General features: G+C 38.8%; 3 protein-coding genes across 3 annotated transcripts; 2 read left to right on the plus strand and 1 right to left on the minus strand.

Annotated features, from left to right (window-relative positions):
* Window positions 1-12,734: 12,734 nt before the first annotated feature.
* Window positions 12,735-65,752, plus strand: MUC2 (mucin 2, oligomeric mucus/gel-forming). The gene is made up of 56 exons (XM_053449324.1): window positions 12,735-12,828; window positions 13,848-14,109; window positions 17,823-17,937; window positions 18,413-18,503; window positions 18,949-19,064; window positions 19,259-19,475; window positions 19,796-19,921; window positions 20,235-20,352; window positions 20,679-20,817; window positions 23,336-23,446; window positions 23,671-23,740; window positions 24,354-24,491; window positions 24,875-25,039; window positions 25,454-25,548; window positions 25,919-26,045; window positions 26,755-27,010; window positions 27,783-27,835; window positions 28,330-28,430; window positions 28,531-28,682; window positions 28,983-29,121; window positions 29,658-29,768; window positions 30,383-30,562; window positions 31,067-31,306; window positions 31,854-32,010; window positions 32,826-32,954; window positions 33,362-33,509; window positions 33,836-33,882; window positions 33,980-34,174; window positions 34,815-34,850; window positions 35,474-36,109; window positions 36,457-36,486; window positions 37,608-37,697; window positions 38,568-39,122; window positions 41,718-42,272; window positions 44,006-44,704; window positions 47,961-48,023; window positions 48,323-53,179; window positions 54,187-54,387; window positions 55,042-56,978; window positions 57,689-57,863; window positions 58,816-59,063; window positions 59,250-59,433; window positions 59,781-59,988; window positions 60,112-60,287; window positions 60,632-60,701; window positions 60,907-61,019; window positions 61,185-61,216; window positions 61,489-61,666; window positions 61,831-61,935; window positions 62,335-62,375; window positions 62,841-62,960; window positions 63,166-63,258; window positions 63,720-63,848; window positions 64,468-64,507; window positions 64,721-64,844; window positions 65,371-65,752. Exons 1-56 carry the CDS (start codon window positions 12,753-12,755, stop codon window positions 65,615-65,617), a joined length of 15,816 nt encoding a protein of 5,271 aa, XP_053305299.1. The 5' UTR covers window positions 12,735-12,752; the 3' UTR covers window positions 65,618-65,752.
* Window positions 65,753-68,166: 2,414 nt separating this feature from the next.
* On the minus strand, window positions 68,167-70,416 carry LOC128467650 (acrosin-like). The gene is made up of 5 exons (XM_053449325.1): window positions 70,347-70,416; window positions 69,661-69,859; window positions 69,134-69,399; window positions 68,859-69,004; window positions 68,167-68,524 (listed from the first exon to the last, which is right to left on the minus strand). The coding sequence occupies exons 1-5, from the start codon at window positions 70,414-70,416 to the stop codon at window positions 68,273-68,275; spliced, it is 933 nt and encodes a 310-aa protein (XP_053305300.1). The 3' UTR covers window positions 68,167-68,272.
* A 2,213-nt stretch (window positions 70,417-72,629) lies between these two features.
* LOC128467987 (mucin-5B-like) lies at window positions 72,630-114,933 on the plus strand. Its single transcript, XM_053449765.1, has 33 exons — window positions 72,630-72,645; window positions 86,532-86,591; window positions 87,695-87,748; window positions 87,886-88,144; window positions 89,179-89,293; window positions 89,548-89,638; window positions 90,047-90,153; window positions 90,676-90,892; window positions 92,891-93,016; window positions 93,352-93,469; window positions 93,545-93,683; window positions 95,519-95,626; window positions 96,426-96,620; window positions 99,414-99,483; window positions 100,286-100,423; window positions 100,918-101,082; window positions 101,220-101,314; window positions 101,979-102,105; window positions 102,889-103,144; window positions 103,242-103,288; window positions 103,533-103,633; window positions 103,996-104,147; window positions 104,223-104,361; window positions 104,899-105,009; window positions 105,136-105,315; window positions 108,903-109,142; window positions 110,030-110,186; window positions 110,790-110,918; window positions 111,025-111,169; window positions 111,801-111,844; window positions 111,944-112,126; window positions 113,995-114,840; window positions 114,890-114,933. Exons 1-33 carry the CDS (start codon window positions 72,630-72,632, stop codon window positions 114,931-114,933), a joined length of 4,974 nt encoding a protein of 1,657 aa, XP_053305740.1.
* The last annotated feature ends 29,246 nt before the right edge of the window (window positions 114,934-144,179 follow it).

Below are 144,179 nucleotides of genomic sequence, written 5' to 3' on the forward strand. Positions count from 1 at the left end.
TAAGATGCAGTACAATCATATACGTGAATCCAAGAAAGTACATCTAAGGGGGCCATATTCATTGCTTGACACACATATTAACATTAACACATTAGGTTATACATTATTCTCTTTTAAGACCCAAAACATGTTAACACAATATTATGTATCTACAGAATAAACAATGTGTGATTTCCTAATATAACACATTTACATATAAAAGGGGACACAGTTAATTGCATTACATTTCCTTAGAATAGAGCTGGGACATTATTTAACCTTATGTCAATAGAATGATACATCTGTTTACTTTTGAGATTGGGTGTTACCAGAACATACAAAGAGGATTGATAGGAAATCCTGATTAAAATTATTATAACTTCATTCCCAATAACTTGATTTTGAACATAGAAATAACAAAACATGAAAGGCTGAAAAAACAATTGCGGATGATCTACATCTACAGCCATCTTCGTGTTCTGTGCCATTTGTAATCATCAAAGATCATGCTAATGCATTCTGCACTTACTTTCTATCCTTGACACAAAAGTATATTTTTTATAACAACCAACATCTTTTAAACTTAAGTCTTCTTGAGGACCGCTTTGTGGTGTTCTGGGGACCATCGATACATGACCAAATATTTAGTATCTGCATAAGTTAAATAATGATATTTAGTATTTTTAACAAATATTGAAATTTCAATACATTTAATAAAGTTAAGTTTAGAATGCAAGTCCATAAAAGTCCCTGTTGGTGTAATGGTCAGACATTTGTCATATAGTGTAGCCTTAGTTTTCTTATTAGAACATCTTAATACATCTTCATATCAAGATGCAAAGATATATCCAAAGGAACCAAATGTCACATTTGCTTGCACAGAGAGGATCTCCATGTTTTACGTCTTGAAATATAATTTTATAATTCTACAATTATATAGAGCAAATATAATTTTGTTTCCTTGCCATATCAATGACAGGTGCAATGCCAATATAGACATTAAATTATGTTAAAATAAAGACACAGAGGTATGGATGCAAAAGGTTGCAGTGTTATTTAATAAAATATATGAAGTGACTTGTCAAACTTGTTAGCTTAAAATTGCTAACTGATAGGACCTTGATGACTGACTGGGGTCCCTGAAAGTACTGATATAGGCGTAACATCAACGTAACATCTATTGCACGGTAGGCACACTGCTTGCCACTTGCCGGGACCCAGCCTACAGTGGGTGCGCAACTTAGCTACTTGTGCTGGTTCCATCTGAATAAGCCATAGCTCAGAAGTTCCACACTGATGCCAACCCTCAGGGAACCCCTAGCACTGATCTTGGCCTAAAACAAAGTAAAAAAAAGGGAGGAAGGGAAACCAACTCTTTCCCCTGGTGAAACTACGGATTTCCGCTTCATTTTCCACTGCTGTGTAGATAAGGTAGGCTAGAGAAGGGACCAGGGAGATTAGTAAATGAAGACGAAGATGAAGAGTCTTCATGTTGTGTGTCTTTGTCTTTGTCTTCGTATACGTTTTGCTGCCGCCACGCTCGTATGTTCGGTATTCGGGCTGAATAACGAAAACGCACCCTTCATGTTTGTTTTCATGTTCGCCCAAATACGAATGCACACGTCTAATAGAATCTTGTGTGATGGGATTGGGAGGACATCAGTACACTAAAAAAAGTAATCATACACGGGACGCCTGAAGTCACAATTTAGTGCCTCTAATATTTTAGAGATTGAAATAGAGTAAACAAGACAAAACCTGTACTTTTCCTCTCAATGATTTCTGGGCCTAGAAAGTTTTGTCCTCTGAAGTGACTACAAATTCAGGATGGCGTTTTACCTCTAGATAAGTAAAAATGAAATAGTTCAATTTACTCCTACAGAAGGCTTTGCTAAAGCGACACCCAAACACCAACACCAGGACAGGCTCCGCCACACCGACACCCAGACACACACCAGGACAGACTCTGACACCCAAACACACACCAGGACAGGCTCTGCCAAACCAACACCCAAACACAAACCAGGACAGGCTCTGCCAAACTGACACTAGGGAAGCACAAAAATGAAAATTCTGGGCCGAAACTGAATATTCAGGATTCACTTGGCCGAAACCGAAAATGACCCCCCACAAATAACCAAATTTTTTTTTTTAAAGTAACACACCAAAATAGGACAAAATTTCAATATTAATATATATATGATTGCTAACAGCAATCACAATCCTATCATGCCAGGCATGGGAGTGTGATTTCTGTTAGCAATCATATATATTTAATACAGCAATCACACTCCTATCATGCACAAGCAGCCAATACATGCACATCACTTACAACCTCCCTGTGTCATGCCCCCCCCACTTACACATCCATGCTATCATACACACACACCCAATCATTCACCAATACTAATCATTCACAGATACTCATTCATTCCCTCATTCACAGATACTAATCATTCACAGATACTCATTCATTCCCTCAATCATGCATACTTGTTCATACACTCTCCCCCACCCCCTTACCTGAACTGCAGATCTGTGTGAACAACTTCTCACACCCTCCCAGGGAAAGCAGGAACGATACTGGGACTCATAATTTTTTATACTTTTATTAGCAATGTTACAAAAAGTTATGCCTTTTTGCAGATGAAGGCAATATATGCAAAATGGTAGACATTCCTGGCAGAACAAATTGAATAGAAACTCATTCAAGTAAATTAGAAGAAGGAGATATGCAAGATATTTAAATATTAAAGAGATGAAATCAAGTACAATAGTGAAGGTTATTTTAAAGGAGGACAAAATGACGTAACAGGAGGTCATAATCTAAAACTAGCGGGTCAGAGGCTTAGATGTTATGTAAGGGAGTTTTACTTTACAGATAGGAAGGTAGAACAGCCTCCCATAACAATTCTTACAGGCCAACACAGGGAGAGAATTTCAACATGCATGGGTAGGTATACAGCTATTCTGAATTAAAGACAAGATCAGTGACTGATTGAGGCCTGGGTCTTTAAATTGGCAGACTAGATAAGCCAAATGGTCCTTAGCCGCCATCAAATTCCATGTTTTTATCTGTAGTTTACGATACATTTCATATCCAAAAAGAATGTACTCTTAGCTTCCTAATAAAACCATCTTCTTCTCATAAATCAATGTGTCTTTGTTTATAGATCTTTATAATACCATAATTATCGATATCCAGATGTCCTTTTCCATCCTACCTTGGACACATGTATGATCTTAGGTCCATCCATTTGTAAGCTATGGGATGTCCCACCCACATAATTCCAATCTCTGTCTTTTTTCTGCACGCACAGTTCCCAACTGTTAGGAGTTCCTATAATCAGGAAAGCCAATTGTGCTATACCCACCGTGGTTTCAGTACATGTTTAGAACTACACATATGCTAGATCTCACAATATCTGACCTTTCACTTTGAGTTGCATTACAGGCTGCTAAAATATACAAATATTTTTATATGTTTACACATCATAAAGAAATAAAAAGGAAACCTTTTTATGGCTACTTACAAGACAAAGATTGCATGCAACCAAACAGGACACTTAACCACAGGCCCGGACTGGCCATCTGGCAAATAGATGCTGGTGGATATGTACAGCGCAATGGTATCTGCTGGCACTATATAAATAAATGTAATGCACTCACCCGATCTATTGCTCCAGCGTGCAGCTACTGGATGAATATTCTACACTGTATGGGAGCATAAAAACGCGACCCATTATGCGTTGCTCACACTCACCCTTTTGATCCTCTTAGCATATCTTAATGGGAGTTTTTTCCATGGAAATTGTTATAAATTAGAACCCCCTAATGCATTAGCTCATCCACCCCCCCCAGATATTTGCATACAAAATATGAACCTATATAGTTTAGCTCTCTGGACATGCATGATTATTTCACCCTACTTTTACAGTGCTGTTTGTCAGGTGGCATAAGTAGAAACCACAGGGCCCTGGTGCAAACATTGTCCGGGGCCCCCAACTTCTCCAAGCAACATGTCCCACAGTGCCACCTTTTTACCCAAACAGCTCGTGAGTACCTCCCTTGTCGTCAAAGAGCTTGTCAGTTCCACCTTTGTGCCCAAGCAGCTTATCAGTGCCCCCAAACAGCCTGCCTGTGCTATTTTTGCTCCAACTTACACATACACATCCATGCTCGCATACACTTATACATAGGCAGCTATGCTCATATGCGCTTACATAGACATTATGTTTATACATAGGCAATCAGGCTCACAAATGCTAATACATCGACATTCATGCACACATACAATTATACATAGACATTCATGCTCAAATAAACGTATTATAAACGTAAAGGGTAAAAAAAAAAGACGAAGCCTGAAACAAACTGGGTTATGAGAAGGAGGATATGGAAAAAAAGTAGAGAGAGAGATACTAAAGAAGAGAGATAAGAAAAACAGCAAGAGAAAAAGGGAGAGGTATTTCGTGATGGTATTTCCCATTTAGGTTTTATTGTAACACATTCATATCTGCCTGGCAAAATAACCAACTAATTAATCATCATTACTATTTAATCAACAACCATTTGGTTGGGCAAAACTGTTTACAATATGGTTTCCATATTGGTCATTTCTTTGAGGGACGCCTATAGATTTTGCATGTTGCTAATCAGCACATGTAAAGCGGTGCCCTGAAGTTTGTGGGATGTATAAATTAACAGAAGGGAATCAGCTATTAAGTTATACCCATTTTAAATTTATGTTGAGTGCTTCCTTAGGCCTTTCCAGAGGGGTACCCTCAGTTAGTAGCACAGAGAGCAGACTGAAAAGGCTTAGTTAGCTCTGTTTGTTGAGTTATTATTTACTTATCCTGCTGTATGCATTACCTAAAAATTTGACAGTGACCACATTGTGCCTGTCATTGAATGGCCCTCTCCTTGCAAAATAATGCTCCCTACAGACAGCACCCATCTGCCAACTGTCTTGACTAATTAAAAAACAGTCAAGTTTGTCGAAATACATACCATTTAGCAGCCCTAGCCTGTTGAGTACAGGTCTCCATAGTGTAAATGGGCCCTTGTAACCAGCCCATTAAGCAACGGTGCACAGGGGAGCCTGGTTGCTCCGTATAGAGATTTGTCCCCAATATATATAAAGAAAGTATGTTTACATGCTAAAAGTTCAAATCAAATATATGCATAGCTGTTTAATGTTGTTGTTTAGAATACTCAAGATATTTCATAAGGTCTGCCAGGAATTTATCTGATATAGCGTGTGTGAGCCTTGTGAGAACGAGGAAACAAGCATTGTCTATTTCTGCTAAACTGATGTTCTACAAATTTTGCACAACCACACAGTAGGCTCTAAAACATTCATGTGTATGTGCTAGAAAAAAAAACGTAAGTAGCACATAACCCCCGAAAATATACACACACTTCAAAAGTTTGGGGTCACTTAGCTGGCTTCATAGAAAAGATGGGCATTTCTAGCCGTAACATAATTGCAAAAGGGTTTTCTAATGATCAATTACCCTTTTAGACTTAAACTTGGATTAGGGAACACAATGTACCATTGGATCACAGGAATGATGGGAGTGACAAAGGACCTCTGTCCTCCTACAAAGATATTCCATTAAAAAGCCGCCATTTCCAGCTACAATAGTCATTTACAACATTAACAACGTCTCCACTGTATTTTTTGACCCCAAACCTTTGAGCATGAATATGAAGTGGAACTTCACATAGCCTTAAATAGTCCCTTTATGCCAGTGCTTCCAAAATATTATTTTAATCCACAGTTGCAGTAACATTCCCATTTATTATCAAGAAAAGGTTAAAGGTACCAGTAAATGTATGGTTTAAGATTCAACTATGCCAAACAAGTACTTTTCCTTTAAGATTTTTTTCTTGTAAGATTTTTTTCATGGCATATGATTAAAATGTTTTTGTCCTGGTTCCTGTTCTAGCTCTTGCTCCGTTTGATCTTCACAGTTAACAGACCTCAGCTCTCCTTTGGACCTCGTTACCTGCTCCCCGCCATGACCTCAGAACTGTTCCTGACTATGACTTGCCTACTCCTTCTGTTTAGACGTTCCGGTCATTCTGTACCCTTTTCGGCCCTTGCCATTGGGTTCCATTTCCAAACACCACAAGGTACTTCGTCCAAGCATGTCATCTTACTTTCAGTATCATGGCTATTAATTTTTCTGATATACAGCAATTAAATGCATTATGCACACTGCAAAATGATACATTTTTAGCACTTAAAACATAATATGATAACATAATATGATCATTGGGGACCAGGAGCTATATATATATATATTGTTAGGACCAAATGGAGTTGTTTTGCAAACTCTTACATTTGAGTTTGAGGATATTGGTTTTAATTCTGCTCAGAATATCATTGTAAACCTGTTTTATGATGATTGTCAGTTTATATTAGGAAGAGCCCTTGTAATACCTAATAGTTTTCACAGAAATTGACCTTATGTCCAGGGTGAGAGGTTCTCAATTATAGGCCTTGAGAAAGACCTGTGTGTCGAAACGTTGCCTGTGTGAAATAAACTCACCTTACCATTTGAGTGCTGAGCCTCTGCTTCTTTATTTTGGATAAATCTGAGAAAAGGCCATTAGAGCCTCTTGATTTAACAGCTACAGGTACCAATACAGGAGATACCAGATCTTTGCCATCTGGTCAGATCTATGTCCCTAATGGAATAGTGGATAGCCTCCATAGGAGTGGAAGGCATGAGAGATCTGTTCTACCCAGTTTTTCGTTTAAATGTAAACATTAAAAATTTTCTTTTTTTCTGGTTTTTTTTCACATTGACATTACAATAGAACATTTCTGTATTTGATTTGGAGGTAATTAGTTGACTTTTTTTTTTTGCATTTTACATCCAGTAACTGACAATCAGCCTAGAAGGGAAACTCTAGACCACTAACTGAGGAAATAAGGAGACAGGAATCCCAAAATCGATATGGTTTGCACACTTTCATTCATACCCCTGATAGACGTTGGTAGACTTCCCAAGATGTGAGAACAAGGGAGAGATCCCAAATTACTCCATCTAACAGATTGTCTGAAACAGAAGGCAGAGTAGAAGAAAGAGTTACAGCATCTGTAGCTCTACCTGCTGCCACTAAAGATGTCAATAAAATTAAGAAGAACTTCTATTCTCCTGCACAAGAGTCTGAAAAAAATTGAGAATTTAAAATTACAAATACTATACAAAGACAATCGTTATACTGGACATCTTTATACACAATCAGAAATGTATTTAGTACTCATTTAGATACTGCATAATCCAAAGGGTCATTCCCAGTATAAGATTTACTATGCTGCAATACCCAGCATTCCAATAGTTATTGATGATCTTGTTAAACAAGGGATAATTAAAGAACAGTACAGCCAAATGAATACTGCTGTTTATCCTGTACACAAACTTAATGGTAACACTTTCTGCTTAAAACACACATTCTATATCGATTTTACAAGGTTTGGTCCAAAAAGGGTAAAAAAAAAACATAGGATCTTGCTAATGTAGAGTAGTATAGTATAGTAGGTGTAAAAAAGACTTCAGTCCATCAAGTTCAACCTTTCACACATACCTAGTTCTAAAGTTGATCCAAAAGAAGGCAAAAAAACCTACTTGGGGCAATTACCAATTATGCCACGACAGGGAAAAAAATCCTTCTTGATTACTCCCTGGATCAACTTTCTAATACGACTATCCTTTTACCAGTTGTAGCCCTTTATGTTATGCTTAGCCAGAAAAGCATCCAGACCTTTCTTAACAATATCCACAGAGTTAGATAATACAACATCCTTAGGCAGAGAGTTCCTTATTCTTATTGTTCTTACTGTGAAGAACCTTTTCCAATGCTGATGCTGAAATCTCCTTTCCTCAAGAAAGCCCCAGGCGAGAGTATGGAGCAAGAAGGGCGCATGACTGAGGGGACGACAGGCAGCCCTCTCCCCCCTCCCGTTTTCCTGTTTATCTGAAATTCTGCTGAGTCAGCTCAGGGGGCTGTCAGTTTATGTTGATTGACGGCCCTGGGCTGACTATGATAGGAGTGAATCATCCTACTGTGCTTAGGGGTGGGGGTCACTATATATATGGGAGCCCACCCCATTTAGGTCACTTTTTCAATTGACCTGAAAAGCTTTCCCTCCCTCCCACCCCTCTCTTTCTTTTCATTGTCTGTTCCTTGGCGGTTGGTTATCAAGCTGGCATAGAGCAAGGGTTAACCACCTTAGGTGTGGTTTTACCCGTGGTGCACAGGCCCTCGGCCTAAGTGCAGGACACTCCCTGGGCTTGTGCCTTGGTGAATCCTAGCAGTGACAATGGCTGCCGTGCAGGGGACGCCGGTGGTCTCTACGGTTTTACGGTTTTACGCCTGTGCCAGCCGGTTCGGTAGTTTCAGTCGTTGTTTACAATTTAGGGTTACGATGTGTAACCTGTACATTTGGTTTACAATTGTTAGTTTTAAGGCTTGCACGTGTCATAAGTAAGTCGGGTGGTGCGGCACGTGCATCGCTATATTATTATATGGTGTTTACATAATAAAGTTTATTTTCTATTAATAAAGTTATTTATATCTGTGTCACGGTGTGGAAGGCGTAAAGCGGACTGCACCGTGGCCTTATTTTTCCATAAGTTGACTATAATAAAGCATTATATTGTTTACTTTGTGTTTGTGTATTTATTTGGGAAGGGGGGTAAAAGAGGGCGACGCATTGGCGCTACCTCGGTCATGTCTCAACTGATGACCCCGTGTCTTTTGTAGAGACGTCTTGGTGAATAGATCACTAGAGATCTGTTTATACTGACCTTGTATGTATTTGTACAATGTGATCAGATCCCCTCTTAGACGTCTCTTTTCAAGGGAAAACAAGTTCAGTTTTTCTAATCTTTCTTCATAACTAAAATTCTCCATTTCTTTAATTAACTCTGTAGGCCGCCTCTGCACTTTCTCCAGCTCTATAACATCCTTCTTAAAAACTGGTGACCAAAATTGCACTGCATATTCAAGATCAGGCCTCACCATTGCTTTATAAAGAGGTAAAATATTTATATTTAATACTCCTCTTTATGCATGCCGCTGACTGGCACTGCACTTTGTTGCTAAGTCTATGGTCTACAACTATACCTAAGTCCTTCTCATTTCCTGCTTTTCCCAATTAAATGCTTATGTTGCATGCTTATGTTTGCTACCAAAGTGCATTACCTTACACTTATCTATATTGAATCTCATCTGCCACTTTTTTTTTTACCAGTCCCCTAGTTTATCCAAATTATTTTGAAGAGATGCTACATCCTGATCAGACTTTATAACCTAACCTAATTTTGTGTCATCAGCAAACACAGACAAGTGACTTCCAATATCTATTTCAAGATCATTAATAAATAGGTTAAAAAGAACTGGGCCCACGACAGAACCAAGAGAGAACATCAAATGAAAACACATATTAACAATTTAATAATTATTTACATACAGTGATGTGGGGAGCCTATACGCTCTTCATTGGCCCAATCTCACACATTATGGTAACTATGGAGATTTATCCAGAAATGTTTACACATATTGTTTATCAAGTTCTTTGTATCTTTGGAGAATTCGCCAGCTGAATTAATAGGGGCATTGTGGTAGCTTGCCTACTTGCCACTGATCACATTAAGCTGAAGGGATGCTGATGGAGAGCTAAAATGTATTTAACTGGAACTGCCATGTGACATTCTACAAGCAGTCAAATGTATATATATATATATATGTTATTGTGCATACATTTTGAGTTATTATGGACTTTGCTGACCCAAATCCAGCCTGCAGGTGTTTCTTCTGTTTTACATTTACCCTCCTAAAATAAATATCTATGATGGACTATCACTGGAATGCAATGTAGAGACTGAATGCCCACTGTTTCTTACCTTAAAGTACATCCATGTGCCAGGAATTATCATTATTTTATTGTTTTCTTCCCTCTGAGCATGTTTACTTTTAGTTTTCCTAATGAAGATAAGTTTTTTTTTTAAACTTTTCTGTCACGTTGGTTTTTGTTTGAATAGAACTCCCTTTCTTAGTCATAGTACGGAAACAGTCTGAAGACATTTTTAACTTAATCCGGTTTTAATCTTGTTTATATTGTAGGTGAAATTACCAGTGGTGTCGTCAATAGAACATGGTGCTTTGTAATTATATGCCAGAAAAATATTAATCATTGGTACTGTGGCTCATCCACTACAACTAAAGCTGCAACATCAAAATGAAGCACACCTCCAAGAAACATATTGTCCCATTCCATCTTGGTTTCCAGGATCCTTTATGTTTTATTCCCGATGTGGTGCCACTGGCAGCATCTAGCGGCCACTCTTCTGGGTTTGAGAACTCTGGCTACTTTAATATTGTCAGCTGGGCCTCATTACCTGACACAGACCTACTCCTTAAATACCTGCTGCTTATCTTTGATCGTCTTAAGTCAGAATCCCATAAAGACAACCTAGGTATAAATTTATTATACCAACAAAATAAAAACATCGGTAAAATCTTAGAATCAGGATTAATAAATACAAATCAGAAGGCTGAGTTCTGCACCAATATAATAAAATGAGAAATAGATACAGGTTTCCAATTTCTGTATAAAGAATGGATTGGGATAATCCCAAAAATAAAACCGCATGTACACTGTTTAAATCTTTTAGAACTACAATTTAAAATCAACCAGAGATGGGTTTTTTTTTTTTTCAAAAACACCCATAATAACGCCAATTCTGCCACACAGCGTTTTATTAGTGAAAAAACGCTGCGGCCAGATGTTAGCTGTTCTTCAATAGGAAATCGCACAATGCCATATCCACTTGGCGTTTTTCTGTTTGGCGTTTTTCTGCTTTTTTGGGCTCTGTGGCAGTTTTTCAAAATCGCAGCATGTTGACACTCTGGCGTTTTTTTTTCAAGGAAATCTTGGCTTTTTTCTCCAATAGAAGTCTATGGGAGAGAAAAATGCCATGAAAAAGCCATGTGGGTTTATTGCCTTGGCGTTTTTTATGGCGTTTTTTTTCCACAGTTACAATGCAGAGGATGGACCCAGTATCTGTGTGTCCTATGATAAATAGGCTCGAAACAAACAGTTTCATACAAAACAAAGTTCATATTGAATTTTACACCATTTGGAACAAACATGCCATTACAAACAAACATACCCGACGCATCAACTGGATCCTGCGTGCCAAAAGCAACAGCAAACAATTTGTACCATCATTTGGGGCCAATCTTCCTAGAGGAGCAGACATTCGGAATAAAGCATGCCTTACAAACCACAGAAAAGGGACAAAAGGGTCCGCCGGGGTGTTTAAGTAGAACTCTACCAAGGAAATGACATCAGGAGGGGGCAGATACTTGCCATTTATCCTAATCCCTTTTAGCTGGGTGAAAATTCTAACTTGTAAAGGCTGGCAAAACTGCCTATGGTCAAAAATGCAATTTCCACAGAAAGGCTAAAACGCCAGAAAAACCACCAGAAAAAACGCCAAAATTGCAGTGGCAGTTTTCCTGGCGTTTTTCCTGGCGTTTTTCATCAAGAAAAATACCATCATGCAGGAAAAATACCCAAGTGGAAACCTAGCCTTACAAAAGCATATATATCCAACTATTTTAGAACATTTTGAGGTCTAATAAAGGTGTTTTTTTTCCTACCAGATTTTATTTGCCCTTCACACATGTATCAACCACATGGTCCAGCCAAACACAGAAGATGCAAAACCACATAAGTGTCCAACAATTTTACAACTGGCTCCAGTTGTTGGAATTGAGTATACCACGTGTCGGGAGATGTGTTGACCAAACACATCTCCTGTATGGTAAATAGCTGATAAGTGGGGATAGGGGTAATTGCATATGTGGAATTCTGCATGATGCATTAAAGTGCATACGATGGCTTGAGTGTCCCTTATTAATTATTAACCAGTTAGTAACTTGTTATTAAGCTGTAGGTGAGAATTCCTTCTTTTCCCCTTAACTGTATATTTTTTTGGGCCAACTCAACCAGGGACTCACAATACTGTACCTTGCTCTTTATAACACAAGGTTAATTTGGAGAGAAGCAATATTATATTTTAATTATTGGTTATTTAGACTTAATCTATATATCTGTATAGGGTATACAAAAGGGTTAGATTGTATAGTGAACAGGAGACCAACAGGATACTTAAACACAGTAAATCAAAAGGATGCACAAGCAAAACCATCATAAAAAGTTAACTGTTTTTTATATGTACTTTTATATGTACATTTATTGAAACACGCCCTGATATTGTACACACAATTTATTTGCAATTTGTCTACTTGCTAATAATAAAAAAAACATTTACATCAAGCTAAATGTCAATACCAATGTCAGAATATTTTTTTTTTTTTAAATTGCAAATCCGTGTAACTTGATATTTATGTAATGTTAGCACAGCTTGAGAAATTATTTGTTAGTGTGTTTGGAAATGTGATGCATTTAGAACAGAAGGATAATATAAAATGTCCCACATGTGGCTTCAATTGAATAGCTTATTGCAGGTTTGTCCAGCAGTAAAAGGGTTGAGGAAATCTATCTTTCAATAGACCCATCCCAAATGGCTTAATATGGGGAAGAAAATAGTGTTTACCTTGATTGTAAAGATTAAAGATTTTCCGGCACCTCCTGGAGTGATGTCATTAACACAGCAAGTGAACCTTATAAAAATGAAAGCATGTGAGTATGTGTTGCCATTATATGCTTACTGCCCTAAGGGCATACTATGGGGTACCAGACTGCCAGCCTGTGGGTGCTTTTGCTGGCACTTACCATCACGGTTGCCTATGAAGTAAGACCAGGTAAATCAGATTTCCCTTGGCACTCCATACCACCTTTTCATTTTTATGTTTATTTGTGACTATCATTGGGTAAGTATTTGATGGACGTAGGTATTGGAAAGCTCATAAAAGATATTTTGGAAAGTTAAACTCCAGTGATAAATATTTATTATTTTTTTTTAACAAAATATTTTTTTTGTCATTAATTTTACAGTGACAAACGTTTTTTTTTTCCAATACATCAATTTTAAATGATTAAAATTGAGAATTCCATTTACAGAGTGCAGTCTACTGTCTTAAAACTCTATGTACAAACAAGGTGAGATTTTATCAGTAAATTAAATATTTGAAGAAAAATGGGAATACCATGATTCTCGGTAAGGAAGTTGTAGAGTAGGACAGAGAGAGAGAGAAAAAAAAATTATGTACGTAGATGAACAAGTAATATTTTTAATTTAAAAAGTTAAACTGGATTTAGTCTTAGACCAAGACTTTTTTGGTCAGTTTTGATTGTACTTTTTTGGTTGCGTCCAATGGACATGGCATCCTGTTTTGCTACCAAAGAAAATTCGGCTTTGGTGTCATGTTAATCACAAAAGTAATTTGTAATGGTTCAGGTATGTTTGAAGAAGGAGTAGAGGCTTGTGGCTCATATCAGTATTTATTCACATAATTATGTGTTCAGGTTATTGTTCCAGATAAGATAAATGTGATAAATGTCATTTTATCTACCTGAGACAACAATACAGAAACAACAAACTTAATGAAACATCAATACCTGTCCTAATTTCTTCAATTTGAGTGACTAGCATATTTTGTAAATCACATATACACACATGCATACACAACAAAAGCGCTCTTACTCTGTTAATATCTTGCTTTGTCTAATGATGTTTGTATAAACCTTTTTTTTTTGTTTCTAAGATTTGAATGCACACCAATAATGCCTTTAGGCTAATGTAATTTCATTTAAGCTATGTCACAGGGAACACACCTGAGCGTGTCATATATTGAATTTAACCTGTTGTTGCTCTTAACAGGCCGCCTCCGTAATCATGGTCACTATGTCTGCAGTACTTGGGGTAACTTTCACTTCAAGACCTTTGATGGAGATGTTTATCAGTTTCCTGGAACCTGCACATATAACTTGGCCTCAGACTGTCATGAGACCTACCAAGAGTTCTCCGTCCACATAAAACGAGATGTACAAAATGGTCACCCTCTCATCGACAAGATTATTGTCACCATCAAGGACGTTGTCATCCAACTGAAAAACAGCTTTGTCGTGGTGAATGGAGTTATGTAAGTCAGCATATCTTTACAATTGTGTTTCTGTGATTCTTTCCCTATCGCCTAACTTTCCATATCGCTAGTATATTGATATTATATCATGTACCATACTTTTTACAAGGTAAAGTTCCCAAATATATGGTCATTGGTCACACACATATGACGAATATTATATATTTTACTGGCTTTGGTTGTGCTTGCACAAAATGCTATCTTTGGTTGAAGTTGTTATTTTATTGGGCAACAAGGAAAAACATTGTTACATTAGTGTTCACAAACTCAGTGGTTTCTTCTTGAGATGGAATCTTCTTTCTTTCTTTCTTTCTTTCTTTCTTTCTTTCTTTCTTTCTTTCTTTCTTTCTTTCTTTCCTTCTTTCTTTCTTTCCATTTACTTCACACAGTAATATGCTTAAGAAAAAGTAGATGCAAATACAGACTTGTCATTGTTATTGGAGTTTGATAGAGAAGCAAACCTAATAGAGCATAACGGTGTATATGTGGTAGAATCAGCTGGCAGAGGTTACACATGCCTATGTTCCTGCGTAAGCATGGTATGCACATTCATATGTTGTGTTTTGCTTCCTCCAATTATGATGAGACAGTATGAAAGCGGACGTGTGCATAATTGGGACACAACCGCTTTAACTTGCATAAGGCAAGTAAATGAAAAAAATCACCTTTTTATTGTAAAGTATAATTATTACATGATTACGCTAGACACATACAGAGACAGTTATTTAGTTCACCGTCACTATACATAGAACATGCAAGTACAATTGACAGATATGTCAAGTCTAGATTTTAAACAAATTAAATTAATTAGTTGTGTTTTTTTTCTGTACATGGAGACCACTCACAGATGTAACATATACATTTAGCCCCGATCTGCATTCCAAAAAGTTGTCAATCATGGGATTCCTTGATCTATAGCATTTTCACACAAAACATACCATATTGAGCTGATCTGCATGTTTATTTGGCAAAAACAGATTTAATCTGTTTTAGTCCTAAAATAGCTATTGTAGTTTTTGCAACCCGAGATGCCACTGAAATTGACTCCTGCCTAACTAGTTCTCTTTATGCTCTGGATTATTTTGTTCCCAGGGTTATTTAGAACTGCACATTTTATCATTTTGAGATATAAAATTAAAAACTATGGCAAAAACCCAATAAGAATACAAATATCGACATAAACAGAATATTGCCCCTATACTATCGTATATAGACTTGTTCACCAGCTTTTTCCATTTTAAAAGCCCCCTCAGAATTCACTTGGGTTTATTCACTAAAGAAAGAGCTTTGCCTCAGCTCATTGACTTAATTTAATAATATTATTATTATCTTTTATTTATATAGCGCCAACAATTTATGCAGTGCTTAATACAATACATATATTCAAGGGGTATGACAAGACGAGAATTGACAGACTAAGACAAACCGATACATTAGGTGGAGAGAGCCCTGCTCGCATATTATGAAGGCCCATCGCAGGTATTTTCTGCTGCGAGAAGAAGTTGGCTGGTGTTTTTTACATTGTAGTTCAATCAATGAGATTTCCTCAAAGCTTTCCTATATGCTGAGCTATGCAGGACCTCTGCAGGAAACCTGCCAGCGTTGGCTCTTTATAATGAAGTGAGCAAAACCAACGTTCCTGCCAACTCTCGCTAGTGAATAAACTCCACTGTGTGGTATCACACCAGGGAATTGCAGGAATCCGCAGGAGAGCAGCGGTACGTTTCAGGTACCTGATTCCTCCATTGAAAAGACCCAACCCCAGTGAACTTCTCCAGCAAGAAAGGATTTGTCGGTCTTGTATAATTCATAGCTGATATCAACGGAACAGGGTTTTATCTAACTATATCACACTATACAGAAGTGTTAAAGTTACACCACTTAGTCACTCTGGGTCAACTTTCCTGTTAGTAAACCCCAACACTCAACATCCTCAGCCACCCTTGCATTTAAAAGTGGTAGCATTGCATACACACAAACGTGTCTCTAAAAACATAGGGACCAGAACTATGCATTAAATATATTCACAGTCAATATCTACTTTTAGCATAACAGACAGCTAGCTTAGTCCTTTGAGTCTTAAAATATTTATTATATGTTATATAGACCAGATATCTCCCGAGTATGTGTTGACAATAGTTTGTATAAGGTGTTCCCAGCCAGGGTGTGGTGTATAAATCAATTATATCAGAATTTATAGTTCATTACACCAATATTCCATGTTGTTTTAGAACATATGGCTAGCAGTTAGAAAGAGTGACTATCCCAACTGATAATTTGACAACATTTTAAGCTAATCTACTGAATCCTTAGTGATAAGCCTTACTCTTTACTGTAGATACATAAGATATATATATATATATATATATATAGAGATATATATAGAGATATATATATAAATATATACAAAAAAATATAGAAAGGCAAGGTATATGGAGTTTACTAACATGAAGTGCTTTTATAGGAAACAGACAAGTTTTTTTTATTTAATTCTAATAGTTTACTTGTAACTGCAAGCCATTAGCTATGTTTTGAATGACTTGTATTTCAAGGTCGACACTACATGAATCAATAAATCTCTATGAAATGTTAATGTATAACACAAGAAAATAGTTAGTAATTTTAATATCATTAATTGACATCACACCATTTGAAAAGGGGGCTGCCACACTAAAAATTTAGGTTACCAAACATTTACTTTGAGTATATTTAGTCAATTCCAAATATTTAAAATCCAGTTATAAGTTTAAAAGGACTGTCACAATTTATTTAATCATACCCAATAAAACTTTTATCACCTATATACAACATATAAATTATCTATTTTAATTTTCTCTTAATTATTTCAAAAATGGTGGTGACCGTGGTACAGTATATCATTTCATTAAAATATCATAAATATCACTTTTAATAGTATTAAAAATGGCCTACATGCTCTTTACTGATGGATCATGCTTGGTTTCAATCCAGGAAGGGTATTACAATGTGCTTGTGGAACTGATAGGGGCATACCATCATTTAAAATCACCAGACCTGGGCAATTCTTTAACTGGTGTGGCTAGGAGCCTAATTATTAGTATGCCACATAGTTTTACAAGAAGTAAAAAAGTATTTAATTTAATTAACCCCTTAAGGACAATGGGCAGTCCCTAAACCCATTGAAAGCAATGCATTTTGAGCCCGTACATGTACGGGCTTTGTCATTAAGGGGTTAAAATTTTCTTTCTAGACACATTTATATACTCGTAATTGTTACTTTTATTGTTTATGCTTTTTACACCGGTAAATGTAAGAGAGAAAATATAAATCTAAATAACTTTGCACCTGAACATTACAATCTAATAATTTCTGGGTTTGTTATAGCTTAATTTTTATTTAATTTAGTATCTGGTTTTAATACATTACATTTAAATCTCAATGGTCTCAGAATATAAACGTGCAATATTGTGTCTAATCACACTTTGACTTAATGATGGACAAACAACATATTTACTGTTAAGTTCTTAAAGAAGAACTATCACACTCCAGATAAACCTCAATCCTAGTTTTATGCCAATGTGCAAAGTATTTATTGTGTTTTATTTTCATTCCGCTAACACCCTCTCTACACCCTCTCAAACAGCAGTGTCCCCCTGGCCTTAGAAATTCCAGATATGCGGTACTTCTTTTAAACTAACTTATTAATATTTACAAATGTACATGATGTTTTTCAGCGCAAGAACACCTTATTATAGAAGTGGGATCCTTATCAATAAGAATGATGCCTACATTAAGGTCTACACAAAGATAGGCCTGACCCTTATGTGGAATCAAGAGGACGCACTTATGGTAAGTAGCCTACCTAGCTCTAGTAAGCCAAACCAAGACACACCACCTTGTATCTAAAGTATAGTACTATAGAGAGGTGGATTTAGTTATCCTAAACTGTTGATCCAGTGCACCAAGCCCTACAGGAAGATGTCTTTAGTGGACAAATGTAAATGATATGCAGTCTTCTCATGATGACCAAAATACCACATTGACACATGCAAAATATATCTAAAACATGCTCCTTCTCCTGAACACTGGTAGACAGTAGCTATTACTATGAAGAGTTCTAATGGCTTCCTAAATAGGAAAATATATCACTATTTAAAACTCTTAAGAGGAAGAGAAACGTTAAGGGGGAACGGATGGAATGCTTGTATTTGTGAGCCAGGAGAACATCAGAGAAATTGGTTGCTTGTAGTGGCTTTGAGGACCAAGTGTAGGATTGGACCTAAAATTATATGAATGTAACAGTATTGTTTTCACCTTGACACAGGTGGAGCTGGCACCTAGTTTCAACAACAAAACATGTGGCCTGTGTGGGGATTATAATGGGGTGTCTATCTATGATGAATTCCTTTCTGGAGGTAAGAATTCTTTGAGGCTGTAAAATTCCATGTATGTATTAAGCTCATGTGTGCACCACACAGTTCAAAGCTGCAAGTGGTAAAACACTGTGGGGCATTGAGGGATCCAGATCTGTTTTATGATGTAATTTCTGCTTGTGGGATAAATCACCAAAACCCTTTGGTGCTTACAACGTAAAGAATGCTAACCATTTCAGCATTCACCTGTCACATGTTCTTTAACAAACAAAATTAAATAAACTTAGTTGTTTCTCAGGGGGCAGAGCTATACTCACCATAGAGGAAAATATGTTTTAGAAAACCAGTGAATGAAGGGGTATGAGAGACACAGTTTGCCCAGGGGTGGCCATATCCATGGGAATCTTTTGTCACGATAGGAAACAAAAATCAGGTGAAGCATAAATGCATAGTCATATTTATAATTTAGTAAACATTTTACCTGCAGACATTCTTCTTAATCCCATACAATTTGGAAGCCTCCAGAATATTCATAATCCAAATGATAAGTGCACTGACCCAGATGATACCAAGACAACTGACAACTCCCATTGCTCTAAATATGTAAGTATGGTGTAGGGTAGACATAACATATTGTGTTTACATTAATTAAGGTATTGTAGTATTGTATGGGGAAAAAACAATTATTTGAACTGGCATATTTTAAAATACTTAATGCTACTGAATTATTAGTGTTCACATTCAGAGATCGTATTTGCTATTGGTAACCAACTATCCTGGTTCTTTTCTCTATCAAGCGCTCTGTTTGTAAGGAGCACCTGGCACAGCCCGCTTTTTCAGATTGCCATTCTCTCCTGAATCTGGAGTCCTATATCCAGGCCTGCATGTTGGACATGTGTTCCTGTGGCCATTCCCAGGATTCATTCTGCCTCTGTAGCACTATATCAGAGTACTCCAGGCAGTGCTCCCATGCTGGGGGTCAGCCAGGGACCTGGAGGACTGATAGCTTCTGTCGTAAGTATACCCTACCTTATTGAGGTCATCAACATTTCACATGTTTGTTCACCATTTTCATTTCCTTTTGAGCACAAAATGGTCCATAATTCCTGTTTCCAATCTTTGCTTTTCTCGTTTTATGAGCAGAATATTAGAATGTGCTCAGCAAAAAGTCGTAACAGTCATAACAGTCAACTTTTTGAAAAGTGGTCAATGCTTGAGAGGAATAATATAACTATGCCATGTGCGGTCACACAAAGTCTCCTAAATCTCTTCATAGGAATCAAACATACATTTGAAATGTTTTTTTTTTTTTTTTTTTTTTTTTTTTTTTACAGCTAAACAGTGTCCTTCAAACATGATATATCAAGAAAGTGCATCTCCGTGCATGAGCACGTGCTCCCATCTGGAGATTCGCAGTCTGTGTGAGGAACATTACATGGATGGATGCTTCTGTCCAGAGGGTAAGCGTAAAAGGATTATAATACATAATGAGACCATAGGTAATATTATTGAATAAGTCCAACGTAATGAGGTAGCCTCCAAAATCTTCTGTCAAGGTAAACATTTTCCCCACTTTTCACACAGTAGCCAGGTACATGAAATGTCAGTAGGGCATTCATTGAGAATACCCTTGCGCTTAATATAAAGCATGTTTAAAATACCTTATAACATGTGACATGAGCTTTAACATGTATGTTTACAGGCTGTATATTGTACAATAAATGGTAGTAGCTAGTAATAATGCAAGCTAATGAAATGATTTGATATCTTCAGGCATGGTGCTTGATGATTACACTGACAAAGGCTGCGTGCAAATGAATGAGTGCCATTGCAAACACCGCGGGAACCTCTATGCACCAGGGGACAGAATTAGCAATGACTGTGATGAATGGTAAGGATATTGAATGCTGTAAATCATCATACCATACTTAGGAAAAGAAGTTTCATTTTATATTGCATACCTCAATTCTGAAACGTAGTACAATTTAAACCATATCTAATATGGTATTTAATTTGATTGAAAAAATAATATTGATTATCATTGGTGTTTTTTTAAAAGAAATTGATAAAGGTTAATTCACTATTGAAAAATATTACGCACTTGTTATAAAGAGATATAATATATGATGTTGTCCATATTCCCTTTTTTAGAACTTTGCATATAGATTAAAAAAAGGGTCACCCGTTTCATGTATAGTAATGTTTTTCTTGCTTTAGCTACTGCATCTCGGGAAGATGGAATTGTACTGATCGTGCCTGTCCTGGCATTTGCTCGCTTGAAGGGGGAGCTCACTTCAGCACTTTTGATGGGAAAAAGTATACCTTTCATGGGAACTGCTATTATGTGCTCTCTAAGGTAAGGGACCATTTTGTTTTTTTAGTTTGTTCCAATTGTGGAATAGTCATTGGCTAAAAAGGACAGTTGACCCAGGGTCCTTTGTGTTGGTCTCCCTGTTTAGCACGTAGCAGGGTTTATCTACAAAGCAGTGTTTGGGCCAAAATAACAAATACAAGCACATGCACAAACAGGGGCGGGCTGGACCGGGCCGCCCTGAATCTAAACTAAATGGGCGCACGACCACCAGGGCCGTCTTTAATGCGGGGCAAAAGCCTGCAGCACCCGCAGTGGGCCGGCCAGTCTGTGGGCCAGCACACCGAAGTACCATTGCAGCCAATGCGCCTGCAAGTTTTAAAGTGGCCGTAAGACCGCCTTTAAAATCATTAAGTGGCCGGCGTGTGTGCACCATGCCGCCATGTGCCTCAGTGAGGCTCTTTGTCCCACCCCTTTGAAGACGCCACGTGCCACTCAAGCGGGCGGAGTCACACGGAACAGCTCCTCGTGACAGCTGGAAGAACACGCCGGAGGAGAGCAGTCTGCAGGGAAGAAGCCAGCAAAAAAAGTATTAAAAACAAATTAAAAAATAGTTTGGGTGATAGGTGGAAGGGGACCCATAGTCAAAGGGGGGAGTGCCTTGGGACAATAATTAAATACAAAAATGGAGTGGCTGGGGGTATAAGTACACAACAGGGTGGTTGGGGCATCACATAAATCAATACACAAAGAGGGGTGAATGGCTGGGGACATCACATAAATCAATACACAAAGGGGGTGGGTGGCTGGGGACAATACACATGGGTACATTAACCAGTACAAAAGGGGGCATCAATACACAGGGGAGGGGGGCTGGCTGGGGACATCAAATAAATTAATACACAAAGAGGGTGGGTGGCTGGGGGCAATACACATGGGAACATTAACCAGTAAAGGGGTATCAATACACAAGGCAGTGGGGCTGGCTGGGGACATCACATAAATCAATACACATAGGGGGTGGGTGGCTTGGGGCAATACACATGGGTACATTAACCAGTAAAGGGGGCATCAATACACAAGGGAGGGGGGCTGGCTGGGGACATCACATAAATCAATACACAAGGGTGTGGGGGCATAAATGTCGGTGTGGCAGAGCCTGTCCTGGTTTGTGTGTTTGGGTGTGGCAGAGCCTGTCCTGGTGTGTGTGGGTTTGTGTGTTGGTGTGGCAGAGCCTGTCCTGGGATGTGTGTGTTTGGGTGTTGGTGTGACAGAGCCTGTCCTGGTGTGTGTGTGGGTATGTTTGTCGGTGTGGCAGAGCCTGTCTTGGTGTGTGGGTTTGTGTGTTGGTGTGGCAGAGCCTGTCCTGGTGTGTGTGTTTGTGCGTCGGTGTGGCAGAGCATTTCCTGGTATATGTGTGGCTTTGTGTGTCGGTGTGGTAGAGCCTATCCTGGGGTGTGTTTGGGTGTCGGTGTGGCAGAGCCTGTCCTGATATGTGTGTGTTTGGGTGTTGGTGTGGCAGAGCCTGTCCTAGTGTGTGTGGGTTTGGGTGTTAGTGTGGCACAGCCTGTTCTGGTGTGTGTGTTTGGGTGTCTGTGTGGCAGAGCCTGTACTGGTGTGTGTGTGTGTGTGTGTGTTTGGGTGTCGGTGTGGCAGAACCTGTCCTGGTGTGTGTGTGTTTGGGTGTCAGCGTGGCAGAGCCTGTCCTGGTGTGTTTGTTTGGCCATCTGTTTCCTGGCAGTTTACTATCTGTAGGGATAAATTGAACTATTTAATTTTTACTTAATTCTCCTGAATTTGTAGTCAATTCAGAGGACAAAAATAGAAATAAGTGAGAGGAAAAGTAAAGGTTTTCTGTTATTTACTCAATTTCAATCTGCATATTTTATTAAAAAGGATTAATGTTACTAAATTGTGGCTTCAGGTGTCCTGTGTAAAATGACTTTTTTGGTGTACTGACGAACTCCCAATCCCATCACATTACACTAACATATGTTAGAAAATCAGGAAAAGATGGGCATGGATGGTGGGCTGATTTGGTGATGCAACGGGCCACTTGACTAGACTTGTCCCACAAGCCTTAGGCTGCTAGCCCTCCCCTGTGCACAAAGCAACCCATTGCTTTTACAAACATTGTATTTTGTAAAAATACATTGCTAAAACAAATAATGATATTAGATTTTTTTTAAAAAACCTTTTCAAGGCATTGTAGTAGTAAAAAAAAAAAAATGTGTTTTTTTTTTAATTGAAGATCTAACCACTCCACATGCTCCTTGTGGCTGTTCTCTGGTTAACGTATACATATTTTATTCACATGCCCATCCAGCAAGGCCATTTTTGCTATGAGAGGGCAATGGTCTTTGAGCCTATGGGAGTTTTAGAAAAAAAAATCCAGCCCAAGTTGTTGATTTGCCTCCAAAGCAACATTGGCGTGGACCCTAACGGAAATTGAGCACCAATGTTTTTTATGTATCAGCATCCAGTCTGTTATACATATAACTATAAATAAATATAATGTTGTTATCTAGTGTGCAGCTATTGACTTTTTCCTTCTTGTTTCTAGGGAGGGAAAAATGATTCACATGTAATACTGGGAGAGCTGACACCATGCACTTCATCTGAAAGAGAAACGTGTCTAAAATCCATTGTACTCCTAACTGACAACAAGAAAAACGTGAGTCTTTAAGAAAGAAAACACTGATCATAGAGAGATAATTAATCTAGTTTATTCAACCCAGATGACCTTTAGTCGGATTAAACTGTAAATGAAACTGGCCATTTGAGGATTCCTTAATCTTTGTTAAAAGAAGACAAACACAATACTGATAACCAGTAAAGAATTAGTGTCTAGGTATGAGCACCTTGTGTAAGCTAACTCTGCTCTGTTCATTGCCGCAGGTTGTTGTTTTTAAAGCAGATAGCACTGTGCTACTAAATGAGCTGAAAGTCACACTGCCCCATGCAACAGGTAAGTACTCTGCAGACTTGGCACATAATATAACATTTTACTTTTTTCCCTATCCATCCTAAGAACTAGCCACAACATATTTCCTTTCCAACATTTGAAATTGCCAAAGTAGGACAACAGTAGAGATTGAGGTCTTAGATCTCGTCCTATATTTTGTACAGGATGAGCACCTCATCTGTAAACTGCTTTTTCACCTCAAAGCTCTTATTAGAAAAGTTAGAAAACATGAAATTAAAGGTCCTGTGGGTAAGATACAGGTGTGAGAAATTATGAAATGAAGTATGCCCAAAGAGGTGTGGAGTATGGCTAAACTGGGTGGCAAATTGGAGTACTCCTAATGCCCATAGTCACTGCCTCTTTCAGTGTCCTAAAACAGCACTGCTGCAAACCTCACCATTATATTGTCTCCATACCTGAGCTTTGCTGGGAGACTCCAGAAGCAGAGCCTACCAACCGTTCTGTAATTTTCAGTTGAGTGCTGTTTGGCATAGTGCTGTTTGGCATAGCTTCTGTTTAATTCTGCCCCTTTTCGCATATATTGCATCAATACATGATTAGCAATGCCTCTCCAGTTCACCGGTAGTCATCACATTGACAATATTTTTCCCCACAGCAAGCTTTTCCATCCTGCAGCCATCAGACTCCTACATCATTGTGCAGACAACATTTGGCCTCAAGATGCAGATCCAGCTGCAGCCAATGCTGCAACTCTACATCACCATGGAGAAATGGGCCAGGAGACACTTACAAGGTAACACTTATTTTACCTTATCATTTTTGGAAATTATGTACAACAAGAATTAGCATACGTGTCATCTACATACAATAAAAACAGATTCTTCTTTAAGTATGATTTTCATTAATGGGGGGTAATTAAATAACAATAATTGGAATGTGTTAAATGTTGGAAGTTGGGGGAAGGTATGAATGGAATATGTCTCACAAGATAAATTTCTGCACAGACAAATTGTTGGTTCATATAATTTCTGTTAATGTTCTCCATACCACAAAACCACCAATAACATGATATAATTAGATCCATACAATTATTTATTTATGAAATTGGGAACGCAGGTTTTGAACTTACTACAGAATCAATAAGTGTTAAAATGTGCTGTTTTTTCTTCATGGAAGGTCTCTGTGGAAACTTCAACTATAAAGAAGGAGATGACTTTCAAACATCTGGAGGCCTAGTAGAAGCAACAGCATCAGCCTTTGCCAATACTTGGAAGGCACAACCTAATTGTCAAGACAAATCTGACTGGTTGGAGGATCCATGTAGCCTTAGTATTGAGAGCAGTAAGGATCAGTTTTTATAATTATATAATAAACAGTTGCAGATGAGTAAGTATAACAACCTATGGCACAAATACAAACCATAAAATGTCATATGCATACTTAATATTTAAAGGGAACATGAATATTAAGTCCAAGGCAACTGTCCATCAAATTCAAAGGGCCTCAAATGGTGTGACTCGTATAATTTCAGGTCTCCCCGGTTCACCTTCTATTAGAATAAAGTTTTAAATACATATTTTAAAAAAACTGGATTACACATATATAAACATACTTAAAAAAACAGTACTGTGTCCTTTCAGTATACTTTCATCTGTGCCCCGAGGATCTTACTTAAAATTGCTTTTATGTATTGGAAAGGTTTTTTTTTCCCACTTACTTTAAATGTCTTAATCTGAATTTCTAACTTGTTCACAGAGAAGTATGCTGATTATTGGTGTTCCTTTTTGGAAAATGAGGAGTCTGTATTTGCAAAATGCCACTCAACAATAGACCCTGCTGAATATGCTAAGGTATTCATATTTGATTGTCTAGCTGCTGTCATGAACATTATCATATGTAATAATGTGTTTGATATGGTTGCAGTTCAGAAGTCAAAGGTTGCACTGTAATATTATATTAAACACTCAAACTGTGTTTATCTTACCATATTGTGTATATACAAAGGTACTTTTCTTGTTGGGGAAATCAGGTGGACAGCCATTTTGGTACCCATACTGGTCCACAAATCCTCACAATAATTTGGCAGTACACAGTACAATATCACCTATGTCATTGTTGCATTATTATATATAATAATATATAATACATTTAAACTGGTGGGATCAAAATTCAGTCGCTGATCAATATATTGATCTTATTCTTGTGTCATTCTTCCCGCAGAGATGCCGGTATGATACATGTAACTGTAAGGACAGCGAGATGTGTATGTGCGCAGCTCTGTCCTCCTATGTCAGGGCCTGTGCTGCTAAAGGGATCATCTTGTGGGGCTGGAGAAATGGAATCTGCGGTAAGTATGCCAACATGGAAAATGCTGATACGTATGTATTTTCATTTGCACTTGATTGCTAACATAGGAGAACTTCATGTTGTGTTAACCAAATGGCTCCAATAGCAGCCCTCAAGGAAACCTTGGCATGTCATTAGGAGACCCTCAATTGCATTCAAGCAGGGCTATACCATAACAGACTGTATGATCCTGCAAATGTGTACCTTCACCCTGAGACCCATGGTGAAAACATGAGAGTTCCCAGGAATAGAGTCGTGACTTTGTTCAGAGCCATATTTCCTACAAAGCAAGCTATGCTTAAAAGTGCAGCATGAAAGCAGTAGTTTAATTAATCTGTAAATGAGATGTTTGTCCTCAATATGGGATATGGCCTGTTTGAGTCCATCATGTGTCACTCATACTATGCCTGTTTTTTTGGCCATACCCTACCCCTTACTGGGGCTCCAGGTCCATTCTCTAGTTATGCTCCACCAACAAAGTCATCAGTTTGATTTTATTTTTTGGGGCTAGTGGTGTTTGTACCTAGAGGTGCTTTCTGGTAAAATTCCAGCGTGTTGTTCCTTCTGTAGTTCGCTGCAAAATTGTAGTTATCATGTTCTGTAATCAGTGCCAAGAACATTACTGAATGCAGTTAAGATGTTGCTACTACAAAAGTACCATAATCATTCCAACGCTCAATAATAAAACTGTTTTTTTTTCTCCTACACAGACAAAAACATTGCCACCTGCCCATCATCTCAGATCTACTTGTATAACCTCACCACATGCCTGCCTACCTGTCGTTCCTTGGCAGAAGGAGAGAAAGTTTGCACTACCGAGTTTGCCCCAGTGGATGGCTGTGGGTGTGCACAAGGAGAATATCTGAATGAAAAGGCAGAATGTGTGTCCATATCCAAGTGTTCATGCTATTACCGTGGCATGTACTTTAGCCCCCTGGAAGTAATCTACAAACAAAATGAGCGTTGGTAGGTTTGCATTATAATTGAAGCCAAGATCAGAATTGTTCTAACCTCGATTTTTCCCATGCCCCCACCCATATAATTAAACTATATACATCGCCAAGGATAAATCTTAAATATATAAGATAACCTTTTCTAAGCTTTGCTTTCTAGTAAAACATTTTGTAAACATCTAGTTTGTAAACATCTTGTTGTAAACATCTAGTCTAGTAAAAATTTTGTTAACATGTTATACTTCCTGTACTAAAACTTAAATGTATTTATTCATTTTTTCCATGGTTATAGAACACCAGAGCAGAATCTGACACATATAAATGACCTAAAACCTGCTCTACAGCTGCTGCATTTTTGATGTAATCTAAAAATTATTCAAGAAGAGAAATTTCTCTGTGACTTTTTGTTGTTTGAATATTAATTATAGGTTAGGGGGACTCTTTCTTGAGAAAGATATCATAGATACCTTGTAGTCAACAATGTGACTTAAACACATAGCTAGTTTAATTTAACGAGGTGGTGTTTAGGGAACTCTACACCTGGTTATGTTGGAGTTTACAGTACGGATAGAACATGCACTTATGTATAATGCACATGCTTAATTTAGAACTTAAATTTTAAGAACAATTTTTATAGTGGTTATTTAGTTATTTTGTGCTTCTGTATAATACACATACTAGTATGTTTTAAAGCAACATTAAAAGAAAAAAAATTATAAGATTTGTGCAGTTTGTATTGAAATAGAATCTTAATACTTTTCTTATTTTCTTTATGTTTATGTCAGCTCTTGTCATAATGGAAAGTTTATCTGTATCACTCATGCCAAAGAAAAATCAAGTAAGTGAAGAATAAATAAACTTTTTTTGGACTTATAGAACACATTTTTGTTGTTACATTATGATTGTTGATAGACTGTTAATTATTTTAGCCTTTCCTACTAGATTCATTTGGCGGTCATAATAATAATTCAAATGTAACAAATGTGTAGGCGTACATTTTCCAAAAGTAGGGTTCTGCTAGTGTGGGAAGTGTAATTGGCTTATGTCCTGTATTAAAAATTGCTTATCAGTAATGTTTTATTCTGTGAGTTTTACCTCAAACCTGGCATCTAGTGAAAAAACCTCTACTGAATTGCTGTACATGCATATGTTGTTTTATACTCCAATGTCTCCGGTTATGGGATACCAGATACAAAGCACTCTCTCTAAATGTATCAATTAATAATAAACCTTGTTAGCTTTTGTTCTATACCCTATGGGTTTGCCCCATTCTGAATTTCGAAATCTGGCCTAGTTGCATTGCCAATCTGCTGATGCAATGTCTTCTCACAGGTTGCCAAAATGGAAAGATCTATCATGACTGTAACAAGGTTGATCCAGAAGCTTCCAAGACCCCAGTCCACAGGAGCTGCCAAACATTGAGCGTTGAATATGTAAGTTCAAGGTCTCTATGTATTCTTTACATATATCTTGTAAACTATGGAGTATTTAATTTTTTATATTCTTTGTCATCTGTTTACAATCCTTCCATAGTTCCAAACAGAATGTGTCTCAGGTTGTGTATGCCCTGAGGGTCTGCTAGATGATGGAGCTGGTAGCTGTGTTCCAGAAGAAAGATGTCCTTGTGTTCACAATGAAGAGATACACCCTCATGGGACGCAGGTCAAAGTGGATTGCAATACATGGTAAGGGTATTTATATATTTATAGTTTGGAAAAAAAGTTTAAATAAGTATAAAAAAGATTTTTTTATCAATGTTCATTAATTCACCAATAAAAATGATACCAGTGTTTATTATGTGTAGTTTGATGTTGTTGTCTACTACAAGGCCCACATTACATATAACAACTGTACAATTGTGCACTTAAAAGAAAGACAGTAGACACAGTTTTACAGGTGTGTATATGTATCCATTTTGGTTCCTTTTTGAGTCACTTTTGAGGGACTTTTTAAAGTTATATAAACTGTAAATATTATGTCTGCAGCTTATGTCAGAGAGGACGATGGACATGTACCAATACTCCGTGTTATGGGACATGCACAGTCTATGGCAGTGGTCATTATATCACATTCGATAACAAGTTATATGACTTTGAGGGAAACTGCGAATTTGTGGCTGCCCAGGTAAGTGAACCCATGTAACTCCAAAACCATGATTCTCCTTAGACCATAGTGCTTTCTTTTACTGTCTATCTATCATTTATCAACTACTTATATACAATATCTATCCATCTCTAAAAAACCCTAAACCTGTTAAATGACATCACTCTTAAAATAGCTTTTACACATATAGATACTTACCAAGCTATATTTGTGTTGATGTTTCATATGAAGGCTTAATTATTAACCCCTTAAGGACAATGGGCGGTCCCTAAACCCATTGAAAACAATTTTGAGCCCGTACATGTACAGGCTTTGTCATTAAGGGGTTAAGGGTTTGAATTCATATTTTGTGTTGAATATGTCAAACGATTTTGACAACAAAAACATTACTTTCATGGGTGACATTTTTGTATTATTAAATTGTCTGAAATGATACCTGCAAAGTTAGAGTTTCTAATGTTTTTTGCACTCTAATTTGTGACATTGTTATGTCAAAATGAAAACTCATTTTAAATACTGCATAATGACATACAATTTTATTTATAATTCATTTGTAGGATTACTGTGGGAATCATCATTCGGAAGGAAATTTTAGTGTTATTACTGAGAATATCCCATGTGGTACTACGGGCGTTACGTGTTCCAAATCAATCAAGGTTTTTCTAGGAGTAAGTGTTTCCTTTTGCCTGACCATATTTCATTATGCATTAAGCAATATTATTCATGAGAACGTGTCACTTTGAAGGATGTCACCTTTAAAATATATATTGTGCTATATGTATAGGAAAAAAGATATTTCAAATCTTAAATTCCACAATCTTTTCCGATATGCCACAAAATGCTGCGCAGGTCAAGCGATTAAGACTAAGGCATTCTGTCTAGGTTATTTTAAAAAACATAAATAAGGATGGATTAAGGAAAGGAATTAGGTGGGAATCTGCCTGAAATGGAGAAACGGTGAGCATCATATGGGTAAAACCTGGCATGGACATTGGGTAATCTACATAGAAAATATCTTGGGAACACACACCCACAAGTTAATTAAGTGTTCAAAATGTAGACATGCATTCAATGAATATATATATATAGCTACATGTAATATGAAGCCACACAAACTACAACCGGATTACATATTGGGTAAATAACAAAGCTCATTAAACAGTAATTTAATATGGAAAAATAACACGGCGAGAAGAAGATTTATAAGGTGCCCTCATCCAGAGTACTAATCTCTAGGGATACGATACGTCCCTGAACATGTCATGATTTCTCACATTTTCAGAGCACAGAGTTGAAGCTGGCAGACAAACACTTGGAAGAAAGTTTAGGGGATGTTGCCAAACGAGTGCAGTATCTGTCTCATGTGGTGGGGATTTACCTTGTGATTGAGGCAAGCAATGGTATCGTATTGATCTGGGACAAGAGGACCACCATATTTATCAAGGTGTCACCAGACTACAAGGTGAGCATGACACAAATGTAATGGATGGCAGCTTGTGTGCAAACTCTGCTGTATTTTTACTGGTTTTAGAAGATCCTACAACATATTAATTGGTGACTGGAACAACATATAACATGTTGACTTGTAATGTGAAACTGGTTTAGGCCTAATGTCAGCATTGTTGTCAGTAACAGCTTAATGGCAATAATGGTAAAAACATCTGAAGTATCAAATAACAACTTTTGGATAGGGAGGTTAGGTAGAAGGGTTGAACTTGATGGACTTAGGTCTTTTTTCAACATTATGAACTATGTAACTATGTAACTGTGATGGATAAAATATATTTCTAGCGCAACAAAACTGATTAGGGTGTAAACTTGTATTTTAATATTGAGGTTGGAATAAGTGAAGAAAGAGAATTGTACAGACAGGTCCACCATGTTATATCAGGGCTACCTAGTCCTTTGGTCTCTCATCCTATATTGCTGTTACTAATAATTCTCTTCCTTCCTAACTCTTCATCAGGGCCGAGTGTGTGGTTTATGTGGAAACTTTGATGATAACGCCAACAACGATCTCACCACCAGCCACATGCTGCAGGTCAACAATGTGCTGGAGTTTGGAAACAGCTGGAAGGTCAATCCCTCCTGTCCAGATGTGACAGAAACAATCCACCCATGCTCCTTGACCCCACACCGTAAGGCATGGGCAGAGAAGCAGTGTGGGCTTATTAAGAGCAGTGTTTTCAAAATTTGTCACAGCAAGGTAAGATGCTAATCAAAAATTTGTTTCCACAGTTCTGGTAATATGATATAGACTGCCAATAAACAAGGGCTAAAAGAATAAGAGTTTATTTAATGCTTACATTGTTAAAAAAAATACCTTACTGTACTGTCGCTCAAACTACAGTGTGTCTACATGAAGGCTGATCAGCCAGTTAATAGATATTTGGACAGTACAGCCACATGCAAATGTGCAAAAGGAGAAGCGAGGATTTAAATGTGTTGGCCTCAGAATAAAATGACTATTGACTATTGCTAAAGTTCTGCTGCATCACATGATGATAATAAAAAACAGGTGGTGTAAACAGATTTATATTTTAAAATCCACTCTCGAAATGTATAAGATTCTTAATAAAGAACCCAATGACTTTTTTTTTTTTAGTTTAAAACTGAATTTAAATTCACTGACTCCATTTGGATTTACTCCATTGTCTTTGAGTTTTTTTGAGGCTTCCAAAACACAGAAAAGTCAAATGACATGCATGGGCCACCACAGTTAATAAATACCAGCACTATTAATGTCTTGGTAGGTAGACCCAGCGCCATTTTATGAAGCTTGTGTCAATGATGCCTGCTCCTGCGACAGTGGTGGGGACTGTGAGTGCTTCTGTACTGCAGTTGCTGTCTACGCTCAGGAATGCACTAAAGCAGGAGCCTGTGTCTACTGGAGAACACCTGATATATGCCGTGAGTAAAGAACAACATGAGCCTGTATTGGGGAAAAAAAGGTTTTAGGTAAAAAGGACCTGTTGCTCAATATCTTAAGAAATACAGTTGTAGCGTTAGCTGTAATATTAATTTGCTAAGATATAAAAGAAATTAGGTTTCAGATCAACTAGTATTTATAGATCTTAAGGATAGTCTTTGCAAGAAGATACACTACATGGCCAAAAATATTTGGACACCCGACCATTACGCCTACAGGGACTTTTATGACATTGCATTCTAAATACATAGACATTAATATGTAGTTAGTCGCCCCCCCATTGCAGCTATAACATCTTCCACTCTTCTGGGAAGCCTTTCCACACGATTTTGGAGTGTTTCTGTTGGAGGTTTTTTCCCATTCATCCAGTAGAGCATTTTGGAGGTCAGGCACTGATGTTGGACAAGAAGGTCTGGCTTGCAATATCTATTCCAGTTCATCCTGAAGGTGTTCAATGGGGTTGAGGTCAGGGCTCCTAAGCAAGGACTAGTGATTTAAGAGGAAAGCACCCTTTCCTTCAGTCCACTATTGCACAAGATCTTAGTTTTTATATTTTCTGCTTACAAGAGCAGTGGGATCATCTTTTCTCAGCAATGGGATCATGTAGGTTCCACAACATATGAAATTTAAGATTCTAGGTTATAGCCTCTTCGAGTCTACAGAAAGGAAGACGTTCACTGAACCATTGTGCGCAATTTTATATTTAAGCTAAGAACAAGTGACATTAAAAACATGTCAAGTGAGAATTCCATCTGCTTTATTACAGACTTTTTCTAATATTTTCTCTTTACTTTAGCTATATTTTGCGACTATTACAACCCTAAAGATGAATGCGAATGGCACTACCACCCATGTGGTAATCACATAGAGACCTGCCGATCAATTAACAATGTGTATACCAACGTCACAATCACTTACCTGGAAGGTGAGAATGTCAGACGAGTTAGGTATTTTTTATGTAAAGAATGTCCAGCTGGCTTACTGTGCATCAGATATAGCCTTCTACAACCTTGTGTTATATTTTCCACCTAATCTAAAAAAAAAAAATTGTTTTTTTTTGCATTGTATAATTATTAAAGTCTATCCCATCTATGCTTCCAAATGGCAAGGGGCCCAACATTAAAACAAAATCCACATATTTATTTTTGACTACAGTCATTAATATTCTTTAAAAAGTTGTATTAAAAAGTGATATTATTTTTTCCTTTTAGTTGTTTAGTTTTTACACTTTATTTGACCAATAATTAAGGCTCAATGTCCAACAAATGCAAACTATTATATATTGGATTACATCTAATACTGTGATCGGTGATTATATTTATGTTTTTTCAGGCTGCTACCCAACGTGCCCTGCTGATAAACCTATTTTTGACGAGTCTAAGTGGATATGTGTAACCAAGGAACAATGCGGATGCTACATTAACAACACTCACTATGAAGTCAATGAAACCATACCCACAGATGAAAATTGTGTCTCATGGTAACAGAAGAAAAAGTTTTACAATTGTCATCAGATACATGAAAAACATGTTGCCAACAAGCAATAAAACAATGAGAATGGACAAATCAGTTCATGCTCACATATAAGGGTGCCTCCTTTCACCATAATACAGAATGGACACCTGCCACAGAGCCAAGCATTCTGAGAATATTTGCCCCAATCCTAGAACATGACAAAATACATGCTCAATATAGTTATCCTTTTAAAATAGGCATATGTAGCAATGATTACATGTGAGTGGCAATTTATATTCTGTGATTTTAAGTTCAAGTTATTTTTGCTTAATGACTTTTCTGTTTTCTTAGTGTATGTGACCATAATGGAGAACCTGATTGCAGACATGACCAATCAGGTAAAGTATCCTGTTCAAATATATTTATTAAAGTCCATATTTTTTTAATTCTTATGTACTTCTTTGAGAACCATGTTTCTCTCTCTCCCTCTGACAGCTTGCGTTTGCATTATTAATGGTACAATATATGAAGAAGGTGAAAAGATTTCCAGTGAAGAGAATTCAGGAATCTGCATTGACATTTTCTGTAAAAATGGAACAGAAGAGATTGAAGTTAGTCTTTGCGCAACCACTCCTGTCATCTCAAAGACCACTGCAGTCACTAGCACGCAGACAGTGTCCACCACAACAGGTATAATTCTGTAGATCATGTATTTTTTTATTAAAAAAAAACCAGTGAGATCCAAGAAGATTTCACATTCAGTATATAAAATATTTCAGTATGATCGGCTGATTTAGTGGAGTAGATACTTTCCAATAAAGGTTGGGTGTATATATATTATATACAGCTCGCCAATAAAATGTGGACCAGATAAAATCATTCCAATGAATCTTGAATTACCTTGGGTTACGTAAAAGATTTTCTATATTTTTTTCACAGTTCATTATTTGTCCATTTTCACCATATTTTCACCCACCTTACCACTGAACCTAACACTCAGTAAAGTAAAAGGCAAGCAGTGTCACTTTTAGATATGTGTTTCATTTAGGTTATATCACTTAATTGCGCTATTGAGCCAGGAAGACATCTATATATCCCATGTAAGTTGCGGAAGTGTGATGTGCAATTTAAGTACTTTAAGTTGCAGTAAGACCTTATGGCAGGAGCTTGAGAGACAAGACATACATAAGTTAAGCATTGTTCGCATTGTACGCAGTTTGATAATATACACTTTATTTTCTAATTAACAAAAATATTCTTTTTTTTCACTTGTTTAACTCATATTGTATATTAAATATACAAATCTAATGCTTCGCTCTTTTGTTTACAGAGACAACTCCCACAACAACACCTGTGATTTCATCAAGTAAGTACACATTTTGAGTTTGCATAAAGAATGATTTCTGAGTTGGGAGGGCAGTCTAGGGAACCGAGGCAGAAAGTGGCATTACGTGGCCTAGGACGACAAGGCAGGTCCAGGGGGGCAGCAGACCCTTAGCCCCATAACAGGGGGCCTAATTGCCGCTGTTAAATGGGCTGGTTAAAAGGGAAATCACTGGTTTGCCCAGCCTGTTAACACTATGGATGACAGTTCTGGGTCAGCAAATCCTCCATAGTTAATTTCTGCTTGGCATTGCGTGTCCTTAAAAGGTGGAATGCTGGGATATGACACCATATCCTGACACTCAACAATATGGATGGTACTCAGGAGGTGGCTGGTGGCAGAGCCCTGGTTTAGGCCTAGGGCAATGCAGAAGGTAAGTATGTCACTGATGGCCCGAACATTTTATTCAACATGAAAGTCAATACTGGATAACCACCAGTTCTCCTGTTAGAAAAATGACCCTGATTACAAATTGCAAAAATATATCTAATGAAACACATATCCTGCCATCAGGAAATCCACAACTAGAGCTGATTATTAAATACTAAAATTCTTAATGTAATCTTTGGGCCGGGGCACTTATTTAGTCTGCTCTCATTTTACAGCTTGTGTTCATGAATGGATATGTAACTGGACAACTTGGTTTGATGTCAGCACACCAGAGGAAGGGCCAGATGGTGGAGATTTCGAAACGTATGACGAAATAAGAAAGCACCACTCGTTCTGTGAAAATTATGTTCCAGATAAGATTCAGTGCAGAGCAAAGGATGTGCCTGGATTGAGCTTGGATGAACTAGGACAGACTGTTCATTGCAATGTATCATATGGGCTCATCTGCAGGAACAATGAGCAGAAGCAAGGAGACAGCCTATGGCCACTCTGTTTTGACTATGAGATTCGTGTGAACTGCTGTAGGTGGGATTGTGCAGGTCCCACAACAATCCCACCAAGTCCCACTACCACCCCACAGATAATCAGCACAACTCATAGCACACCAGAAAAAACTAGTACAGTTGTAACAACAAGTCCTACAGTGACAAACACACCAGAATTAACCACCACAGTTATAACAACATCTCATATAGTCACACAAACACCAGAATTAACTACCACAATTATAACAACATCTCCCACAGTCACTCCTGAGATAACTACTATATCAACAACTCCTGAGACAACAACCACAACAGCAAGCCCCACCACGTCTACGGTTATCACATCAACAGAACTGCCATCTCCAGGTGAGCACTAATTGCATTCATGAGTTTATTTAATTGTTACTCTTACATATTTCTATAAGGGTGTAAGGAGAAATTCCTTTAAATGCGGATTTGTAGTTTTTTTGGGGCAAAATATGTATTTCAGCTATTGTAGACTGTTTAAAGTGAAATACCTTGCACTGGAAGACTAAGCATTTGCCTAAATGGAGCACTTTCTATGTGCATCAAAGCAGAGTCGAAGAAATCTCCTTTCTTCATATACTCAAAATAGCTGCCAGCCTGACAGACCACATCTGCCCTGGCTATACCAGGGACTGCACTGAAAATTTTGGGCAGAAAGTGTATAATTTTGTTTTTATATATTTCAGGATCAACTTCTTCAAGTACCCCCACACCAGGTAAATCAAGTAAAACATAGAATTTGACAGCAGACAAGAGCTATTCAGCACATTATTCCTGATGTAAAGACTTCTACTTTAGTCAGTCCTTAGTTTTATGTTACATTCAGAATATTTATGCATATCCCATGCATGTTAAAGTTCTCTGAATGTTTTAAACTTTACCACTTCCGTTCGGAGGCACTTCTAATTATATTTCACAAAGTTGACTAGGCAAGTGCAACAAGTCATATGATATCTTACCTACAAAGCTCGTTATTAGTAAATAAATACCAGCCATCCTTATATCCAACATATGCATCCAAATTATTGAGATCACATCAACTACTAGTGTCACACTGATTACTACAGTTGCTACCACAACCTATTCCACAGAAGAACCAGCAGATACTACCCCAACAAGCACCCCAAGTAAATGGAGCCCTAGGCAAATATTAGAGTATTACAAAAAAATCTAACTTTTAGGATCTTCCACCAACGAGAACTATACCAATCCCAATTTATAGTTAGCATCCAACTAGTACATCATAACAACATATATATATATATCAGCGTATCTTAATTATTAATATTATGTGTGGTTTATGAGTATATCTGTGACTTTTTCTACTATTATGTATTCATGCCCTACTTTCTATAGCTTGTAAACACTGCAAGCCACACCTCAATCTAAACCATATCATCAAATAAACCATTAGAAAGAAAAAAGGGTTAATCTTTTTCTCAGGAAGACCATTCGAGGCAGGCTCTGGAGCTACTACGCATTGACATTGATGGCATTCTCATTCCTTTGGGTTTTATGGTTTAGCGTACCCTGCAGCCATCTGTAAAGAAACAGAACAGCGAAGAAGAAAAAAAACATTAAACATTTAAATGTATCATAAGGAAATGGTTAAAACTGCTTAAACACATTGGAGCTCAATTCACAACACAGTTAAGTAATAATGGTGCCACCCATGGTCAAAGAAAAAGAGACTAAAAAAGGAAGAAAAAATCCTAAAATGGCAAAAAACAGAATATTGAGAATCAAGTGAAGGCATGTTTCATTTAAGCAGTATTAAACAAGTTGTTTGAAGTGTCTAGATGTATTTCTAATATTTTTTTGATATATTTTTTTCAAGCAACTTCAACAACCCCAACTGAAAGTACACCTGAACGTACCACAACGTCGACATCTACACAGACGTCAACTCCAACAACCTCCACTTCAAGTAAGAGAGTGACAATAACCCCCCAAAAAAGTAAAAAACCCAAACAGCTGTCCATGAGTGGGTTTACAAACATTTTTTTAGACTTTCCATACAAGAGGGTTTTTTTTTTTTTTGCAAGAGTAAAACATGTTCATGTCATCTTTCTTAAACTTCAGGGTACGGGGGTAACTACTGTACTTAAATATGGCAAGATGAAGCCTTTGGTACCTAATTCCACCTCTATATTTAAATCTTTGTTCTCAGGGGGGAGTGTTCCTCCACACTCTTTAAGTTTCTCTTGTCTCTGTTTTCCCTCATTATACATCCTTCCTGCAGCTGATCTAGCTGAGGCAGTTCTGAAGATTTAGATTCCCTCTGCCTCAGTTTAATGAGGTTTCTGTGTTTTGTTGAGTCTGGGATTCTTCATGGGATTGGTCTGTTTTTGATCTGGCTTTATATGGACAAACAGCATAGATGTGCCCAGTTCTCTTTGCCGCGCCTGTATTGACCACACTGCCTGCAAAATAGTGGCATCCCGGCATAATAAGGGGTCACCATTATTCTTTCCTAATTTCAAATGAGCAGTAGTGGTGGCACAAAGTTTTTGTGGGACAGCAAGTCTTCTGGCTTGTCTGGTGGATGTAGATGAGAGTTAATAATACCTCTGCTATTACCTAGTTCCGAGTGGTGGTGTTTCCATCAATTTCTTTCTCCACAACCACTTATATTATTTGTATGAAACAGAATTTAGAAAGGTGCTGTGACTGCTTACACAAAGTAAATGTGTGTGGAGAACATTGTAAGCTGTTTTCATTATGCACAGATGGGGTTAATGCAAATATTTGTTTGCTATATTGTGCTGATATGTGTGCCTGATTCCATTTCCAACAGCTGTTTGTGAACCTACATGTTGGTGGACAGAATGGATTGATGTGAGTTACCCTGACTATGATATCGATGGAGGTGATAATGAAACCTATGAGAACATTAAGAACAACGGATATGAGCTGTGCGAGAAGCCATCCAACATTTCCTGCAGAGCACAAAGATTTCCAAGTAAACCACTGGACCAGTTAGGTCAGGTAGTGGTTTGTGACGTCTCTTCTGGACTTATCTGCCACAACAAGGATCAGACCATGACTTCCTTACCTGTATGTTACAACTACGAGATTAAAGTGTACTGCTGCGATGACCTACACTGCTCAACTACCCCTCCCACCAGCACCCCCACAAGCACAACCCAGAGTACTACTACTCCTGTGACTACAAGCACCACAACAACTCCAAGCCATAGTACTACTACTCCTGTGACTACAATCACCACAGCAACTCCAAGCCATAGTACTAGTACTCCAGCAACTTCAACAACCCCAACTGAAAGTATACCTGAACGTAGCACAACGTCAACATCTACGCAGACGTCAACTCCAACAACCTCCACTTCAAGTAAGAGACTGAAAATAACAAAGCGATAAAAAAAACAAAATAGCTGTCCATGAGTGGGTTTACAAACATTTTTTAGTTTTTTCATACAAGAGGGTTTTTGTTTTCGCAAGAGTTGCAAAAAAAGTAAAACACGTTCATGTTAATTTTTTTTTATACTTCAGGGTACGGGGGTAAATACTGTACTTAAATATGGCTGAAAGGGGCAAGTTTCCCATTTTAATAACACAATAATCCCTTTGAAAGGCTACATGTTTTCCACTTTGCAATCTTATTGTTTGCTAGATTTGTTTTCAATTTTGGCTATTTGTACGAAGCCATGTGAAGTTATTGGACATAACCTGGCGTAAACGTTTGCCAAAACGCCAGCGCTTCCAGTGACGTCCTCTCGCACAATTCCCCAATTAAGAGGAAATTCACCTTAGGGTGCCGCCATTTTGGCAGAAGTTTGCAACAGGTTATATCCGCAGAGACTTGGCATAAAAAAACATGTCATAAACATGTCTGTAAGCAGATAAAATAAGTCATCTTTTAAAATATGGTAACAACTCAAATAAAATTCAGTGAGTAGACCATCCTAGCCAGGTACTTTGCCAGGTTTAAAACTTTTATAGGCATCTAAAATCTCTCTTGAGTTTAAAACGCTGCTTAACCCCTTAATGACAAAGCCCGTACATGTACGGGCTCAAAATGGATTGTTTTCATTGAGTTTTGGGACCGCCCATTGTCCTTAAGGGGTTAAGAAAAGTTTGATCTTTTCTATCCAAACAATTAAGTTATTTAATGAGTCATTCAAACAAAAAAGGCGTCTGTATTCCTTACCAAAATGATTCACTTTTTAAAAATCCCTTGGATATCTGTTTTGCCTTCCACTTCACTTATAATTTCTTTTTTATTAGTGTTTTTTTATATATATCTTTTACACATGAGTTAAAAATGATTTCTTGTCCCTTGGCTCTTAAAGCTTGGGCAATCTCTTTCAAATTACAGATATCTTGTTCTTACCGCTATACCATGGTTATTAAAGTTGTAAAATATTTGCAACCTGGTATTTAAATTATTATAAAATTCTCTCTTTTCCCTTGCTTTCTTTTGACCATCTTTGATGAAAAATAATTTTATCTTTTTCTTAGTGCCCTCCCACCAAGCCACTATGGACATGATGGGGATCTTTTCTTTATGCCACAATTTGTATTGCTATTCAAAGCTGTTTTTAATATTGCCATCTTCTAAAAGTGCGCCGTTTAATTTAAAGGCATATTTTCTTCTTCCTTTGCCTTCTTTTCTTTTCATTTGAAAAGTCAGTATTTTATGATCAGATATAACATTAATTATAACCTCACTATTGAGTAGTTGTATACTCTGGGAGCAGAAGCAGAAGTCTATTCCAGAACTACACTGTTTTCCTATTCAGGTGGTTCCCTAGATCTCAAAGTTGTTCTCGTTACACTCTTTGAATACATCTGTCTGTTGAAAGCACTGACATATACAACTCTGTCTGGTGAAATGTCTGGTTAAAAAAATGTTTAAGAACGTTACCCTTAAAAAAGAATGGCGATTCTTGATGACCTATTTTCATTAGAGCCAGACCATAAAGATGGCCTATACGCTTCTCATACTTTTCATAGCACTGGCTATGTGGAATGGGAAATTCTCGCAAAAAGAAGGTGTCTCATTGCTATTATATTTGCTGTTGTTTTAGCATCATTCAGGTTCTCAACTTTCATCCGTGTTTTTTTTCTGGCGCTTGGTTCAGCCTCATCCAGATTTTCTATTTTACTAGAATCAAAAGGGGGTGCCACCATCTCTTTGGTCTCTAATTCCACCTCTATATTTAAATCTTTGTTCTCAGGGGGAGTGTTCCTCCACACTCTTTACGTTTCTCTTGTCTCTGCTTTCTTCGTCTTTGCTTTGCATTGGGTTCCCTCATTATAAATCCTTCCTGTAGCTGATCTGGCTGAGACAGTTCTGAAGATTTAGAGTCCCTCTGCCCTTCTGACTCTGATTCTGAGGAGCAGAAATTTGCCTCAGTTTAATGAGGTTTCTGTGTTTTGTTGAGTCTGGGTTTCTTCATGGGACTGGACTGTTTTTGGTCTGGTTCTATAAGGACAAACAGCATAGATGTGCCCTATCTTTAGGCACAGTCTGTAACGTGTGGGGTCTTTGGTTGTGTGTTCAAGGCTTCCACAACGGTTACATATAAACTCTATACAGTTCTCTTTGCCGCACCTGTATTGACCACACTGCCTGCAAAAATGTGGCATCCCACCATAATTTTTCCTAATTTCAAATGAGCAGTAGTGGTGGCACAAAGTTTTTGTGGGACATCAAGTCTTCTGGCTTGTCAGGTGGATGTAGATGAGAGTTAATGATACCTCTGCTATTACCTACTTCTGAGTGGTGGTGTTTCCATCAATTTCTTTCTCCACAACCACTTATATTATTTGTACGAAACAGAATTTAGAAAGGTGCTGTGACTGCTTACACAAAGTGTGTGGAGAACATTGTAAGCTGTTTTCAATATGCACAGATGTGTTTGATAAAAATATTTGTTTGCTATATTGTGCTGATATGTGTGCCTGATTCCATTTCCAACAGCTGTTTGTGAACCTACATGTTGGTGGACAGAATGGATTGATGTGAGTTACCCTGACTATGATATCAATGGAGGTGATAATGAAACCTATGAGAACATTAAGAACAACGGATATGAGCTGTGCGAGAAGCCATCCAACATTTCCTGCAGAGCACAAAGATTTCCAAGTAAACCACTGGACCAGTTAGGTCAGGTAGTGGTTTGTGACGTCTCTTCTGGACTTATCTGCCACAACAAGGATCAGACCATGACTTCCTTACCTGTATGTTACAACTACGAGATTAAAGTGTACTGCTGCGATGACCTACACTGCTCAACTACCCCTCCCACCAGCACCCCCACAAGCACAACCCAGAGTACTACTACTCCTGTGACTACAAGCACCACAGCAACTCCAAGCCATAGTACTACTAGTCCTGTGACTACAACCACCACAGCAACTCCAACCCATAGTACTAGTACTCCAGCAGCTTCAACAACCCCAACTGAAAGTACACCTGAACGTAGCACAACGTCAACATCTACGCAGACGTCAACTCCAACAACCTCCACTTCAAGTAAGAGACTGAAAATAACAAAGCGTTAAAAAAACAAAATAGCTGTCCATGAGTGGGTTTACAAAATCTTTTTTTGTTTTTTTCATAGAAGAGGTTTTTTTTTTGCAAGAGCTGCAAAAAAAGTAAAACATGTTCATGTTATTTTTTTAAACCTCAGGGTGAGGGGGTAACTACTGTACTTACATATAGCAGAAGGGGCAAGATCACCATTTTAATAACTAGCACATTTCCTTTGAAAGGCTGCATGTTTTCCACTTTGCAATCTTATTATTTGCTAGACTTGTGTATTTGGATTAGTACAAATTGCAAATTTACTGAGTTATGGCAAATTTGGGTATTTATACGAAGCCATGAAAACAACACCAGACCCCCCCAAAGAGGGCGCCAAAAAAATCGAAAAGCTCAGAATTTTTGTCCGAAGTTTACTGACCCTTTCACTCACACTCGCATTCACTCTGTCTCTCATGCTCTCTAAATGTTTCCCTACCTTCCCTTCCAACCACTTCCGCTTCTGCCGGCCCCTTTGTCTTCCTTGTTCTTCATCTTCTATCCTCTCTTTTTCCCATTCTCTCATTTATCTTCTATCTTCGTTCACATCTCTGCAGACATAACCTGGCCCAAATGTCTCCCAAAATGGCGACACTTCTGGTGATGTCCTCTTGGCCAATACTCCAAGGGGGGAAGGCCCATACTTAAAACCCTGCAATTTTGGCGGAAGTTCATCTTAGGGTAAAATTGCGGCGCTTTCGATGATGTCCTCTTAATCTATCGGAGGATTGGATATAACCTGGAGTGAACTTTCGCCAAAACGGCAGCGCTTTTAGTGACATCCTCTCGCCTGATTCTCCAATTAGGAGGAAGTTCACCATAGGGTGCCGCCATTTTAGCAAAAGTTCGCAACAGGTTACATCCGCAGAGACTTGGCATAAAAACATGGCATGTCTGTAAGTAGATAAAACAAGTAATATTTTAAAATATTGTAAAAACTCATATAAAATTCAAAGAGTAGACCATCCTAGCCAGGCACTTTGGCAGGTGTAAAACTTTTAATACTATCCAAAGTCTCTCTTGCAGTTTAATACTCTGCTTGAGTCCCTGGTCCCTTTCCACATCTAGCTTACCTTATCTACACAGCATCGCGGGGGTTAACAGAAGCGGAAATCCTTAGGTTCGCCGTCAGGATTTAATGGGCCGTGCAAATGTACTCTGTTGGTCACCTTCATCAACTTTTGAAGTGCAGGTGCAAAAAATAGTAAAACATGTTCATGTTATTTTTTTATTTCCACTCCCATTAACCTCTGCGATGCTGCATAGATAACGGGAGCGGAAATCCGTAGGTTCCCGTCAGGAGTTAAAGGCCTTTAACTCTTGTAACGGGGAGACAGGCCAAGTTCCCCGTCTGGAGCTAAAGGGCTGTGCAAGCGATTCTATTGGTCGCCTGCAGGGGCCTCCTCTGGCATCAACCAACTGATGTCTGGTGGATGTAGATGAGAGTTAATGATACCTCTGCTATTACCTAATTCCGAGTGGTGGTGTTTCCATCAATTTCTTTCTCCGCCACCACTTACATTATTTGTACGAAACAGAATTTGGAAAGGTGCTGTGACTGCTTATACAAAGTAAATGTGTGTGGAGAACATTGTAAGCTGTTTTCATTATGCACAGATGGGGTTAATGCAAATATTTGTTTGCTATATTGTGCTGATATGTGTGCCTGATTCCATTTCCAACAGCTGTTTGTGAACCTACATGTTGGTGGACAGAATGGATTGATGTGAGTTACCCTGACTATGATATCGATGGAGGTGATAATGAAACCTATGAGAACATTAAGAACAACGGATATGAGCTGTGCGAGAAGCCATCCAACATTTCCTGCAGAGCACAGAGGTTTCCAAATAAACCACTGGACCAGTTAGGTCAAGTAGTGGTTTGTGACGTCTCTTCTGGACTTATCTGCCACAACAAGGATCAGACCATGACTTCCTTACCTGTATGTTACAACTACGAGGTTAAAGTGTACTGCTGCGATGACCTACACTGCTCAACTACCCCTCCCACCAGCACCCCCACAAGCACAACCCAGAGTACTACTACTCCTGTGACTACAAGCACCACAGCAACTCCAAGCCATAGTACTACTAGTCCTGTGACTACAAGCACCACAGCAACTCCAAGCCATAGTACTACTACTCCTGTGACTACAAGCACCACAGCAACTCCAAGCCATAGTACTACTAGTCCTGTGACTACAAGCACCACAGCAACTCCAAGCCATAGTACTACTAGTCCTGTGACTACAAGCACCACAGCAACTCCAACCCATAGTACTACTACTCAAGCAACTTCAACAACCCCAACTCAAAGTACACCTGAACGTACCACAACGTCAACATCTACACCGACGTCAACTCCAACAATCTCCACTTCAAGTAAGAGAGTGAAATTAACAAAGCGAGAAAAAAACAAAATAGCTGTCCATGAGTGGGTTTACAAACATTTTTTTAGTTTTTTCCATACAAGAGGGTTTTTGTTTTCGCAAGAGTTGGAAAACAAGTAAAACACGTTCATATTATCTTTTTTAAACTCCAGGGTACAGGGGTAACTACTGTACTTACATATAGCAGAAGGGGCAAGATCACCATTTTAATAACACAATAATCGCTTTGAAAGGCTACATGTTTTCCACTTTGCAATCTTACTGTTTGCTAGACTTGTGCATTTGGATTCGTACAAATTGCCAATTTACTGATTTTTTTTTTCAGTTTTGGCTATTTGTACGAAGCCATGAAAACCCCAGACCCCCACAAAGAGGGCAAAAACCAAGCAAGAAGCTCTGAATTTTTGTCTGAAATTGACACTTTCACTCACACTCTCATTCACTCATGCTCTGTAAATGTTTTCCTACCTTCCCTGCCAACCACTTCCACCAACCCCTTTTTTCTTCTACACTTTCTTGTTCTTCATCTTCTATCTTCTCTTTTTCACCTTCTTTGATTTATCTTCTATCTTCTCTGTGGACATAACCTGGTGCAAACGTCTCCCCAAATTGCAGCGCTTTCAGTGCTGTCCTCTCAGCCGATTGGACATAACCTCGCGTAAACGTTTGCCAAAAAGCCAGCGCTTCCAGTGACATCCTCTCGCACAATTCCCCAGTTAAGATGAAGTTCACCTTAGGGTGCCGCCATTTTGCCAGAAGTTTGCAACAGGTTATATCCTCAGAGACTTAGCATAAAAAGCATGTCATAAACATGTCTGTAAGCAGATAAAATAATTCATCTTTTAAAATATCGTAACGACTCAGTGAGTAGACCATCATAGCCAGGTTTAAAACTTTTATAGGCATCTAAAATCTCTCTGCTTGAAGAAAGTTTGATCATTTCTATCCAAACAATTAAGTTATTTAATGTGTCGTTCAAACAAAAAGGCATCTGTACTCCTTACAAAAATATGCACTTTTTTTAAAAATTCCTTTGATATCTGTTTCGCCTTCCACTTCACTTTTATTAGTGTTTTTTTTTAAAATATCTTTTACACATGAGTTAAAATTATTTCTTGTCCCTTGGTTCTTAAAGCTTGGACAAACTCTTTTTCAAATTACAGATATCTTGTTCTTACCGCTATACCATGGTTCTTAAACTTGTGAAATATTTGCAACCTGGTATTTAAATTATTATAAAATTCTCTCTTTTCCCTTGCTTTCTTTTGACCAACTTTGATGAAAAATAATTGTATCACTTTCTTAGTGCCCTCCCACCAGGCCACTATGGACATGATGGGGATCTTTATGCTACAATTTGTATTACAGGAGACAAGTGGAGTTTGAATGATGCCTTTATTGGCTAACTGAGTAAATATAGATTGCAAGCTTTCAAGACCTCTCAGGTCCCTTCATCAGGCATGTTATACAACATGACCTCTGTTTAAGTATCACTCAAATAACATGGTTAAGAATAGGAAGCAGATAACATCAAAATGTCTAAGGCAAGGTTCTTTGATCAGTCAATAGAGTTAAAATCAGAGGTGGATTGGAGTCATAAAAGGAGGTGACAGGAGGTATTCACAACTCTAATGGGGTCGGGTTGTGTGCCTGTTAATCTACAAATTGATAATGGGATTCAAATTCCCTATCCCGGTTGATGCCAGCATTTAAAGAGTTAAATTTGAGTATTAATTTAACCTCCCATATTTTTCTCCCCCTCTGAGTTTTGAACAGTCCCATTAATACAGCCAGTCTGATATATCTGATAATATGCCCATTTTGGCAAAAATGTTCTCCCACTGGTGTTTCTGCTCTCTTGATGTTGATGTTGATGTTGATGTTGAATCTGTGTGAATTAAACCGTTTATGTAATGACAGGAGAAAGCACCATTGATCTTATGGTGTGTATTTGAATTTGGTATAGGCACCACGTCCACAGTGTGGATGTGTCTGCATGTTTTACACCTTCCTTGTAGGCAGGGGAAAGTGCCATTTTTGTGGACTTGTTTAGGGCACTCCTGGTTATCAGTTGTTTAAGATCAGGGGGCTGTCTGAAGGAAAGTAGGGGAGGCCGTGGAAAAATTTCCCTGAGTCTGTCATCGGTGTGTGGTGTTGCTGTAGATATTTTGCGTAGAGCTTCTACTTGGGGGTGGTAAGTGACCACCAGCGGCCCAGGTTCCAGTACGATGTTCTTTGTACTTAAGTACTTAAGTAATTTTTTTTCTGTTGGTGGCTTTCTGTATCTGGTTGTCAATAATCCTGGCATTGTAGTCCTGGTTCATAAAGTCTCCCCTTAGTTTCTGGAGCTGTTTGTCATTATCTGCTGTATCAGAACAGATGCGTTTGTATCTTATGGCCCGGCTGTATGTTTAAGGTGGAAGCTGTTGTTTTAAAGGTAAGTTGGTCTGTCTGTTGGTTTGCGATACAGGGATGTGTGGATGGAATTGTTCCTAATGCTGATGGTGGTATCCAGGAAGTTTATTTCTGTGGGTGAGTGGCTAATTGTGAGGTTGATGTTGTGGTGGAATGCGTTGTAGTTCTCGTGGAAGGTGAGAAGTTCCTCTTTGCTGGCGGTCCAAATTATTAGAATCGTCTATATAGCGAAGGTACACCAGGGGTTTTGTTTGGCAGGTGAATATGAAATCTTCTTCTAATTTTGGAATGAAAAGGTTGGCGTATTGTGGCGCCATTCGATTACCCATCGTAGTCCCAGTTTTCTGGATGTAGAGGTCCTGTCCAAACATGAAATAGTTGTGGTTGAGTATAAATTGAATGAGCTGTGTAACTGATTCAGTGTCCATGTTGTGTTGGTTCAAGTATTCCTGGCATGCTGCTATGCCATCTCTGTGTGGGATGTTAGTATACAGGGATTCAACGTCCATGGTATTGTTATTCAAAGCTGTTTTTAATATTGCCATCTTCTAAAAGTGCACCATTTAATTTAAAGGCATATTTTCTTGTCTTCTTTTCATTGTAAATGTGGAATGTGACATTCTTGCAAAAAAAAAAAGACTGTTCATGTTTCCTTTGGATGTGCCCAATGTTTAGGCACAGTCTGCATCGTGTGGGGCCGTGTTGTGTGTTAGATAGATAGATAAATAGATAGATAGTATCGTGGTGTATTAATCAAGATGAAATAACAGCTGTGGTATTTGGCACAATGTACACTAAGAAACATGTTCTCTTTTTAATTTGTTTTCATGCAGCCATAATTACACCTTCGATTGCAAGCCCTTATTCAACAAGCATCACTCCAAAGCCGCAGGAGGGTAAATGATTACTTGTGTTCTTCTTCCTAATATGTGGATATATAAAGTTTACTGTGCTGCAGTTTCCTCAAATGTCTACTACTCTAAGTTTAGTACAACTTATGTCCTCAATTCCCACATGATATTTTAAAAACTCCAATCAAGTGTGCCAGTGTGTCTTACTGTCTAAGAAACATTAATTGTCAGTATTATCTATTACACATGCAAATGTTATCAAAGCATGGTGAATGCTATCACTGCTCAGGTATATGTGATATATTTACTTTTTGTAATATCACTGTCACTTTTATTTTTTACAGTGTACACTGGTACTTCAACAACCATATCTACATCAAACGTTACACAAACAAATATAACTTCATCCCCTGCTACTACTACAACGCCCAGTGAACCTTCAACCACTGAGTCGAGTAGAACCTCTGCTTCTACTACTACCACACCAAAATCTACATCACCAGAAACTGTAACCACTTTAACAACGGAAGCAACAACAATCTCTTCTACTACAACATATGAAAGTACCACATCAGTTTATACCCCTACAGAGGCTTCAACAACTAAATCTGAAAAAACAACACCATCAATTACCACAAGCAATCAAACCAGTACAACTGTTTTGCCTACACCTACAACAGGGACCACAACAACATATACACCCAGTGAAATGTCCACTACTACCTTCCCCACTACAACAACCAAGACTACCACGATATATACACCGTCTGAAATTCCATTTGGTTCGACAACTATATCTGAATCAACCAAAACAACATACTCAACAACTAAGGCTACAGCCCCAACCACTCCACCTACTACAACAGCTGAAACTACAACAATCTTCACACACTCCCCAACTCCCATTGTTTCAACAGTTTCATCTACACCAACAACACCAACACAATCAACAACTAAGGTTACAACTCCCACAACACCCCCTACCACCAAAACAATATACACCACTTCTGCAACGCCGGTTGTTTCCACAACTGTTTCAGAACCAACCACTCCAATAAAATCAACAACTGAAGCAACAACCTTAACTGCCTCACCTTCCAGTATACCTGAGACTACCACAATCTATACACCTTCTGGAACTCCAGTTGTTTCAACAACTAAATCTGAAGTAACCTCACCAACACACTCAACTACAGAAGTTACTGCTTCTGCTATCACCCCTAGCACCACAACAATTTACACCACCTCTGAAATTCCAGAAGTTTCCACAAGTACATCAGAACTAACTACTACAACAAAGTCGACAACTGAAGCTACAAGCCCTACTACCTCTCCTTCTATCACAACTGGGACTACAACAATCTACACACCCTCTGAAATTCCAATTGTTTCATCAACTACACCTGAAGTAACGTCACCCACACACTCAACTACAGAAGCTACAACTTCCACTACCACAACAGTCTACACACCTTCTGAAACTCCAGTTGCTTCTACAACTACATCAGAACAAACACCTACAATAGTGTCAACAACTAAATCTACAACCCCACCTACCTACCCTACGACAACAACCGAGAGTACAACAATCTACACGCCTTCTGAAACTCCAGTTGTTTCAACAACTTCATCTGAAGTAACCAAGCCAACACATTCAACCACAAAAGCTACAACTCCTGTTACCTACCCTACTACCACAACAATCCGTACACCTTCTGAGACTCCGGTTGGTTCCACTACAATATCAGAACTGACAACCACAATAAAGTCAACAACTGAAACTAGAACTCCCCCCCATTCTACCACAACAATCTATACACCATCTGGAACTCCAGTTGTTTCAACATCTACTTCTGAGGTAACAACACCAACACACTCAACTACAGAAGTTACTGCTTCTGCTATCTCCCCTAGCACCACAACAATCTACACCCCCTCTGAAATTCCAGAAGTTTCCACAAGTACATCAGAACTAACTACTACAACAAAGTCGACAACTGAAGCTACAAGCCCTACTACCTCTCCTTCTATCACAACTGAGACTACAACAATCTACACACCCTCTGAAATTCCAATCGTTTCATCAACTACACCTGAAGTAACGTCACCCACACACTCAACTACAGAAGCTACAACTTCCACTATCACAACAGTCTACACACCTTCTGAAACTCCAGTTGCTTCTACAACTACATCAGAACAAACACCTACAATAGTGTCAACAACTAAATCTACAACCCCACCTACCTACCCTACGACAACAACCGAGAGTACAACAATCTACACGCCTTCTGAAACTCCAGTTGTTTCAACAACTTCATCTGAAGTAACCAAGCCAACACATTCAACCACAAAAGCTACAACTTCTGTTACCTACCCTACTACCACAACAATCCATACACCTTCTGAGACTCCGGTTAGTTCCACTACAATATCAGAACTGACAACCACAATAAAGTCAACAACTGAAACTAGAACTCCCCCCCATTCTACCACAACAATCTATACACCATCTGGAACTCCAGTTGTTTCAACATCTACTTCTGAGGTAACAACACCAACACACTCAACTACAGAAACTACATCTTTCACTACCACAACAGTCTTCACACCTTCTGTTACTCCGGTTGCTCCTACAACTACATCAGAACAAACACCGACCACAATTTCAACAACTAAATCTACAACCACACCTACCTACCCTACAACAACAACCGAGAGTACAACAATCCACACACCTTCTGAAACGCCAGTTGTTCCAACAACTTCATCTGAAGTAACAAAGCCAACACATTCAACCACAAAAGCTACAACTCCTGTTACCTACCCTACTACCACAACAATCCGTACACCTTCTGAGACTCCGGTTGGTTCCACTACAACATCAGAACTGACAACCACAATAAAGTCAACAACTGAAGCTAGAACTCCCTCCCATTCTACTACAACAATCTATACACCATCTGGAACTCCAGTTGTTTCAACATCTACTTCTGAGGTAACCACACCAACACACTCAACTACAGAAGCTACTTCCACTACCACGACAGTCGTCACACCTTCTGGTTCTCCAGTTGTTCCTACAACTACATCAGAACAAACCACTACAATAATATCAACAAAATCTACAACCCTACCTACCTACCCCACTACAACAACTGAGACTACAACAGTCTATACACCCTCTGAAATTCCAATTGTTTCATCAACTACACCTGAAGTAACGTCACCCACACACTCAACTACAGAAGCTACAACTTCCACTACCACAACAGGCTACACACCTTCTGAAACTCCAGTTGCTTCTACAACTACATCACAACAAACACCTACAATAGTGTCAACAACTAAATCTACAACCCCACCTACCTACCCTACGACAACAACCGAGAGTACAACAATCTACACGCCTTCTGAAACTCCAGTTGTTTCAACAACTTCATCTGAAGTAACCAAACCAACACATTCAACAACAAGAGCTACAACTACTGTTACCTACCCTACTACCACAACAATCCATACACCTTCTGAGACTCCGGTTGGTTCCACTACAACATCAGAACTGACGACGACAATATCAACAACTGAAACTAGAACTCCCCCCCATTCTACCACAACAATCTATACACCATCTGGAACTCCAGTTGTTTCAACATCTACTTCTGAGGTAACCACACCAACACACTCAACTACAGAAGCTACAACTTCCACTACCACAACAGTCTTCACACCTTCTGTTACTCCGGTTGTTCCTACAACCACATCAGAACAAACCACTACAATAATGTCAACAAAATCTGAGACTGAGACTACAACAATCTACACACCCTCTGAAATTCCAATTGTTTCATCAACTACACCTGAAGTAACCACACCAGCACACTCAACTACAGAAGCTACAACTTCCACTACCACAACAGTCCACACACCTTCTGAAACTCCAGTTGCTTCTACAACTACATCAGAACAAACATCTACAATAGTGTCAACAACTAAATCTACAACCCCAACTTCCTACCCTACGACAACAACCCAGAGTACAACAATCTACACACCTTCTGAAACTCCAGTTGTTCCAACAACTTCATCTGAAGTGACCAAGCCAACACATTCAACCACAAAAGCTACAACTCCTGTTACCTACCCTACTACCACAACAATCCGTACACCTTCTGAGACTCCGGTTGGTTCCACTACAACATCAGAACTGACAACCACAATAAAGTCAACAACTGAACCTAGAACTCCCTCCCATTCTACCACAACAATCTATACACCATCTAGAACTCCAGTTGCTTCAACATCTACTTCTGAGGTAACAAAACACTCAACTACAGAATCTACATCTTCCACTACCACAACAGTCTTCACACCTTCTGTTACTCCGGTTGTTCCTACAACCACATCAGAACAAACCACTACAATAATGTCAACAAAATCTGAGACTGAGACTACAACAATCTACACACCCTCTGAAATTCCAATTGTTTCATCAACTACACCTGAAGTAACCTCACCAACACACTCAACTACAGAAGCTACAACTTCTACTACCACAACAGTCTACACACCTTCTGAAAATCCAGTTGCTTCTACAACTACATCAGAACAAACACCTACAACAATTTCAACAACGAAATCTACAACCACACCTACCTACCCTACAACAACAACCGAGAGTACAACAATCTACACACCTTCTGAAACTCCAGTTGTTCCAACAACTTCATCTGAAGTGACCAAGCCAACACATTCAACCACAAAAGCTACAACTCCTGTTACCTACCCTACTACCACAACAATCCGTACACCTTCTGAGACTCCGGTTGGTTCCACTACAACATCAGAACTGACAACCACAATAAAGTCAACAACTGAACCTAGAACTCCCTCCCATTCTACCACAACAATCTATACACCATCTAGAACTCCAGTTGCTTCAACATCTACTTCTGAGGTAACCACACCAACACATTCAACTGCAGAAACTACAATTTCTGTTAGCTCCCCTACCTCCACAATAATCTACACATCTTCTGAAACACCAGTGATTTCCACAAGCACGGAACTAACTTCTAGAAGCGAGATGACATCTAGTCTAACCACAACCAAGGTTACCCCTACTCCCTTTGTGTCTCCCAGCACCACAACATGTACCACAGAAGAACCACCAGAAACTACACCAGTTTCTTCTACTACAGGTATCATTAATTAATAAATACAATCTGCTATTCGAAACATTCGAAATCATAACAATGTTCTACTATGTTTTTTGATAATGCAAGAATGTGTAGTTAAAAAATGTTACTCTAAGTAACATGGGAAACTGATGTGCATAGAATACAATATATTTACTGTACACACGCATGGATTCCATATAATATATAATTATATTCATGATAGACTGGAGATGACAAGGTGGTTCTGGCATTTTAATGTAAATGATGCGGTATGGGTGGCCGCACACACTTTTATATGCTCATGATGCGTGCAGCTGGATGTTTCCAGTTTTTGGCCACACACTGCAGCACCCGATCGATCCCTGTAGCAGCAGATTGGGAGAGGAACTGTCAACTAGCGGCCCATTGGGCATTTGCCTGCTATGCCAGACAGACAGACTTGGTCTGATTATATTTATTTATTATATATTTTCTTACTGCCACTTCTAAAGATATTTTAGGTCATTTTAATATAATTATTTTTGCAAAAATATAGAGCAGCATAAAATCCTTCCTATCCGAATATACATTTTGTAGTATTTATTGGCAACCTTCTTGGTATTTGTTAAGTCCAAATTGTTCTGTGATTACATCTCTTATGTCCTGTTCAGTAGTTGTACAGTGCTGTGGAATATTATGGCACTATATGAATCAATATATAATAATGTCAATGAACAATGAAAACTTTAACTACAAACACAATATATTTTGCTTTAATATTTTATATGCTAAACTTCAATCTCGAAAACTCAAAATATATCTCCTATTCAAGTTTTGAATATTTTCTTTTTTTATAATTTTTGGAGCCAAAGGGCTAGTGCACTGGCAGTGAATTGTGTTAAATAGCCACACCATATTTGCTAAGCGCAAGAGCTTTTGTATTAGTATAAAATGACAGGAAAGTTTAGTTTAAGAATACAGATTATTTTTTAAAATTCTATGCATGATATGTTCTGAATATTAAAATACCATTCTAAACAATTATAAAGGGTCCTTCACATCATCTGTGACGTCAAAGGCTACTACCACAAAACAGACGACAACACCTGAAATAACAAGTGGAACATCCCCTACAGTTACTACTACCAGCAAGGTTACTACCGTATCATCTCTGCCCACTCTATCAGAAACAACCATATCTACTTCTACTATCTGTACCTGCTTACATAACGAAATGCCATATCCACCAGGTAATTTAGTACAGGTTTTTCTAATGTTGTTATTAAAAGAATGAAGACTACAATGTTTCATATAGTGGTTTATATTGACTCATAAGTTGTGCTATTTTCAAAAAATAGTTGGAAAGCAGACACTAAATCAGTTTGATGCTGGAGAAAATAGTATCCTTGAAATGACCAGTACATTTTTGTAAAATATCTAGTCATATAGGCTTTCAAGACCGTTGTGTCCCCTTCTGCAAAGATGTGAGGGAGTTTAAGCATATAGTATACAAAAATAAAGACAGCAAGTAGCTGTGTCTTGGAGAATCAACATACATATAAACAACCCTCTTCTGTTGATTTACCCAACCAACATTTCACTACTTTTCTCCTCTATGCTCTTACTCCAATGGCTAGTCAACAAGTCTAGGCTAGTTTTATTTTAATATGCGTTCTTTGGCTGTTTGTAGCCTGACCAAGAAGAGGAGATGAGACAAAAGAATACCCATCTGACATGAATTATCATTCTTTATTTTTTCTATTACCTGCTTTGAGTGGATCAGCTTTTTAATCATTCTAATACTTTCATTTTTATTTGGTATGTAACTTGTATGTAATTGTAGCATGGGAACCATCCAGAGACATTTTTAACTTAATCCAATTTTTATTTTGTTTATATTGTAGGTGAAATTACCAGTGGTGTAGTGAATAAAACATGGTGCTATGTAATTACATGCACACCCGAATGTCAGATTAATATTACTCAATGGTACTGTGGTTCATCCACTACAACTGAAGCTACAACTACCAGTCCACCAACCCCATCCCGTCCAGGAAGTACCCCAACACCAGAATCAACTACTACTACTCCACCAACTCCATTCCCTCCAGGTAGTACTCCGACACCAGAATCAACTACCACTCCACCAACCCCATCTCCTCCGGGTGGTACTCCAACACCAGAATCAACTACCACTCCACCAACCCCATCTCCTCCAGGTAGTACTCCAACACCAGAATCAACAACTACTCCACCAACCCCATCTCCTCCAGGTAGTACTCCAACACAAGAATCAACAACTAGTCCACCAACCCCATCCCCTCCAGGTAGTACTCCAACACCAGAATCAACCACCACTCCACAAACCCCATCCCCTCCAGGTAGTACTCTGACACCAGAATCAACTACCACTCCACCAACCCCATCTCCTCCAGGAAGTACTCCAACACCAGAATCAACAACTACTCCACAAACCCCATCTCCTCCAGGAAGTACTCCAACACCAGAATCAACAACTACTCCACCAATTACATCCTCTCCAGGAAGTACTCCAACAACAGAATCAACCACTACTCCTCCAACCCCTTCCCCTGCAGGAAGCACTCCAACACCGGAATCAGCTACTACTCCACCAACTCCATTCCCTCCAGGTAGTACTCCAACACCAGAATCAACTACCACTCCACCAACCCCATCTCCTCCGGGTAGTACTCCAACACCAGAATCAACTACCACTCCACCAACCCCATCCCCTCCAGGTAGTACTCCAACACCAGAATCAACTACTACGCCACCAACCCCATCCCCTCCAGGTAGTACTCCAACACCAGAATCAACTACCACTCCACCAACCCCATCTCCTCCAGGAAGTACTCCAATACCAGAATCAACAACTACTCCACCAATTACATCCTCTCCAGGAAGTACTCCAACACCAGAATCAACTACTACTCCTCCAACGCCTTCCCCTGCAGGAAGTACTACAACACCCGAATCAACTACTACTCCACCAACTCCATCCTCTCCAGGAAGTACTCAAACACCAGAATCGACTACTACACCACCAACCCCATCCCCCCCAGGTAGTACTCCGACACCAGAATCAACTTCTACTTCACCAATTCCATCCTCTCCAGAAAGCACTCCAACACCAGCATCAACCACTACTCCTCCAACCCCTTCCCCTGCAGGAAGCACTCCAACACCGGAATCAGCTACTACTCCACCAACTCCATTCCCTCCAGGTAGTACTCCAACACCAGAATCAACTACCACTCCACCAACCCCATCTCCTCCGGGTAGTACTCCAACACCAGAATCAACTACTACTCCACCAACCCCATCCCCTCCAGGTAGTACTCCAACACCAGAATCAACTACCACTCCACCAACCCCATCTCCTCCAGGAAGTACTCCAACACCAGAATCAACAACTACTCCACCAATTACATCCTCTCCAGGAAGTACTCCAACACCAGAATCAACTACTACTCCTCCAACGCCTTCCCCTGCAGGAAGTACTACAACACCCGAATCAACTACTACTCCACCAACTCCATCCTCTCCAGGAAGTACTCAAACACCAGAATCGACTACTACACCACCAACCCCATCCCCCCCAGGTAGTACTCCGACACCAGAATCAACTTCTACTACACCAACTCCATCCTCTCCAGGAAGTTCTCCCACCCCAGAATCAGCTACTACCCCAACAACCCCTCCAAGGAGCACTCTGACCCCTACTCTGAAATCAACCATTTCAACTGTAAAGACCCCCACACCATCAAAGCCCCATACAACAACTAAATTACCTGGTTGTCCATTTGAGCCACATCGTGAGGTGAGATTTTTAGCCATATACCTCTATACTATTTTGAAATAGTTTGCATATAAAGCATACCACCGATGCTTTACATGTATTTTCTGTTATTGTTTAAAAATTTATTCTATTTCACAACTGAATAAAGAAGTGTAGTTGCTTTATCTTGGGGTTCAAATGACTTCAACATCTTTTTCAATAACAAATTAACGCATACATTTATGAACAGATTAATACCTAAAACCTTAATACACTGATTCTCATATGCATGCATACACAATGATGCACACTGACATGTCTTATATGCATATACTTAAATTTACAGATTTCATATGCATACCGCACATAAATTGAACCTTCTGCATAGACACACTGGCACACATGCACACGGAAATATGCATTTTATTTTCTATGATGCCACTCCCATGTACTTACATGGCCTTTACAACAGAAACCGTGTTACAATTAAGTAGAGGGAATATAAGGTGTACACACAAATGTTGCTCATGGCTCCCTGGCGGTAATGGACTCTGGGATGGTGAATCCTGGCATGTGATGTTATACGTAACTAATGCTTTATTCCTTATGAATAACTTTTCTCATTCTCATATAAATATTATATATTTCTGGGAAGCGAATTTCAATTTTGAAAATGCAAGATATTGCGGTGATGTGTTGTATGCAATGGAACTTTAGTATTTCTATGTGTAACTATTCGCTTTGCTCTACAGCACAATGAAACCTGGATGCTTTGTAACTGCACCATGGCCAGGTGTCTGGAAGATAACACTGTTGAAATCATTGAACTGAAATGTGAGCCACCGCCAATGATCACGTGTGCCAATGGACGCCAACCTGTTGTAGTGCCTGATGATGACCTTTGCTGCTGGCACTGGGAATGTGATTGTGAGTATATGAGGTTTTGGTTTGTGAATACACTACATGCAAGGAATGATGGGTAAAATCCGGCTGACACCTCTACCCTTTCCCATTTCACTATGCAGAATACAAGAGACCAGGTGTACGGAGCAAACAGGCTTTTTGTGATGGGCATTTCCTAACTGCTTCATTTGCACCAATTAATTCTGCAAGTCTTGTAACAGATCCAGTTGTCCTTGTACAGCACTTTGCCCTCTTGAAAACATTTAATATGGTTTATTTAATAAATTAACTTTGGAGTGAATTAGAACATTTCAACTTACTGACTTCACTTTGTATTATGGAGGGATAACCACAGTAAGAGTTGCGTAATGCATAGTTAATTCAGTGACAGTATTAGAGTCTCAAATGCTGCAAATACTCTTGTCATGCACCCCATTCATTTTATCACCAATCATCACATTTTTTTTTAAAAAAAGTTTAAAACTGATGATATAGATGTTTTTATTCTTACATTGCATGTTGCTGGGCAAATCCGCTTGAGCAGCAAATTGGGTCTGTGGTGCATTCGCATTTGCCAAATCTGCCAGAAGGCCAGTCCAGGCTCGGTTCTGCACATTTATTCTGCTTTTTACCATAAAGAACTTCTAATAATTTCACCAAAATATAATTTCCTCTTTCTGACCCCTTTCTCACCCCAATCACAATGCGACGAGAAAAAAAACAGTAGTTTTTGTCCAATGGAAATTATATATTATGTAAAATTGAGTTTCAGCTTATGTCTTTTACATCATTTCTGCAAATGAAATCCTGTATCTACGTAACAGAACCCCCCATGCGTTTGCACACACATCATGAAAATGTAAAGGCTATTATATGCATTAAAGTGCATATGATGGCTGACGTTCCCCTGTAGAGGAACATCCATATAAACTGCAAAGAAAATGTATGGTTAAAATATATGATTTTGTCTTTTTAGGTCTATGCTCAGGTTGGGGCGATCCCCATTATTTAACCTTTGATGGAACTTACTACAGTTATCAAGGAAACTGTACCTATGTTTTAGTGGAAGAAATTGTAAAGACAGTTGATAACTTTGGGGTGTACATCGACAACTATGACTGTGGAGCAAGAGACAGGGTGTCATGTCCACGGAACATTATTGTCCGCCATGAAACACTGGAAATTCAACTTGTGGTTACAGACTTGAATACCCTAAGTTTACAGGTACAGTGGAATGTATATGTCACCTTAAAGTAGAACCTCATCACATAATCAAGTAAAATACTTGTCCTTATTTGTAAAGTTAAAGATTTCCCTTTGAATAGGTTTTGCGTTTGGAATAGCAAAAGGGCCATTGAGCTGGAACTATGTCCATTAAATGTTTAATAGAATTTTTTTTTTCTTCTAAAGGTTGTTGTAAATGGTCAGGTTGTCAGTACTCCGTATAAGAAATATGGGGTGAAAATATTTCAATCTGGCATTAACTATGTGGTGGAAATCCCTGAGTTGAAGGCCAATATCACCTATAATGGTCTGGCCTTTTCCGTGAAGTTGCCATATGAACTTTTTGGAAATAACACACAAGGACAATGTGGTGAGTAAGGTTTATGTGGGCGTCAATAATGGAGGGTCGGTAAAAGGGCTGCACTCAACAATTTCTATTTTAATAATTTGATAGATTGTCAAAGTTGATATTTTTATTATTTTTGTTATGCATCTTTCAGTGCATTTAAAAACAACTATAAAATCTTTTCCACATTCAAAAGCTTGTATATTCATATAGTTACAATATGTTGAATCTACACATTATAAGGATATACCGGTAATACATATGTATCGTATCAAAAAGCATTACAATGGCTTTTGGGCTTTGCTATCCAATGGAACAGTTTACTGTGTCTTATTCCACAGTTTGACACATACCATTCCCTTTTTATATAGGCACTTGCACAAATAACCGGACAGATGACTGCAGATTACCCGATGGTAAAATCATATCCAACTGTGAAATCATGGCTGAATCCTGGGTGGTGCCTGACCCAAGGAAACCTCAATGCACTGCAAGTGCGAAGCCCACAGTATCCCCAAAACCCACTCTACCGCCTACTCCTTGCAAACCTTCACCTCTCTGTGATCTCATCAATGGACCGTAAGAACTAGAATCAACTATAATAATAATAATAATAACAGAAATAGATTATACCGTCTATATTTAGTTAGAAGCAAACCAAATATTGTTGAACCTAATCTAGGCTTTTCCTTTCTTTTAAAGAGCATTTCAGAAATGCCACAAGAGAATTCCACCCAAAGATTTCTACCAGGCCTGCATTTTTGACAGCTGCCATGTTCCCGACAGTAACATTGAATGTACTAGTTTGCAACACTATGCTTTACTTTGTGGTGATGAAAACATCTGTGTTGAATGGAGACACCTGGCTCCAGAATGCCGTAAGTTCTTTTTTTCAGGAAAAAAGATGGGTAATGTACAATGAAATCGGTGTATCATGTGCTACTGTTATTATACTGCCCATGCTAGACAATGTTTACTTCTGTTAACAATTTCTACTGAGTTTTAGTTGTAGTTTTGTTCCTTGAATCATCCCATAATCTTCAATAATTTTACAAACGTTCTATGTATGTAAATGCATTACATGACGTTTCCTCTAGTAGAGCATGTTATTAAATACACTATAGAGAAGATCATTTGATGTTTGCTAAATTACATGAAACCGCGTTTCAAAACATCTCAGAACATTTTTTAATTGACTTTTAATTTGTATTTTTTTCCCCAGCAATGACCTGCCCTTCACACATGGTGTATCAGCCGTGTGGTCCAGCCAAACACAGAACTTGTCAAACCACGTAAGTGATCTACAGCTGAGTGTAAACGTATATACATTTCAGAGAAAAGATACACAAATGCATGTGCTATATGCGATACCCATATGCATACTCCATAAAAAACAGTTATATCATTGTAACACTAGAGTAGATGGACAATAGGAATAATTTTATAGTATTTTCCATTTCTGATCTGGATGCGTTTTAACTCACTGCTTTCAATTAGACCTGAGGAAGAAAAAGAGATTCAAGAAAACAAACGTGTGGTTGAAGGATGCTTCTGCCCCCGGGATACGATACCTTTCAGCCCTGCTGTGGATGTCTGTGTGGAGACCTGTGGTATGTGCCATCAATATTTTCACCGGTTTCATAGAGAACTTGAGACATTTTGATGGTGCCAAACATGATGGTGGTCTGCTGATATTGTGGCAATGTCTGTAACACCTAAGGCATTGTGCTATATAAAGAACACAAGACGTTTCATCCTTATGTCTTTTTTTTCAGGATGTGTTGGACCTGATGACATACCTCGGAAGGTAGGTCTTATGTCTGAGCTACTGTACATATGTGCATTTTGGCATGCTTTTCTTTGAATAGAAAACAAATAAGGCATTTGCGATCTTGTCGTCAGTATTGAAATAAACCTTGCACCATACTCATATTATAACACACGAGAACCTGAAAGCTGCGCATTACTGTTTCTTCTCTCATACCTTGCTAAGGGAGGTGTTATTATTGAAACAAGTGAATGGATTCTTCTTCAAAGGCCAATAATAATAATAATAATATTTGGTCTTCTTTTCAATAGTTTGGAGAGAGCTTTATGCTTGACTGCCAAGACTGCGTCTGCAGGGAAGGTGGCAGCGGCATCACTTGTACAAAACATAAGTGTACGAAGATGTCAGAAGTGTACTGCAATTTGGATGGTTTCTACCCTGTTATCCAAACAAGCCCCACTGACAACTGTTGTAATGAGACCGTGTGCAGTAAGTGATTGTTCTTGCTGCTTTTATCCTTATACGTGTGAGTATATAAGTAGATAGATAGATATAGATATATATATATTAAACAATTATTTATTAATTAGGTAATTAGGAATCAGGATCGTCATTCATATGATGAATCCTGTGTGTATTGATTTCCTTTCCAGAGTGCGACACAAGCCGGTGCCCGAAAACTTCCCCTAACTGTGGGCTTGGATATGAAATGGTAGGAAGCATTCCAGATGGACACTGTTGTCCTGTCTACACTTGTGGTAAGTTCTGAAATGTCCTGCTTTGGAACTGAATAGTTATCCTACATTGACACTACAGTACCTAGAGTTTACCATTGTTATTACACATTTGGATTCCATTTGCTATTGAAGATTTATGATGCTCTGTTGGGGGTACAATCAATATACACTATGAGATGCTGTATATACCAAAAGGAAAAGAGGAGGCCAACTATGTATCCCATAGGTTGTGGCATTCCACTTCTTCTGTTGTGATCACTGAACACATTAGTAAAAAGCTGCTTTTTATAGTGGTATACCATGGGTATATCTGGAAAATTAATGAAGAGCAGATCAAACAATTGTCTGATACCTGTTAAATGCAAAATAAAAAATAAACATTTTACCATGTTTTAATTTATGTGTTTTTAACTTCCACAGTCCGTAAGAATGTCTGTGTTCATGGAAATGCAGAATACCTTGTAAGTAGCCAAAATATACAGTGATAAATGCTATTTATTATTTTCCATAACAATAAAAGTAATCTATGAGCATACTTAATGCACTTACATTGTTGTAATCAGCAATCATACGTCACACTTCTTGGGGGATAGGATGACAAAATGGCTGGCTTTTGATTATGATAAAATACATTTTCTTTCACGTTCACCTTTGCAGAAAGCGTAAAATGATACAATATAGGTTGTGATATCGTAACCCCAACCTTTTCCTCCAAGTATGCTTAACGATTACATAAACGAACAAAGGTTAATGAAGGTAAAAGAAAACTTTAAAGGCATGATCTAGGTACTAAGTGAGAACTAATGAGGAATAAAAGAGCTTTTCCCATCTGAATCATTCATTTCTGTATGAAATTAATCACAAAACATTTTACATTTCCTTTTTTTGGCGAATAACTCACAAACTCTTGCCTTATTTAATCGCAGCCTGGATCGCCGGTGTTTTCTGATAACTGCCAGAGCTGTATATGTCCAGAGAATGCTAATAGAACCACAGGGTTACAGATAAAATGCACCCACGTGCCTTGCAACATAGAATGCCCGCGGGTAAGTACATTTTAAGAACGGTTATAGAGACCTAAGCCTTTTAAATCTTTTCTAACATTCCAGTACATTTCAGTATCAAATGTTACATAGTGCCCAGGCCAAAGGGACTCAGCAGTGGTAAATCCTAAAATAATCTCCCTTTTAGTGAATATATGCAAATGCACATCCTTTTTCTAAACTGATTCTGCTTCGATGTGTATCGCAGGGCTTTGAACTGGAGCAAGATACAAGCTGCTGCGGAACATGTGTACAGACCCACTGTGTCTTGAATCAGGTTGGAACGTACACGCTCATGAAAGTAAGTTTAATGTGATTTAGTAGGTAATAATAAATAATCCATTTCATTATTAACGCTCTAACATAGAACCAGCGAAGCTGCAGGTTTTTGCAAATATGAAATGACATCATTTGGTAATAATATGTTGCGTGATTTACACCTTATAAAACTGGCCCGACATATGAAAATAATCAATTATGCCGCGATCGTTCGGATTGTACTTTAAGTCAACGTATCTTTGAAAACGTAACCGATGCCATTACCTTCTTTTAAAGAATTTAGTTATTTTTTACTGGACCATAAGAATGTTGAGGGGCAACTCGTATCCTCTTAGTAGACAAACCTCTTTATACACACCATAAGCAAATGGCAAATAACTCTGGCTTCTATTAGAGAAGTTATTTGCAAAGTTTAACAGCATGCTTTTAAAATGTTGACTTTTTATTATAATTATTACTATCTCTTTTCTTCTTGTCTTGCAGCCTGGGGAGGTTATCCATGCTTCCAATGACAACTGCACTTTGTACAGCTGCACTGTGATCAAGAAGCAGTTTATCACCTCCGTGTCCCAAATTTCCTGCCCATACTTTAACGAAGATGAATGTGAACCTGTGAGTGCTTCATACAACACAGGGCACGCCTGTAACATCAATTATGATTGATCCCTCATCTGTATCTCTGAACCTACAGTTACTATGTGCCTCTTGTAAAGATTTCTTGGCACAAAATTCCAGACATATCCCGTTCCTTTAAATCTTCACAATGCTTTAACTTATTTTGTTTCATTTTCAGTGGGCCATTTTCTATATTGTTTTTATACATTTGCATTAAATGGACAGTTTGGTGTCCCAGGCAGCTTCCTCAACAAAGAATTAATATTACGTACCTTCATATGAACTTACTAAAGCTGCAACTTCTCTGTGGGCAAACATTTAATGGGACCACTCCGGGAATTTAGGATGGGGAGGCCATGTATTGCCAAAGGGACATCCAGCTATTATATGCACTTTAATTAATATGGTACCTGGAATTATCACAGCCTTAGTCGATTTTTGGTAAACTTGTCCATAGGCTGATATAACACAATGTATTGGGCTTACATTGTATATAATTAAAACGACCAGTCCAGAGTCAAATCCATTGCATGCTTATTCTCAGCAATTTGCTGAGTGCATTTTCCTTACTGTCTATTCATTTAAATATATTGTTGTATTTGTGCTCTCTCCACAGGGAACCATCCAACTTCTACCAAACGGATGCTGTAAAATATGTAAGCACATTGTCAAATAACATTTTAATTATTAAACACCGTGTATTATTTAATCTCAAATAACAAAATAGGAGTCATTTAAGAATTATCGCAGTCCAAAAGTTCAGCATTTCAATCACATTTTATACAGTATCCTCAATGTTGTGAGGATTGTTTTTTTTTTTATATATATATAATTCACTTTGGGAACTATCCATCTGCTTTTTCTTACAGGTATCAAGAAGAGCCAGGCTTGCAAACTGGAGGAATTCTACGATTATATGAGCCACAATAACTGCCGATCTGTGCAGATGATCAAGATGTCTCGCTGTGAAGGGTCTTGTGGAACCTTTTCAATGTAAGAGAAATACACTTTAATACAAAATACAGTTTACGGGGGTTTGCAGATGAATACTTATATTGACTTGTCTACACTGCATTTTTTTCTACATTAAAATTGGAAAATATCGGAAAACATATTTTTTTTATATATATTAACAATTGGTATTTAATAGCTTTTTCCATGGTTAATATTGCTGCAAACCATAAATACTTCTGCTTCTGTTATGAATACTGTTAATTTTGTAAATGAATGAATACTGTTAATTTTGTAAATGAATGAATACTGTTAGTTTTGTGATATCTGGTATAGGTTGTATGGGTTTACTTGCAATGTTAATAGGACCCAGGAGCACGATTTTTCAAATTTCTCTAACTAACATATAATAATCACATTTAATTACCACTCGGTATTATTTAGATACTATATGGAGTGCAATTTAGACCAACTTGGTGTATTTCTATATCAGAGACTGATGTTTGATACCCCTGACTTAAAATACACCTATCACTAATTTTTCACATCTCTCATTTTCTCTATCCAGATATTCAGCATCTGCTCAATCCATATCCCATAAATGTACTTGCTGCCAAGAGGTGAGAACCAGCCAGAGGCATGTCCTTCTGCAGTGCTCCGATGGAAGTCTGGTTGATCATGAGTATGTCGATGTGGAGGAATGTAACTGTGTCAACACAAACTGTGGCCCTGTCAAAGCAGCGGAAGATGATGTTTCAGTACGAGCACGACGAGCATTGAGAAAAAAAAGACATCTCCACAGCGGCACTAAATAATTATTCTAAACAAAAAAATATTTTGCTATGAGATGGAAACATAAACACATTTTATCATAATAGATATACTGTTTATGTGTAGGACTTTTTAGAATGTTTTCTTCTATTCAATAAATACACAATTCTCACACAGCGCCCTATTGTGTCTGGCCATTTATTTTAATTGATAACGTTCTCATGAAGTAAAACATAAAATATGCAAAATTAAAACACAACACCTTGGGAAGTCCTGCAAAACAACCCATCAAAAGAAACACTTTTGTCTAAAGTCAGATATTACAGAATCATTATACGTAACACAAAAACATAATGGAAGGAGGAGGAAATTCTCTAGTTTCCTTGATAATGGAAGTTTGTAAATGTTCCAAACATACCCTTTGTTCTTCAATCAGTGTCATGTCCCGTATAGAGGGCTGCATCATTGCCTCTATAACAGTAGCAGGACAATTCCAAGAGGCAAACATTTGGCGTTTAGCCCATTCCACAAAAAGTACAAATATGAACATCATATCATTATATAATAAATTCAGTTTATACAATAAAATAAAACAAACTGGCAATCGCTATGCCGAATATATTGCTGGATTAGAGGACACCTAACATGTGTACATGACCCATACTGAGTACTGTTTTTTCTGGTATACAGCAAAACGCATTATTTTTCATGATGACTTTTACTCCTAGAACATTAAAGAAGTACTGCTTATCTTGCTGTATTTTCTAATTTTAGTTCGAACTTTAAGTTAAGTGTATTGCAAACCTTTTAGAAACTTCCACAATCAGGTTCATGGGACATAGCCGGTATAAAATGTAGTTGTGCTAGTAAATGAGAACCAGGGCCGGATTGGCCCTGGTGGGCCGGGCTGGTCTACCCGTGGGCGCGGGCCGCCTTCTTTGGCCCCTGGCACCTAATGACGTTAAAGGGGCTGGCGTGCACGCGCCGCCCACTGGCCGTGCCTCAGCACTTCGTCCCACGTCTTAAAATGGGTGGGACAAAAAGCTGAGGCACGGCCATTGGGTGGCGCGGTGCCACCTGCTGCCCTCACCAGACACCAGGGAGTCACAAGCAGTGGTAAGTCGGGGGGGGTTGTTATACGGGGGTTAAAAGGCTTTTCTGGAGGCAGTGCCCCATGATATGGCTTTTAACCCCCTTTATGCCACTCTGCCTCTAGAAATGCCTTTTACCCCCTATATGCCACTCTGCCTCCAGAAATGCCTTATACCCCCAATATGCCACTGGTCCTTTTCATTTGGCTTCTTTTAAAGAATCACAAGCTAAATATACTCTCCGAAACAAAGAACATTTTTCCTATTTAAGGGTCAGAAACTTTATTAAATGCAATCCGATGAAACCACTGACCAACCTAGATAGGTTCATAAGCATTATAAGAAAAACTTAATTATGAGAATTGGAAAATTGTTAGAACAGGAGCCTACTCTAAATAAATCTAACACCATCTTGAAAGGGAAATGGATTTGGGAATTTATTATCCGGTTGATACTTGGTGCGAATCATGGAGTAATATAAGGAAAGCGATACATTGTATAAATCTACAATAAATGTTGGAGATGCAATTTAGAACCGGGATCTATGATACATATCTGGTGGAATTGTGATAAACTTTTTAGCATGAAATCTGAAGTCATCAAATTATTTAGGAGTTTATTTGGAATCGACCTTATTTTGCACCCACAATCTTTTCTATTCCATATTGATATACCTTTTGAAAACAAATTGAATTTGTATTTGGCCATTAATGTTCTGGCTGCAATTAAAATCTGCTTCACACGGAATTGGAAAATGGAGCAACCTCCATCATGGTCCCAGGTTCTTACTCAAATAAACCATCAATGTAGAATGGAGAAATTTTTTTTTAGAACTCATAATAGTATCAAAAAATACGATACAATTCGGGTTCCATGGTGAAATATGATCTCTACAATTGGCTTAATTTATTAGAGATTTCCTATATCCTTGGCAATTATTATCACTATTTTACTCCCCCCCCCTCGAAGGCCTACGCACCTTACTAAATCATAATTATATCAATGTGCCGCCGTTTGTATGACTGTTTGATAGGTCATTTTGGCAAATTTTAAATGTATATTGTGTTGTTGCTGTGTTGAAGAGTTAGTGGGGAATTAGATAGGGTTAGGATTAGGATTATGTAGATGTAAAAAAATAAGCAAATTTAAAGAATATAAAATGGTTTCCAAGACAGGGCAAGTTAACAAATATATTTTCCCATTTATACCAGCTGTGTACAATAAATATGCCTATAAGACTGTGGAAAAAAATGTGTTTTCAAAAATCTTAATATCCTAGTGTATCATACAAACAAAATACACATTGATATACACACTAACCGGTCGTAACCAATGTGGACCTAAAGAAGAGTAGCCAGACCATTACATTTCAGTAGTCAGCTAGTGCCTTTCTACATCACAAAAGAAAGACGAACATTAATGCCCTTGTTTGATTCTCTTATAAGATAATGTAACGTATTGTTTGAATCCCCAGCGTTCCGTGTTCATCACAAGCACACGTCTTATTGATGCATTCCTATTTATTAATCTATTAGCCTATACATATAACTAATTGCTGATGTGCTATGCAGTTCTCTCTTGCATAGAGATGGCTCGGTTCTTTGTAATTCAGGAGCGCTGAAAAACCTTCTTAACGATTTTGTAGAAGAATTCAGCAATTTGCCAGAAGAGTTTCTTCACAGCCGACATTTGCGGTTTCTTGAAGACCTCTCCATTGATCCACTCGTCGTAATACTGGGTTGAAGTAAAAACTCCAAGGATTTGCTTCTGGCGACAGCTGGAGCCCCAGCTGGTTATGCCGACCACAGTGTAGAACTTAGCCTTGCTCCTTTTGCACATCAAAGGTCCTCCGCCGTAACCCTGCGAAAATCAAAGTAAGGCAGGTATTCCTTTATAAAGACTTTCAATAATTACAATGCTGGAATCAGGACATTTTCTCTGCCTGGGTCTGTGCTGCTCCTTCCTGCATTTCATCTTTCCCCTTTCTGAAATGTTTAATAATATTTCCCTACAGAATCTTTAAATAGCCTTTTTTTCCCACACTTTTTTCTGACCCATGTAACATGCAGAAACATATTACCTCTCAGCTGTTCCTCGACACAGTGTTACAGAACGAATTCTGTCCAGGGTGTTAAAGATATTAACAAATTATCATCGCTGAGTAAAACGGGCATTCTAAGAAAAATTGGCTTACCTGGCAACTGTCGTCACCTCCCTGCTCAAATCCAGCACACAGGTTGTAGTCACCCACTGCGCCGTTGTACCAGGTTGGGCGGTTGCAATGCTCAACTGGAATAATGTTTACCGGGGCTTCATGAAGAATGTCAGATGTTCCAGTGGCTGAATAGAAAATAGAGCATATCAAACAAAGGGTCGTCATCAGAAATCTTGGGGTAAAATACAAACCATGTCCCTGTAACCACCCTCACTATATATATGTACAAATCCTATAGATAAATCTGTGCTTACATTGTTCTTTAATGACACCCCAGCCTGCAACGTAGCAATCGTCCAATTTGCTCAGAATTGCTTGTTTGGCAGGAAGGCAGGCAGGCTGAGTGAATTTGTCAAATACGATGGTCTGATCCAGCCTGACCAAAGCGATGTCATTGCTTTCGGTATCAGGGTCGTAATTCTCATGTTCAATCTTCTCTTTTATAGTTCGGATCTGAGCATGTGCCCCCATGTCTGAGAGTTGGTTGGTCCCAAACACAAGTCTCCAAGAATAATACTCACTGAGTAAAACAAAATGCTATTTATTAGTATTAACAGGGATAATGAAGAAAATTGTATTATAAGACATAGTCAGAGGTCAGAATTTCCTCAATAATAGTTTTATATAACAGGAAGCAAGCACGCTTATGTTTTCTACAAAACACGGTTATGGTTCTGATTAAAGGTCTCAATCAGTTGTAATACAGACCCCAAAGGTCCCCTTTCTCCCAAACTGACCCAACACTGCATTGTTTCTTCCATAAAATAATTAAGTTACTTACTTGCCAACATCCCGGAAACAATGGGCAGCTGTCAGAACCCATAAATTATTAAGGACGACACCTCCGCATACGTGGAAATACTCATCGTCCCTGTACTCCTGGATGCTGATTACCCAGGGCCAGTTACCAGGCTCCGCATCCTTTCCTCCCACCACGCGGGAGCCACGGAAATCCTCTGCTAGGGGTCTGTCTCCACAGACTGAAATAGAAAGACATTGGAGAAAAAGGACGTTTTACTTTCATTTAAAATGACAGGCATGCTGAGACAAAAATGAAAAGGAGATATAACTATAGCTGTTTCATTCTCAAATTATATCAGATATATATATATATATTCATATATATCGTATATACATTAGTCTATAGTTCTATTTCACTATTTAGGTACAATAAAATAAATTAGACACGTGTTATTAAGGATTTGTCATTTATTATGATTGTGATTATTATCACTCCTACTAATAACCTGATCCTAATTTGAAGCTATTTGACAGTTACAAGCATTAACTGTTTTAGAGCAGTACAAATAGGGGGGGTGATGGGTTAAGGAGTTATTTATATTAGAATAGGCTGTAAAAATATAAAACATCCCTGAATTGTAATGGTAATGGCCTATATCTCCTCTAAAGCCATTGATGACAAATTAAAAACATAGACTTTCCTTCTGTAATAACAGATCTACTTACCTCCATTGTCAGAGCTCTCAGATGTTCCAAAAAGAGCCCATATAATTAGAAAAATCACATGTAGCTTCATATTTAGTCCACATAGAAAATGCTATCTGCTCAAGCAAGAGAATGGGCAGAAAATATTGTACACCTGCTGGAATTCCGGCATCATAAAGGCAGGACTAGGTATGAGGTCACAAAACAGTGAAAGTGTGAAACATGGAAATACAGAGTAAAGACTGAAACTGGAAAATAAATAAATACATAATCAAATATACGTAGAAATATTAATAGGAAAAAATAAATGTTATGCTTCTGCTGCAGAATAAATAAAATGTATTAATTTGCTGATCTTAAAGGAGAAGTGGGAATTAAATAAATTAAGGGAAGACAAACAAGAAAAGTTTTATATATAACAAGAATAACTTCATATATTTGTCTATTCTATTTACCCCTAATGAAGAATATGAGAACAGGACACAGATCTTGCAGTTGAATGTAGACGATCTGGTGCATTGATAGGGTTAGTTGATCATGGACCTAAATGAGTTTCATTTGTTCATTTCAAGAATTCACAAATGTGTCTTCTCTAAGACTTAATGTATAATACAGTTACGTGTATTACAATCTAGAAATGATGATATCTTATTGAATCACTGAGTGTGATTAGTCCTTATTAGAATAATGAATAATTATGCAACAAATATGTGCTGCTACTTGGAGCAATCCATAGCAGGTACTTCCTCTAATGTATGGTGTATAAAACCATTATAATAAATACAAATTCACTCTCACATACAGTGTGCAATGAGATCCAGCTCAAGCGCAAATAAAGTATGTTTAAAACATACAGGTTACCGTACACAGCAAACAGGTACCTCTTTATACATCACTGGACACTAGACTTGTGCACGGCAAGCAAAATATCTTTGTATGAAATGTTTGTTTCATTTTTGCCGGGTACGGTTCCATGCAACTAAATTTAGGGGCTTTTTTTGATTTGGAATGACATTCAAGGGGGTTCCCAAAGGTCTCGGGGACCTTCTGGACTCATGAAAATGTTGTAGTTATAACGATAGTAACATTTGTAGTTAATCATTATGAAATCATTAACCCTTAAAGCTGCCTCTAAAAAAAGCAGAAAAATAATCTGCAATCAACAGCAACTTTGTGTTCCCTTGAAGGGTTCCAGATATGGCCAGTAGAGGTCAGTCGTGTAGCCTAAATTAATACACTTGTGCAATAAAAGGAAGAGGACAATTTAAAATATACTTCTACCACTGTAACCCTTTGAGTGTCCTGATTCGGTAAAAGTCCACGCTCAAGATAATCAAGCCAATTTATGCAATTTTTCATAAACAACATAAACTTTAACTTGTGTCTTTCTACAGATTGTTTTAAAAAAGCTATTCATAAGTAATTAGATTCATTCAAATGGTAAAGGTCATGAGAGCCATAGTCAAGGTCAAGTGGGTGGGAATTCACAAGCGCTAATCTGTCCTTTTTAATAAAATTATATATATATTATATTATATATATATACATATATATATATATATATCTTAAGTAATTAAAGGACGCATTAAATGTAGTCACCCTGCTAGTTAGTCCTGTCTGTCCTTGCATTTGTTCATGCAATCTCTAAATCTGTGTTTGTACCCTCAAAGCGAAACGGAATATCTTTTATTTTGTAGAAAATATTTGCCGTTAGTCATACAAATCTTAGGGAAAAAACACAAATTTGTTATAGGTTGGACCATCAGTGTAGACATAGTCACTGAGGAGTTACACTATTCAGAATACTAATATACGTACTTACCTCCCCAAAACAGAAAGATCATAGAATATGGAATACTATCTGTTGGTTGAGTTATATATTGAATAGGACACAACCTCTTAATCCAATTACAGTTTTTCTGTTTCATGAACACATGAGCCTTGGGTCAAAAATAAAGTTGTAATGCGTGAATTCTCCCCACCTTTGCTTGGTGTAGGATAATAATGATGAAGCAGGATGTTAAAGAATAATAGCTCCCCTTTGGTATATTTTTTCTTCTATTGTTCCTAAGAAGATAAACATTGATTTCTCTGTACCTGCTGGACATAAATCCTCGAGTAAGGTACTGAGCCAAGTCACACCTTGCCAATTACTGCATTCCTTGCCAACCTCACATGTTGGCACCATATAAAAGCTTGAGTTTTGGGCATCATATTTTGTTCTCAGTGGATCCCATCACCCCTTCATCTGTGAACGCTATGGGATTCTGTATGGGGATCTCACTATGGGTCTTTCTCATAACCATGGGTGAGCTGCAAGGTAAGCGCTTACAACAATATGGGTTTGTAATTAAGATATATCACAGGTTGATATGGTTATCTTTTAGAAATGTTTTATTCAAATGGTCCGTTGTGTAATGCTGTTTCTTGCAGGTTTTACTTAGAAACACTGATCAATAACTCACCTAGCATCTGCTGGCAAACATCAAGCAGCACAGTGTCTGTAAATGTTTGGAAGACTCTAATACATTTCCCCCTTGATGTATGGATTAAATGGGCCATTACGCCATCAGCATGATAGTCAATAAGGGTTTAGTGAGTAAACACAGCCTTTAAAAACAGAGACATGAACGTACATTTAACACTACATGAAAAAGTTGCTAAGGGTTGTCCAAAAGTGGATCTCTAATTATAAGGGACAATTAACTTACACAATTAGGCAACATGCGAAAATACAAAACAGACATTAATTGTTTTATTTTTAATAGAATATTTAATCCCATTTAACCGATAAACTATAGTTTTTACCAATTTTATTGGAGCCAATGAAAAAGCAGAGAAATTGTCCTTATTAAGGATGTATATTTTATTATTATTAATAATAATAATAGTAATAATAAAGAATTCAAACAACTAACATGATCAAATGTTTTGGCTTAGTTTAATTTGCTAATTCAATTGATAATTTATAGTGTTAAGTTATTACAATTGGTATTGGTTGTCCAAATGTTCATTATTTTGGATTCTCTTTTGCTACAAGATAATTTTTCTCCATTATACCATCATCATATGTACTCTAGTGATATCATTAGTGGTGGCAGGGGAGTAATGTAGGCCTCTACAATGCACAACAAATTGACACGAAAGATAAATGCTTCTTGGCATGACTGTAAGTATAACATCCTCACAAGGTATTTGTTATTCAATCATTGGCTTATTTTTCGGCAGAATTGGCACCTCATTGCTCTTTAAGTGCCAATGTAAAAAATGGCCATTAAAATTCACTATAGGCTCTGTACACGGTAAGGGGGTTGACTTTGGTGTTATGCCACAGGGTAAGCAGAGTGTTCTTACAAACAGTATGAGCCACATGGCAGAGGCAATGGTTGTAGGGCATTTAGTGAAACGTCCGCTATAAAGTGTATGACACAGTGACTAACTGACTTCTAGTCTAACTGAAAAGTTTCATACTCAAGGAAGGACAGTCATTTGAATGTGTGCTCCCACTGCTGCCATTTTCTCAATGTGTTCCATCAGCTATGGGGTTATGCCGCCCTAGGCCTGATCAAGCACCCTCACCCTACCAAAATACATTGATCAATGTACAATGGAGTACACACAACAGATGTAATGTACAACAAGATGGAAAAGCAAACACAGAAGGGGTCATACATGACATATTATTATCCATAGTGTTTCTAACCCAGCCCATCATCAGTTCAACTCTATTGTGTAAGGATTGGTAGATAGCATAACCATGACTAAACAGGTCTTACCTTTATGGGCACCTACCCTTGCTCAAGAATATACCCTTTCTTGAAGAACAGCTAGCACATGCTTAGAAAAATCATGCTTGTTGTAGCACCTTCCTGCCTTCTTAATGCAAAGTGCCACAGTTGGGGAGAAACAAGATGTGGTCAGGAATTATTTGTGGTCGCATGCCCCAATGTCATGTGCATTTGTGAACAACTGAACAAAACTGCTAGCTGTCCAGATTCCCTATGCAGTTTCTTCAATAGCAATAACTGAATTCTGTTTTAATATATGCAACTACATTGGCCAAAATATATAGACTAGTATTAAAAAAACAAATTGATTAAAATATCAGTTACTAATATGGGAATCACTGATAGAGGAAGATATGGGGCTACTAGACTCTAAACTCAATTATGGTAATGCTATGTCATGTAGTTACTGCAAAGTTAAGCGAAATTTTGGCAGGCATAAAAGAGGCTATTCATGCAAGAACGGAATATGTCGTCGTGTCACTAAAGAAAACAGTGGTTTGATCTCACTACAGTATATAATACAGTTTTGGTCACCAATTTCTAAGAAATATATTTTATCTAACATTGGAAGAACAACTATTTTAAAGAGAGAAAATATACTCTTTACAGAGTAAAGCTCTGGAATACCTTGACCAAAGGAAGGGAGGCTGTTCCATTTACCTACCAACATCTCAGTAATTAAACATTTCCTTACGTGATCATGATCTCTTATTCTAAAGCTTTTCCTTCCCTCTGTACTTTTTTACTTTGTTTTTGTATTAAAATGTTTCTATCACAATGTATCTTCCTCGTTTGTTCCCTTAAGCTTTGGATATTGAGATCCCCTTTCTTATGGGACAGTCAGGATTTTCATGCAATGCTCCACTGTCCCTTACAGCCACAAGGCAGTGGAGATCGTGGGCCAGTTGGGGAGATACTTTGATCTTCCTTGATCAGCCCAGGGAGCTTTAAAAAGCAATGGTGGCGTATGCTTTTGCAGAGTCGACCTCCATTGTAGCTCCCACATGGTCATCACTCTGCAGATGAATGTTGCAAGGTGGCTCTTCCGGTATGTTGAGTTAGTGGTCCCACCCCACCTATGGTCCAGCCATGCTCCTTCCTTTCTCTAGCCAAACCCCCAACACAGGTGTCCTGATTTGGACACCTGACATTTTTTGGGGTGTTAGCAGGGCAGGATTAATGTAGGGGCTGATGGAGCTGCAACTCCAGGCCCCTACCTGAAAATAGGCCCAGTCAGGGCCGGTGTGAGATTACTTAGAAAACTTCTCCAGTGACCAAACAGCAATCAAGACCACAGCTTCAAAGTCTTCTTAAGCAGGTTTATTCAATAACAAAGTAATATACATGCAGTACTGGTTGATGGAACGGATGGTAGTCACAGGTACCGTAGGCTCAGTATTCTTGGTGAGATGAAGGTGAAAGAGACCTTGCCTTTGGTGCAATAGATATTTATACCCTTTTACATACAGTTGTACAAGTGTACACGTTCTTTACTATATTTAGGCAATATATGCAATTAGGAACTCCATAGGATCCTCTAATAGCTAGATTACATGTTCAAAAACATATATTTCCAGTACTCAAGTTGCAGTCAAGAATAAAAGCATAAAAATGATTTTACACTTCCCCCTGTTTATGGTTATGTACCATAAATAAATATGTTTTCTGTCCATTCACACAACATCCGTATCACATTCATATAACATTCAGTGGGTACAGGAAGATATGTACACGATAAAAATATTATAATTAAAGAATCTGTGGAAGACTTATGCATCTTAGGTCTTAAAGTCTCCCTTAAAACCATCTCTCCCTGCTTTATCTTTTCTTGGACCCCTGAATATGCTTTTCTTATTCTAAATAATAAACATATTTGCAAAATAATAATAAAAGATACAAATAAAACAATAATACCGTACATGGGTGTAACAACACATTTGTGATAGCAGAGCCAACAGATGATTTTGTCATAAGTTTTTCCACCAAGATGTACCCGAAACTATTGACCATTCATGTTCTATGTTTTTGAGTTTACCTTGCTCATGCTAAAATACAATCTGTGCTTCTTTTTTTTTTCTTTCTCTTTTCAACTGTTTTATTTCACGTAAGTGACACTTATGGGCACAGAACAGTAAAAATTGTGATGTTAGAGTCCCAACAAATATATACAAAAGATGATCATTTGGAGTTGTTTGCTTGGAACTTTTTCAGTCCTCTCTTGTTGTGTTTCTTGGCAAAGCGCATGTTCCTCATAAACATAGGGTCAATCCCCTAAAGAGATTCATATCTCTGGGATCTGGGCTTCTTGATGCCATTTCTGTGCCATTTACGAGATTGGTTGTGAGTGATGTGATTCTTGGACTTTGCCATGATCAATCCGCTTCTCCTACAGCGAGATTCACAAACCGGAAGAGCCAATCTGTGCTTCTTTTAACTGTTTTTGTAAGACTTTTTAAAATCCCACATCTTTCCCAATCTCATCTGCCCACTTTTACCATGGAAATTCATTCAAACTGTAAAGGGAAAACACTTAATTTCTTGGAACCAATTTGAGAAACATTAATCTGAGTTCCATATATATTGATTGCTATTGGATTGCCTTCAATACAGTATAAACCTTTTGATAATATTTCTGTATGCGTACACTTTTGAATCATTGCTGTTACCAATTCTCCATCAGACATTACCTGTACACATACTCTACCTTTCTCTATAGGCTTTACAAGATCATTAGATGTTTTTACACTTTGAATTGTACCTGAACATGAGCTCTGGTTATGAAAACATTAATGATATGTAGTTTTAGCTTGGTGAGGCAAACAAATAATTTTTGGCACAAAATGTAAACATGCCGACAAATCTAGCTGCTCAGGTTCTAACATACCTGTTCAGGATACTCTAATTTGTAATTTAATAATTGTGTTCTACTGACAGGTACTCCCAATATTCTCCTAGGTCTTCTTTACCTGCCATAGGTATTAAAGATGTACCATTTAATGCACAGATCAATACTACATCCTAACCATTTATTTACCCATAAATCAGTATGATTTTGAGCAAATGTAAATTCTTCAGGTAAACTACGTAGAATTTCTAGAGGCAGTGGCCACTCTAGAAACAATATTTAGGGGGGCACATTAGATATTACAGTCAAAACTGGGGGGCATTAATAATTTCCACCATTAAATCATACCACGGCCATTAGACGGCGGGATGTGTGCACGCCGGCGCTTTCATTTCATTAGGCGCTGGCGGCTGCTTTGAATGTTGGTCAATTTCCCGCTATCCTAGTGGGCCAGTCCGGCCTTGCGGCATGGAATAGGCACGCTGGCCGCTTTAAAATAATTAAGTGGCCGGGGGAGGCGGTCTTACAGTCGCTGTGCTGGCCCTTGGACCAGGAGTGTACTTAGAGTATTTGGCACCTGGGGCGGATCCTGTATGTGGCACCCACCCCACACACACTTTAAAACTGCATAGCTTCTATCGTTAGGCTAACATTGACAGGGGTACAGCATAACACCTATCACTATATATTGAGGCAAACATTGACGCTGTTACAGCATAACACCTATCACTATATACTGAGGCAAACATTGACGGTGTTACAGCATAGCTGCTATAATTGTATACTGAGGCACACATTGACGGTGGTACAGCATAACTGCTATCAATATATACTGAGGCAAAAATTGACGGTGGTACAGCATAAATGTTATCATTATATACTGAGGCAAACATTGACAGTGGTACAGCATAACTGTTATACATTATATACCCAGGTTCTAGAATGTACTGGTTGCCTATATATATATAGTTGTTAACAGCAATCACACTCCTATCATGCCCAGGCAACCAGTACATGCTGGAACATGGGCATGATAGGAATGTGATTACAGCCTCCTTATGCCATGCCCCCCTTACACATCCATGTTATCAAACACACACTCATTCACAAACATTCAGCATAAACTACAGCATAACACCCATCATTCTCACATACTTACTAATCCACTCTCACTGGATGTTTTCCTACCTTTCCTCTGTCACTTTTCCTCCTCCTCTTCGTTCTTCCTGTTGGCTCTTCTTCTTCTTCTGTGTCCTGTCCTTCTGGTGCAGTGACCTCCCTGCATTAGCAGACCTCCCACTCCCTTGTTTTTAAGCCGGTTAGAGGGAGATCCTTGATCTCCCCAATCGAGCCTACTCCTCTAGAGATGGACATTACTGTCCGTCTCTGGAGGGGTGCTGACATGGTGGCACCCCCCTGATGGGCGGTACCCGGGGCGGACCACCCCCCGCTAGGTACGCTTCTGCCTTGGACCGACCAGCCCACCGGGAAATCTCCTGGTGTCCCAGTCTAGGCAGGGGGGCAAGGAATAACCTAGGAGGCGCAATTGCTTACCCTTGCCCCCCCCATAGCGACGCCACTGTCTAGAAGAGTAATACCACCTTGGAATGCTTGTGTTATTATTTTGAAATCAGTAGAATATTCAATTTGGATTTCCATGCAAGCTCTGGCTACTTCTGATAAATCAGCGTTAGTTATTAAAGCCATAGTTGCTTCCTGGAGATCTTGCACTGCAGGTCCTATTAAAGAAGCTGTTTTTACTATCATATCCTCCAAGTTTCTGTTTAAACCATGTTGAACATGTGTTTCTTTACTTTTTATTAACCCTACAGTTTCCAAATCAGACTTCGGTGTCTTAATATCCATAGTATTAAGTACACTTTCTACTGTATCTACACCTGTTAAAATTCCCTGTATTACATCCCTCTTTTTCCTATTCAAATTTGTATTATTACCACCAAACCATTCATCAACACCTCTTTCCATATTTAATAAATATTTTTTTGCATTGTGGAAATCTAGATAAAAATTTCCAATCTGATATATTAAAATTCCAAATTATTGTTATAAATTTACCATCTAGACGGGAAGGTTTGGAATGAAGATAATTTACCTGAAATGGACTTGATTCTCTTAAGATTTTGTTTTCACACACAGATATTTTTGGGGAGATAACAGTAACATTTACATCTACACATTTCCTTTCAGATTTTTTCAATCTTAACCCCTTCAGGACCGGGATTTTGATACTAACGTGTCGCTAAAGGACCGGAGCCGTTTTTGTGTTTTTGCCATGTCTTTCTTCAACTGTAATTTCTCTCTTATCAATTGGTGCACCCACACAAATCACTATTGACAAGTAGGGCTTTCATTTGAAACCATATTAAGCTGGGTAGTACATTGTTTTGTTTGAAATAAACTGGAAAAAGTGGTGAAAAAATGAAAAAAACGCATTTTTTTACAGTTTTGTATACATACAAATTGTACACACATTGAACCAATGGGAAAAAATTATCCCAAATATATTCATTAAGTTGTCCTGATTTGGAAACCACCCAACATGGCCAGGATTTTCATCTATTTTGACCAGTATAGGGCAAATATTGCTAGGCATGCATCGTGTTTTTGAAATGTAATTTTTTTCAAATTTGGCATGGTAGTCTAATAACTGCAATAGTTGTCACAGATACTGATTATCCCCCCAAAATTATATGTTTATGAAAAGTAGATAAGTCAAGGTGTACAACTAGGGTCATTTTGACACTTTTCAAACAGGGATTTTATCGGCAGTTGCTGCCAAATTTTGAGGTATTTTTATATTTTTTTGTTTTTTTTTGCAATGTTGCTTTAGATTTTATATTATATTTTGTATAGAATATGTGCAACTGCAGAAGAAAACACCAAATTGTGTTCACCAACATCCCCCGGTTCCAACAAGGCCTCACATGCATGGTTCATGCATTTTTTGAGGAAGCTATGAGGGCAAAACTGGAACATGTGCATTTTCGTTTTCATATTTGGAATTTTCAGAAATTGGTTTCCTGGGCCCATATCCCATTTGGGACATTTTGGAAGCCCCCCACTGTAAATTACCCCATAAAAGTATATATTTATGAACAGTAGACAAGTCAAGGTGTTCAACTAGGGTAGTTTTGACAGTTTTCAGCTAGCCATTTCTTCACTGATGTCTGCCAAACTTCACAGGGAAATTATTTTACTGCTTTTTTAACGCATACATTTCAATGTTGCACTGAATTTCTTGCACACCATAAGTGCAACAGTGGAAGAAAACACCACATTTTGTTCACCAAGATCCCCTGATTCCAACAAGACCTCACATGCATGGTTCATGCATTTTTTGAGGAAGCTATGAGGGCAAAACTGGAACATGTGCATTTACATTTTTTTAAATATTTTTTTTATCAGATTACTTGTACAGGTGACAGGTTTAGGCCGCTGACATCAATCAGGGAGACCGATCAATAATCAGCGACTTAAAATGTCACCGACAAGTGATCAGGTAATAATTATGATTATTTCATTTATTAATAATTTGTGTTTTTTCATAATTACCCTAGATGACCCCTCTCTCTTTGTAGACCAGGGTCATCCGTGGGCTGCCATAATGATCCGATCACTCCTATTGGCCAGGAGCGATCTGATCAGCCCAGCCCAGCATTTGACCTGGAAGCACCCTGGACTTTCAGGTCTGTGGTTTTTTTTTTTTTTTTATTATTATTATTTTATTAATTTTTTTAAATTTATTTTTTAATTTTTTTTAATTATTATTATTATTATTATTTTTTACATTTTTTTTAACTCTTTCAATGCTGATGCTCTATTGAAGCACAGCATTGACTGATATTTAGTCCCCACAAGCTTGTGGGGACTAATATTAACCCCTGCAATGCTGCGATGGGGGTCATACACAATCGCAGCATTGAAGGGGTTAATTGAGGAAGAGGGGGGTAGGGGTTAACTGAGGAAGGGTGGGGGGGGTCTGGTCTCCACACTCATGTGGAGACCAAAGAACCCTGTCTCCCTGTCCCTGAAGCTGCCTCTGGCAGCTGGGACACAATCTCCAATAGACTGGAGATTGTAGGGGAGGAATCTCTCTGATCAGTCCTACAGGACTGATCAGAGGACTTCTGGCGGGTCGTTTTTGCTGTTGCTGGTCTGCCTGGGCTTTCAGGCAGACCACCAGCAGCAGAGCCCCCTACAAAACGGGAATTAACCCCTTCAATGCCGCGATCGCGGCATTCAATGCCGCGATCGCGGTATTGAAGGGGTTAACGCTGCACTGACGCTCTCATGGAGCGATCAGGCAGCAGGGGGGTGTTGGATCAGGTCCCCACACTTGTGTGGGGACCCATTCAACACCCCCCCCTTCCCTGAAGCTGCCTGTGGCAGCTGAAACCGCGATTGCAGATCTTTCTGCAATCGCTGTTTCTGCCTACAAAATCACTCCGTGGGAGTGATCGTAGGCTTGGGGGCGGGCTTAGACAGGCTGTGCTGTCTGCCCAGGAGTCCTGGGCAGACAGCAGCAGCAGCGCCCCCGCGATCACCGCGATTGTGGTGATGTGGGGGCGTTTTTTGGAGGAGACGTACCTGGTACGTCCCGGTCTACCGGTGACTGTTAACCAGGAAGTACCAGGTACGTCCCGGTACGGAAGGGGTTAAACAACACTGATAACTTCCATTGTTGTTGAGAGTAGGCCGGTCTAGATGATATGATAATCTCCTCTCAGACCATTCTATTGTCCATATAATACTCCACATAATAATCCAATAAATAATTCATACTTCAATTGATTACAAAAAACATATTTGATCAATACAATACAATACATAGTAATCCTTTTTACTCATGGCGCAAATCATGAATCAACCTGAGAAGCAAGAAGGAACAAACTTATATTCAAGTTTACTTGCAAAGGCCAAAGTATCAATTAAATCCATACTTACCGTAGATCAGCTGCTTGCTCAATCTGTTATCAATACAATACATGGTTCTGGAATGCTCTTTCCTTCTCACCACGTGGTCTGGTAGTGTCAAATCACTCTTTCTTCTGGTCACTGCTGGTTCTTTTAGTCAGAGAATTTGATCTCTTCAAACAACTGCACAATATCCCCCCTTGGAGAGGGAAATTCAAAAAGAAACGTGCAGTAAAGGCTTGCCATAGAAAACACTGACTGAAGACTGGCTGTCCCTGGGGTGTGAGCAGGGCCGGATTAATGTAGGGGCTGATGGAGCTGCAGCTCCAGGCCCTTACCTGAAAATAGGCTCAGTCAGGGCCGGTGTTAGATTATTGTCTTGAATATCTAAACTTCTCCAGTGACCAAACAGCAATCAAGACCACAGCTTCAAAGTCTTCTTAAGCAGGTTTATTCAATAACAAAGTAATATACATGCAGTACTGGTGGATGGAACAGATGGTAGTCACAGGTACTGTAGGCTCAGTATTCTTGGTGAGATGAAGGTGAAAGAGACCTTGCCTTTGGTACCGTAGATATTTATACCCTTTTACATACAGTTAGTGTACAAGTGCTTTACTATATTTAGACAATGTATGCATTTAGGAACTCCTAACAAAGCAGTCATAGGATACACCACTATTCCAGAGGATCCTCTAATAGCTACATTACATGATCAAAAACATGTGTTCCCAGTACTCAAGTTGCAGTCAAGCCTAAGGTGTGTGACAGAATAAAAGTATAAAAACGATTTCTTACAGCCGGACTGACTGGGTCTATGCATGGCCGATGTGGGCCGAGGGCCGACAGACCAACATTCAGAGCTGCCACCCAGCTGTGAAGTTCAAAGCAGTCATGGTGCGGTTGTAAGACCAACTTCATTAGGCGGCCGGTGGATGCGATCTTAAAGTGGCACGACGACTGCTTTGAACTTAGCGGCCGGGCTGCCGCTTCAGTGTGGCAGAGCCTGTCCTGATGTGTGTGTGTTTGGGTGTCTGTGTGGCAGAGCCTGTCCTGGTGTGTGTGTTTGGGTGTCTGTGTGGCAGAGCCTGTCCCAGTGTGTGTGTTTGGGTGTATGTGTGGCAAAGCCTGTCCTAGTGTGTGTTTGGATGTCGGTGTGGCAGAGCCTTTCCTGGTGTGTGTTCGGGTGTATGTGTGGCAGAGCCTGTCCTGGTGTGTGTGTGTTTGGGTGTTGGTGTGGCAGAGCCTGTCCTGGTGTGTGTGTGTGTTCAGGTATCTGTGTGGCAGAACCTCTCCTGGTGTGTGTTTGGTCATCTGTTTCTTGGCACTATACTTACTGTAGGAATAAATAGAACTATGACGTTTTCACTTATCCAGAGATAAAACACCCTCCTGTATTTGTAGTTACTTCAGAGGACAAAACATTCTAGGCCCCAAAATCAGTGAGAGGAAAAGTAAATTAAAGAGTAAAATAAATTTAATATAGTTTTAAAAAGAATGATTTGTAGCTATTTGGATGGTAAGTAGTGTGGCTCAGATAGGCGTGTGTAAGGGGTGTGGTGTGTGGGCACAAGAGCTTGACCACACGATACAATACATGGGGCTGGTGTCCAAATATTTTCAGGTCTGCTCTTCATTCCCAGCACGGCCTTGCCGCCAGGGCTGTCTTTAACACAGGGCAAAAAGGGCAGCTGCCCCTTGAGGAGCCGAGGCGTTAAGATTCTGTCTGTCCTGCCTATTTTATTTATTTTCATAAAAAGGCCCACCAAAATCCTCAGCACCAGGCCCATGATGCATTTAATCCGGCCCTGGGTGTGAGTATGTGCTACTATAAAGAATAAAATTCAAAGACTAAGGAAAAATCATGAGGAAGAATTATATATCCCATAAAATATGATCATTTTTTTTCCAGTAATTTATTAAAAAAATTTAATAATGCAAAATTAAATTATTCAAAAGCAGTGTACTAGTGTTAGTTCCAGATCTTTTTTGGCAGTGAAACAGGTGACACAAAGAGTCTTTTTGGATAAAGAAGCTCTGTGACCTGTCACACAGCCCTTTAACCTTCCAGAATACAATGCTTCTGATCTAATCTGATTTATGCATACTGTGGAAACAAAGAGATTATACAAAAACACATTATACTAATACAATGTGGAATACAAACTTGAGTGTGTCAAACACTGCATTGCATTTATATATATATATATATATATATATATATATATATATAGTAGTTAGATGATATTATTACAAAAATTCTGGAAGAATGACAAGTCTTACTATTAGGAATTCAAATACCATTTGTATTTGTATTGTTACATACATTTTGAACTACCAATCATAACTCACTTTAGTGACATTTTGCTGTTAATTAAAAATTCTCCCCATTTTCTAACCAGATGAAACGACACTAAAGTGATAAAACTCTACTTCATATAAATGCATTTTAATATCAAGGGTGTTTTGGTCTTTTCTTATTATACACTGCAATTGTATTAACACAACCTTCAATCTACAATGAGTGTTAAGAACAACAGTTACACTGGAAAAAAATATTCTGCATTTAATATAGACAAAGCAACATTGTTTTAGGTGTATTCTATGTTACTTTCATTTATAGTGTTATTACAATGAGAGGATAGCAAAAATTAACGAAACCATTAAACATGTCAATATCCAAAATTAACACACAATCTTACAATCTATCAGGATTAGGTTGAGGAGGGATAGAACAGAGGGAGAGGAACTGCTTGGCTGAGAAGAATTTGATTGTAGAGAGGGGCATGTGGATAAGTTAGTGATGTGACAGTACTAAATATGTGGGGGACAAATGGCTTCTTTTAGGATGCAAGTAATTGACATTAAGAGTATAAAGTGTCAGCTTCTATGATTTTTTTTAAAGAGTGTTAAAAGTTATAATGAGTAGGAGAGAGTCTGATAGAACAGCGCAGTGAGTTCCTGAGAATAGGTAGCCCATAGGTAAAATCCTGGGATGCTTTCTCCTTTTAGATATATAGTCCACAGGGGAGGGCTTACCTGGGGGATGCCAGCCCGGTCCAACATTTTTCACAGGGCTGGGCAGTCCTAAACTTGGTGTAAGTATGTGTGTTAGCCTGAGTGTATATGTGTGTTAGAACCAGAGTGTGTGTGTAAATATGTCAGTGTGTATGCAAATAACCAGGTGCTGGGGGGGTCAAGGGCCCGATGAGGCCATTTGGTTTTACTTTTTCCCTGAGCCCGAAGGCGCCAGACCTCTCCTCATAGAGTCAGTGTATTGTATGCCAACTTTGCCTTACATACAAATGTGTTCAAAATGTTCATATTCTGACAAGCATACATCTAAAACAGATTCTAACCCTGACTAAACTAATTAGTCAGAGAGTGAACCAAGATCAGGAATTAAAGTTGATCTGGACAGGTTTAAATTACACTCCCAGACCCAAAGGCTCATAGCCTTGTCCTGTCAGCATTCTTAAACATAGAGAGGTAAAATATTACCAAAATTGGATGGTACGTGCACCTAAGGACCTTAGAACATACTATTTTGACACCACCAGAAACAATGATCAGAGTGAGATTGGTTCCAAGAAGGTCTTTGGAGATATACAGATAGACGCGCTCATATACTCTCCTTGCTGGCACCTCTGATGACCCATATGGAGGCTAATCGCTGGTACTACAGTGATCAGGTGAAAATAGGGAGAGACAAAGGTAGAAAAAAAAACTTGTGTGGGCACACTAAACATAAAAAGGGATATCGTAATTGAACAAGCATAGTTAATATGGAAAAAAATAGTCACTAGGGTGGGAAAACACCTCCTTGTGAAGAGGTTAAATATGGCCATAAGTCCAGTTACCATCATTTTGACAATTGCCATTCTAGGACTATACAGAGTCCTCAAACGAACGTATTTTGGCATATGGCACACAGCCTCACTAGCTTGGAGGTAATAAATGCTGCTGGATGTGTACCTGACCGTTTCACGCACAGTGCATTGTCTACATAACAAAATGTGGCGTGTATGAGAGTGTGCGTAAGTGAATGTGAATGAGGGAGAATACATTTACATGTTGGTGTGATGGATAGTATGAATAATTGTATTAGAGAATGTGTTATGCCTTAAGGCGAGTACATACATTCAAGACAGAGCTATGGCTGCATACTGTACATGGCTGTAAAAACATGACTTCATCCATCTGTGTACTTATCTTGTGGTTAAGCAACCAATACAGTGATGTGTTACCTCAATTAAATTGTTTCCCTTGGCCTGAAAATCACATATGGGACTCAAAACTAAAATCTAATATGAACTAATGTACACACACCTAAAATTAGAACAGATTTAATAACAATATACAATGATTCAGAGACCAGAACAACTTTAATTTCAGAAATATAAGGTGTGCCAATTATAGATGTACCGGTATATTACGCATGACATTACTGTTACTGTAACAATAGCTATTATACTCTTGTTTAATACATGTAGGGACATACATGATATTAAAAAAAATATAAAAATATTTATAGAAAAGTTAATGTTTTTACATCCTTTATATATCTACCTAATAACCCCGAAAATTTACATTTTACAAAATGTATTCATTGTGTTTTTTTTTGGTTTTCTTTTGCAGCTCAAATTCAAGAGCTTGTATTTGCTTCAGAGGAAGAATATGTATTTGATCAAATGCGAGGTAAATATTTTTAATGTTTCATATTACTTGAAATCCCAGAGTGCTTATGTGCTGAGGTTATTTCTTTATAAAGTAAAGCACAATTTTCTCTTTAGTATATAGTTATCCAGAGATACAGAAGGCACATTCCAGACCTGTAATGTATTTATAATTAAAATAAATCCATACAGAAGGCATTTCTTTACTAATACTAGACCATAAAAAGTTTGGGGAAATGATATTAACACTTTTGTGGTAGTGCTTTTTTCTATAATCTATTCATTTTTCCCTCTTATACAGCACCTACAAAGCTTTTTTGGAGGGCATATCGATGATTGTTTACATTATATCTTTTTTTACAATGCTTGGAAAAAACATGCAGCGTACATAAATTAAACACAAATGAACATGTTGAAGCAATAAAGGCAAATGCAAAGTCGATATAGGTCTTTTAGACATTATATAGTAACTTTGATAAATGAACACGAGCAATTGACTGTGGGTCAGTCTGTCCCTTTGTTCTTTTTCTTTGTGACAGTGCATCCATGCACGGCATATAATGGCTTTTTGTAGTGCCAGAATGTCAGGAGACAAAGGTTTACAGCTGTTATTTCTAACGTCATGTGGATAAACGTTAACAATATGACATGAAAAGCCAGATTCTAATTCTTATACCCTAGGTTATGATGCTTCCCCTCCAGAGTAAATCATGTTTACTGATAAGATGGTACCCGTCTGATTTACCTGCAGTTACTTACAGTGTCTCTAGCAATGGATATGTTCCAATTGGCATCAGTAAAGAAGCGCCTTGGGGAAATGTTGAGTTGCTCGATATAGTAAATACAAATTATGCTCCAAATACATAAACCCATAAAATCCTGCCAGTGTTTCCAAGATCTGAATAAATGAAGCTGAATTAGTTGAATTTACCATAAATATTGTCAAACACTCCAACTGGTCTCTATACTTAGCATGTAGGGATCAAGAGAACATACCGAGTCAATAAATATAGTAATTGATTAAAGAAGGCATTTCTACATTTTTATTTTATGATTAAAAAAGGTACATGTATAAATAAAGAATCTCTTCTAAGTAACTATAGCTGTTTATTTATTTTTTTGCAGGTGTCATTCCTTTTACATCAAATAACTCATTGCCTGGCTCTCATCCTATCAAAAGTAAGACATTTATTTTTAAATATATTGTGCATATAAAAGGTAATCTGATTGAAATGTTTAATCACATAAAAAGTATGCGTTTAGGTTGTTCTGTAATTTATATAATACCTTACCTGTCATTTTGTCTTTTTTTCCAGCCATTGGAATAAATCATAATAAAGTCTGCAGCTACTGGAATAATTTTCATTACATGACATTTGATGGAAATATTTTTTACTTTCCTGGAACCTGCAACTACGTCTTCTCTTCCCACTGTAAGAGCAATTATGAAGACTTCCTCATCCAAATACGGCACTCCGTGGTCAACAATGTTCTTTCGCACTGCAGGATAACAATGAAAATTGATGTAACATTAGTGGAGATGATCGACCATGATGTAATGGTCAATGGAATACTGTGAGCATTACCTTCTCAATCTTAATGCATACCTATTGTATACATTTTCAAAACAGCAATGCGACTAAAATTAGGAACCAACTGCAGCGTACTAACATAAAACTGGTGGGACACAGGAACATTAGGCTTTTCCATAAAATGTACAGTCTACTATCACAATTTTCTTAAACATAAGTGTTTATTTAGAAATGCATTAAAAATAACACGTGCAATCGTTTATGAAACTGATAGCAATAAGGCACAGTTTATGAAAAGTTATAAACGCCATGAAAAGTAAGTTTGTCATCCCTATGGGGGCAGTCAGGAAACTTTTGAGATTAATGTTAATGTGCAAAACATTCACACAACGCTTTTCAAATACTCTTACTGCATATGCATCCTAAACAAAGCAACGAAAGCATGAAAACAACTGTAAAAGGTCATTGAAGACGCACCGTAAAGATCTAGAAAGGCTACTAGTGGGGACTTGTATCCTATTTAATATGTTACTTAAGGTTATACTGTATGTTCAATTACATGCCCATATTCTACAAATGAAACTGATGTTCTTTGTTGTGGTCTACTTTTTTCCCCTTACAGATATTAACCCCTTCACGACACAACAATGGATTGTCATTAATGGGTTTAAGGACAACCCATTGTCCTTAAGGGTTAATGCTTTCTTATCATTAATTTGGTCTGTGCTGTGCATTAGAGTGTTAATGTTAATATTGTAGGGTGTAAGCCTTTGATGATGATACATAATTATTTTTGTCATGTAGTATAAAGCTGTAGAACGCCCTTAAGTTTATTTATTTGAATGTATGCAAGTCCTACCACCAATAGACACCTGCTCAATCCAAGAGACTCAGATCTACTGAGATGCCCAGAAATATTGACTCGATTTTTTTTTTAATACAATAAGTATAAGTTTACATTTTTTGTATTGTTACAATCATTAACATTGATTTGATGACACACGTGACATAAAAAAACCTTGTTAAAAATAATGATGATAATTATGCAGGTATTAACCACTTTTTTGTTTCATTCAGTGTGGACCTTCCTTATAGTGAACCAGCACTTGTTATTCAGAAAATTGGAGTTTATACAAAAACTATCGCTAAGATTGGGCTAGTGTTTCTTAAAAAAGAAGATGGGAGTTTTCAGGTAAGACTCAAACCCTGCTAGTCGCAAAGGACCTCTGCATATGAGGTTTATAAAAGTTAAATACCTTTTTTGAAACTAATGCTGAATAACTCATTTAAAAACTTGTTGATATGCAGGATAGAAATGTAACTTTCATTGGATTCAAGACTTTTAGTTTAGACTATGATAAGACGGTATTTAACATTGATATATTCAGAAAAGATGACTCTTTTTTTTTTTTAAATATATATTTTCGCGTTGTGTTTTAAATACAGCTCCAACTTGCTGAAAAATATGCCAACCAGACGTGCGGACTTTGTGGCGATTTTAATGGAAGTCCTTTATCCAATGAATTTATTCTTAATGGTGAGGAATGCACATTTACCTGAATAATATAGTATGATACAATAAATTGCAGAAATTAAAATGTTGTGAAAACTTGGGGTAGTAAATTGCTTAATATCACTCAGGAATACATATATATATATATATACTTTTTATTTCCACTCTGTCCAACAACTGCAGTTGTGGGCATCTTACATTTCTTATAAAATGTTTAGTCAAACCCTTATTATCTATATATGACTTTTTTTGTCATGTTACCTATTCCACACACTAGGAATCTGGACACAAAACTAGCATGTATGAGTACATAGCAAAAATACTCTACATATCTCTTCTGGACATGTAATTTAGCAAATAGGACAATCAATACTGATATACATAGATACGTATCCAAACTTCATACGTACATAGATGTGCTTTTTTCCATAGGTATCCAGATTTCAGACACCGAATTCGGAGATCTTCAAAAGTTGGAGGGACCAAATGAACAATGTGAAGCCACAGAGCCTCCAGATTGGAATGACTGCGCTGACAAAGTAAGCCTTCTGAAGTCCAGAGTTGGCACAAAAATCAGCTTAGTTAGTAGCACTGCTGTAATGATATATTTGAGAAATTACAGAGAACCTGTATTTTTTTCATGCTAACACCTGCTTCCCATGCCGCCTTTATTTTTTAAAGACCTGAATTGGATGGCCTCCCATTCAAACCAATTTGCCCCCTTTTAAGATGTGGTTCTTGCATACTCCAAATATTTGGAGAATAATCCTTAATATTACATTTGAATGGACAAACACTGTTCAGAAACTGTTATTTTATTAATGTGTAATGGCTTATTTAATTGTATAGGTTGTATATTCGTGACACAGGAAAAGGCCACTAATAGTATGAAAGGCTTTGGTTTCATTGTCATTTGCATTTCCTTATTTTAAGAATTTGAGGGAAAAGGACATTCTGAAGGCAATAGAGAGGCAGTTTTATCTTTTTTTTTGTATTCGTGTTTTATTAAAGATCATTTCATTAAATCTGTCAATTGTTTAAACTTGTTTCGTTGCACTTAGGATAACATTTGTGAAAACATACTTAAAGGCCCAAGTTTTGCAAGCTGCAATGCTGTACTTGATGCCAAGCCTTACATTGATGCCTGCATCAAAGATTTATGCCGATGCAAAAAAGAGAACCATAACTCCTGTCATTGTTCAACTATTACTGAGTATTCTCGTCAATGTATTTACCACGGAGGAAAACCAGAGAACTGGAGAACTAAAGACCTATGCCGTAAGTTCCTGTGCAATGTTTATGTCTTTGCAGCCTCACATTGTTCACCGGTAACCATTACTACTTACTACATATTGAGTAGTAATGAAACATTTCAGCTTACAGGAGAGGTTAAGCATAATTATTAGGCCAACCTCAGCACATTTCCTCTGCAGAAAGGCCTACGTTTGCTGTGTATGATGCCCATCACAACTGTTAGCTTAACACAATTAATACAACCTTTGTCTCAGAGGAGGACCGGCATCTTCTGGCCTAGGTGGCAGATAAAACCAAGTGTCCCCATCAGCCCTTTGCCCTTCCCAGCCCACACATATTTATATAAACACACTCTCACATTCACACAAAGTTACACACTAACGCACATACACACTCACGCTAGCACATACCATTCCAGGTCAGACCGGGCCTTTGTGAACAAATTCGCCCTTGCTTTGCCTTGTGCTTTTTATTTGGCAATAAGTGCAATTGAAATAGCATTGGAGCTATTTATTTCTAAGAGCCGCTCCAGTTGTCACTATATTTTTGTGGTGCTCCTTGCAAGTGCATGGGAAGATTCTGCAATGATTGCACCTAAATCTTAAGTAAAAGGGCAAAACAGGTGTTTTTTTCCAATGTATTTTCTATAGTCTCTAACATTTTATTTTACTAAATTATATACTGTACATATGCAAATAGTATCAACGGAAAGTCCATCAAAAGCAATGTATGATTTGGGGGGGAAAAGGATGTCCTTAGGGTTGGAAATGAAGGGATTAAGGAACAATTTGGCTTATTTAATGTGTGTTAACTGTTACATTACTTGTTACCAGCAGATTCAGTCGCTCTATTTCAGTGGGGCAGAAAATAAATTACTAATAACTGTAGGGAACAGCTCACACATGGGGCGGCAATGACAGTATTCACACAGGCAGCAGGTTTCAAAAGTTCAAGAGGGTGTTTATTTAAATGATGTAGGCACAGAGCACCTTGCAAACAAAACAAACTCTAAGCCTGTCCGGCTCTAACTAAACATCAGGATACCTCACTATCCCACTACAGGCCTAAGGTCTGGCACCAAGCAAAATAACCAGTTGTCCATAGGGAAAGGTTCATACCTGGTGGGCTGCAGCGCAGGCTGTAGCTGCTCTTTGACTCAATCTCTCCTACACCCTGCAAACCTAACAGCCCTCTCTTTTAAGGCTTCCTCCCCAGTATACGCATAGGAAGCCTCACCTGAGGACCCCTGGGAGTAAGGAAAACCCGTAGTGGACTAGGGGTGTGGACTGGAGCTCGCCCACTTCCAACCTGTCCTCCAGTCCCAGAAATCCAGCCCATGTAACTTTAAACAAAAGAGGCCTAGCAGACTACGCTCTGCTACAGCAGCATGTATCCTCCTGGATTTCTGCTACCGTGCCTGGCTGAGAAAACCAGGTGAGATATACACCCCATCCACCACTTTCCCATACACATTACCACATAACATTGAACTTGCCATTGAACTTGACATGAACATGTGTTATAACACAGTGGCACTCCAGGAGAATAGGGCCATATTATCACGAGCTTATAGTTTATTAGGAGGTTGAGTCAAAGAAACAGAATATGAGAATCTGGATGCTTCAGCTGCGCGGAGATCTCAAAGTTTCCTTCACAATGCATTTTAATATGAAGAAGAATGTATGCTACTCTGTATGGGTGGGTTTTAAGTAGGAGAGGGTCTGACATCAGAGGGGGTGCAGTGTTGTTAGGGGCTCTGTAGATAAAGGTCAGAAGTGATGGGATAAGAAGATTGACAGAGTAGATATGGTTGGTAAAACCCCAGTTAACAGAGAGTAGAAATAACCAAGATGGCATATCTCGAGGAATTAACTAGTAATTTAGGGGTGTCTTTCCGGGATGAATTTCCGAGATGGATTATTTTATGGAACACATTTACATAATTGCTTTAACAGCAAATATCTCCAACAGTACAGTACAAGTAACCCACTAAAATGCTTTTTTTTCGTTGTGTTTACTTAGCTAAAATGTGCTCTTCAAACATGGAATATAAAGAATGTGGTTCCCCCTGTAGTGATAGCTGCTCTGACCCAGAGAGGGTGCTTACTTGTGATGAGTACTGCATGGCCGGATGCTTTTGCCCTGAAGGTACCATAACTGAACAAAATTTAAGATTTTTTTTTCTGTTTAAATACAATAAAGAAAATGATTTGTACATTATAGCAATAACCTATGGATACAAATTATGATTACCAAAGGCACTCCTACTTATCCATGAATTGATTAAATTTTAATAATTGAATATTGCATATGAGACCTAAAGAAAATTGAGTCTTTAGTCAAAGTTGATTTGCCAGTTTTGACTCGGTTATTAATAGTGAAATGAGAGTGTTAGCAACTCTCTTTGTGGTTTTAATATAACAAAGTTGAAAACTACGAGGGTAGCCATGTTCATTGTAATCTATATAAGGATATTTTTTAAGGTTTAATTCTTGATGACATCAGCAACTATGAGTGTATTCCCATTGAGAAGTGCTCATGTACCTACAATGGTAACATATATTCGCCGGGTGCATCCTATTCAACATCTTGTTCAACCTGGTAAGTGAACATCTAATCATCAGGAGTCCATGTTGTTTGTATGTTGTTTTTATAAATACTGTTTCTTGTTTCTAGCGTATGTTTTAATGGGAAATGGGACTGTAAGAATATCCCATGTTCTGCAACCTGTGCTATCGAGGGAGGGTCCCATATCACTACCTTTGATGAGATGCGTTATGATGTACATGGAGACTGCATCTATGTCATCTCTAAGGTGAGGAAACACATATTAGCCTAGACTACTATATTTTGGAGTGCTCAGTTTAGTGCTCTTTTAGAATAAAGGATAAAGGTGATAACCATTTAAATCACACTAGCATTGTCCAGCCAGGGGCCATTCATTTATGAGGTTTCTTTGTTGTCCACTAAATAGCTATATATTATACAAAATAACTGAATATGTAAACATAGATAATTATAAAGATCCATGATAAGAAGCTATAAAATAAACCAACTTATCTTTATGTAATTACAAAATGTAATTGTTAGTCCCGTAATAATTATACTACATGACAAGAAGTATGTAGACATCTGACCAACACACCTAAATGAGCTGATTGGACATCCCATTCCAAAACCATGGGCATTACTATGGAGTTGCCCCGTATTCTACTAGGAACGCTTATGACACGATTTTAGATAGTGTCTATAAGAATTTGCTAAGCGAACATTGGTAAGATCAGACATCGATGTTGGACAAGAAGGCCTGTCTCTCAATCGGAGTTCCCACTCCTCCTAAATGTGTTCAGTGGCATTAAGGTCAGGGCTCTATGCAGGCCACTTAAGTTCCTCTACACCAAACCATTATGGACTTGCGTTGTGCACAAGGGCACAGTAATGCTGAAAGGGCCTTCCCAAAACCTGTGTCACAAAGTTGGAAGCAAACCACTGTCTAAAGTGTCTTTGTATGCTGCAACATCAATATTACCCATTTTTTAGCAGTTGGCAGCCCCACTCTATGAGGTACAAAAGCATAGGTGATGTATAAGACATGTATATCTTATTATACATTTTAGTGTTCGTTAAAGTTACAGGTTTTGCCCCCACCACAACTAATCTCTGCTGTGGTAAAAAGGAAACTATTTCAATTGTTATTTGACGCAGCATGAGATGTAAGGTGATATAAGAGGCAATACTATGGCATACCTCCCAAGTAAACATTTATGTGTAGGACAGCACAGAGTTTGTAGACAGAAGAGCCCTGGAAGCTGTAAACACCTAAGTTATTGCAGCTCCCATGTGGACATCTTTCCATCTGCCCATTTCCATACCTCTGCACTTCTGCACCACACACTCCTTCAACACAGAATCAACAATAAGCAGACTCTCTTTGCTTGTAAAAAAAAACATTTAAAATCAGCTACAAATAGATTATCATCCATAAACATTTAATTTTCCAAAATGTGTGAGTAGTTTGTGTTTTAACATGTGGCATGTTTACAGGGCCGGCCCAAGACAAAATGCCCCCCCCCCATTATCTACCCTTCCTTTCCCTGCCGCCCCCCCCATTATCTACCCTTCCTCTCCCCCCCATTATCTACCCTTCCTCTCCCTGCCACCCCCCATTATCTAACCTTCCTCTCCCCCCATTATCTACCCTTCCTCTCCCCCCATTATCTACCCTTCCTCTCCCCCCCACCATACTTACCTTTCAGCAGTCCTGCGGTGAGTCTTCCTGCTCGGTCTCGGTGCCGGCTTGTATAGCTGAGCGCTGGAAATGATGTCATCTTCCGGCGCTCAACATTACAAGCCGGCACCGAGCTAGAGGGCTCGCAGAGGAGAGAGTGAGGGGCGCCGAGTGGGTACTGACAACTTGGTAAGATAAAACCACTTGGCGCCCTCTCTCTCTCTTCTTGGCTTTAAAAAAACAAAAAAAGGGCTCGGGGCGGCAAAGTGCCGTCCTTTCAAAAGTGCCGCCTGGAGCGGTTGCCCCACTCGGCTCCATTGTTGGGCCGGCCCTGCTTGTTTAATAGGGTATATAATTAATGTATCATATGTGAGGTTGCTACATTTTAGTCTCTCTTTTTAAACATCGTGTTTTACCTATAGTTATGCACAGCAAGCAACTTTACAGTCTTGGGTGAGTTAAGACCTTGTGGGAGGAGAGAAACCGAATCATGTCTGAGAGGAGTTACTATTATCCTTAATACTGGACAGGTAAGGATTCGTATGCATGCCAAGTCTACACAGTCTTTCAGTCTACTCAATATGATGTCAACATGACTCAATACGGCTTATGTATAAAAAGTGATTCTAGTGATGACTTGAAATACCAATCATTAAAACTTGTAATATAATTATATATTTTGCAATGTTTTTTTTTTATATTCATAGAACCCATCAGCTATTTAAAAGTCTAAATGTGCCTGAGTGTTTACTTTAGGTATGTCAAAGAAAGCAAGTTTGAACATAATGTAAGCCTTTCCCACATTTTAAGTCATTTTAATGTATGGGGTTGTCCATTTTTATTGAGTGGGGAAATGTTTCCTCTAAGAGGCAACCTGTAGTGCTAAGCAAACTCATTCCTAAGGTTGATATTGGTGAACATTTTTAAAATGTTTTTTAAACCTAATTTCAGATTGAACCTCTGATTTATATTTTAAAATGTAATGATTAAAATGTTATTTTAAATAATTATTATTCCTAGATTCTCTAGCCCATGTAGAAAATATACATTCACTTGCAATAATGCAACTTACAGTTTAGCAGTTACCCCAAGGTTCAAATCCAACCTATAAAAAACAGTTACATTTATGTATGAAATGTTGGGATCAAAGTGAAAATATGGAATTGTACATGATAGTAATCATATGATAGTACACATCATATAAAAGACAAACAAAAGTCCTAAAAAATTGAACAGCAAGAAAAAAGTGTTATGCCCGTGATTTTCATGCCCCTAAGAATATCACATGAGGTTGATCAGGTTGCTTTATTACTTACTTACTTATGTCAGTCAACCCTACCAGTATGGGCCACCAACTACAGCTCCAGGCTTCATCTTCATATGGTAGACCTGAACAGTCAAATTCTTATTGCAAAAGACAGCTCTCTGAAGCTCCAGATGTTCTTGAGCTTTAAAATGACTGCTCTTGCTGTGCCAATCCTTGCCTTAACATCTACATCAGTGTCCCCTGATGCTGCTGCCCTGGTAAGTGAAGGACTGTACTTGTTGCAAGGGGCTTCCATTCAGAGTGACTTGGTCATTGCTGATGGAGTTTATCTTGAGAATTTCGATCTTGTCCTGGATGTTGAGACCAACCTGTAAAAACATGGGTGCCACTAGATTGGTCTTCTGTTGCATCTGCTGTTTGCTGTGCAAAAGAAATGCAAGGTCATTAGCAAAGACCAGATCATCGAGCTGGCTCCACAGTGTCCACTGGTTTCTGTGCTTGCTGTTGGGTATCTTCATAATCTACTGGATGCAACAAGCTGACTCCTCTTCATGACTGGAAGCTGTCTGGGCACCTTAATAGATCACTCTGCAGGACATTCCGTCATCACAACTTGGCTGTGACACCATCAGGTCAAAGCAACTTTCAGAGGGTCTTTTTATTCACACTGTCAAATACCTTCTCATAGTTTATAAAGTTGATGTACAGTGACGAGTTCAACTCCAAGGACTGCTCAACTATGATGGGGAGCGTTGCCATCTGGCCAATGAATGATCTGTTGTGCCAGAAGCCTGCCTGCTCATCTTGAAGCTGTGGATCCACAACATCCTTCGTTCTCTCTAGGAGGACCTGGTTTAAGACTGTTGCTGTGGTCCACGGAATCTTTTCTTCTTCCCATATCTTCTTAAAGAGGGAGTACAGCATCTCTTCAGGTCTGCCTTCAGGGCCTCTGCTGGAATGTCCAGGTCCAGTTACCTTCCAATTATACCATCTGAATGGGAAGTCTATAATGGCTTTCTTGATCTCTGGTTGGCTTTTCCTCACTTTAATATGTATTCTTGTATAGTGGGGGTGTCGGGGACACTAAACCGTCCCTTCAAAAGTTGCACTACTAGAGAGTTGAATTACAAACCATGCATTTTCAACCACCATTAATACTGGTTAAAGTTTAGAAAGGACTTTGACTTGTTTGCATATATTCTTTATTAAACCTTAAATCATTGAATCCCCTTTTGTGAGATAGAGTACCAAGCAGTGCCATGCAATAACTAGCTAACCTGTTCTCACTGACACACACATTGTTTAACCCTTCACGACAAAGCCCATACATGTACAGGCTCACGATGCAATGCATTCATGACAAAGCCCGTAAATGTACAAGGTGCTTTCAAATAACTAGCCAAAGGAAGCTAGCCGTGGATCTTGGGAGGAAAGCCCTCCCCTCCAAAAATGGCCACGACGGCAGGCTAAAACAGAGCTTAAGAAGTGATCAGCAATCGCTTCCTAAGCGTAATCCGTGTTGCTGTCATGCCTCGACATCGGGCCATTCAGCAACACAATCCCCCTAACCCTGATTGCCTAGTGATTGCTCCGCAGAGCAACCACAAGCACCATCAGTGAGTAACATTGCTGCCACTCACAAGATGGCGGCACCAACTGACACACTAGTGAGTTCATAGAGTCAATGGAGCCCAGCTCACTAATCACACTGATTAGTTTTTTTATAAGCAAGCGCTATATCTTCACAAAAATGTTGCTTGGAAAGAGTTAAAATATTGGCATTTTAAATGCCCATGGAGTGCTTAAAAGAATGGATCAAGAGTAGGAAGGTTAGGTAGAAGGGTTGAACTTGATGGACTGAGGTCTTTTTTCACCTTTATGTACTATGTAACTACGCACTATGTAATTATCTATGTATGATTTGATGGGTAAATCGTATCGGCCAGCTTCAAAGATGTCCCAAAAATAAGACACATGGCACATAAGATATGGGCTCAACTGACCAGATGTCCAAATTCCTAAAAATCCACACCTTACAAATGTGGCAATTTACCTCCCAAATAATTCAACAAACTCATATCACTGTACTCAGCAGATGTGGCGGAAAACATATTGTGTTGTTGTTTGAAAGTAACATATACCAGGAGCGGTAAATTCATACCTTAAAAGAATGTATGTGGAAAAAAACACACAAGAAAATACTATGGCAAACTGTGACAAAGGCTGATGGTAAAATGTGAGCATGGGAAAAGTTAATACTTTTTAACACCACACAACCCAAACACATGCATGGGTGGTATCACTGTGCTCAGGAGGTGTTGGTGAACACATATTGAGGTTTGTTTGACAGTGGCATATATCAGGAATGGTAAATTCATACCTGAATTTAAATGTGTGTGGGGAAAAAATATATTTTTCCTACCTTAAAGTTTGACAAAGGCTGGTGGTAGAATTAGTGCATGGAAAGAGTTAAAATACTAGCATTTGAAATGCCTTGGTGTGTCTAGTGTTCAAACATATAGGGTTTGATGGAGTAAATTGCATTGGTCGGCTTCAATGATATCCCAAATAGGAGATGGAGGCAATATGACTATATTTGAGATAGCAAAACACTTATTACCCTATAACATGCAAAAAATGCAAACAAAACATAATAACATTGGGTATTTCTAAACTCAGGACAAATATTAGCAAGTGTTTTCATTAGTTTTTGCAGATGAGTAAAATTTTTTTTTGAAATAAAAGTAAGAAAAAGTCATAAAAAATCACCATATTTTATAAATGTTTTTAGTAAATTAGATGATATGATGAAAATAATGGTATCTAAAGAAAGCCATGCTTGTCCAGAAAAAAACCCAATATATAATGTGTGGGTGCACTAAATGAGAAAGAAGAAAATTACAGCTAAACAGTAATACAGCAAAAATGTTAAAACACCCTTTTGTCCGTAAGTGTACTACAAGTACAAAACAGTCTTGTCATTAAGGGGTTAAACACATTCACTGTGTTTTTGTCACTGATCTTGTTATGTTCTTTCATTGTTTTGCTAGACAATCGAGATCAAATCTCTTGGCGATGTCTACCTGAATTTTATGTATACTGAACTGCCCGTAACTACAGGTTTGTGCAACGTATACAAGCGTGCATGTTGCTTTAACAGCATAACTTCATAAAAAAAAGTCTAATATTTTATTGTGAATTAAAGCATCAAATAAAAATGACACTAATGTTGGAACTCATTGTTTATCTTTAAAGAATAACATGAAAATTCTAATATAGAATATCTACTGCTAAGCTGTGGTGATTTTTTACCGCATGCTTCCTTTTATTAAAACAAATAAAATGTTTAAGCACACCTCACTTAATTAAAGTCAGGTTTGCACAATTGTTATCTAAAGAGTTTCACCTTCAATATCTGTTAATATGCATGTTTGCCAGCCACTAAACGATGTATCATTTATAAACACGTCTTTATTTCCCCATTGTCCATCAAGCAAGGTCTGCTCATGCACAGGAACTGGGATCCTGCATTCATGAACACACAACATATAAAACATAAAATAAAATCTGTACTCGTGATAACGCATGATAACGCAAGACGTTAATGTGTCAAGTGCCAAGATTTCTTGATCTGCTTCAATGAAGTTATGACACTTTAATGAATCTACTGTCCTTCTTTCTTATTGACATTAGTTTTTGAGATACAAATGAAAGGAAGACAGAAATAAAATGAGTAGCTATAGGAAAGCTGAGAAAAATATAGATTGGAATAGACAGGGGGAAAAAGAAGAGTTTATTAAGACTTATGAAGTACAAATTTACACTGGTCTCCATTGGGATCTTTGTCAAGATATGAACACATTGTGGGCTGGACCCATCTAAGCCTGTATAATACTAATGATTGCGTGTTTTTTGTTTGCAGCTACTTTTATACTTTTCAAGCCTTCACCCTTCTACATTATCTTTAACGCAAACTTTGGACTCCAGGTAGTGATTCAAATCCAACCTTTCCTGCAGCTATATTTGGTTCTGGATCCTTCATATAAAGCAAAAACTTGTGGTAAGGGCATTGTCTATCTATTGTCATTTAGTGTGTCTTCCAGATGAGAAGTAAATAGTCTGATATAATATAACCACAGAAGTATATAGTTACCCGGAAATATGTAATCCCACTAAGTGTAAGAAGCCTTCACTAAATTTAAAAAAATATAATACATTTAACACAAGAAGAGATGCACCCTAATGCTGTTTCAATTTAATTAATACCTAATGATTTTAATTTACACAATGGCTTCCGTTTAATGATAAATATGTCTGCTTTTGAAGGTTCTAAGCTAGACTCATAGTCATGGGTGGGCAAAAAAAAATTATAAAAACACATGGGGGTAGATTGAGCTGAACATCACTACTACTCATTCCACTCAGAGATCAGAATTCTGTCCTGAATGCCTAGTAATTAATTGCCATACCTGAAGCCGCAGGGATATATCCCAAGAATTATTAGGTATGTTTGGGGAGCCTGTACATTTATTAAACATTTTTTTTTATTTTTAGGTCTTTGTGGGAACTTCAATAACCAGCAAGCAGATGATTTCCAAGCCATCAATGGGGTAATCGAAGGCACAGCTGCTGCCTTTGTAAATACTTGGAAGACGGCAGCTGATTGTCAGAGTGTCAAAAATGTTTTTGATGACCCTTGTTCACTAAGTGTTGAAAGTGGTAGGTGTCTAGAAAACATCCATTGGTTTTTTTTCTTGACAATCATATTTATGACGTGTGTAAGCACTGCCTATCCGTAATGCTCTTTGTTGTTTTGTTTTTACCAGCTTATCCTTTGTTTTTCTCTTCCCTTTCAGAGGAATATGCAAAACACTGGTGTGGTTTGCTCATTGCTACCAATGAAGTCTTCCACCCGTGTCACAATTTTGTGAACCCATCTGCTTATTACAAGGTTACTTTTTTATTTTTCTGTATGACATAACATTTTCCATTTAAAGATAAAAATAATTATTAATTATTATTTTTGATTTATAATGCATACAGCACATAGGTGACAAAATTACTTTTGTTACATCTTGGGGATAAAAAACACAACAAACAACACTATTCAAGATGGGTATCCACAGTTCCGAACTGCCTAGCCATATTTATGACTTTTTAAATGGAGCAATGCCCCAGCTCATTTTGCTTGCACAAGAGGCATGCTTCAGGGTTTAGGCAGTAATAGGCTTTGTGGCTGACTGAAAATTACAAGTGAATTCCAGGAGCCTTGTCAAGGTGCTAAATTCTTGGAAATGGCAGTTTATGCCCCCTCCATGCCCTCTGCGACATCATACCTGGGAACTTTTTTAAGTTAGACTTGAAGCTATGTTTTCTGGTTTACGCTTATCTTTCTCAGGGCAGGGGAGCGTTATTTGGTCATGCCCTTTGCCTACCCATTGAAGACTGTCTGGGGCTAGCACTGTCCTTGTTTTATTATTCCTGTGCCTAACCCCGGAAGAGGGAAAGTTTGGAGAAGCTTACGGTGGAAAGTATAGGTGACATAATAGGAACAAACAACTAATGGAGTATAATGACAAAAAACAAGCAGTAAACTAATGCATCTCCTCCCATAGAATTGCTTGACTGATACCTGCAGCTGTGAAAAGAGTGAGGACTGCATGTGTGCTGCCTTATCCTCTTATGTACGGGCCTGTGCTGTCAAAGGAGTCATTATAGAAAAATGGCAGACTAAAGCTTGCAGTAAGTGTTAATCCAAAAATGTCAACTACACAGCATTTAACATTCATTGATTGAAATAATTGGGGAGGATTGACAAGAATAGCACGATGCTCTTGCCTCCTGGGCTGATCTGATTTGAAGATTCATAGCCATGACCTGAATCTTTATCATGTGTTTTCTTGTATTTCCACATATAGCAACACGGCTGCCTCCATTAACATCTGTGTTCACTTGTATGCATGTCCTTTCTGATTTCTGATTTGGGTCACCTGACCTTATAGGGAGGGTATTTAAGGTTATCTGTGAATACCATTTGTATGTTTCACCTTGATAAGGGCGTTTGTTCACACCGAAACGGTCGGTGTTTCCAGAAATAAAGAAAAGAACTGCTCTGACTATTATCCTGGCTGATGTTCCTACTTTTTCCTCATTTATGATTGAGGGTGATACATTTGTATCCAGTGAGTACCTGCTGAGAGTTTTTTTGTATATTCATTGTTGCCACCTGCAGAGTGGAGTTGACATTTATAAGCAGCTCCGGTGATCCTTTGCTATATAGGATATGTGACATTGGACATAATGTCTTTATTTTCCCTCTCTTTCTTTTGTTGCAAACCCATCCTCCGATGCTTTAGTTGGGATAATCATTTTATAAATGTCTCCCTAAAAGTATATTGACTTGCCAGAAACACCTTTCACTCAACGAGTAGAGTAAGTTAACCAAAGTTTTTTGTGTAACAAATTGTTTATAAATGTGACAGATATCTATACCAGATTTAATCTAGAACCTTTTTCTTCATACAGGCAAGTATATCACAGTTTGCCCCAAAAACTTGGTCTTCAGCTCCAGCATCACTTCCTGTCAACCTACTTGCCGCTCTCTTAGTGAACGTGACATTATGTGCAATATACACTTTGATCCACTGCCTGGCTGTACCTGCAGAATGGGATATTACATGGACATCAGTGGTAAATGTGTCCCTGCAGCCTCTTGCCCTTGTTATTTTAGGGGCATTCCTATGCTCTCAGGAGAGACCATCCATGAAAGTGGAACAATATGGTATGGAAGAAATAAATGTCTTATGTTCCAGAGGTTGTGTAGATTAATGTGTAAGGCTGATTTCTAAAGGTGTCATATTTATTTTTTTAATCCACAGCACGTGTAACAAAGGGAAACTAAGCTGCACTCCACCAAGTATTCCAGGTGCCAAAAATATTATTAACAATGTACCAATCATAAAATACCACTCTGTGTTAGTTTATGATAAGCCTTGTCCAAGTATCCATGCTAATGTATTTAGACTTTATAATATTGGAGTGGAAAATATGCTTTTCTTTTTCATCTATGTAAATTAAGTCATGAAACACCCAACATTCCCCCAAACAATTTTGTCTCTACCAAAAATCTACCTTTAGCCCTTTGAACTCATCATGTTTTTCTGTTTTAGACTGCAAAGACCCCATGATCTACATTGGCTGTGACAATGAAAAGCCAAACATGAAGGGATCCGAATGCTTTAAAAGTTGTCAGACCCTTGATATGCAATGCGTAAGTTGAGTAGAGAGAATGTTGGGTCTATCTAACATGCTTCTGTAAGCCATGCCCTCAATCAGCAACATAGTGACAATGATAGCTAAACATTTTAAGCTAGCTACATCTACAGCTTTGGTTTAAAAACCTATCCTCCTGTTTAGGAACAACCCTACTTGGTTCAAATAGGAATATTGATAATAAGTACACCACTGTAATACATTACAGACTAGTTTAAAAAACCTTGATAAGGAGAGATAGAAGATGGAAGTTTAGTGTCACTGACACTCCCATCATAAAATGTACACCAAACCCATTCAAACCTATATCTAGCTGTATTAAATATGTGATAACCACAATGCCTTTTTTTTTTTTTTTAGTACAATACAAGATGTGTTCCAGGTTGTGTCTGTCCACAAGGGCTAGTGTCAGATGACAAAGGTGGTTGCATTCCAGAAACGCAGTGTCCATGTATCCACAATGAGGTCATATTTGCACCAGGAGATTCAATCACAGTCCAATGTAACACTTGGTATGTAAAGCAGAAGTGGGCTTAACATTTCAGAATCTCCAAGAAGAAATATGTCATCGTTTTGTTTTCCTACAGTGTTTGCAAGAACAGAATGTGGGAATGTACTGACAATTCATGTTTGGGGACCTGTAAAGTATATGGAGACGGACATTATATTACTTTTGATGGAAACCGTTACAGTTTTAATGGCAACTGTCAGTATACCCTCTCACAGGTATATAACCTATTTTATCACTTTAATTCCTCTATTTTATTTTTGATGATACTCGCAATACCCAGACTTATCTTGACTAAAACTCTGCCTGCACAACAGACTGGTATAAGTTGTTTAGCTCCCAATAGTAACCTTAGCCTACCTGCAGTGAATCAACTATTAGCCTATTAAGCATATTATAAATGAAATTGAAATGTAATAAAGTATCATAAACTATCATATCTTCAAAATGGCAGTACACATTTAAGAAGTATGTGAAATATGACATATTTGTTGTAATGCCTAACAGAAAATATGTGTTCAATCACCCTAATATTTAAAAAAAAAACAGAACTTTAACAGTATGTAGTAGTACTTGATTTAACTGTTAACTTGTTTAATTATTAATCTAATCTAGTGGTTCAAGTTTAATTTTACCAGATGTGTGTGTGTCATCAGGCAGAGATTGATTTCCTTTAAAGTTGTTAATGCATTTCCTTCATAAAGTATACTGGAAATCTTAAGCTAACCCATTATCCTACCTATGTCAACAACCAGGATCATTGCAGTCTGGATAATGGCAATAGCACCTTTAGAGTCATCACTGAGAACATACCCTGTGGCACCACAGGCATGACCTGCTCCAAATCCATTAAAGTTTTCCTGGGTGTGAGTAACACATTTAATGAGATATTGCATAAATAACAATAAAAATATATGCATTGTACTTATCAATGATTGTGCCTGTTCTTATCAAATATCATGACTTTTTTATAAACATACTTCTTTTCACAGAGTTATGAGCTCATTCTTGCTGATGATCATCTAAATGTGGTACAAAGAGGTATAGGAATAGAGGTCCCCTACAGGGTCCGTTTAATGGGAATTTACTTGGTCATAGAAGCTAAAAATGGCCTGTTACTTTTATGGGACAAGAAGACCAGCATCTTCATCAAAGTTACAAAAACATTTAAGGTGAGATTTAAATTCATTTGGTACCCAGTTACATTAAGAAACAAATCTATATTTTTTACCTAAGAGTCAGTTACTTCTGTAGGTAGTATTTATATCAGGACAGAAGGTAGCCCCTGTACTGGCTTAGTCCGCAGTTCATTTTTGTTATGTACCAATATGTATTTGATCAGACTGGCCATTGTCCATTGACCATAATGTGTTAGTCTGTCTGTTAGATATCTGTTTGTCTTAAATATCTAAACTTTTCCATGACCAAAAAGCAATCAAGACCACAGCTTCTAAGTCTTCTTAAATAGGTTTATTTGTTAGAACAAACTAGTATACATATGGTACAGATTGAAGACAGATGGTGGTTCGTAGGTACTGTAGGCTCTGTATTCTTGATAAGATGAAGGAGAAAGAAACCCTGTCCTTCTAAACACAAGTAACCCTTTAGGCAGGGGCATACCTAGAGTATTTGGCACCTGGGGTGGATCCTGTATGTGGCACCCCCCCCACAATCACTTTAAAACTGCATAGCTTCTATCGTTATATACTGGCGCAGACATTGAAGGTGGTACAACATTACACATATCACTATATACTGAGGCAGACATTGATGGGGGTACAGCATAACACCTATCACTATATACTGAGGCCGGAATGCAGCACTCAGCAGTGAAATGGTGCACGAGCCAGGGTACCACCAAGTCCCTCAATAAATCCAAAATAAAGAAGCAGAGGCTCAGCACTTCAAATGATAAGGTGAGTTTATTTCACACAGGCAACGTTTCGATGCACAGGTCTTTCTCAAGACCTGTGCGTCGAAACGTTGCCTGTGTGAAATAAACTCACCTTATCATTTGAAGTGCTGAGCCTCTGCTTCTTTATTTTGGATATATACTGAGGCCGACATTGACGGGGGTACAGCATAACACCTAACACTATATACTGAGGCAGACATTGACGGTGGTACAGCGTAATCCCTATGACTATACATTGAGCCAGACATTGACGGTGGTACAGCGTAATCCCTATCACTATACATTGAGCCAGACATTGATAATAGTGCAGCATAACTCCTATCACTACTACTATATACTAAGCCAAACATTGATGTGGTGTAGGCCTACCACTTAATTGTCTGGCTTAGGGATGCACCGAAATGAAAATTCTGGACTGAAACCGAAAATCCAGCATTTACCTGTCCAAAACCAAATATGACCCCCCACCATAAAAAAAATCTCACACTTTTATTTAAAGTAAGTAACACAGCAAAATAGGACAAAAAATTCAATAACAATATTAATATATATATATATATATATATATATATATATATATAAAATTGTTAACAGCAATCACACTCCTATCATGCCCAAGCATACCCAGATTCCAGCATGTACTAGCTGACTTGGCATCATAGGAGTGTGATTGCTGTTAGCAATTATATATACATATATATATATATATATATAAATATTGTTATTATTATTGTTCACATGTGAACTCAGCACTGGAGGCATAGAATCAGACATATAAATCCCGTATTTGCAGGCATACAATAATAATGTATGGAAACATAGCAAGAGATAAAACTACAGGCATAGATGATAGGTTGCACAACCCAAAGCCAGCTCTGGGGTCCACACTGCCCACATAGAACCTGACCAGCACCCAGATTACACACATAGGATTTACCATCTTTGTCCCCAAACAGCCCAGCATGAGTCAACTTTGTCCCCAAACAGCCCGGCCTGTGTCATCTTTGTCCCATAAACATCTTGCCTGTGTCATCTTGGTCCCCAAGGCTCAAACATCCTGCCCGTGCCATCTTTGCCTTTCCACAAATCAATTAAATATCTATCATACACACAAACACTTTAACAGTCACTCACTAATCCACACTTTCATTCACATAATTAATTCAAACAATCATTTATTCTCTCTCATTCACACAAATTTACACATTCATTAATGCATTCTCACAAACTCATTATCTCCCTCATTCAGACAATTCATCCACACATTCATTCATTCTCTCACTCATTCTCACTATCTACCTTTCCCCCTTTTCTATCCCTTCTCACCATCTACCCCCCTCTCCTTCCCTTTTCACCATCTACCCCCTCCCTTCTCACTATCTATCCCCCTCCCTTCTTACTATCTAGCCCCCTCCCTTCTCACTATCTACCCCCTCACCCTCCCTTCTCACTATCAATCCCCTCCCCCTCCCTTCTCACTATCTACCACCTCACTTCTCACTATCTACCCCATCCCTCCCTTCACACTATCTACCCACCTCTAACTATCTACCCCCTCTCCCTCCCTTCTCACTATCTATCCCTCCACCTCCCTTTTCACTATATACCCCATCCCTTCTCACTATCTACCCCTCTCCCTCTCCTCTATCTACCCATCCCTCCCTTCATACTATCTATCCACCTCTAACTATCTACCCCCTCTCCCTCCCTTCTCACTATATACCCCCCTCCCTTCTCACTATCTATCCCCCTCCACCTCCCTTCTCGCTATCTACTCCCCTCCACACTATCTACCCCCTCCACCGCCCTTCTCACTATCTACCCCTCTCCTCTATCTACCCCCCCTCCCTTCTCACTATCTATCCCCTCCCTTCTCACTATCTACCCCCTCCCTCCCTTCCTCCCTGTCTACCCTCTCCCCTTTGTAGTTAAAGGTTTTGGACTTACCATCCAGAAGTCCTGCAGTGGGAGCACGACGCCTCCGTCTTCTTGCTCTTCCGCTGCGCTGCTTCACTGCTGAGCGCTCAAATATGACGTCATATTTGGGCGCTCAGCATCACATTCCAGCACCACGACGGAGTTAGAGGCCTTGCGAAGGAGACTGAGGGGCGCTGATCGGTTGCTAGGCGCCCCTCTCTCTCCTCCATGTAAAAAAAAAAGTGACGAGGCTGCCGGGGATCCGGGACATGTGGTCACCCTAGCCCGTGGCACCCCCCTGACGAGCGGCACCCGGGGCGGACCGCCCCCCACTAGGTACGCTACTGCCTTTAGGGTATCAGTTCTTACTATATAATGGCAATATGTGAATTTTAGGAATCCTATTGGACCAGTGGCATTCCACAGAAGACCCTTTAACAGCTATGTCACGTGATTGAGAACACATGTTCCTAGCACTCAAGTTGCATTCAGACAGAAATTGTGTATATGTATAGAACAGAATAAAACAGATGTTGTTTTGGGGGTTTAACAAAATTATTGACTTGCCACAAATTATTGGCTGAATTTGTTCGTCTTGCCTCATACTGCAGGAGAGAACATGATCATTTTTTTTTAATTTGGACATATTGCAGTTGTAAGTATTGTATTTTTCAACTTTGTCTATCTTCAAGTATCAACATAACAGCAAAAAGAAAGGAAAACTATTTGTTTTGGGATCCAGAGACATGGTTTTCTGCATTGATGTTGGGTTGCAAAATGGGAACAATTATTTTTAATTATTTAAAATAATTGCATATATTTATATGTTTATATATTACACAAATTAACACCTTAATGATATCGGACACAAATAGTGTATTTCACATAATCTTACAAAATCATTTAAAGAATCAATTGTTTCTGCAGGGAAGACTCTGCGGACTGTGTGGAAACTTTGATGGAAATGGGAACAATGATTTTACTACCCGGGGAAATGCTGTGGTAGGAAATATAGAAGAATTTGGAAACAGTTGGAAGTTGAATACAGCTTGCCCAGATGCCAAATTTACAAGGAACGCCTGTGCTATGAACCCATACCGTCTGTCTTGGGCTCAGAAGCAGTGCAGCATAATAAACAGTCGTGTTTTCTCAGCTTGCCATCCACACGTATGTAATACCCCACCATTAACAATCACATCATGTGAAATTTTGATGTAAAATGATATGACCTTGACTAGCAAATCACAGCATTACTCAAAAGAGAGCAAATGATCATGTGTTTCTCATAGTAGAAGGATCAAATCAAAGATCATGTTGGTGCATAGAAGACATTAGAAGATATTTGTGCAAAAACAGTACATGTATTTTAGCAATACAAGACAATTTAGGTCACATAAATAATGTTATGTGAGCTCTTTGGGGGTTTAACAAAATCATTGACTTCCCACAAATTATTGGCTGAACTTGTCCATCTTGCCTCATACGTCAAACGTGAAGAGAACATGATAAGTAATTTTTTGTAATTTGGTCATATGCAGTTGTAAGTATTTTATTTTTCAACTTTGTCTATCTTCAAATAACAACAGAACAGGAAAAAGAAAGGAGTAAACCATTTGTTTTGTAATCTAGATACATGGTTTCGATGTTGCATTGATGTTGAGTTGCAAAATGTGAACAATTAGTTTTAATAAGCTGTTTATATACTGCATAGATTAACACCTAAATGATACAGAATGCAAATAAATAAATAATGCTATGTGGGCTCTTACAATGTAATGAAAAGTGTGTAAAACACTCTTAACCCTTTCAAAACCACAGATTTTTATACCTCAGTAGTTTTTTGCCATATATTTGTTTAATCAAGATGTTTAGTGAACTTACACGAATTCTATGTTGTTTTTCCAATGACAGGTAGGGCTTCCTTTTGATACCAATTTTTTATGTGTGGTTCATCATATTAAAAAATATAGAAAAACTGGGAAAACACACCACATTTATTGCCATGAGCAGTGAAATCCAGATTTATTTTTTTTACTGTCTGCTGGTATCCATAGGTAAATCCATCGCCATTCTATGATGCGTGTGTCTCTGACTCTTGTGCTTGCAACAGTGGAGGGGACTGTGAGTGTTTCTGTAGTGCTGTGGCTGCTTATGCTCAGACATGTGGAGAGTTTGGAATATGTATCTCTTGGAGAGACCCAAATACATGTCGTAAGTAATGGCTTATTGTTGCTATAATAAACATAATTATTAGCAAGACTCCAAACAATGAAGTATTGTCATACTGTAGTCAAACGTATCTCAATCTATTGCTGATCTACAACTTGCATGGTCTTTTTGGACACTCATGAGCTAAAGTGCACATCAGTGTTCACTATGTTCAGTATTCTAAATGAAACATATTTTATAGCGCTCAACATATATTATTCAAGCTAGTGTTTTTTTTAATTTTTAGGAAAAATATATAGGCATCAACTATATCTTGACCGATGAAAAATTTTCAGTGGTACCGCAAAAAAAACAGCAACAAGAAAGACATGTTTCACCTCTCATTTCTAATCTTTTCACCGATCACAAAAAAGCTACAAATATTTAACATGAAAAAATAACTGATTCTGACAAATGTAGAATTAAAATATCTTGAAAAAAAGCCCATGCATTTAAAAAAGTGTCTGCCAGTACCTGGTATACATTTAGATACTCAGTTAACATAGACTTTATGATGCATGTGATGGCTTGATTGCCCCGCTAAGTAGTTATTTTTAATCAATTTAAACTAGTTCACACTAAATCAGCTATTTTGTTTCTTAACAGCTTTGTTTTGTGATTACTACAATTCTCATCAAGAATGTGAATGGCATTATAAGCCATGTGGAGCTCCATGTATGAAAACGTGCAGGAACCCAAGTGGGAAGTGTGCTTTTGAGATAAGAGGTTTAGAAGGTAAGCACTAAGTGATAGTCTTATCTTAAGTTCCTTAAATGGAAAAACTAAATGTATGCCTTGGTTTTGTAAAGCTCAACACTTTTTGTTCTGACTTGTTCACTAGGATGTTATCCAAGTTGTCCAAAAAACAAACCTTTTTTTGATGAGGATGAAATGAAATGTGTCTCCATATGTGGATGCTATGATGCGGACAGGAAGCATTATAAACCTGGTGCTAGTGTTCCTAGTAGAAAAAACTGCTATGTTTGGTAAAAAAAACATCCTCTTTCCAAGTTATTTTATAGCTTTGTATAGCTCACTTGCTACTAGACTAATAACTCATATAAATATCTACTAGTCATCTATTATTAGTAATTATTATTAGATTGTGTGTTATATTTGTGGCAAGATGCCGCCTGCCTGCTCCCATGTCCACCAGCCACTTTTAACACTATATGGCAGATATTGATAGGAGGTTCAGTCTACTGTTGGCCAACAGGAGACAGCCTTTCTCATTTTCTTTTAGCTTATCATGATTTATTTGCTTCATATACAATTATGGCTTTTGTTATTTAACTTAAAACATTCTAAAAACTCTTATTTGTTGTGAGGTTATAAGTACTTGAAAACCTTCCCTATAGTATTCACAACATTACATAAACGTTATATCAAGTTATACTGCAACTTTATTCCTGAAAAATATATATGGAGCATATTATACCCAAATTCGTACAGCAACGTTGGAATCACTGATTTAGTAGTAGCCTAAACTAACTGCATCATAGGAACTGTATTGTTGAATGGTTTATATATGTATAAAATAACATTTGCTGATATTGTACATGTGTACATGTATGATTTTGTAATTAAAAAAAAATGTTGTTTACATCTTTTCAACAGTAATTGCACCATAGATGGCATCAACTGCATATATAAAGTTGAAGGTAAGCATCTGGATAAAATGTAATCTCTATTAAAAAAAATGTTGTCTTTTGTTCCTTTCCTGTAATTAACAATGCTATTTGCCCTTTGTTTATTTTTAGAGTGCATGTGTGAATATCAAGGTCACATGTACAAATTCAACGAGACCATCTACAACGCAACAGATACTACTGAGACATGTAAAACAGCGATCTGTGGAGAAAACGGAACTATCGTTATAAAGACATATCATTGTACTACACATGGAGTACTTCCACTCAGCTATAGCACAAGTCCTCCTGGAGGTAGAACATTTTAATCATGCCATCACTGTGTACCAATGGGTAGAACTTAGTTATGGAATTTTTAACATGAGAAAAGCAACAACTCTGGTTACTTCATCTGCCCAAGATCTGATAAAATGGACTCACTGTAGTAAATAATCCTGAAATATGAAAATAACCTACTCACCTCACTGCTACAACTCTGCAATAATGACATAGTCCTTGGTCCCTTTACATAAATCACAATGCTTGGCGCACCTGTATCATCTAAGATCTAACCATACGTATCAATGGTAGTTAAGAGATGAAGAATCATAGGGAGAGACGCTATCTCAACTTACTACCTGCAAATAAGTAATACCCCAGTGATATAACCCTCAACTCAAATTTACTTTGCCTGTATTTGCACACATTTGCACACATTTAGACAAAAAATAGACATTTCAAATTAGACAAAACATTAGTTGTCTTTATATATTAACTTTAGCTGATCTAGTAGCAACAAAAGGATAGGAGACACCAAAACAGAAAGTATAAAAAAAATGAGAACCATATCAGGGCAATAAATAATTAACCCCTTCAATCCCAGGGGTTTTTGGTACCTCAAGTCCCGGAGCAAATTTACTGTCGGTTCAGCAATTATTCTCTTTTCCTGAATAGTGAATAGTGTACCCATGGAAACTATATATTGTTTTTTCAAGGAGAGACAGAGCATTCTTTTGATACCATAGTTAGAAGATTAGTGGAAAATTTAGAATGAGAAAATTAGCGAAAATCAGAAAGAAACACCTAATTATTTATAAAATTTCCCTCTGAAAATTAGGTAAAGTGATGGAAAATCCCCTCCAAGTTTATCAATTCAGGTGTCCTGATTTCAGAAATACCTAATTTATATACATTTTCTATACTTTCCCAGGACTTATAGGGAACACTGTACATTATTCGTATAATTTTTATGCTTATGGCTTAACGGATTTGGGGGTTGTGAATGGGGCAGGAGGGTTATACTGGGCAGATGTATTAGGGCAATGGGATGTAAGTTGTATTCGTATTATTATTATATTTTTTATATATATATATATATATATCTTTATATATATATTTTTTTGTATTTAAAAAAAAAACAATGGTTAGAGGTCCTCGTAGGGACTTCTTGAACATATTATTAATGCCAGTGATGTCACAATGACATCACTTAGCTCATGTTATTGTTTTTTTAAAATTATTATTTATTATATTATTTTAGTGATTTTTTAAAACATTTTTTTAAATCACTAACCTTTTTTTTTTCTCCGTTTCGTTTTTCAGCATGGGAGGAGGGTGAGAAACATGGTTTCTCACTCTCCTCCCCGCGATCCTCCTGCACCGATCACACTGTGATCTCTATGCAAGTCTGTGGGGACTTGCATAGAGATCACAGTGTCTGTGCCTCATCGGAGCGTCCGGTTATCCCTGCAGGGGGTATCCAGTCCTCATATGACCTTTCGTGTGACACAAGAAGGGCAGGATGTACCGGTACGTCCATAGGGGATTCTTGGGATGCGTTTTTTGGACGTACCGGTACGTCCATAGGGGAATGAAGGGGTTAAGAGGCTGTTCTTCCATGTTGGATACATTTTAAATGTCTATAGCAACAAGGGCTGGACAAGGTGGCCCTGGCGCTTTAAGTCCAGCAGCTGCCTGATGACGTAAATGCAGGTAAAGGTTGGATATGCCAGGCTGCACGTTTTACGCTTACTGGAGCAGCAGATCAGGTGAGTATCGTGCACTTTCAATTGCCTACTGGCACCTATTATACCAGATGGCTAGTCCGGGCCTTATGGCAACAACTACAAAATGTAAACAAATTATTCGTAAATAATCATTTTATTTGTCCTCACCTTTAACAGTAACATCAGAAACAACACCAACATCATCAAAAGGAACAGTAATCACTCCAACAACAGTCTCTGTAACAAAAATCAGTACTTCGACAAGCCAACAGCCATCAACATCTTCAACAACAGAAAAGTCTGCCTCAACAGCATTGTCAACTTCACCTATATCCCAAACAACCAGCTGTGCACCAGTTTGTAATTGGACGGAGTGGTTTGATCAGAACAGACCTACTTTTGGGGTAGACGGAGGTGATTCAGAAAATTATACCAACATTATTGCGGCTGGATATGACATATGTAAAAACCCTACAAATATCCAATGTAGAGCATGTGACTTTCCTGATAAACCACTGGAGGAGTTAGGACAGGATATTTTATGTGATCTATCTGTTGGTTTAGTGTGCAAGAACAAAGACCAGCTTAGGTTTATGCAGTTATGCTACAATTATGAAGTGCGATTTCTTTGTTGTGAAAAAAACATTCATTGCACAACAGTATCTCCATCTACTATAATAACATCACTGTCAACTACATCCACACCTATAACATTAACAACTCTGCCTCAGACCTCTATGACCACAAGCCAACCCTACTCTACAACTATTGTCTGTCAACCAAAATGTATTTGGACACAATGGTTTAACCAGAATACGCTTTCTTCAGGACCTAATGGAGGTGACATTGAAAATTATGAACACATCATTAATTCTGGTGTAACAATTTGTAAGCTCCCAACTGATATTCAGTGCAGAGCAAAGGAGATGCCAGACATGATTCTGGAAGAATTGCAACAAACTGTACAATGTAATTTATCAGTTGGGTTGGTATGTGAAAACAAAGATCAGCTAACACATATGGGTATGTGCTATGATTATGAGATACGATTCCTTTGTTGTGATGATTACAGTCATTGCCCCACCACTTCTGCACCCACAACAGCTACAGAAGTAATAACCACTATATCCTCACAATCCATATCAAGCTTCCCTGTAACACAGACTACCACTAAAACCCCAAGTACATCAACAACACCATTTTGTAACCCCCGGTGTACATGGACACAGTGGTTTGATGAAAATACGCCATCATGGCAACCATACGGAGGAGAATTTGAGTCATATGATAATATAATTTCCTCTGGAAAATATATCTGTAAAATGCCCAAAGATATTGAATGCAGATCTGAACAAAATGCCCCAGAGTTAAATCAAAATATAACGTGTGATTTATCAGTGGGACTTGTGTGCAGGAACATGGATCAGGAATTTGAACTTTGCTACAATTATCAAATCAGATTTCTTTGCTGTGATGACTATAGTCATTGTATAACTACAATTCCAAAAGAAACATCTCTAACCACAAAGATTATTTCTTCCACAAGCCAAAGATTATCAATGTCCTCAACAGGAAAAACTTCTACACAAACAGTAATCTCTCCAACAACTCTCTCTCCATTAACTACCCATATTTCTACAAGCTCTACTCTAAAAACAATAGAAACATCTCCAACTGCAAGGATTATTTCTTCCACAAGCCAAGGTTTATCAACATCTGCTGCTGTCACGACTGAAAAACCTTCTACAAGAACAGTAATATCTCCGACAACTCTCTCTGCATCAACTACCCGTATTTCTACAAGCTCTACACTAAAAACAATGGAAACATCTCCAACTACAAGGATTATTTCTTCCACAAGCCAAGGTTTTTCAACATCTGCTGCTGTCACAACTGAAAAACCTTCTACAAAAACAGTAATATCTCCGACAACTCTCTCTTCACCAACTACCCGTATTTCTACAAGCTCTACGCTAAAAACAATGGAAACATCTCCAACTACAAAGATTATTTCTTCCACAAGCCAAGGTTTATCAACATCTGCTGCTGTCACGACTGAAAAACCTTCTACAAAAACAGTAATATCTCCGACAACTCTCTCTGCATCAACTACCCGTATTTCTACAAGCTCTACACTAAAAACAATGGAAACATCTCCAACTACAAAGTTTATTTCTTCTACAAGCCAAGGTTTATCAACATCTGCTGCTCTCACGACTGAAAAACCTTCTACAAGAACAGTAATATCTCCGACAACTCTCTCTGCATCAACTACCCGTATTTCTACAAGCTCTACACTAAAAACAATAGAAACATCTCCAACTACAAAGATTATTTCTTCCACAAGCCAAGGTTTATCAACATCTGCTGCTGTCACGACTGAAAAACCGTCTACAAAAATGGTAATATCTCCGACAACTCTCTCTGCATCAACTACCCGTATTTCTACAAGCTCTACGCTAAAAACAATAGAAACATCTCCAACTACAAAGATTATTTCTTCCACAAGCCAAGGTTTATCAACATCTGCTGCTGTCACAACTGAAAAACCTTCTACAAAAACAGTAATATCTCCGACAACTCTCTCTGCATCAACTACCCGTATTTCTACAAGCTCTACACTAAAAACAATGGAAACATCTCCAACTACAAAGTTTATTTCTTCTACAAGCCAAGGTTTATCAACATCTGCTGCTCTCACGACTGAAAAACCTTCTACAAGAACAGTAATATCTCCGACAACTCTCTCTGCATCAACTACCCGTATTTCTACAAGCTCTACACTAAAAACAATAGAAACATCTCCAACTACAAAGATTATTTCTTCCACAAGCCAAGGTTTATCAACATCTGCTGCTGTCACGACTGAAAAACCTTCTACAAAAACAGTAATATCTCCGACAACTCTCTCTGCATCAACTACCCGTATTTCTACAAGCTCAACGCTAAAAACAATGGAAACATCTCCAACTACAAGGATTATTTCTTCCACAAGCCAAGGTTTATCAACATCTGCTGCTGTCACGACGGAAAAACCTTCTACAAAAACAGTAATATCGCCGACAACTCTCTCTGCATCAACTACCCGTATTTCTACAAGCGCTACACTAAAAACAATAGAAACATCTCCAACTACAAGGATTATTTCTTCCACAAGCCAAGGTTTATCAACATCTGCTGCTCTCACAACTGAAAAACCTTCTACAAAAACAGTAATATCTCCGACAACTCTCTCTGCATCAACTACCCGTATTTCTACAAGTGCTACACTAAAAACAATAGAAACATCTCCAACTACAAAGATTATTTCTTCCACAAGCCAAGGTTTATCAACATCTGCTGCTCTCACGACTGAAAAACCTTCTACAAAAACAGTAATATCTCCGACAACTCTCTCTCCATCAACTACCCGTATTTCTACAAGCTCTACACTAAAAACAATAGAAACATCTCCAACTACAAGGATTATTTCTTCCACAAGCCAAGGTTTATCAACATCTGCTGCTGTCACGACTGAAAAACCTTCTACAAAAACAGTAATATCTCCGACAACTCTCTCTGCATCAACTACCCGTATTTCTACAAGCTCTACGCTAAAAACAATGGAAACATCTCCAACTACAAAGATTATTTCTTCCACAAGCCAAGGTTTATCAACATCTGCTGCTCTCACGACTGAAAAACCTTCTACAAAAACAGTAATATCTCCGACAACTCTCTCTCCATCAACTACCCGTATTTCTACAAGCTCTACACTAAAAACAATAGAAACATCTCCAACTACAAGGATTATTTCTTCCACAAGCCAAGGTTTATCAACATCTGCTGCTGTCACGACTGAAAAACCTTCTACAAAAACAGTAATATCTCCGACAACTCTCTCTGCATCAACTACCCGTGTTTCTACAAGCTCTACACTAAAAACAATAGAAACATCTCCAACTACAAAGATTATTTCTTCCACAAGCCAAGGTTTATCAACATCTGCTGCTGTCACGACTGAAAAACCTTCTACAAGAACAGTAATATCTCCGACAACTCTCTCTGCATCAACTACCCGTATTTCTACAAGTGCTACACTAAAAACAATAGAAACATCTCCAACTACAAAGATTATTTCTTCCACAAGCCAAGGTTTATCAACATCTGCTGCTGTCACAACTGAAAAACCTTCTACAAAAACAGTAATATCTCCGACAACCCTCTCTGCATCAACTACCCGTATTTCTACAAGCTCCACGCTAAAAACAATAGAAACATCTCCAACTACAAAGATTATTTCTTCCACAAGCCAAGGTTTATCTACATCTGCTGCTCTCACGACTGAAAAACCTTCTACAAAAACAGTAATATCTCCGACAACTCTCTCTGCATCAACTACCCGTATTTCTACAAGCGCTACACTAAAAACAATAGAAACATCTCCAACTACAAAGATTATTTCTTCCACAAGCCAAGGTTTATCAACATCTGCTGCTGTCACGACTGAAAAACCTTCTACAAAAACAGTAATATCTCCGACAACTCTCTCTGCATCAACTACCCGTATTTCTACAAGCGCTACGCTAAAAACAATGGAAACATCTCCAACTACAAAGATTATTTCTTCCACAAGCCAAGGTTTATCAACATCTGCTGCTGTCACGACTGAAAAACCTTCTACAAAAACAGTAATATCTCCGACAACTCTCTCTCCACCAACTACCCGTATTTCTACAAGCGCTACACTAAAAACAATAGAAACATCTCCAACTACAAGGATTATTTCTTCCACAAGCCAAGGTTTATCAACATCTGCTGCTGTCACGACTGAAAAACCTTCTACAAAAACAGTAATATCTCCGACAACTCTCTCTGCATCAACTACCCGTGTTTCTACAAGCTCTACACTAAAAACAATAGAAACATCTCCAACTACAAAGATTATTTCTTCCACAAGCCAAGGTTTATCAACATCTGCTGCTGTCACGACTGAAAAACCTTCTACAAGAACAGTAATATCTCCGACAACTCTCTCTGCATCAACTACCCGTATTTCTACAAGTGCTACACTAAAAACAATAGAAACATCTCCAACTACAAAGATTATTTCTTCCACAAGCCAAGGTTTATCAACATCTGCTGCTGTCACAACTGAAAAACCTTCTACAAAAACAGTAATATCTCCGACAACTCTCTCTGCATCAACTACCCGTATTTCTACAAGCTCCACGCTAAAAACAATAGAAACATCTCCAACTACAAAGATTATTTCTTCCACAAGCCAAGGTTTATCTACATCTGCTGCTCTCACGACTGAAAAACCTTCTACAAAAACAGTAATATCTCCGACAACTCTCTCTGCATCAACTACCCGTATTTCTACAACCTCTACGCTAAAAACAATGGAAACATCTCCAACTACAAGGATTATTTCTTCCACAAGCCAAGGTTTATCAACATCTGCTGCTGTCACGACTGAAAAACCTTCTACAAAAACAGTAATATCTCCGACAACTCTCTCTGCATCAACTACCCGTGTTTCTACAAGCTCTACACTAAAAACAATAGAAACATCTCCAACTACAAAGATTATTTCTTCCACAAGCCAAGGTTTATCAACATCTGCTGCTGTCACGACTGAAAAACCTTCTACAAGAACAGTAATATCTCCGACAACTCTCTCTGCATCAACTACCCGTATTTCTACAAGTGCTACACTAAAAACAATAGAAACATCTCCAACTACAAGGATTATTTCTTCCACAAGCCAAGGTTTATCTACATCTGCTGCTCTCACAACTGAAAAACCTTCTACAAAAACAGTAATATCTCCGACAACTCTCTCTGCATCAACTACCCGTATTTCTACAAGCGCTACGCTAAAAACAATGGAAACATCTCCAACTACAAAGATTATTTCTTCCACAAGCCAAGGTTTATCAACATCTGCTGCTGTCACGACGGAAAAACCTTCTACAAAAACAGTAATATCGCCGACAACTCTCTCTGCATCAACTACCCGTATTTCTACAAGCGCTACGCTAAAAACAATAGAAACATCTCCAACTACAAAGATTATTTCTTCCACAAGCCAAGGTTTATCAACATCTGCTGCTGTCACGACTGAAAAACCTTCTACAAAAACAGTAATATCTCCGACAACTCTCTCTGCATCAACTACCCGTATTTCTACAAGCTCTACGCTAAAAACAATAGAAACATCTCCAACTACAAGGATTATTTCTTCCACAAGCCAAGGTTTATCAACATCTGCTGCTGTCACGACTGAAAGACCTACTACAAAAACAGTAATATCTCCGACAACTCTCTCTCCATCAACTACCCGTATTTCTACAAGTGCTACACTAAAAACAATAGAAACATCTCCAACTACAAGGATTATTTCTTCCACAAGCCAAGGTTTATCTACATCTGCTGCTCTCACGACTGAAAAACCTTCTACAAAAACAGTAATATCTCCGACAACTCTCTCTGCATCAACTACCCGTATTTCTACAAGCTCTATGCTAAAAACAGCAGAAACATCTCCAACTACAAGGATTATTTCTTCCACAAGCCAAGGTTTATCAACATCTGCTGCTGTCACAACTGAAAAACCTTCTACAAAAACAGTAATATCTCCGACAACTCTCTCTGCATCAACTACCCGTGTTTCTACAAGCTCTACACTAAAAACAATAGAAACATCTCCAACTACAAGGATTATTTCTTCCACAAGCCAAGGTTTATCAACATCTGCTGCTGTCACGACTGAAAAACCTTCTACAAGAACAGTAATATCTCCGACAACTCTCTCTGCATCAACTACCCGTATTTCTACAAGCGCTACACTAAAAACAATAGAAACATCTCCAACTACAAGGATTATTTCTTCCACAAGCCAAGGTTTATCAACATCTGCTGCTGTCACAACTGAAAAACCTTCTACAAAAACAGTAATATCTCCGACAACTCTCTCTGCATCAACTACCCGTATTTCTACAAGCTCTACGCTAAAAACAATAGAAACATCTCCAACTACAAGGATTATTTCTTCCACAAGCCAAGGTTTATCAACATCTGCTGCTGTCACGACTGAAAAACCTTCTACAAAAACAGTAATATCTCCGACAACTCTCTCTGCAACAACTACCCCTATATCTACAACAGGAAGACCACCTACTACGTCAAAGGAAATAATAACCACTAAGACAACTACAACCCCATTGATTGCTACAAGTCTTCTATCTTCTACAGTCACATCAAAGATCACAACACCTTCCATATCAACCCAATGCTACTGTCTGTATCAGGATTCCTTTCTGTTACCAGGTTAGTGAATTTCCATGTGTATTATTATAATTATTATAAACTATATGCACAATTTCCTAAAAAGAAATCTGCATAAAGTATTAAAATTTTACCACAGTGAAGAATAACGCCAGAACTATTCTGTTCCCCAAAAAAAAGATAACAGTAGTGTGTTATAATTATATTTTTATGTATGGATAAATATTTGAATATATTGGATTTCTCTTAAGGCAGACTAGGTGCTTTTTTTCTGGACCTATTAAAAAGTAAAGCAGATACCCCCCATATTACATAATGTCCTAAAATTTATGAACATCATAACAACACTATTAAATCTGTAATATTTTACCAAATAAAGCAAATACACATTGCTTAACATCACATATCCTTTACAACAAATGGGAAAAATAACAGGACTTTGATGCATGATAAACCGGCCCACATGCATTATGTTATATCATGATAGTTAAAACTAAACTTATAAGGAAGTGAGAATTTACATGCAACAGCGCAAAAGACAGGTGAAATTAAAGTTTATTATGTCCAGACTCAGCCTGTTATTAACCCAACTCAATATAATATCTGTCGCTGCTGACCGCCGATGTAATTGGTGTCAGCCCCAGGATTCACTCTGAGCTCTGACGTGACGCCTGACCACAATACACTGAGCCACACATTGACGGTACTACAGCATAACCCCTAATACTATATACTAAGCCAGACATTGACGTGGAAAGGCCTCTGCCCCTAAAATACCTCCTGTACTACCGCTGCCCATTTAGAGGCCTGCCTGTGCCACTGCTGCCCCCTGAAGAAACCTGCCTGTGCCACCGCTGCCCCTGAAGCAACCTGCCTGTGCTACCTCTGCCCCTGAAGCAGCCTGCCTGTGCCACCTCTGCCCCTGAAACAGTCTGCCTATGCCAAGTCTGCCCCCCAAATCATCCTGCCTTTGCCACTTTTGCCCTCTAATCAGCCTCCCTGTGCCACTGCTACCCCTGAAGCAGCCTGCCTGTGCCACTTTTGCCCCACCAAATCAGCCTGCATGTGCCACCTCTGCCCCCTATTCTCTATTCCCGCCCACGTTCTTGCTCCCCTGCGAGGGAAAAGAGCTTCTTCATACAGTACGCATGCACCACAGCAGTAAGCTGCGGGCCCATGTTAGGCGGCCGTCAGGCCACTGGACACTCCCCTGATGAGTGGCACCCTGGGCGAACTGACCCCCCTATCCCCCCTTTGGGTATGCTACTGCTTGGGGTGGCAAAGTGCCGCCTCTTCAAAAGTGCCACCACTATGCTCCATAGCAGAGCCGGCCCTGCATCAGAGCAACATTTTTACAATATACATTTCACATGATTGGGTAATTTTGTTTTTGCAAGGTTTGAGTATTTAATAGTATTAGCCATGGTATTTCTACTGCAGTTACAAAAGAGAACAGCTTGTGGATGTGGTCTTCAGCTTTTCAACACTACATACAGTACTCTAAGTAAACACAGTGCTCTCAACTAAACAAAAAAAAGATTGCACTTCTAGGCATGGACTCCACTAGACCTCTGAAGGTGTGCTGTGGTATCTGGCAGCAGATCATTTAGGTCCTGTAACTTGCGAGGCGGATGGATTGGACTTGTTTGTCCAGCACATCCCACAGATGCTCGATTGGATTGAGATCTGGGGAATTCAACACATTGAACTCATTGTTGTGTTTCTCAAAACATTCCTGAACCATATTTGCTTTATGGTGAAAGAGACCAATGCCATCAGGGAATACTGTGTCCATAAAAAGGTGTACATTGTCACAACTTACCTTTCCAGGGAAGCTTCTTCCGGACGCCGTCCCTCCTGCTCGCGGCAAAGCAGCAGACCATGAGTCTCTGCTCCTTGCTGCCCGTCTCCTGGCCGCCAGTGTGTGACTCACAGGAGGGGGCGCATCCGTCCTGAGAACTGACAGGAGGCGTTCCTGCTTGGGCGGTCCTGAGTCCCAATTGGGGGTGTGGCTTCGTGTGGCGCCAAATTTAAAAGTCCTGCATGCTATTACCCTTGTGTGGTCTTCATATCCAGACGTGCTGCTGTTATTTCCTTTATTGTTATACCGTGTACCGACTCGTGGCATGTCTTACTACCCTCTCCGTGTACCGAATCCTGGTTTGGCTTACTACCCTCTCCGTGTACCGAATCCTGGCTTGGCTTACTACCCACTCCGTGTACCGTATCCTGGCTTATGTGACTACCTCCTCCATATACTGACCCAGCTTGATTTTGACGCTCCATTTAGCAGCTCATGCCCTACCTCTACTATCTATGCTACTGCGATTCTTTCCATATATATATATATATATATATATATAAATATATATATATATATATATATATATATATATCTCCTATACCCCGCCTACTCACTGACAAGAGTCTCTCCTGCCCTGGGTGTCTCTTTGGGGCCCTCCCCATTCGGTATCTCTCAGGGTGAAGTTGCGCTGAACGGGTTTTTGGGTATAGGTGCGTGACATACATGGTCTGCAACAATGCTTAGGTAGGTGGTATACATCAGAGTAACATCCACAAGACCCAAGGTTTCCCAGCAGAACATTGCCCAAAGCATCATACTGCCTCTGTCGGCTTGCCTCCTTCCCATTATGCATCCTGGTACGACGCACACACACATGGCCATCCGCGTGATGTAAAACATAGAAACATAGAAAGTGACGGCAGATAAGAGCCAGTAGGCCCATCCAGTCTGCCCAGCCTCTGAGTACTTTCCTTTAGTACTTGCCCTTATCCTATATCTAGCTTGGCCTTATGCCTATCCCATGCTTGCTTAAATGACTTTACTGTATTAACATCTACCACTTCTGCTGGAAGGCTATTCAATGCGTCCGCTACCCTTTCCGTAAAGTAATATTTTCTGATGTTACCATTAAACCTTTGCCCCTCTAGTTTATGGTTGTGTCCTCTTGTTGTGGTAGTATTTATCCTGTTAAATAAACTATCTTCCTTTACCTTGTTGATTCCCTTTAAGTATTTAAATGTTTCTATCATATCCCCCCGTCACGTCTTTTTTCCAGGCTATATAGGTTAAGATCCTTTAACCTGTCCTGGTAGGCAGAGGCGTATCTACTGAAAATAGCGCACCTGTCCAAATATCTAAAACCCATTTACTAGCCCCTGCTGCCCATATATATATATATATATATATATATATATGTACCGTATTGGCTCGAATATAGGCCGCACTTTTTTCCCCCACTTTAAGTCTTTAAAGTGGGGGTGCGGCCTATATTCGGGGTCTAGCGCCCGACGCCCGGGACATGCAGTCCCGGGCGCCGGGCAGGCAGCGGGGTTAGGATACAGATCCCCCGCAGCGGTGCAGGGGACCTGCATCCTACTCCCCGAAATGCTCAGACAGCCTCCCCTGCCAGCACTTCCCACGTGGGGGGGTGCCGGCACGGGAGGTTGTCTAAGCGCATCGTGTGGACCGTCCGCACGATGCGTTTTACCTCTGCCCACCCCCGACTTACCGGAGCAGACTCCCGGGTGTCTTGCGGGGCCGGCGGGGGACATCTACGCAATACGCGTATGCAACTTCCGGTACCGGCACCGGAAGTTGCATACGCGTATTGCGTAGATGTCCCCCGCCGGCCCCGCAAGACACCCGGGAGTCTGCTCTGGTAAGTCGAGGAGGGGGGGGCAGAGGAGGACTGTGGCAGCATATCTCGGGGGGGGAGGAGGAGGACAGTGGTAGCATATCTCGGGGAGGGAGGACAGTGGTAGCGTATCTCGGGAGGGGGGAGGAGGAGGACAGTGGCAGCATATCTCGGGGGGGGAGGAGGACAGTGGTAGCATATCTCGGGGAGGGAGGACAGTGGCAGCATATCTCGGGGGGGGGACAGAGTGGCAGCATGTTTTTTTTGGTGCTTTTTTAAAGAAAAAAACTTTTTCTTTAAAAAAGCACCAAACTTTTAGGGTGCGGCCTATATACGGGGGCGGCCTATATCCGAGCCAATACGGTATATATATATATATATATATAAATATTAGTCCCTGCTGCCGATAGCGGGTATAGATCAACACACAAACCCAGATCAATTGAAATTCACTTGTGATCTCAGCACTGAAGGTATAGATCAAATAAACAGAATCAGACATGCAAGTCCTGTATTTGCAGGTATACAATAATAATATATGAAACGTAGCATCGCAGGTATAGATCAACTGAATAAGACATATTAACCCTGTATTTGCAGGTACACATAAATAATGTATGGAAACATAGCATAGCAGATATGGATCTACAGAATAACACAAAACCCCAGCTTTGCAGGTAAATATCAATTGGAATTCACATAAAAACACGGCATTAAAGGTATATTTAAAACCCCCTAAATTACAGGCATAGATCACAGGTTGCACACCCCAAAGCCAGCCCTGGCGTCCACACTGCCCACATAGAACCTGGCCAGCACCCAGATTACACACATAAGATTTGCAATCTTTGTCCCCAAATAGCCCAGCACAAGTCAACTTTGTCCCCAAACAGTCCGGCCAGTGCCATCTTTGTCCCATATACACCCTGCCTGTGCCATCTTGGTCCCCAAGGCTCAAACCTCCTGCTAGTGCCATCTTTGCCCTTCTACAATTATACATCTATGATACACAAACACTTTTACAGTCACTCACTAATTCACACTTTAATTCAGACAACTCATCCACACATTAACTCATGCTCTCCCTCATTCACTCAATGCATCCACACATTAACTCATGCTCTCCCTCATTCAGACAACTCATTCACACATTAACTCATGCTCTCCCTCATTCAGACAATTCATCCACACATTAACTCATGCTCTCCCTCATTCAGACAATACATTCACATATTAACTCATGCTCTCCCTCATTCAGACAACTCATTCACACATTAACTCATGCTCTCCCTCATTCACTCAATGCATCCACACATGAATGCACACTCTTTACTTATATCTACCCCCTCTCCCTCCCCTATCACTTTTTAACCCCCTCCCTCCCTCATCACTTTTTTACCCCCTCCCTCCCTTCCTCATCACTTTTTAACCCCCTCCTTCCCTCCCTCATCACTTTTTAACTCCCTCCCTCCCTTCCTCATCACTTTTTGACTCCCTCCCTCCCTTATCACTTTCTAACCCCTCGCTCCCCTCCCCTCTCTCACCTTGAAGTCCAGCGACGGGAGGACTATGCTTCTGTCTTCCTGCACCACTCGCTGGTGCCCGCTGCTTCACTGCTGAGCGCCGTAATATGACGTCATATTGCGGCGCCCAGCAGTGAAGCAGCGGGCACCAGCGAGCGGCTTTTAAACGCTGTCTTCTTTTTTTTGATGCGGGAGATAAAGAGGGGCGCCGAGTGGTTGCTAGGCGCCCCTCTCTCTCCTCCGCATCAGTGTTTAAAAGCCGCTCGCTGGTGCCGGCATTTCATGCAGAGCGCCGCAATATGCCGGCGCCCCCCTTGAGATGGCGCCCATGGCACGTGCCATGGCTGCCATACCCTATATACGCCTCTGCTGGTAGGGTTTATCTTGTAATCCATAAACCATTTTAGTAGCCCTTCTCTGCACTTTCTCCAACATTTCTATATCTTTCTGGAGATACGGTCTCCAGTACTGTATACAATAGTCCAAGTGAGGTCTCACCAGTGATCTGTACAACGGCATGGAGCACTTCCCTCTTTCTACTGCTAATACCTCTTGCTATACATCCAAGCATTCTGCTAGCATTACCTGCTGCTCTACTGCATTGTCTGCCTACCTTTAAATCCTCAGAAATAATTACCCCTAAATCCCTTTCCTCACACATTGAGGTTAGGACAGTATCAAATATTCTATACTCTGCCCTTGGGTTTTGTATGCCCCAGGTGCATTACTTTGCATTTATCTACATTAAATGCCAATTGCCACAGCTCTGACCATTTTTCCAGTTTACCTAGATTGTTTGCCATTTGGCTTCTTCCTCCAGGAACATCAACCCTGTTGCAAATTTTTGTATCGTCAGCAAATAAACATACCTTTCCATCAACACCATCTGCAATATCACTAATAAAAATATTAAAGAGAATGGGTCCAAGTACAGATCCCTGAGGTATCCCACTGGTAACAAGACCTTGCTCTGAATATACGCCATTTACTACAACCCTCTGTTGTCTCTCACTCAGCCACTCCCTGATCCATTCAACAACATTGGGATCTAAACCCAGAGATTGCAGTTTATTTATAAGTCTTCTATGTGGCACAGTGTCAAAGGCCTTACTGAAATCCAGATACGCAATGTCTACTGCACCACCTTGATCAATTACTTTAGTTACCCAATCAAAGAAATCAATAAGATTTGTTTGGCATTATCTTCCTGAGGAAAACCCATGTTGTTTTTGATCTTGAAACCCATGTGACTTCAGATGTTCAACAATCCTTTCCTTTAATATAGTTTCCATTAATTTCCCCACTACAGATGTAAGACTAACTGGCCTGTAGTTGCCCGACTCCTCCCTACTGCCTTTTTTGTGAATGGGCACAACATTCGCTACTTTCCAATCCCCAGGGACGACTCCCGTTACCAATGATCCGTTAAATATATCAGTTAACGGTTTTGCTAGTTCACCCCCGAGCTCTTTTAATAACTTGGGGTGTATCCCATCAGGCCCCATCGACGTATTTGTCTTTACCTTAGACAGCTGAATTAGAACCTCCGCCTCGATAAACTCACATGTTTCAAATGATTCAGTCTTTTTTCCCAATTGAGGTCCCATTCCTTCATTTTCATCTGTAAAAACTGAACAGAAATATTCATTGAGGCAGTCAGCTAAACCTTTATCATCTTCTAAATATATTCCTTTTGTTTTTAGTCTAACTAATCCTTGTTTAACTTTCTTTTTCTCATTTATATATCTAAAAAATGTTTTATCTCCATTTTTTACTGAGAGGGCAATTCGCTCTCCTGCATGTGATTTGGCAGATCTTATAACTTTCTTTGCCTCTTTCTGCCTAATTTTATAGATCTGTCCACCTATCCTCACTTTGGGTATTTTTGTATCTACTAAAGGCTAACTTCTTGTCTTTTACGATTTTGGCCACTTCTGCAGAGTACCACAGCAGTTTCTTTAATTTTTTACTCTTACTGACCAGCCTAATAGAATTTTCTGTTATCTTCAATAATACAGCTTTTACAAAATCCCATTTCTCCTGAACGCCATTTAAATTGTCCCAGTCTGATAATGACTCCTCTATACATATTCTCATTTTAGAAAAGTCAGCTTTTCTAAAATCTAAAACTTTTGTTTTTGTGTGGTGTCACTGTTCGTATATTAAACCACACAGACTGATGATCACTAGATCCCAAGAAAACATGTTCATCAGACCAGGCCACCTTCTTCCATTGCTCCATGGTCCAGTTCTTATGCTCACATACCCATTGTAGGCGCTTTTGACAGTGGACAGCATGGGCACCCTGACTGGTCTGAGGCTACAAACTGTGATGGACTATGTGTTCTGACACCTTTCTATCAGAACCAGCATTAACTTTTTCAGCAATCTGAGCTACAGTAGCTCGTCTGTTTGATTTGGCCACATGGGCCAGCCTTTGCCCATACGTGCATCAATGAGTCTTGGCCGCCCATGATCCTGTCGCTGGACAATGTTTGTTAGGTGCTGACCACATCAGACGGAGAACACCCCACAAGAGCTGCAGTTTTGAAGATGCTGTCATCTAGCCATCACAATTTGAGCCTTGTCAGAGTTGCCATTTTTTTCTATAAAATTTGAAAAAAGTTATTTTATTTTTTTTAAATCACCATATTTTATATAACTTGTGTGGGTAGAGAGAGAAGGAAATTACAGCTAAAGATGAGCACTGCAGAAATGTTAAAACAGCCATTGTCACGAAGGGTACAAGAAATAAAAAGCAGGTGGTAACATAGCCACATAACGTAATACTCATTATATACATTATATCAGTACACCTACCACCTTTGTGCTAATTCACCTTTCCTCTCCTGACCTTCCCCCCTGTCTTCCGACTCACCTCATCGTCAGAAATTGCATCATGGATTGCTTCCCGCTACCTGAAGCTCAAAAGTGGCAACACTAGGTTTCTAGATATTCCCCCGTCCACTCTGTTCCCAATTCCTGATAATCTCCATGACTGTTGAGAATCCCATAATAACAGCCCAAATTGATTGCCTTGTTACACTTGATTCTTCTTTCTAGTACACACCAAACATCCAGACGCTCGCCAAATCCTTCCACCTTCACCAGTGAAATCTCTTTAGATTAGTAATTTCCTCACACAAGACAAAGTTAAAATATGAATTCATTCCCTTGTGATATCCTGGCTGAATTATTGTAATCATCTACTTACCGGCCTGACACAGTCCTCCGTTTCATCACCCTCTTCAAGTGTTTTATCAATTCTTCTCACTCATGTAACCACCAGTTTTTACCAGTGTTAATCTATGGAATTCTCCACTTCATTCTGAAGTGGGGAATTCCTCTGCTCATTCTGTTATTCTCCTAATACCAACAACCTGCATACTGGAAATAAACCTACTGTTCCTCTCCCAACATCTCCAGCCCACTGACTTGTCAACCAGGGCCGGCCCAGCAATGGAGCAGAGTGGGGCAATTGCTCCAGGTGGCACTTTGCCGCCCCAAGCCCTTTTTTTTATTATTACGGTATTTTTTTTTAAAGCAGAGGAGGGAGAGGGGCGCCGAGTGGTTTTCGCTTACCCGCTCGGCGCCCCTCTCTCTCCTCTGCGAGCCCTCCAGCTCGGTCTCGGTGCCGGCTTGTAATGCTGAGCGCCGGAAGATGAAGTAATTTCTGTCTCTCGTCATTACAAGCCGGCACTGAGACCGAGCAGGGAGACTCGTCGCAGGACTGCTGAAAGGTAAGTACAAAGGGGAGGATAGAGTAGATAATAGGGAGGGAGGTAGAGGAAGGGTAGATAATGGGGGTGCGGCAGAGGAAGGGTAGATAATGGGGGTGCGGCACTTTAAACTTCGCCCCAGGCGGCATTATGCCTTGGGCCGGCCCTGTTGTCAACATGACTGTCACTACAACTAAATCATCCACATCCATGCAGTCTTCTGTCTCATTTCTTCCCCTATAATGTACATTTTAATGTCATTGTTTATCCCATATTGTAAACGGCACTATGGAATATTCTGGTCCTCTGGGAATCAAACTTCAATATGTCAATTTGCATTTCGATAATTATACTTATTCAACTTCTTTTTTCATTTAAAGTCATTGCTCTTTGAGTACACAAATAATTCTGTAGTAGCGTTGGCATTTCTTTTAAAGATGTATCCCAATAATTTCATTTTATGTGTTCATCTACGTTTTCAGGAGATGTTGTTTACAATATAACAGATCAATCAGGGTGCAACTTCTATGCTATTTGCACTATACGCTGTGTAATTGAGCAGTTTGCAGGCCCTTGCAAGCCAACTACCACCTTAATCAGCTCATCATCTGAAACTACATCTGCTACAACCATAACTGAAGGTTGCCCTCCAAGAAAGGTAATGGAGTATTATCATACTTTCAATTACAAAGCATATATCACTAATAATTTACAATTATTTTTAAGAAGACTGATATACATAATTACCAGTTTGCTACTTATCTCTAGTTGTAGATGCTTCAAGAAACAGGATTATACAGGATATAACATATGGGGTCCATCTGCGACTTCTAGTAGATAAGACAGCTATGAGAATAATGTAACTATATAATATTACTGTTTCTCTTGACTATTGACCTGAGCAGTCATACAGTAATAACATTTTACAAAATACCTTAATGTGTCTTCAAGAAAATACTTCTATTAAAATATTTAGTGAACACTAGCATTCTGCTTGTTATAAATGTGAATGCTAGTATGAAACGTCTGGTTTCATTGTGTTAGGGCCATTGGAGCCCCTAGGTGGCTGAGGGTACAGTGAAACAAGATGGATAGGCAGAGAAAAATATATATAGGGGGGGGGTACATAGAGTAGTAGTGTAAATAGTACTTGGCAAACTAAACCAGAACCAGTGTAGTGAGTGTGGCTGAAACAGGATCTTAAGAGAAGACAGTGTAGAATGTCAGGGTAACAAGTGGGAGGGTAGCAAAATACAATAGCACAGAAGAAATAGACACATGGCAGGTGAAGGCTGCACAGGTGTAAAAAAATTAAAGTAACTGATCGCATTTAAGAAAGACATTCAGCCAATAATAGCCTCAATTAACCCATTATGCATGTCATCCAGGACTGGAGCCTTACGAGGTACACAACTATTCTATGTAGAATATTATTTGACACGTTGACCATCACAGGTAGAATTTAAATTTTGTTTTGGTGAAACATGATCGTCATATTATGGTTACAATAATCCTGGTTCACATACAATTTAATTATTATTTGAAAAAAAAACTTTGGTAAAACATACTAGTTCAGTAAACCATGGTAAATGTAAAGATTTGGGATCTGGGGCTGAGCCAGATACTGGACTTCTTGTCTGCCCTATAAGGAAAGTGCTCAAAAGCATTTATATCAGTGGGATTCATCCACAAGTAAAGTTCTAACCAAAGGCGTAACTAGAAACCAGGGCCCCTGACTAATCCAAGCAACATGTCCCACAGTGCTAGCTTGCCCCCGCAAACAGCTTATCAGAGCCATCTTAGCCCAAGCAACTTGCCTATGCCATCTTTGCCTCAAAGAGCTTCAAATATTTGGTCCCCAAACAGCTTGTCTATGGCATCTTTTCAGTTGGTGACAAACAACCTGCTTGTGCCATCTTTGCGACCAAACAGCTTCTAAGTGGATGTGATGTCACTTCCTGCATACACTTTCCTTGCTGCTAGCTCCATGTATTACCTGTACCTAGCAGCTTTAAAGGGGCGAACCATGAAGATTCTTCGTGTTGTGCGTCTTCGTCTTCATGTATGTTTTTCCGCTGCCATGCACCCTTCGTGTTCGTTTTCATGTTCGCCTGAATATGAATGCACAGGTCTAATTAAAACCTCTGAAATATAGAGTACTATTTAAGGAATCAATATGGTCCTATAGACCACACTATGCATGTGGAGTTTTGCTGTACTCAGAAATTAACATACATTGGGCGATTGTTTAGAAGTAAAACATACTTTGTAGAAGAAATCCATTTTTAACTACAAACTCCCTTACAAAAAAAATACTGCATTTTATCTGAAGTAATACTGCAGTTTTTGGACATGAAAAAACTGCAATACTGCACTTTTACTGTAGTATTACTGCACATTTACTGCAGTTTTACTGCATTTGTACTTCACTGTACTGCAGTTATTTTTGTACGGAAGTACAAATGAAATAAAGCTACAGTACTTTGAAGTACAACTGTAGGTTTGCAATAAAAAAAAAGTGCAGTAAATGTGCAGTAATACTGCAGTAAAAGTGCAGTAAATGTGCAGTAATACTGCAGTAAAAGTGCAGTATTGCAGTTTTTTCATGTCCAAAAAACTGCAGTATTACTTCAGAAAAAACTGCAGTAATTTTTCGTAAGGGATAGCTTTAGTAATTGGTGCATTTTACGTATGTCTATGGTTTTAAAAGAAGGTCCAACTTATCCTAAGAAAACAATGTTTATTTTGTGTAGGGACAGCCAACCTGGAAATGGCAAAAAGCTCTTGCCAAAATATTGGTCATAAAGGGATTAAGATCTGTCACTTTTCCAAAATCATGCATTTTACAGTTCACATAATAAATGCATGTACATGTGTTTACATATTAAGATAAGCAATATATATCTATTAAAAACCCACATTGTGTGTGTACCATGGAAAAGGGTGTCAAAATGAAAATATATTGTATACATATATTGCATGTATCAGGGCTTTTATGAACAATGGAAATTTTTATTACTTTTACTCTTTTGCATGAATACCGTATTTATCGGCGTATAACACGCACTTTTATAACTAAAATAAGAAGAGGAAACCCTACCTGCGTGTTATACGCCAATAAATCCTACAGCTGCATGATTTGCAGCCGCGTCTCCCTCACTTCCGGTCCGGACAGGGGTGCGTGTTATACCCCGGTGCGTGGTATGCGCCGATAAATACGGTATATAAGCAAATACAATGGGCCTGAAAATCTGTTCGATTTTTTTTCCATGGGCATCATTATACAGTATTATGTACTGTGCTGTCCAATTTGCTGTAAAGTAGACCTTTATGAATAGCTTACTATAACATGCAAATGAATTCCTAGGTTTTATGGAAACTGTCGATAAGGTTATCATCTTAGTAACTAGAGCAAATCACAAATGGTGGCCATCAAGGGAGGGGGGGAAATATCTGGATAAAGGGTTAATAGCATAGAGAAAGGTGAAATAGGTGTTTTATTATATATTATGTCCTCAGGGAAAAGATAATAAATGTAATGCATCTTGCAGAATGTTATTCTTGATATTGACATTAACAATCTTATTTCTTTCAATGTAGATAGGCGAGTCATGGCAAGATGATAAATGCATAAAAGCCACATGTGTTGGAAATAATAAAATTACTTATGAAAGTGAAGAATGTGCACAAGTTGTGAAATGTGCTAATGGCTTTACACCAATAAATGTCTCTAGTACTGATGTATGCTGCCCCAACTATGAGTGTGAATGTAAGTTTTTCACAAATGGATTGTTGGTTTAATCACTTATGAAAAACACAATGAAACAATACCCACCATGTGAAAAGATTACCATTTTACCTACATTTCTGGGGATAGGGGTTTATCAACATGTATCAAGCAAAAGGGGGGGGGGCTCGTAACTGCAGGGCCCTGGTGTGAAACTGTCCCCAGCCCCCCCCAACTTCACCAAGCAACATGTCTTGCAGTGCCACTTTTTGCCCCAAACAGCTTATCAGATCCACCTTAGCCCCCAATCGGCTTATCAGTGCCATTTTAGCCACAAACAGCCTGGTAATGCTATCTTTGACCAAAAGAGCTTTGCCCCTAGACAGTCTGCCTGTGCCATCTTTGCTCCCAGTCTGCCTGTGCCATCTTTGCCACCAAACAGATGTCAGTGCTCTAAACAGCTTGTCTGAGTCTTCTTTGCCACCAACACGCTTACCACACTAATGGTAACACACACTTCCTCTCACACCACTCACACATACATGCTCACACACAAACACTTAGGCATACTCATCCACATTTACACACAGTTACACATACACATCTATCCTAACACACATCTACACATTCATGCTCTCACACACAAACACTTACACATATACATTCATGCTCTTGAGTGCCACAGACAAGTGGTTGTGCAGGGGTTGCCTGGGTCCCCTATAAAAGCTTTCTATGCTAAGCAAAGAGAACACAAAAATAATGAATTATGCCTATTTAAAACAGTGAGATTTCATCAAAGTCCTCACTCAGACAATACAGTATGCATTCTACAGGGCCAGCTTATCCCTTCATACTTAGATGCCTTGAACAGTCTTCCTCCAAATTCAATATCAATTTAGTAGACCTACTGTTATTAACTTACACTTTTTCTTTATGTGGCCAGTCATCTTTTGGCTGTTTGTTCATTGATGTCCTCCCTCTCTAGGAACTGCCGTTTGATCTCTAATTATTCAGAGAGTCCAGTTAGGTGAATGAGTGGGGCCATGATCTTGTTTACTATAAGCAGTGATGATATTTTTCTAGTAGATTGGGCCAAGAAAACAGAGCTAGAACACTTTCAAAATGGTTTGTATGCAGCTGTCTGAAAAATGACGCAAATTGTGGATTCTTATACTAGTAACAAAAACATTGGTGGGCGTTCCCCCTTTAAGTGTCCAATTAAAAAAAATCAGACCTACCACATCACTAGACATTAACAATTTCACCTCTTCTAAACATCTGTTAAGAAAAGAAAAATATGCTTACCACATTTGCATTGATCATTCGCATACAGTCAACCCACTAACAATCAACTGTAGTTTAGTTATTTGCTTTGCATCTGTTAATATTTTGTGTAAACCATATGCCTTTGTGGTTTTCTAGGTATTTGCAGTGTATGGAATGACCAAACGCACATGACATTTGATGGGACCATCTATCAAAGTTCGGATGTCTGTGTCAAAATCTTAGTGGAACAGATTATTTCTAAATACGATGACTTCCGAATACATATTGAAAATGGTTACTGCGTTGAGACTACTAACTGTTCACATAAATTATGGATTTTTTTTAAGACAAACAAAGTAGAACTCACAATATTGAATGCATTTAACACTACAACAAAACAGGTAACAAGGTTGCTCCTACCACAGGTTTTACTTCTGCTCCACATATTTAAACAAATGTTAAATAATCATTGCGAAATGTTTAACTGATTTGACACACACACACACATGTATTGCTAACTTTGTTCTTCTAGTTCATAAATAAGACTGTTTGGTAATATTGATCTAATGATTCATTATGAATATATTTATTGTTATTATATTTTGCAGATAACATTCAATGACCAGATTGTTTCCAGTGGATTTAGTAAGGATGGCATTAACATTTTCAGTTCTGGAGTTTATATACTAGTGAATATTCCAGAGCTTGGGGCTGCCATTGTCTACAAAGATTCAGTCTTCAATATAAAATTACCATTTAGCAAGTTTAACAACAATACTCAAGGGTTGTGTGGTAAGCATCGTAACCACCAATTGAGAATAGAATGCCGCCGCTTTTTCAGTGTTTTTGAAATCATTATATACCGTATTGGCTCGAATATAGGCCGCACTTTTTTCCCCCACTTTAAGTCTTTAAAGTGGGGGTGCGGCCTATATTCGGGGTCTAGCGCCCGATGCAGGTGACCTGCATCCTACTCCCCGATACGCTCAGACAGCCTCCCCTGCCAGCATTTCCCGGGGGGGGGCGGCACGGGAGGTTGTCTAAGCGCATCGTGCGGCCTATATCCGAGACAATACGGTAGTTACCAAATGTCTAGGATCTAGTATCTTTTTCTGTTGTTGAATGTATCCTGGATAGAATTAGATGGTGTCCACTGAGTGTGTTGCATATGATTTGGATTGCACTTTTGTTAATAATATAAAAATGTATCTTATCCCAAAGCAATTAAAGGCAGAGGATGATCATATTTTTTTAAGGGAAAACATGTATTTGCTACACCCTAGAGAGACAAGTAGTTAAACATTAGCTGCAACCCATAAATGTCCTGTTGTGCCGTGCCATAAGAGCTCATCCCATATGTGGTGTGACTTGTCCAGCCAATACCATATTGTCAGATTTATTTTTGTAGTCCAGTCCAATATATGAATTGTCATTTGTAGTGTGATTGTACTGTGTAATACATTTATTTTGCATCCTCTGTTAAGGAACGTGCAACAACAACAAGGAAGATGATTGTCGGTTTCCAGGTGGTGGAATCTCACCAAACTGCACTTATACGGCTCCGTATTGGAATATTGACAAGGTTCCTAAAGTCGAGTGTATTCCTCCAACAGTAACTCCTATTTCTACTATAACATGTGCTCCTGACATTTTGTGTCAACTGATTATAAGCGAGTAAGCATGACGTATATTCCATTTTCCACTTACACAAAATCAATTAGCAAATGACTGTATGTCCCTTGATTACAAATAACAGATTATGCAGATACAGTACGAATTCCTAGCTTCAGTATTCAAAAGTGCTGAGTTGGTTTGGCAGAATGCATAGCTTGATCGGTAAGATGCTTTCACCAAAAAAATCACTTTTTTTTCTTATTTTTCCAGTGTCTTTGCTGCCTGCCACCCAGTTGTACCACCAGAAAAGTATTACCGGACTTGTCTGAGAGATTTGTGCAAAAATAATAGCTGTAAGGATTTGGAAAACTATGCTTCTCTATGTCTACTGAAGGGAGTCTGTGTGGACTGGCGCAAAAGTACCAACTCTATCTGCTGTAAGTGACTAACAATCTTTAGTATTGAAATAAAAACTGTGACCACACCAAATTCATATACAGCATATCAAAGAAGCAGACCTATTAATCAGGAGTCACAATGAACTTGCACCTCAAAATTTTAAATATATATATATATATATATATGTTTTTTTGCATTAACATTTTACACATATGTAATACATATTTTTTGGAGGCCCAGGTCTAATAAAACATTTATTAATAATTCATGTTTTGGGGTTCATAATGACTGCACTGGATTGATACTACTGATCAGTTGTTATTTATTTTGTTTCTATGCTCTGAACACCATGTATTAAAGACAGTGTCTTTGATGCCACATTCTTATTCTTGTTTTTACATGCAAGGCCCCTTTTAATGAGGTCCTAAACATATATTTTACAAATGTAAATGGAAAGATGTGGATATATGATCACATAAAACAGTCCAAGATTTAGGTATTACTCAGGTATGTCTAAGGTTTTTAAGGTGGTTTGGTTTTGTAATGTTACAACACCTGAGCAGGGGCGGGCTGGGCCGGGGGGCAGGGGGCAATTGCCCCCCAGGCCGCCCAAAATCTAATCTAAACGGCCTCTGGGTGCTGATGCCGCCGGCCGGCGCTACTTTAATACTTTTTTTTTTAAATTTAATATGGCAAGCCGGATCGGCTATTAAATGAAAAAAAAAAGTATTAAAGCAGCGCCGGCATCAGCACCCAGCGGCCGTATGCGATGGCCGCCTAGTGATGGGAGCAGCGTGAGGGGTGAAAGCTCTGCCCCCTCGCACTCACCTTTCACCCCTCACGCTGCTCCCATCACTATGCTGCCATCAGATTGTTGGAAATCGAATCTAAACGGCCGCTGGGTGCTGATGCTGCCGGCCGGCGCTACTTTAATACTTTATTTATTTATTTTTAATATAGCAAGCCGATCCGGCGTATTAAATAAATAAAAAAAAGGATTAAAGTAGCTCCGGCCGGTGGCATCAGCACCCAGAGGCCGTTTAGATCAGTTTTCCAGCAGTCTGATGGCCGCATAGTGATGGGAGCAGCGTGATGGGTGAAAGGTGAGTGCGAGGGGGCGGAGCCACTTCACTTGACTTGCCCCTTAGGCTGCCAGCCCTCCCCTGCACCTGAGACACACCTCAGTAATACCTAAATCCTGGGATGTTGTGCATTGAGGAGAGGGTTGAGGAGCACTGATTTAGTGTACACAGTTCTCTCACCATTGACAATGTTTAAGAATGTTTCAGACATGATAATAAGTATATTTCACTTGCTTGCCTGTATTGTAATGCACACTATTTTTTTATTACAAAGCTGTCAGTCTCTCTTGTGCCTAGGAGACACATCATGGCACAGTGCTCATATTTCAATTAGGAAGTGCGTGTAAAAAAAAACAGAGATGGGGAGAAAAGAGAGATATAGATAGTGGCAAAGGGAAGAGATGGGGAGGTGGAGAGAGAAAGAGTGGAAAGGGGGAGAAATAATGAGGAGCGATGATAAAGAAAAATGGGAGAAATAAAGAGAAGCTGTGTAAGGGCAAGCATGAATGTGCGGTGTATGTATTTGTGTATGGGCAGGCATTTGTGGGAGGGTGTGTCTGGGTACTTTAGTGTGTGTGTTGCTATGTAAGCATGCATGTGTGTGTCTGGGTATGGTAGGATATGTGTGTGTGTGTCTGGTTGTGTTTGTGTATGTGTCTGGGTAGCATGTGTGTCTGACACAATGTTAGCATGTGTGTCTTGGTAGGTAAGCGTGTGTATTGGTATACTCGAAGAGTGCAACTGTTTGAAAACGTTTGTGTTAGTGTGAGTGTTTCGGTATGTGTGTTAGTGCAGGTCTGTGTGTCTGGGTGTGTTAGTATCCGTGTATGTGTGTTTGTATTTATGTGTGAATATCTGGGTGTTTTAGTGTAAGTGTCTGGGTGTATGTATTAGTGTGAATAGATGTGTAAGTGTGTGCCTGTATGTGTGTGTTAATGTCTGTGTGTTTTATGTTTAAGTGTGAGTGTCTCTGTGTGTGTTACTGTATATCAGTGTGAGTGTCTGGGTGTGTTAATATGAGTGTCTGTGTGTGTTAGTGTGAATGTCTGGATGTGCTAATGTGAATTTCTGGGTGTGTATGCTAGTGTAAATATCTGGGTGTGTTAGCGTCTGTTTGTTTTAGTGCCAGTGTCTGGGTATGTGTATGTTAGTGTGTGTCTGTGTGTGTGAATGTCTGGGTGTTTGACATCATGCTGTGGATTACTGAGGAGTTACTGTAATTTCAATGGCCGCCCAGAAATCATTCCATTTCTTTTTGTCGCAAGTTGCTCTGACTTCTTGATGTCATCATGCAATACAGCCCCTGACATGGGAGGATCAAAAGAAGTTAGTTGCTAGTAGCTTTCAATAGAAACTGCACAAGATTAGGAGGGGTAGAAATTTGCTGCCTGTGAAAAAGTGACTTGAAGGTCAAGGAGGGGTGGAAATTTGGTGGATATGGAGAGGGCCATTTAGTTGATGACAAAGCAAGAGACAGAAGTGAGTGATAAAAGGATAGTTAGCGTAAATATTTATGGGTAAGGGACAGAGTGTGTATGTATATGTATGGTTTTTTTTATTATTGTAAAAGTATTGGAGTGCTGGCACCTCATTTTTTTTAGTAAAAAGCAGTGTATACATATCCAGTAAATTACCATCAAATTGATCAGAAATTCTCTGTAGACATTATTCATGTTGTAAATTACTAATGGAGCTGGAAACTGCTGATTTTAATGGAATGTCTTTATAGGTGTACATAGGCCCTGTTTCAGCAATCATAACTCTTTAATCCAATAGTAAAATGTGTTCTGTGTAATATCTATGAAAATGTGATCAATAATGTAATATTGCTCTTTTTTGTGCAGCATTTGACTGTCCCTCCCCAAAAGTTTACAGACCTTGTAATTCACCGTTTGAAGCCACATGTGACATAAGGTACAGAAACTTATGCAACAGAAAGTAGACCTGGAGCTGTGCTTGTTTCACATAATTCATTTTTTTAAAAGATTTTCCAATGCAATACAACAATAAATATGTATAATAAACCAAAAGAGAGGAATCTGAGATATAAAAAGTATTAAAAGGCAGAATATAGCATTAACGGCAAATTACTTTCAAACAGAGCAATGTTGGTATTTAGTTGTGCTCATAATTGAGACAAAAAGTGCAATTTTCAAGCCCTGGCTTTTTTGGATAGCTTATGCAAAAAAAATGTGGTAAAACCCAATTATATTAGCAATATCCAGTCCACCAAGTACAGCGCTACTCCACATGCATAGGTTTGTCAAAATAGGCCTGGTGATGAAAAGGTTAATTATAAAAAAAGTCTCCCGACTTAACTCATAACTAGGGGGAGCAAAGTGGTGGTCTGAACTAGACTAGTGCATTCGTCTTCGGGCAAACATGAAAACGAACACGAAGAGTGCATTTTCGTGTTCGTTCCGAATAGAAGAATAGAAAAGATAGCGGCGGTAAAACGTAGACGAAAACACACAACGCGAAGAATCTTTTTGATCGTCTTTGTCTACTAATCTCCCCGGTCCCTTCCCCCATCTAGCCTACCTTATCTTCGCGGTATCGCAGGAATTGACAGAAGCGGAAATCCATAGGTTCTCCGTCAGGGGTTAGAGGGCAGTGCGAGTGAACCTATTGGTCGCCTGCAGTAACCAATAGGCTCACTCGCACGGCCTTTTTAACTCTTGACAGCGAACCTACGGATTATAACGGGATAACGGGAGCGGAAATCCGGGAGCGGAAATCCGTAGGTTAAAGGGCCGTGCAAGCGACTAATAGCCTCACTCGCACGGCCCCTTAACTCCTTAAGGTGCAACCTGACCACTGGTCTCCCTGCTGCAACAGTTAAAAGTCTGTACAAACGACCAATAGAGCAGGGAGACCAGTGGTCTCTCCTGGCCAAGTTACCAGGATTTTAAAAGTGTGTACGAGCGACCAATAGAGTCGCTCGTACAGACTTTTAAAATCCTAATGCAGCAACTTGGCCGGCAGAGACCACTGGTCTCCCTGCTCTATCAGTTAAATGTCAATACAAGCGTCTTCATGTTTGTCTTCCTGCTCGTCTTCAGCAAAGACCAGTGGTCTTTCCCGGCCAAGTTACGGCACCAGGATTTTAAAATCCTAATGCAGCAACTTGTCTGGGAGAGACCACTGGTCTTTGCTGAAGACGAGCAGGAAGACAAACATGAAGACCTCTCTGGTACCCAAGTCTATTAGGTCCACACATTTGTAAATGCACTTGATACATGTGTTTAGTTATATGATGCATAAATACATAAGACATTCTCTGACACACACTCATAAATCCCATATCATGTACACAATTTACAGCCAGACACTCAACTGACATCACTCTGACACTCACACGACTCACAGCATTCATATACAAACACAAGCAACTAAACAACTCAACCATCCGAGATGGGCTTACGGTGTCCATGTGCGGCCTGCAGGCCATACGTTTGACACATGTCACTTAATTCCAACCACTATTAAATTAAACCAATATTTTTTTTTTTTTGCATTTTTATATCATTTTTTAAATGCCTTTTCACCCTACCAGACACCAAACCTCCTATATTCCATCCACTAAAATATGCATGTACTACCAATGACTTCCCTGCCCTGACATTATCTCTCCTTCCCCTTATTCCACCCTTGATTGGTTGCCTGAGCTCAGCCAATACAAAATGCAATTGAAAAAAGAGAGGAGATCATTTAGTGGGGATGAATAATCTTAAGAGCAATGTAAGGATAGTTGTTCCCATGGTATACACATGGATTAGATCTCTAAAGCGTATACAATTGCTTAATTCAATCTTCAATTACATTACAAGCATTTGAATTATGACAGATGGATTTTAAAGTAACGTAAATTCTTGTGCCCGACTAAGTATTTGAGTTCTACGAGCCAGTGCGTTAGCCTACCTGGCACGATAATGTCCAACACTGCTAGTCTGCTTGTATTCTTGAAAGACTGCTTCATTGTTTCTTCTTTCAGTGCTATGGGTAAACCAAGTAAAGGACTGCTGATCGAAGGATGTGCATGCCCTCCTGGAACAACACTCTTCAACTTTAGCTCTGACATCTGTGTTCCTACATGTAGTAAGTTAATCATGAAATAATTTGATTTGCATCAGCAAGAAAATATTCCTGACAACACACAGACTCTCAAACTGTGTGCTTACATCGTAAAGGGTTTAAGTGCCCAAACGGATGCATTGACATCCCACAACATAAGATAGACCTTGCAGGCTCCGTACGGCCATGTTTTATTACACCGATGAAGAAGCTGGGCTCTGCTGTTTTATTACACTGTGATGAAGAAGCTGGGTTCTGCTTTTTTATTGCACTATGATGAAGAAGCTGGGCTGCTGTTTTATTACACTGTGATGAAGAAGCTGGGCTCTTTAGTGTTACCACTCAGTACAAAATCACTTGTTGGCTGTAACCCATGGGCATAGGAACCGGGGGGGACAGGGGGGACAGATCCCCCCCAGTAACTCATGCGGGGGGGACCGATAATGAAGAAATCCCCCAGGGCCGTAGGAACCCCCCAATAGAAACTCCTCTGCTCCCTGCCGCCACCCGCCTCAACGCTGCCCCGACCGTCCGTCTCGGTATGACGTCATATGCCGGCGCTCAGCAGTGAAGCCGTGCATATCGCGGCAGAGCAGTGAGACAGAGGCCTCGCGCTCCCACCACAGGACTGCACGGTAAGTGACCTACAAAGGGGGTAGGGAGAGAGTAGCTAGTGAGAAGGGGGGTAGGGAGAGGGTAGCTAGTGAGAAGGGGGCAGGGGGAGGGAAGCTAGTGAGAAGGGGGTAGGGAGAGGGTAGCAAGTGAGAAGGGGTGGTAGGGAGAGGGTAGCTAGTGAGAAATGGGGTCGGGAGAGGGTAGCTAGTGAGAAGGGGTAGGGAGAGGGTAGCTAGTGAGAAGGGGGTAGGGAGAGGATAGCTAGAGAGAAGGAGGGGGTAGGGAGAGGGTAGCTAGTGAGAAGGGGGTAGGGAGAGGGTAGCTAGTGAGAAGGGGGTAGGGAGAGGGTAGCTAGTGAGAAGGGGGGGTAGGGAGAGGGTAGATAGTGTGAGAGATGGGGAGAAAGTGGGGATCTGATGGGGAAAATGCTGCCCCCCCAGATTTTTAGGGGTTCCTACGGCCATGCTATAACCCCCATAGAGAACATTGGGGGCACATATTTTTTTAAACCCTTCAGAATTAAAAAAATAAAGGAGAGACATCTGTGCTGGCACAATGTACAAATGAATAATGCTGAACATCAAGATATTATCTTTTCACTCCACATTGCGCTCTTTAAAGTACAGCAGGCACATAATTTAGACATCCTAAACAAGCCCTTCGTCATTCTGTCACAAGCTTAAGCCTCATTGCAGAGCTAAGGCTATAGTTGGCTACATTGCAGAATCAGCCCTGGGCCCAAGAGACAGCTGTTGTGTGTCCTTAAGGAATCATCATGCTATTTTATCTAGCCAAATTATTTATTTGTTGGCTTTTGAGTTGAAAATTTGATACAGAGTTCATGAGAGTTGCACATTATGATGAACTTTCAAAATGTAAACTTGCTTGCACCCTTGACAGCAAGCTCTGATAATGGCACTTGCCATGTATTGGTATGTGATTGCATATAAAAATGTGTCGTTAGGTCAGCAGTCTAACATGTCAAAACTTTAGCTATCCTTTGCACTACAACGAGACACTGCATACATGCACTTATCAAAATCTTAACGTGTCTTTCAGCATGTGTTGGCCCAGATGGAATGCCAAAACAGGTAAGCACTGTTGACATTAAAGACTGCTTGCCTGCTTGTTTATAGGAATGTTATAGCAAACGTGTTAATATCTTTTACACGATGAAGAATGTTTCATTCTCTTATAGCATTTTACATTATTAAAGGGTTATGTATTTAAAGCGTTTAAACGACTGAAAATCTGTGCTATTACTTTATCGTTAGCATTCATTAAATATGCCTGCTAAATGGACCCCTTCTATTGGTTCTCTATTAGATGACATTACAGAACCATATCCAGTTAGTTTTTCTTCATTCTCCATAATTAACAAGATAATTTTAATACATTTACAAGAAAAAAAA

The sequence above is a fragment of the Spea bombifrons genome, chromosome 10, assembly GCF_027358695.1.
Source record: "Spea bombifrons isolate aSpeBom1 chromosome 10, aSpeBom1.2.pri, whole genome shotgun sequence".
Classification (NCBI taxonomy): domain Eukaryota; kingdom Metazoa; phylum Chordata; class Amphibia; order Anura; family Pelobatidae; genus Spea; species Spea bombifrons.

What these genes read in the sequence shown, in the direction of transcription:
- MUC2 (XM_053449324.1), top strand. Translation starts at nt 12,753, where the DNA reads ATGGGGTACCAGACTGCCAGCCTGTGGGTGCTTTTGCTGGCACTTACC. An exon ending in TCCAACAACCTCCACTTCAA is followed by an intron (nt 37,698 to 38,567) that starts GTAAGAGAGTGA and finishes CATTTCCAACAG; the next exon opens with CTGTTTGTGAACCTACATGT. An exon ending in CATTTGAGCCACATCGTGAG is followed by an intron (nt 56,979 to 57,688) that starts GTGAGATTTTTA and finishes TTTGCTCTACAG; the next exon opens with CACAATGAAACCTGGATGCT.
- LOC128467650 (XM_053449325.1), bottom strand. Translation starts at nt 70,416, where the DNA reads ATGAAGCTACATGTGATTTTTCTAATTATATGGGCTCTTTTTGGAACA. An exon ending in TGTTTCCGGGATGTTGGCAA is followed by an intron (nt 69,400 to 69,660) that starts GTAAGTAACTTA and finishes TGTTTTACTCAG; the next exon opens with TGAGTATTATTCTTGGAGAC. An exon ending in GAGGTGACGACAGTTGCCAG is followed by an intron (nt 68,525 to 68,858) that starts GTAAGCCAATTT and finishes TGATTTTCGCAG; the next exon opens with GGTTACGGCGGAGGACCTTT.
- LOC128467987 (XM_053449765.1), top strand. An exon ending in GTAATGGTCAATGGAATACT is followed by an intron (nt 88,145 to 89,178) that starts GTGAGCATTACC and finishes TGTTTCATTCAG; the next exon opens with TGTGGACCTTCCTTATAGTG. An exon ending in GGAATGACTGCGCTGACAAA is followed by an intron (nt 90,154 to 90,675) that starts GTAAGCCTTCTG and finishes CGTTGCACTTAG; the next exon opens with GATAACATTTGTGAAAACAT.